Here is a 132,584-nt window from a genome sequence, read left to right on the forward strand (position 1 = left end):
TTTGACACGTCCACTCTGGAGGAGGGGAAAAGACTGACTACTTACCAAATTCATGTCGCTCATAAATTTTATATTTTATCATCTCCTATCAGGTTGCCCCTCAGCCTCCAACACTCCAGAGAATACAATCCAAGTTTGTCCAACCTCTCCCTATAGCTAATACTCTCTAATGCAGACAACATCCTGGTTAACTGCTTTTGCACCCTCTCCAAAGCCTGCACAACCTTCCCCTAATGCAGCAACCAGAACCAGACAATACTCCAAAAGGTGGCCTAACCAAAGTTTTATACAGCTCAATACTCCAATACTTATTTACAAATACTAATTTCCTTGAATTTTTAAGTTGTCTACAATTTCCAATAGGCCCTTCTGTGAAGGCAGGCACAGAATACTTTTCAGATGTAGTTTCCTAATCTACCATAGCCAACTACGTATCTCACGCCCACAGTTTGCTTTATTCAGATCTACCACCCTAGTTTCAGACTGAACTTTCAATTATAATATAAAATTCTATATCATTGTTCTCAAAATCCCATTGATTAACAGATCCCTCACTGGTTCCTCAATTTACTGATCTGTTAAAAAAAAAACATATTTTGAATTTGTCATTCTCACAATTACTGCTAGTTTAGTTGGCTCAGTCAATGTAGAATGAAGTCTCACATAATTGTTTTATTACCCGTGTTAGCTATACCTATAATTTAGAACATAGAACACTACAGGCCCTTCAGCCCACAATGTTGTACTGACATTTTATTCTTCTCTATCTAACCCTTCCCTCCCACATAGCCCTCCATTTCTCTATCATTCATGTGTCTATCTAAGTGTCTCTTATATGTCCCTAATATATCTTCCCCCACAACCTCTGCTGGCAGTGCGTTCCACACACCCACCACTTTGTAAAAAAAAACTTACACCTGACATCCCCCTTGTATCTTCCTCCAATCACCTTAAAATTTTGCCCCCTCGTGTTAGCCATTGTCACCCTGGGAAATCTCTATTACACCCTGCATCTCTACTACAATTGAAACTGTTTGAAATTCCAACACTGACACAAGCTCATCTCCTTACTGCCCTCGTTTGGCCTCTCGTCGGGGCATCATTTTGTAATTTCTTTTGTAACTTCTGAATCAAAACCAGGAATAATTCAATTACTCTCCTCCTGATTTCATAAGCACCACTTCCAAATCTCAAAGATTCTCTTGCCAACTCGAAAATTCTCTATCTTAGTCATTCCTGTGACACAGTTTGCATTCAATTGTTTGGTTTGTCAACATACCAAAGTCAACAGGCAACATCTCTGACAAAATTCATTTCTTTTGTTTTAAATATCCAGGGAGTACAAAACAATGGAGGATTATATAGAAGGAATAAGGTGAGGCACTTCAGATTTTCAGAAATGCTTCTTACAACAGGAGGTTGCAAAATTCAGTTACAACTCAGAAAATCATTAAACACCTTTTGGTACGATTCTGCCTTGATGGTCATTAACTTGCCCAGCTGCATTTCATAAGGTCTCCATTCCTCCTCCGTCAGTGAAGCAAATTGGCGCACTTCCTGCCAAGGCCACTCCTTGGCACACTTAGGGCAGTAAAAAGTGAAGCAACCCTATGGAAAAAATAACCGTTTTTTAAAACCATTGGATGCATTCAGAGTGATGGAACCATACTCAAACTTTGAAAGTTACAAGGACTCAAATTCTTGCATTCATTTATTTTACCGCACTTAGAAGAGATACCGTATATAATGAATATTCCAAAGCAACGTGAAAACTGAATTAAATCAAATCTTTATTTTAATTATACAGAATACTGAAACCTTGGCAGAGAATATTCAATTGACAATTTTCATGCAGAAGGCACACTAGCTGCACTCTATATACTTCCCCATCAGTGTCAGATTTGTTAGTGTTGCTGTCAATATGGGATTACTAATCATTATTGGGGTAACAAGTCAATATGTTAAAGAATCTGTATGAACCTCCCATTAAAAGACACTTTACATCCTTTGAAATTTAATTTTATTGCAACCACCGATGCTATGATGCAGAACTAAGAAGGAACACATAAATCCAGTGGATACAGAACCAACCATACTTCAGTAATAATGACAATGTCCTGCACTCCCACACACTGTTTTGAAGGTACTTGCTCACTGTTACGGACTCAGTGAAAGTCCCTTTAAGATAGAGAGTGTGTGTGTATGTGTGTGTGGGGCGTGCTTACGTCAATAGAAGATAAAGGACGTAATGACGTTGTTGAAGAAGTCAGAAGAAGAAGAAAGAGAGAGAGAGAAGGGAGAGAGACACCAGCCTGCTTGTTTTCTCTATCGATGGATGAGAAACAATAACTGTGTTTGCCACTGAAATCCATGTATGGAAGTTGGAAGTAATCCGGTGGAGTTCACTTTGTTGCTGACTTGTAGAAGGAAACAGGTATTTGTGTGTGGACGACCACGGTTCGGATGCTTTTCGGGGTGAGGAAGTCACTACCGAGTAAACACTGGAGTGTCGTTTGGGTTCCATCGTGGAACATTTGGATTTCGTATGTACTCTCTCTATGTTTTTCTACATCTACATCTTATCTTCAGACAACGGTGGTTGTTGAAGAAGCCCTTGCTCATGTTTCACCTTATGGCTTGCGGAACTGAACTTTAAGAACCATTCCGGAACTGGGAGTTTTGGACTTTGTCACACACACACACACACGAAGAGTTTAGGTTTGGGGTTAACGTTCGAGGTTTAACATTCTTGAATTCTAACATACTAACATTTTTACTTTTATTTTACGTATTATCATAAGTAGTGATTAATAAAATAGTTTTTAAACACTGAATCATGCTCAGTGTGTTTCTTTTGTTGCTGGTTTGTGACAAAATTGGGGGCTCGTCCGGGATATTTTCTTACTCTTCCCACTGTTTACTCGGTAGTGACTTCCTCACCCCGAAAAGCATCCGAACCGTGGTCGTCCACACATAAATACCTGTTTCCTTCTACAGGTCAGCAACAAAGTGAACTCCACCGGATTACTTCCAACTTCCATACATGGATTTCAGTGGCAAACACAGTTATTGTTTCTCATCCATCGATAGAGAAAACAAGCAGGCTAGTGTCTCTCTCCCTTCTCTCTCTCTCTTTCTTCTTCTTCTGACTTCTTCAACAACGTCATTACGTCCTTTATCTTCTATTGACGTAAGCACGCCCCACACACACATACTCTCTATCTTAAAGGGACTTTCACTGAGTCCGTAACATCACTGATAAGAGTGTGTACGTGTACACACTTCTAGGAGTAGTTTTATAATGCTATTGCACCAGCTGTCACTGATGTGCATCACTAGCAATACAATACATGGTTTCAAGTAATCTCATGCAAGGAATATTAACCCTTCTACGAGACGTCAATGGAGATCTATGAATTTGCTGTCTACCTTGTTTAATTTAAGAAACTATTGGACTGAATGAGACAGGATCACTTCCATACTTTGGCCCTCTGCTCCAAGGACACAAGTGATCGACGGGCACATGAATTGCCGACAGGTGAAACAGTCGTTTTCCTCATCTTTCTTCCATCCTAACAGGCCAGTCCTTCAGCTACAGAACTGTGTTATTGTTTGACTAGATTTTCTGAAAATAAGATATGCAGGAGATGGAATCACAAAATAATTCAGACCTCCCTTGAACTCACCTCACCCAAAAGTGACTTACACCACTCATCCAGACCTTTGATCCTTACCACATGGCCACAGGATGCTGTGTGTCCTACAGAATAAAAAAGACATTATTTGGACCAATTCATGTGTCATTAATGCAAATACTTCAAGGGCAGAGCAACAAATTTTTAAAATCAAAATCAGCTAGAGATTGCCTAACATTCAGGTGTATTTGGATATCTGGAGTTCTACCTTAAACAATTTTATTGCAAACTTCTGGAATATGTCATTATTATGTTGGCCATTTGGTGGTACCAGAGGGCCAAAGACAGAATCACACCAACCTCACTACTCCAGTGCAATGTAGGCTCCAGTTAGCAGATCTTTATTAAATTGCAGCATCTCTTTCACTTGCCACTGGTCGGCAGGGGCAAGTACTATTGAGTGGCGGGAGGACCTCTGCCATTTTAAATTGCAGTAGTCATTTCAGAAAATGCACATTGGCAGCAGGCACCACCATGAGGTGTGGGTACTGGAAAAGTGGGCAGATAAGGTCACAGAACAAATTGAAGAAAATGTATGGGTGACATAGAATGAATTTAAAGCAGAGGGTAAAATGCTCCATTCAAGGGAAAATAGAGTCAACCCATGAACAGTTTTGAAATAACCATGGGTATGGATGAATGAGACCCAAGAATGCCAACAGGCCTGATTCAAAATGTGGACACCAGAGACTGCAGATGCTGGAATGTGTAACAACAAACAATCTGCTGGAGCAACTCAGTAGGTCGAGCAGCATCTGTGGGAGGAAAGGAATTGTCAATGTTTCAGCTTGATACTGAATGTATCCAGATCAAAAATTAACAAAGCCCGTCAACAAAACCTTGCTGATTATAGAATGAACTAGTTGAATCCAAGCCAAAAAGTTAAAATTAAAGAGTCCATGAGACCACTAATATTAAACCACTGGATCCAAGGCAGAGAAAGCCTTGAGGCTGATCTAGTATCAAAGGAGTCATGAGGAGCAAGAGAATCTCAGCCTTTTTAAGGAGCTATTAGAGATAAAATATTGAATGAAATAGAAAAGATAAAGAGGAACAAGCGACTGCAGATACTGGGACCAGGAGTGAAAAACAAGTTGCTGGAGGAAGTCACGTTTTAGGGGAACATTAACTCTCCCTTTCCTTCTACAGATGATGCCCCCGTTCCTCCAGCAGCACACTTCTTTGCTTGGAACAGATAAAGCTTGGAATATTATTTATTCATTTGAAAATTCACTTGAAAGACTTGCAAAGAAGTGTTAGATAGGGAAAAGACCTTACTTTCAGTTAGGCAACTGGATGCCAGAATAAGGTACTTTAGGTTATTTCGAGTCACTTCAGGAAGCATTGCTAATTATTCACTCAATTTTCCTGCTCAATGCAACTTAGATTTCATTTACAGACAAAATGACAGACAGGTGGCTGTGAGGTTAACTGGAGGCAATATCTAAGGCAGGTACAAATTCTTATGGAAATTGGAAAGGTATGAAGTACAATGCCAGAGTTAAGAATAACTTGTTCAGTGTTCTCTGCATTTGTTATAATAGCTGAAGGCAATACTACACCTTGTGAACTACAAAACTGCACACAGTGCTAGAATTCATGGTCAATTTACACAACTCTGCTCTCTTCACAAACTCTGCAAAGCACATTGTGTAACAGAAGTAAAAAAAATTAGAACATAAAACAGTACAGCATAGAAACAGGCCCTTCAGCCCACGGTGTTGTGCTGAACTAATTAAATTAGTAATCAAATGCCCAACGAGACTAATCCTTTCTGCCTCCACAATTTCCATATCCCTCCATTTCCTGCACATTCTTGAATGGCTCTATTGCATTTGCCTCCACCACTGCCTCTGGCAATGCATTCCAGGCACTCACCACTCTTAAAAAGAAAACTTGCCCCGCACATCTCCTTTGAATTTATGCCCTCTCACCTTAAATGCATGCCCTCTGGTATTAGACATTTCAACCCTGGGAAGAAGATACCTGTTGATTACTCTATCTATGCCTCTCAACATCTTAAAAACCTCCATCAGGTCCCGCCCTCAGCCTCTGCCGCTCCAGAGAAAACAACCCAGGTTTGTCCAACCTCTCCTTACAGCATATGCCCTCTAATCCAGGTGGCATCCTGGTAAACCCCTTCTGCACCCTCTCCAAAGCCTCCACATCCTTCCTGTAATGGGATGACCATAATTGAATGCAATACTCCAGGTGTAGCCTAACTAGAGTATTATACAGCTGCAACATAACTTCCCGACTCCTGAACTCAATTCCTCAACTAATAGAGGCAAGTATGCCATACACCTTCTTTACCACCCTATCAACCTGTGCAGCCGCTTACAGGGAGCTATGGACTTCGACCCCAAGATCCTTCTGCACATCAACACTGTTAAGAGTCTTGCCATTAACAGTGTACTGACCCTTTACATTTGATCTCCCAAAGTGCAACACCTCACATTTGGCTGAGTTAAACTCCATCTGCCATTTCTCTGTCCATATCTGCAACTGATCTATATCCTGCTATATCTTTTGGCAGTCTTCTACACTATCCACACCACCACCAACCTTCATGTTGTCTGCAAACTTACTAAACCACCCATCTGTGTTTTCATCCTGTTCATTTATGTACATCACAAACAGCAGAGGTCCCACTACTGATCCCTGCGGAACACTACTAGTCACAGACCTCCAGCCAGAATGAATCCCATCGACCACTACCCTCCGTCTAAAGGCAAGCCAATTCTGAATCCAAATGGCCAATTCACTGTGGATCCCATTGCATCTAAATCTTCTGGATAAGTCTCCCATGAGGGACTTTGTCAAACATCTTACTGAAATCCATGTAGACAACATCCACAGCTCTATCTTCTTCAATCACCTTCATCACCTCCTCGAAAAACTCAAGTTAGTAAGACATGACTTGCCCTGCACAAAGCCATGCTGACTGTCCCTAATTAGGCTGTGGTTTTCCAAATGCTCATAAATCCTAACCCCAAAAATCCTCTCCAGTAACTTCCCTACCACTGATGTGAGACTCAGCTGTCTATAGATTCCAGGATTACCCCTATTTCCTTTCTTGAATAATAGAACAACATTAGCTACTTGCCAGTCCTCCAGGACCTTGCCTGTGGTTAGAGAGGACACAAAGATATTGGTCAAGGTCCCAGCAATTTCATCTCTTGCCTCTCTTAATAACCTTTACAAATAAAATATTTAGTATGATATTAATGATATATTTACAGAGTACTTTACCTGTCTCCAAACTCGATGCAATGAGAAATTGAAATCGTTTATTAGTTATTTCATAAACGATAATTTCCATCCTCCAGTTATCGTCGTCAAACTCGAGAGGTTAAGATGGTGGTTTAGTAGTTACCCTTTCAGTTTCATGGAACTCTCAAATTCATGTGCAGTTTCATTTTGACTCATCAGCTTAAAAATAAACACACTTTCAAAAAGACGTTCTTGGCACTCCTTCACTTCCGCATCCTTCCTGAATTTAACGTTTCCCGCTGCCCAGGACCGAAGACTTGGAATTCCTTCCTAAAAAGAGTAACATCTTTGCTTTTCCTCGAAGGTACTGCTCAAAAACACCCTTTGATTAAGCCTCTGTTTTTGGGTCTTAATATTGCTCCTGTGAGTTGCCTGTTTACCTACATTAAAAGGTGATAAAAGGCTGACGTGAACAGAGCAGTAAGTTTGGTGGCTTTAAGATTATTTCAGTCGAAAGTAGAACGTTTTGCAAAAATCAGTAATTCTGGGCTTCCTCTGTTGCAGTTTCCTCAAACTCAATGAAACTGAAACACAGATGCAATGTTCTCAGTCAGGCCAAAACTAAAATTTGATACGTACACCCACTGGCAATGCACTGTGCTCACTATATTTGATGCTGAATAAACTAATTCACTTTACCACCCAAACCCAATTCCTTTCAGTGCCAAGCCTGATGGGTTAAATATACACAATAACTAAGTATTCATAGCTTTCCAAGGTAAAGAATTCCAAAAATGTTCAACCCTTTGTGAGCAGAAACATCTCATCTTAGCAATAAGCAGCTAACCCTTATCAAGAGTCTTTGCTCCTTGTTCTGGATTCCAGCTTCATTCTGGTCACGTCTGGGTCTGCAAAGTCCACTAATTTGGTACAATATTGTATTTCACCTGTTCGCAATCCAATCAATTGCCTTCACTCTAAAATATCTATACCAGTCCACTCAATATTGAGAATGTGCAATGTATTTAATTGGAGAGAGAGTTCACCCACCTTAAGTACTTCAAAATATTCCTTTCTTACCAATGTCTTTTCCAGAATAAAATGACATCCACATCTTGTCAAAGAACATAATGGCTCCAGTGGTGTCCTGCAGTGTCTGAGTGACCCTCCAGACTACAATCCATAATTCTGCAATATCCTAGTTGCCCAGTCAATTTGTAGTAATACAATCCGACAGCAGCAATAGAAATATGCATTTTCACACTTCTCATTGCAGCACCCAATTTCTGCCACTGAACGTCACCAGTTTATGAAAATGCCTGGACCACGCGAAGCATTTTCTGGTGGAAGATGGGCAGAATTGCAGTGCAAGAGCAAAGGTACATTAAAGACCAATTGCACTGAAAACCAGAGAAGGATTATCAACTTCATTCTTTTCTCAAATTTGTTGTTGGAAAAATAGAACCTGTTAATAGGTAGGATAGGATTTCCTCCTGGCAAACATCAGGATCCAATGGCTACCTTGATTACTTCCATACATTTTTCCCTCCATCTCATGTCCTGTTTCCAAGTTATTGCTTCTACCAGATCGAAATAATAAAATTGTAATCATTGTGGTATCACACCACAAGAAAAAAGTAAAACCACAAATCCCCAGAATCATTCACCGACTTCATAGAAAGAGGGCACATGGGTAGCAGTAGCAAGGAAATGCACAGTCAGTGAGAGTCCACCCGTACTGGATCGGTGGAATTTGCTTTTATGACTCATGAGGGGGCAAATTGCATCGTATGATCAAGTCTACTTATCCACAAACCAAAATTATATAGACAGAAGCTTTGTTTGGACAATCCAAAGATAGTATGTGATCACTCTGCCATGATAACTTACTCAAAACACTGTGCAAAAGGATGCTGAGAATCCCAACCATCATACTAACATACACATCAAGGTGCACCACAGTTGGTACCATACTTTTGTACAATTAGAATGGCCAAGAACCCAATCAACTTTTCAGACAGTGTATACTTGCAGATACTTGTAAATTTATTCCACCGACAATGGTGAAAATAGATTGCAAACTGCCATTTTAAATATTTACAGAAAGTTATGGTAGTTTCCATTTTATAAAAATAAGTCAATTCAAGCACAGAGCCCCTTGGTACAGTTTCCTCAATCCATTATTCCTGCCTACTGCCACTGTGCACAATATCCAAAAATCAATAATTCATTCTTAAGCATGGCAAGGTTGCAGATTTGTGTTACAAAATACATTTTACATCAATAAATGTCCTTGTAACAAAACAACTGTTTGACATGATGACAAAATAAAACCAAGAACTGAAGAAAGAGATCCCAATGTCTGTACAGGCTGATCTGTTTACAATTCTGCTCTTAGAGAAATATAAATATAGAGCAACCAAAACATAATGTCTTTGGTAGTTACGGTTGCTGTAAAAAGACATCCTCGACTTAGTAAAATCACATAGTTCCCGAGTGTTAAAAATATCAACAAACCAATCAAGTGCCTTTAGTAGTTTGTTTTAAATGAAGCACTATTCTCATCAAAAGCTGCTGACTGCAGAATTCTCCATTCTCTGGATGGATCTTGATTAGCTGGTGTCCACTGTACAATTAAACAGAGGGAGTCTTTGGTGGGTGCACCTGCTGAAGTAGTAGAGGACGTTTGACCCGTGGTTTCCGTCTCTTTGGCTTGCTCTTGGACTTTATTTGAACCACAAAGAATGCCAGAACTACCATAGCACCAAGGAAAGCAAAGACTGGAATTGTTTGTCCCACATCCTGATTATATCGACCAGGCATTATACCTTAAAAACAGAAAATAAGATTAAATACAAATGCACCTAACTTTGATGAATGAGATAAAATGGAGAAACCACAATTAAATTTGGATTATTGCTTGAATTAACTCAACAGAAATAGCCCAGTAAACTAATGAATTTAAATTTTGTCTGTCAGCTTGCAAAACCCAAAATTGCAGCTACTTTTATAGAAGTGGGAACTCTTGCCATTTCAAAATGGACATGACGGTATCAAACTTTAAATTCTTTTGTGCAATACCACATCTTTGTGCCACATGCAGGAATTTGATCTAAACACATGTCAGTTTACTAACTTAGTTTCATCCCAGGATCTACCCTGTGTAGCACAATAAGTAGTCTGTATGCCTCAATGTGATCACTCCTCTTTCTTCTAAATACGAGATACACCTAATGTGCTTAATTTCTCCTCGTACATCAAACTCACCATCCTAGGAATCAATCTGGTCAATTTTTGCTGCACTCCCTCTGCCTCACGTGTATTCTTCCTTAGTTCAAGAGACCAGATTCCAGATGGATCTCACCAGAAGCTGTATAATTGGACCACTTTTTCCTCTACATTAGCACTCAAATCCTCTTGCAACAAAAGACAACATACATTTCCCTTCCTAACGGCTTGATGAAGCTGCACGTTAACAATCTGTGATACACGTACAAGGATACTCATGTCTCCCCAAACCTTTTTCAATCTATCACCAATTTCCATCTTTCCCACCCAAATGGATGACCTTGCATTTTTCCCCACATTATATTCCATTTGCCACATCCTTGCACATTCTCCTAGGACTCTGAATCTTTCTGCATCATCCTCACAGTCCACACTACTACCCTCCATTATTGATAGAGCTGGAAGGGCTGGGATCATAGCTCCAATCCCTGCAACAATCCATTGAGTGTAGCCTCCCAACTCAAATATGACCTGTTTATTCCCACTGTTTTCTGCTCAGTGGCTAATCCTCAATCAATGCCATTATATTATCCAAATTACTGTGCACTCTAAATTTTGTTTAGTAATCTCTTGCATGCCACTTTTTCCAAAGGCCTTCCAACAGTCTAAATACATAACATCGGCTGGTTTGCCCTCATCTATTCTGCTTTTCACAATCTCAAAAAAATTCCATGAGATTTGTCATAGGTGGTTTCTTTTCGTAAATCTGTCCAATCCTATTAACCACTGTTACCACTTCCATATTTCAGCATTTTCTCTACTAATGAAATCTTCTAGTAATAAAGCCATGTGCATGTATTCGTACTCTAATGTTCTGCAGTATAACATTTCTCTAAAAGGACATTGCATTATTCTTAATTTTACATCGTGCATCACTTTCCAAATATTCTGGAGACATGAAGCATTTACTGCAGATTTGTAGCACTCTTAAAAAAAATCTTTGTAATAACTAATTCATGCTTAAAAACACTCCTATTGAAGCAACCCAATAACAAAATGGAACGAAGTTAGAATTTTTTTTGGAAGATTTAAAAGTGTTTCACTTGTTCAGATTTCTTTCATCCGCCATTAACCACACCATCCAGAAATTAAAGACATCAGGAATAAAAGCTCTCCTATTCTGGACTTTAACATTTAAATCCATGCTCATGGCCAAAAGCAAGCAAGAGCAGCTGGTATTTCACATCATAGCATGCTCAGCAATGATTCAGAATCTAACTTCAATGCCAATAATAAATAGACTCATTTGTAGTGTATAAATTTACTTATAGAATAAAGGCACTGGAATCCAGTCTTTTGATGGTGACATCAACACAAATCAACCAGTTTCCTGCTTATTTTTCCCCAATTCACACAGCAGCAAGTCACTAACATTGATTTTCTGAGCCAGTCCAGAGTTCAACACATTTCTAGAAATGACTCTGCAGCTGCTATACTTACCCCCAGGAATGTCCCAAGCCCCACTTTCACCAGGTGATAAAGGTCGCACTTGAGGACGGTTTTGCTTAAAATTCGGCAGAACCACTTTGTCCAAGTCAATAGACAACAATTTCTGATGTTTCCAAAGGTTACTGAGAGAGAAACACAATATAAAAGCATGTTTATATGTGTCACAGGCTTATAATACAAAATCTATTTTAAGCAATATTAATAATTTGCAAATTAGAATGTGTTAAACCTGGTAGAAATCAGCCTTCCTAATCTGTGCAAAAGGAAGACAAAGTTCAGAACAAAACTGCTGCTGACTGAAATGATTTAAACCTGGTCACAAAGAACTTCCTAAAAATATCTGTTTTTGACGGGGCGGGGCAAAGTCTGCTTCATACCAGGTATCAAGAAACTCTTTGGCAAAGAGCAAAAATTACACTTGAAGCCTGTGACTTGAATTTTTAAGTCCTGATAAAACAGTGTTTGTCTCATTACATACTTTTGCATTAAAGTCCAAATCTGTACTCTCATTGGTAATTTGAAAAGAAAATAGAAGCTAAATCAGCTACCATTTTAACTGCCACAACTTGATTAACTAGGGTTCAGTTGGGAAATGGAAAATGGTATTCAATGGTAGATGATGGGATCAGAATCTGTGCCCCAATTAAATTTGCCATCATTATCTGCTTAACAGCAACAATGCCCTTTTAAAAAAATTGACAGTAAGTCACTAAGATGAAAGAGGCAAACATCCAAAGTGCACCGAATCACAGATTACACAAAATGAATTGATTACTCATAAGCTAAATATTTGTGTCCATATTGCACATTTGCCCCTGACATTCAGAATGACATTTATTTGCAATCCCATAGATCAAATGTGAACCAGGATTCAAGGTAGTAGACCAGAATTAGTGTTTACCTGCTCAGAGCAGCGGCTGAACCAATGAGAACTTTAGGATAATTTACCATGTTTTTAATTTGTAAATACAATGTACGTTTTAAAAAAAACATGAAATATATTACCACAATTCTAGTTAGCTTTACATTTTTAAAACAGATTCTGATTGCTGGGCATTTCATTTATTAAATGATAGATAGAGCTATTTGAACTAGCTTCCCAATCTACTCTGGCACCACTTGTGGCATCTCTCCAATTTTCTCATCAAAATGTGGTTCTCAAGCAACATCATACAAGAACCATTACCTTCCAGCACTACCTCACCAGCACCTCTCTTGACATGTCTCTCCAAGTTAAGGCTGCTTGTTCAATATGCAGCAATGGAAGAAGTTTCCTCCAACTAAATATTGGGGAGCCAAAGCCATTGTATTGAATCCCCATCATGAACTGTTCCCAAACCACCAATTCCCCCTCCCCGTGATAACAAATTGAACTAGACCTTTTGCAACCCTGTGGTTACACTCAGCAGAAATGAGCTTTGAACTAGGATTTGCGCTGTCGTTGAGACATCCATAACCAGGTCACCCCTCTGCCTCAACCCATCTGCTTCTGAAAACCCCTATAGCCCATGCCTTTTTTTTACCTCTAGACATGACTCCTTGTGAATTCTCGACAGATTCCCCTAGTTCCAGCCCAATTTAAATTTTGTTATTCAAAACTTTGCAGCTTGGTGTCTGCCTGCATCTTAACAAGTACCCAATTCCCCCACTATCCACACTGGACAATGCCTCAATTAAAATTCTTATCCTTGTTTTCAAATCCATGGCTTCACCTCTCCTATTCACCCATCTTTAATTCCCTCTTGCCTTTCAACTCAAGATTGTGCACTCCAAATTAAGAATTTCACTGTTCTGTCACTGGCAACCGAGTCATTCCATATCCCTCTATTCTGCTTAAACCTACAGGCTTGCACAATCTTTTGCTTTCAAACTCTAACATCTCAGAAGTATTTGGTACAGGGCATTCAGCCACTTGAAAACCAAAAAAACTGCAGCTACAGAAATTGAAATAAAAGCAGAGAAGGCAGGAAACACTCAGCACAGCAGCAGCATCTGTGGAAGACTGAAACACCTCAGGTTGAAGACCTTCGGGGGGGGGGGGGGGAGCGAGAGGGGCGGGACGGGGGAGCGAGAGGGGCGGGACGGGGGAGCGAGGGCGGGGGAGCGAGAGGGGCGGACGGGGGGCGAGCGAGGGCGGGGGAGCGAGCGAGGGCGGGGGAGAGAGAGGGGCGGACGGGGGGGGCGAGCGAGGGCGGGGGAGAGAGAGGGGCGGACAGGGGGGCGAGCGAGGGCGGGGGAGAGAGAGGGGCGGACGGGGGGCGAGCGAGGGCGGGGGAGAGAGAGGGGCGGACGGGGGGCGAGCGAGGGCGGGGGAGAGAGAGGCGGACTCGTTAATAATGAGGGATAACAAAGCAGAACTGGCTAGTGCTGATCCAAAAACAGACAAGTTATATGAAGCTGCTGAAATCCCAAACTTCTGAAGGCTGTCACATGCCTCAAGGGAAGACGAGGTTCTGTTCAAGGTTACACTAGGCTTCAACAGAACAACGTAGAAGCCATGGACAGAGAGTTCAGAGTGAGGGTGGGATGGAGAATTAAATTACAGGCAACTGAAAAGTGCAGAGTACCTCATATTGAAAGGCAGACAAATCAACTGCTTCCAAGGGTGGGTAACACCAAAACCAACTTCTAGCTTACACTAGCACTTATAACATGGTTTCAAACACTGACAGAAACTGCTGTCTACTTCCATCTCTATTTCTCCAACATTATAGCTTTAACAATAATCCTCAAGTCTTTCCAGGCTACACTGCTAATCAAATCACAAACCATCCAGAAGTATATATGTTTTACAATAAGGTCACACATTCCTGTATTCCATTCCTTGCTAAACTGTAGTTCTCTTGAGACAGATGAGCTTCATTCTAATCTCTGAATGTGCTACCAGATTTCTAAACTTTATATTCTCATACTCATGCTTCAGCACCATACATTCCCAACTTCCATGATTCTATCAACATCCAATATCCAGAAGAAACAATGGGAAAAATGCTCACTTATCAACTTTTCCCCTACTTTTCAAAGTTCCTTTTAAAGAATTATGCCAAAGAATGTAAACGAGAACGTAAAGTTAAGAAATTGTGTACCACAGTGAGATTACGTCTGTGCCAAGTGTCAGCAAGGAATGGAAAATTATGGTTAACCAAGTACTGTATACACTTTATGTAGGACATGGGGCAGGCACAGTAGTGTAGCAGTTGGGGCAGGCACAGTAGTGTAGCAGTTAGCGCAACACTTTACAGCGCCAGTGACCCAGGTTCAATTCCAGTCACTGTCTGTGAGGAGTTTGTACGTTCTCCCGATGTTTGCATGGGTTTCCTCCAGTTTCCTCCCACTTTCCAAAAATGACGTACAGGTTAGGCAGTTGTGGGCATGCTACGTTGGCGACACTTGCAGGTTGCCCCCAGAACATTCTACACAAAAGGACGCATTTCTCTGTGTGTTTCGATGTACATGTGACTAAAGATATCTCTTTTTTTTAATTACACTCATGTTTTGTCACGTCACTTCATTATAAATGCACATTTCTGGTTCTCTCAGTTTGTCTTTGTACTTCAGGTGACACACACTTACCTAGGTGCCGTTTCATTTAGAGGTTGAGGTTTGGCCCATGATAAATGAGGACATGCAGGCAGAGGACGTGGCTTGGGGTCTGCAAGATGTGGTTCAAGAACCTTGGAAAATCGATACAAGTGATTGCCTAAAAAAATTAAATAAAATCAGAATCAAAATACAGTTCTGCAGAAGATGAACTTTAGGATAAAGGTTTTAGGGAATTCATTTAAATAATTTTAAAAAATTACAGTTAAATTGCAATGTCTCAGATGCATATATACAAGTATTATTTCTTGTGAAAAATATTAGTGGAGTTTTTCTTCCAACTTTCTTTAGGCCTCAACATCCAATTTACTCCAGCAGAGCATTTCTGTCGAACTACTCGTGTTTAGTTTCAGTGGTGCAACATCTGTTAGTCTTCAGAGGTTTGTCACTGATAAATATTTAATTTAAATAACACCAATTAAAATTCAATAAAATTTAACAAGGGTGTCACTGTTGAAGTCCTGCAATACTTAAAATTACATACTCAAGGTAGATCCAAGTTTAGAAAAATGTTTCAAATTAATAAATGTACAGAACGTTATAGCCCTGATCTAAAATCTCTAATTGAATTTTAGATTATTAATAATGTACAAGTCTTGCAGCAAAGTCTGATAAATGGGATGGGCCTTTCAAATCTCTGAGTCCGCACCAACCATTGAGCACCCATATTATTTTCCCCACAGGCTCATCAACGTCTCCCTGATTCTGTCACTCGCCTACACATTGGGGGCAATTTGCAATGGCCAATTAACCTACCAATCTGCATCTCTTTGGGAGAAAATCAGAGCACCCGGAGAAAACCCACACAGTCACACAGAGAACATGCAAACTCCAGACAGGCAGCAGCAAAGGTCAGGATCAAACCCAAGTTGCTGGAGCTGTGAGGCAGTTCTTCTATTAGTTGTACCACAGTGCTGCTGTCAAATGGTTCTGCATAGAACAAAGAATACATGAGAGGCTTTGTTTTAAAGTTTGTTCAATTATTTGAGTTACTACTTTACAAATAGCTTTACCTTCCATTCGCTCAGGTAATGGATGATCTATCCCAGTGGGAGGTTGCTGCCTATTTTCAGAGTGGCTTAAGCTTGGGGGCATCACCCCATATGAGGTGTACTGAAGGAGGGCATCAAGCAACCAGAAGCAGTCTGCAAATAAAGGACAAACTTTCAGTTAATCCTTCAAAGAAAAAAAAATCCAAAATATTCAATCAGGTGACAAAAAAAGGCATTAAGCCTATTCAGTAGACATCATACAACCCTCCACCCATCAATTGCTACTGATAGTAAAAATTCCCTTTTATAAACCATAAAATACTATCAAAATATTCAGACCATGCTAAAACTATTGGGAGACGGACAGACGAGCATACCATTATTTTCATCTGGCTGAGCACCTGTACTTCTCAACAACCTGCAGCTTAACACATCTTCAAGGCATCCAGTGGAACAAACATTTGTGACAACTTCTGTAACGCACTTGCCAGAAATTCAACCCAAAAAATTAACCATTTCATTTTCCACAGACGCTGCCTGTCCTGCTGAATGTTTTCAGCATTTTGTTTTTATTTCAGATTTTCAGCATCTGTAGTCTTTTGATTTTCAATTAGGATACAAGATGATTGGCATGAGGACCACAGGCAACACAAGGAATTTTATATTAAAATTAATACTGCAAGCGGCTGTGATCTGAAAAGCCGTGGAAACAGATTTAACAACATGGTTAGCCTTGTCAAGTCTTCTGTATGTGGCATGGTAGTGTAGCAGTTAGCGTAACGCTATTACAGCACCAACGACCCAGGTTCAATTTCGGCCACTGTCTGTAAGGAGTTTGTACATTCTCCCCATGACTGCGTGGGTTTCCTCTGGGTGCTCCGGTTTCCTCCTACATTCCAAAGACATACGGGTTAGGAAGTTGTGGGCATGCTATGCTGGCGCCGACAGCATAGCGACACTTGCGGGCTGCCCCCAGAACACTCTACGCAAGAGGTGCATTTCACTGTCCGTTTCGATGTACATGTGACTAACAAAGATATCCTATCCTATTGAGATACTTCGCATCAAAGAAAGAAAAATATTAAATACTTCAATTTAAGCCAGGCTTCAGTGATCATTACAGTTAATTATACCAAGTACTTTAATAACTGATGAAATTGCTAGGGGGTGGTGAATGGCATGAATACAGCGAGGTTAGGCTTGTCCCTTCCCCCAGAACTTGCACAGGTGATCCCTGCATTATAGCAAAGTTGTGTTCCTAGAAGACCATCCGTATCGCTATTTTCTATAGCGCAAACCCCTCCAAGGACATGTGAACATATATCTAAGAGCACAGTGCTGTCAGGCTATTCATCTCAGAGGCATTTTCTCTGATGCACAAGGTTTATGGATTAGGAAATGGTTTAGGAAGTGGGGAGATCAGGGAAAGTGATGGGATTCAATGATTGAAGTTCATAGGAGAAAGGTGGTGTAGGAGTTTCAGGGGGTAATGAGTTAAAGAGCGTGACGTGATGAAAGTGGAGTAAAGATTGGGGGATTACTTTAAGGAACCATTGCAGCTCCCCAGAATACAGTGCATCAGAGAAAATGCCTTGCACATGAAGAGCCTGGCAGTGCTGCACTGAGGGGTCTGATCACATGTCCTCTGACTGGAGAGGGCAGGGCAAAGGAGAGACTTGGCTGAGCCTGTCAACCTAATTGATGAGGTGACATCACATCCAAATCTCATTGCCTGACAGTACTGAATGATTAAAAATTAAAAGTGACAAAATGTGTTGTTTCTTTTGCATTGTGTTTATTTAATCTCTCCCCCCCCCCACCCCCAATAGATTCTAAGAACGAATTTCGGTAGTGATTTGTGAATTCCGTCAGGGTGAATTTCTGTTACCCAAATGTTTGTAACGCAGGGGTCACCTGTATCAATAGAAACAAATCATTGTTGCAGAACAAAGTAAGTTAAACAAACCAAAGGCTTAAATTAAAAGTCTATATTCAAACTGACTACATTGCAATGCAATTAATATCTTTGCAGAATATTCTTTTCTTCCTTATTTCTATGCTCCAATGTTCAAAACTTCTGCCTCCATTTTCAAATTTCTTTCTGCTTTGATGGTATGACTGGGCTTCATTACTTTTGTAATTAATATTTTCCCTTACCTTCGCTCTCAAAGCTACTTTCGGATTTGCATTTTCCTTAATCTATTTAATCACCAGTCTGCATACCTCTTACCAGCTGCATCTAGATGTGATCGTTAATGACTTACTTATCGAGCGTGGAGACAATAGCAGTGGTTCATTGATATAACGAAATTGGTTAGATATAACAAGCATCTAAAGAATGGGAACACTAAAAGGGACATACTCTTGATTGTCCGAAGAATAACAGCCATCGTTTCCCTGCAATGTTTGTGATCTGCAATCTCCAAGAAGATAGTACTCTAACGTGGATTGATTAGCGTGATAAACTCTCGAAGCAGCAGCAGCAAAACTGAATATTCTTGCACTCCCCAAACAACCAACCCCATTCCAGAACAATGCTTATTGAAGAATTTCCACCTGAAGGCAGCAAGTTTCGTGAACTGTCTAATTTTATATTCCCATGTGCATAATTAGTTATGAAAATGGGAAAATAACTATAATGTTATGAATGGAATTGGAATCAGTGAAAAGGTACACATATCTGATATTCAAAAATGTACTATTGTTTAAGCTCGTGAGATGTCTAATCAAATCAACTGGGTCAGCTGATGATCTGTGATTCAAAGATATTGGTCAAGTTTTTTTTGACTAAATCTTTCATCTTACAGGCAATTTTCAAACCACTGATTTTTAAATGTCCAACACGGCCTTAAATAGAAAATTTAGTATTATGCAAATGAAAGTTTGAAGTTTTCAAAATCAAATTTGCTGCACACTCCTAAAAATTACACAACCACATATGGAACAAATAATGACTGGGGCTGATTACATGTTGGATTACAGTTGAGAAATTCAAAGTGATTATACCTGGAAAAATAGATACTGCAAATTATTGCCAAACAGTAATTAACTGATGCATTCAAATAACAAGCTGGAGCAGGACCTTAGCTATTAATCATTATCCAAACAATTACAATGTGTAATTACCACTTCTGGTTTAAAAGAACTGCATCTTAGAGATACCCAGATATTTTTGTTAATTTTCATTCCATTGGTCTTGCTTGTTGTGAAGTTCAATAGCAAGAATCATTCATCAAAAGACTGAAGCAATCATAACACGTGATAGTTAATTTATAGGTAACAAGATAATAATTAGGAATTTTACTTTTCTTTAACCCATTACCAGCCATTCAGCAATAAACAGGGGCAAGTTTAAGTCTCCAGATGACTACGACTGGACATACATCAGCATATGATAATTGGCTGCAAACACTGAGCAAGCTGCAATGCTGGGGAGTCAACAAAGCAGCATTCTGGTCAGCAGTATACTGTCACTAATTATGATACCTGGCTTCCATTCTTGAGACACCATTTCAAGAGCATATGCACATCTCCAGTAATGACAGCGGAATATTGAAAGTGCATCTGAATATTACAGATTTCTTCAAAGCTTCTAATGACACTTTCACAAAAGTAAAATATAAACAAATTTTTTTTTTTTACCTTTCTGCCTGTGACTATCATCAAGGCAATTGGAATCTCCATACAAGACAATCCGCCCCCCACCATCTGATGGAGTCTGGTACAACCCAAGAATAGGGACATTTTTAACCACAACTGTTTCTTGTTTTAAGACTTCGAGTCCTGCAAGACAATATCAAAATTGAGATTTGCTGACTTGAAGGTGCCACATATTTTAAACTTGCACATTCAACTAAATTTGAAAAGAAATTGAATTAATAACAATGATGTGATGTTGCATTTGCCAAGAAACAAAGCAAAACAAATAGTTTCAAAAGGAAATTGCTCAATTTAGGTCGATATGGTAATTTTCTCCTTACCTGCAAGTTATTGACTTTGAAAGTCTTTCTGCATTTACAGTATTGGATATAATAAATGATAAATGCTAGAAATACAAATTTATATTTAGTTGAGAACTTGCCTCTTGTTACAGACAGAACAAGGATTAAATCATTAGTTTAAACAGGTCCTCTATATGCTAGCACCCCAGTCTATTCAAAGGACACTTATGGATAAAAACTGCAGTTCAAGCAAAAAACCTTATGTATATTCTGTTTCACAAATTGAGTGATTTAGTAATGCACGTTTGATATCAGGCTTCCTACAATTTAAACAAATATGATAGTAGACAGGGCATCCAAGCAAAGTGAACAGTTACAACATGGAAAAATGGCAGATGGTCATTTGGCCATAAAGACTTGCTCCACGTTCAATACAATGATGACTGATTCTCTAATCACAACAGTATTTCCTGTTCTCTCCCCCAGCCCTTGACACCTTGTGTAGAAATTTATCGCCTTCTTAAATACAGTCAGTGAATTGGTTTCCAAAGCCTTCTACGCTGGAAAATTCACCACTCTCCTCTCAGTTCCAAATGTCTTACTCTGTATTCCAAGACTGTGACCCCTGACTCTAGACCCCTCCAGTATCAAGCCTGTGGTGCAATGTCAGAATTTAATATTTCTTTACGATTTCCCCTCATTCTTCTAACCTCTACTGTAAGTGGGTCTAGCTAACTCACTCAGAGATGGTTTATTTTGATATTGCTTCTTCAGTTCTGACTTGCTTTCTACATTTCCTGGCAGAGCAAAAGCCGAACAACTTATTGGTGCCCTTGGGGTAGCTCCATTCATTTCAAGTTAATCTGATTTATTGCTAAATTAAATGCCAGAATAGTCGTACAAGATCCTTGACAAGATACAGTGCTACCAAAATATTTCACTCGAGTTACAGCTCATGATGAGCAAGTGCAGCTTAAATCATTTATATCAATCAAATTCTTCTGCAACAATTCTATTACATTGCTTTTGATTTGCTCTGCCCTGGGAAGCAAAACATTTCAATCTCTTTTCTTGTTTATAAACTCCAGTTCATTCAAACCCAAGAACCAGAATCCACTCTTAATATAACACTACAGCACAGAAAATAGGCCATTCGGCCCTTCTAGTCTGTGCCAAAACATTATTCTGCTAGTCCCATTTACCTGCACCCAGTCCATAACCCTCCAGACCTCTCCCGTCCATGTCTCCCATCTGCAGCTTGAAACTGATGGAGATATTCTTTTTCTGCCCAATCCTGAACTTCCATCACTTCGCCAGATCTGGTTGGTTACCAAGAGTGCACTTTTCACCACTGGACAATTAAAATTTATTGTCATATGCACAAGTACAGGTAAAACGAAAAAACTTACAGCAGCATCACAGGCACATAGTTGGACTTGTGTCCTCCTTATTCTGCTGCTGAAAACAATCACATCCCAATAGTGACTTTGTGAGCACCTACAAATAGATATGCTCAGTTGCACTATTTCTGCTCTTCTCTACACTGCCATTCTTAACACATTTCAAAAGGTCTATTATCACCGAGTCTCTAACTTGTTTCTGACTTTTCTCCATTCCTGTTCAGTATCATTTTGATAACGTTAAAGAACCCCAAAGAGTTCAGCAAGGCCATCAACTTGTGCAACTGTAAGTAATGTTATCTCCACCCTTGCTACTTTCTGCATCGGTTTTCCACCATCTAAACTTTGTTCCAGTTTTCATCTGGGTAGAAATTGTTAGCAGGAACAGAAAGTCCACCCAAGGGGCCAACGCAACCAAATGCAATGACTGATTTATTAGAGTCCCAGGATTGCGCAATGGTTAAGACACTGCAGCAACCCACTAGCTAAGCCCATGTAAAATTTCAGGAACTCTCATAGGGTATTCAAATTGAAATAGCTTATTGTCACCCTAGCAACACATTTTCTCAGCAATCAGGAAGCATGTTAATGTAGATTTATGGAACCCTATGAATAGCATTTGAAGACCTTCGTCAAACTCAATAAATAATATCAATCTAGTTGTAAAACAAAGCATGAAAGTGACATTGCATGTTTATTATGTTCACTAAAGCTACCAATAGGCACAAGTACCATGACTACTGAGAAAACACATCTTTCTCAATAGTCATGCTCCTTATTCTTACCTGTAGCTTGACTGAATATAATAAAATTGCATTATGCTGTATTCTTCGTGGCTATAACAAATTAATCTGAAATCTTCACAAGGAGCAAAATGCAAGAGCTCTAAGGTTGCGTGATTTCTCCTCTTATTGTTAAGCAACAGTCAAGAGGATAAAAGTTGATGCAATCCTTAGTTACTTGATGAATAAAAATCTTCACCTCAGAAAGTAACATTCAGCACTGGAAGAGAACTCAAGGCAAAGCAACAATGACAAATACACACAGTGTAATATGACAAGTTCTTCTCCTGGCTTAAACCATCAAAGAAGTAAATGCATTCATACTCTTAAGATTTTAATTCTTCATTCTTGCCACTGCATTCTTAAATGGAGACACTTTATAAACATGAAATGGAAAGCTGGGAATTGGCTTGTTAAAGGCTAGAGGCTGAACTTCCTCAATGGCAGAGCCCATACAAGTTCCTCAAGTAGAGAAATGTTTTAAGAAAAAGGGCAAGTTAAATGGGTGGTGCAGGTGAAAAAGGTAGCTTTTTCTCTTGCTTATTATCAGAGAAATACTACACTTTGATACTTTCCAGAAAACAATTCTTTTCACTGGTATTGCAATGAGGAAAACAATAAATTTCCTTAGCACCCACTTTGAACTTAGTAGGGAAAGACTAAAATACAACTGAAACTGAAGATCTTACCTTGGTCCTTTAGAGTTTGAGCAAGAACAAGTCCATCCTCTGGAAATTTAGCAATACTGCTCCCTGAAGCATAATACACTGAACAAAAAAAAAGTGCATTAACTTTTGTTATTGAATGCTGTGATATTATGATGAACATCCACTAAAAGGTTTGCCAAAAACTAAAATCTCATCCTGCATTAGAATAAATAGAAATACTGTGTAATAATTTGAGCACTAGCCCAAATGAAGCTACTCAGATGGTGCCATGGAATTCTGTGCTTAAAGTGGGTACCGAAGAATTCCTCCTTACCATTCCATTAGCACAATATTAGCATTTCTTTCATGAGGATGGCAAATGCAATGTTAGCATTCATTTCAAGAGGACCAGAATATAAAAGCAAGGATGTAATGCTGAGGCTTTATAAGGCATTGGTCAAACCACATTTGGAGTTTTGAGGGCAGTTTTGGGCCCGTATCTAAGGAAGGATGTGCTGGTTTTGGAGAGGGTTGAGGAGGTTTACGAGAATGATCCCAGGTATGAAAGGGTTAACGTATTAGGTGTGTTTGATTGTTCTAAGCCCGAGCCTGTACTTTTGGGGGGGGGGGGGGGGTTGCAGGCGGGCAGTGGTAGGGGAAAGGAAGCTCACTTAAACCTACCAAATATTGAAAGGCCTAGATAGAGTGGATGTGGAGAGAATGATTCCAGTAGTGGGTGTGTCTAGGACCAGAGGGCACAGCCTCATAATAAAAGGACATCCCTTTAGAATTAAGATGAGGAGGAATTTCTTTAGCCAAGGGTGGTGAATTTGTGGAATTCATTGCCACAGGCGACTGGAGGTCAGGTCATTGGATAGGCTGAGATTGATAGGTTTTTGATTAGTGAGGGCGTCAAAGGTTACAGGGAGAAGGCAGAAGAATGAGATTGAGAAGGAAAATTAAATCAGCCATGATTGAATGGCAGAGCAGACTCAATGGGCCTAATTCTGCTATGTTTTATGGTCACTAAATGGACAAAGGCATGTAGCCCTGCAGTGATTTTAAAATATTATTCATCTCCATTCTTGACTGATAAGTAGCTATACTATTGGATAGACTATTGGAGGGATAGTAGATCACACCCAATGTTTTCTGCTGCTTACAATTACTTGTGTGTAAATTTCGAGCCTTGAACAAAAATGCTTATGCTCCCGACTTAATATTATCCCATCACAACCCTTTTCTAATCTGCCTTTCCTTCCGAAATGTGGTTTCCTCAAATATTCATTTCTCAGCTAATGTCAACTTTTAAACGTCTTGCAAAGTCTATTTGATCAAATGTCTCTTTTTGGCCCACTAATTCACCTGTCGTACTTTGAATGCTTTGTGATTCAGATAAAGATATCTTAACTTTAACTTGTTACCACCTTCCCCTATTTTGACTTCATTTGCTGCTGTACTTCTATTGTTACATACTCTGTCACTTCAGGGCAAACTATTTATTACGCATTATCAAACACTTCTCTATGACCACTCTAAATTTTCTCTTAACCGAACCTCCTCCTCAATAGTTCACATAAAGCTTCAGCTACATCCTTACTAATTGATTAACCAGGATATGGTCTCAACTTTATTCAAGTTAAGATCATTCCAAAAGGAACATGTCCCTTTTACCTCCCCGACCCCCCCCCCAACAGTACTGGTTCCAGTACTTTATAAATCAAACCCCTTTTCCACCACACCACTGAATCACACTCACATCCCTGGACTGTTTGAGCTTAGACCAATTTGCTGGGAGCAACCCTTGTTAATTTCATTCCTCATTCTTGCCTGGCATCACCCCTTTCTTAAATTTGTCCATGTATTTGCTCTTGCGTGGACCCTTCTCAAGGTCTTCTCCAGCCCCAGAGAAACACCCTTACCCTGACACCAGGTAGATAGAGCCTTCAGGATGTATTCATATGGCTGCAGACAACAGTTTCCATCCCTTAAACTATACTATCTCCTACTTCTACCACATTTTTAATCGCCAATTCTAAATGGACCCTTGCACTGGGGTCATTGCATCAAAGCAAACAATTAAAAATATGTAACTTGCTTTTTCTTAAGGAACCTCTTGCCTTTGCAGTCTGCTCCCCATTGAAATGAAAGGGCTTGCAGATCCTGGCCCAGACCTAACCTGGTGCTGGATCTGAAAGCAGATTCCACATTGTTAAATTCTGGCAATTTCTAGCAAGCTCCATTTGCAGCCTTCAAGGGCAAGAGCCAACAGTTCCATGCTGAACTGCCCGCTAAACCCAGGCTGCTGAATTTATATATAAACTTATCAAATGGCCTTAACCATGAAATGGTTTTCCTGAAAATTTACAGCACATCCACAAACATTCAAATTGAAGCACTTATGTAAGTGCACAAAACTATACTATAGTTGCCTCACATCAACACTTACTGTCATGGTTTGCCATACTGAAATCCCCTTCATACAAGCCATCACCAAAAGCCATGCCCCACACTGACAACAAATCATTGAGTGCTGGAATGTTCGCCCCTCCAGTATCCGGCATCCACCACTGTCTAAAGGAAAAGAGACAAGCATGGAATAAGTAATACTTTAGTTCAAGAGGAAATTCTACTTATGTAACACATAGATTAATCTGTCAAACTGAATAATATCCCCAGGAATGCTTAATATTCCTTCAACTCAAGATTTTCATAACATTTTCTGTAAAGTTGTGACTGCTCATGAATTAGTCTTAGATGTCAGAAATTCTTCACATCCAGTACCTCCCCCATATAACTTCCTGCAGCCATTCACAAATTTAGCCAATTATAACCACAAATGGCACCAGAGCCAAAATTATCCCTTTTGTACTACATTCATATAGACACCAATAAGGATTATCAGACAGTAAACAGAAGACCAGATGATTTTTGCACAACCCAAGGCCCTATGAGTATACACCAAATAGCCATGGAGTCTCACTTTAGCTTATCTAGCACCACACTTTTTATCTTGATCAGATTAATACAGTATTACATTTGATGCTTTTATTTAAAATAGACTGGCAATTTATGTCAAAGAATATTTGATGGAAAGCTGAAAGAATGGAATAATGGAGAAATTCTTTGACCATTAAACAGTGCAAATGGAATCAAATACTGATCCAGGATATAACCAAGCACTGACACTCCTGCACAGCTGTAGCCCTTGCAATCAAAAAAAAAGTTTCTCTGTGCAACTTTCCATACACTTATTCGGTGAACTTTAAATTTGAAAGTATATACGAGTTTTGTTAACGACAAAAAAAATGTACAAGCAGAGCTTAGAAGTTAACCCAAAACATTTAAACTAAAAACTATTTACAATTGAGTTCAAGATTCAGTTTTGAAGTATACATCATCACAGCACTATAGCATTAAAACTGTAGAACCAGAAACCAACTCTTCCATGAAGTCATGGAAATTTATCCAAATTAAGAATATCTTCATTCAGATAAATTGTTGGGATTCTCATCCAAGACAACAGAAAAACTTCAATACATCTTGTAATGAGAATGCTCAATAAACAACAACTTGAACAACCTTTAGTCAATTCAAAGGTGCAACAAAAAAGTTGGAGCAGTAGGCAGTGGTTTAACTTGTTCATACTTTTTTCATAAAATATTTTGTCACAGAAAGAATCTCTTCCATCCCTAAAAGTAGCAAGTTCAAATAAGTGACAATATCTGTATCTTCAATATTTACAAAAGTCAAAGATATTATCTTTTTACCTTGTATTTTCATCATAGAATTTCACTTTTCTCATTACAGACGTGTTGTACCAATCACTAAAGACTATGACAGAAAGGCCATTATCAACATCCCTCCTCAGTTTAGTAATTTCCTCAGGAAAGTATTCCTCTTCGCTGTCTACCATCAGCAGCGTACCTACAAGGGAAACAGTAAAACATTAATTCACTGATTACAGCATATCTGAACATAACTGTCCCAAAGAGTCCTAAAGCACGATTAATCACAGTGCTGTCTTTCAACCCAGCTCAATTCCTGGGAGTAGTATATTTGGGTACAGACCAACTGCAAAACTAAGCAAACATCAACAAGGAGTCTTAAGAGTGCAGGAATATGTATTGGAAACAATACTTTGTTTGCTGTTTTGTTTTACAAAGCTAAATCAATGCAATATTATTTTGCACTGTCCCCAGCATTTGAATGGAGCTTAATGCGATTGTTTAGAAATTTACTTTGTGGTGATCTCCCCATCTAAATAAACCCACAAAAGCCCTCATTCAATTATAACCAATTTCCTTTGAAGGCTGCAGAAAGGAAACAAATTCTGATACAAACAAAAAGCATAAATCAGACCAGATGAGAAATGGGAAAAAGACAAGTGGACAGAAAGGAAAGAATCGCCACATCTGAAGATAGAAATCCATCAGAAAGACCAAATGTTCATTTTAAGTGAAAATTCAATGACATACTACCTTATTGAGGAAACTTTTTCCCATATCGTCCAGCTGCCAAATCAAGTTATGTGACAATGTTTACAAAGCAAGGTAAATGGCAGATTGCTCCTATTAACCGAGCAGGGGTGCATGTTTCAATAATCCTCTCCAACCTACTTGATCTTCACACATGGTGGGTGGAGATGAAAAAAAGGAAATGGGCTTTCCAATGAGTGTGTAATAAGCAACCATCAAGATGCCTCAGAGCAATGCATTACTAGTTCATGGCAAACCTTGGGTCAATTTTAAATTGAATAGAATTGACAGTTGTTGAGAAGCATACATGCATGCTGGACATCCTCCAGAAGTTCCTTTACGAACCAGAACTTCACCCACCTTTCCCAGCTATCAATGAAGGAAATGAGCAGTCAAGTTTAATAGTACACAGTCTATTCACAACACCCTTATCCAATTACATTTAAAGTATGCAAACATGCGCAACAGATACGCTTACAAGAGCAGCTTGTACTTTTGAAAAATATATCAGCTTCTAGCCACGTATCTAAAGAAAGTTAGTCAGTACTTTAACCATTCTTGTGACCTTCATTTAAAAGACTATAGGTCAAGAAACTGGCTATTCCCACCTGAATATTCCACAAAGATCCAAGCAAAATAAAATTTTAATTTAAAATTTGTGTACTCATTATCTGAAGATTTAATACTAATGTAAAAAAGTATATTTGCACCCAAATCTTCTACGTATTCCCAATTAACTGTCTGCTTAACATAATGCAAAACTTACCATACTGACTGGCATCAAAACAGGTGATGGGTGCTCCGAGCACCTCCACAAAGTAGCCCATGCTGCGCAAATGTTGGTACATATCTCTAAAGTTGGTGTGTATGTGATCACCATTCCTAAAGGAAAGGAATGCAAAATGCACATAAGTCTCCTTCGTCCCTGACAAAAACATTCAGGGGATATTTTAATTCACAGATTAGAACATGACGATGGCAGTGTGGGGTTAAAAACTCCAGCAGCAAACAAATGGATTTTAAACTTCCAAACTAGTTTGATGTCTTCCGAGATTTTGGGCCATATAATTTTTATTCATTCATTTTCAGGACATGGCATCACTGACAAGGACAGCATTTATTGCCATCCTCGTTGCCCCGAAGATGGTGAGCTACCTTCATGATTGCAGCGGTCCTTCTGGCGCTATTGCATAAGGAGTTCCAGGATTTAAGATCCACCAACATTAAAGGAATAGCAATTTATTTCCAGGTCATTATGGTGTGTGTAATTTGGAGAGCAATCTGTAAGCAGTGGTGCTTTCATGGGAGGTGAGAGGCAATGCTGGAATAATCTAAGCAAATGCATCCTATAGTGCAATCACAATATAAAAAGTGGAGGGGGGAATGAATGTTTCGGGTGATGAGTGGGTTGTCTTGTCCAGAATGGCACTGAGCTTCTTGCATGCCACTGGAGCTGTACTCGTCAAGTGGATGGTATTGCATAAAGGTCTGTAGCGGTTAGCGTAATGTGATTACAGCGCTAGTGACCCGGGTTCAATTCCCGCCACTGTCTGTAAGGAGGTTGTACGTTCTCCCCACGTGGCTGCGTGGGTTTCCTCTGGGTGCTCCAGTTTCCTCCCACATTCTAAAGACGTACTTGTTAGGAGCTGTGGGCATGCTATTTTGGCGTTGGAAGAGTGGCGACACTTGTGGGCTGCCCCCAGCACATTCTCAGTAATGCAAAAAGATGCATTTCACTGTGCGTTTTGATGTACATGTGACAAACATATATATATATATATATATATATATATCTTGACTAGAGTCTCAGCAGGTGTCACAAGACAAGTTGTTCACCACAGGATACCCAGTTCCTGATTTATTTTTGCAGTAAAGAATCAGGCTCTAATTTAAAATGCCCTTTTCATGTAATATTAGGATATTTTCATTTACTTCAGCCTAATAGGGGAAAATCCATTTCTCATGGAGCATTCACTATTACATCATTGCCGATACTAGTATTTTAAAATTTTGTCAGCCTAAGTATATATATTTATATTAACCACTTCTGCACTATTTAGTTCTTTTTGGCTTCTCACTCACGATATGGCATAGGATCAGTGGGGAAGAAAAAAGCAAAGATCAACAAGTGTACAGTATAGAAACTCACCAATCTAGTGGGTCATTTTTCATGCGCAGGTTATCTCTGGGGAAGTAACCCGGTGGGTAACGCAGATTATGGTACTGATCCCATAACACTCGCTTACTACGAGGTGGCGTTGGAATGATTTTCACCTTAACTGGCAGCTTCACGGTTGAGGTCATTTCATTGCCATTATTAGACTATTGAGAAAAGTGAAGAAATGATAGGACTGATTAGCACTACAGGGACTCATTGCAGATTGTCAACACATTGGATGCTTGTTTCTCAGGGTAATCAGTGAACCAAATAAAATTATGACATGCAATTTGACTCCAATTACCCTGTACCCAAAATATTTGGAATTCATGCATAACAATAGTAGTGATATCACATTCAAATTGTAAACCACCTGTCAGTAACCATCTCTAAAATGGCTGTCAGGCGTCCGCTAATTGTCCACAAGGCACTAGCTTCAAATAAAGCCAACTGTTGCAGATTCCCCAGAGAATTCAGTCATCCTTTAAAAAGCCATATCATAGGCATTCCTAGCAAATGAAGCCTGGATCACTGCTATTAGATTGGGCATGATCTGAAAAAATATTAATTTGGGAACATCAGAAAAATTGCCTTGGATATGATTTTATCATCTTCTAATTTGTGGCTATTTGGCTGATAAGGAATGGAATACTTTGTAATATTTGATGCATCCTTAATGAGGCAGAAAGACAAAAATCGCATTTACATACCTTGCCCTATGAATTTTTTTTCCAACAATGTTTAGCATGCAGAAAACCAACAATCAGGTTTGAAATTTCCTATGGAAGATAGCACAGGTACCAACTTATCCCTTCTGTATTTCATGCTCAAAACTTAAGGGCAAATGGTCAATTTCTCAGTAACTGAGGCTACAGTATATGTTTACACAGCAGGAACTCAAAAGGATATGCTGATAGTGCTCCCTTCTGTGACCCTGTATCATCCCCCCACTTGTATTTTAATGCACAAATCTGGCAAAACAGAAATGGCATTTTGTGCCCATTTTAAAGTGTGTACACCATTTCCTGTAGAAATCCCATCCAATGGGAAACAGGACCAGATAATTTCTGTCATGGTTTCATTTCTCCACAAAAGAACGTTAGTGTGCATAGCTCATTTTAATTATTTAACCATAAAAACTGGAGCAAGAGATGATGCCTTAAATACTTTGGAAGTATTGCAATGATTCTTGCAATAAAATGGGAACACAATGAAAATTGTGAACTTCAAGGGAATTAAAATGCCCCCACCTCACAGGATCACACGAAACAGCATCCCTGTAATTTTTATACACAAATATAATTTAGCATCAGCAAATCTCTGCAAAGATCAGGCCTTATGTGAACTGCTAACACCACCTCAGAGATCCATCGATCAATAGTCTGACTTTGTTGCTGACCGCGGGGACTTGGGGCCACTTGCAGCCATGGGCATGATCACAGAATCAGAAAATTTACAACAAAGCAAACAACCATTTAGCCCACCACATCTGTACCATTGGGGAAAAGAGCTCTCCAGCCTAATCCCACTTTCCAGTACGGGTCCATATTTTGCAGCTCACAACTCAAGTATACATCCAATTAACTACTTCGAATACGATAGGGTGCCTGCCTCTACCACCCTTTAGGCAGCGAGTTCCAGACTCCAAGCACCCTCAGGATGACAGAAGGTTTCCTCATCTTCTCTCTAATCCTGCATCATCAATTTGTATTTACGCATTTTGGTTTTTGATCCTGGTACAACAGGAAATAGGTCCTGTTAATTTACTTTATCTAAGCCACTCAAATTTTATAGACCTCAATAAGCCTACTCTTAGCCACCTCAGTTCTAATGAAAACAACTAACTAATCCAATTTTTCCTTTGTAGCTACAATTTTCCAGTTCCAGCAACTTCTTTGTGCATCTCTATAATCTCACCAGTGTAATCACTTCTTTCTTGCAATGTGGCAACCAGAACTGTATGGCTTATTCAAGCTGTGGTCTAACAACTGTTGTGTACAGTTCTAGTGTTAGCTCTCTTGCTCTTGTATGCTCTGTGTCAGTCAATGAAGGATGGCTTCCCTGTACCTTTTTAAACATACTTTATTAATCTGCTGCTAGGTATAACCCACTTTATTCACTTATACTACTAGCTATATCTGTGAACATACATGCCAAGGTCTCCACAGCATTCACATTTATTGTATATTCTTTCTTTGTTGCACCTGCCAAATGCCCACATCCCAGAGAGTCATGAACCCATTAAACCCTCCCAACTTTGTACAATTCCCCCAACCTCCTACTGTTCTGCATCATCCACGATACACATGGTGACCTCTTTTACATCTGACCCACTTCCGACAAGTCACAACTCAAATCGTGCAGCAGCTCCCCGTCCAGAAAGTGCAGCATCTGCAAAACGTGGAGGTTGGATTTTTCAGACTATTAACAGGGAACAAAACCCCACTTCTTAAAGTGGGGAAGTCCCAACTTTGACTATTTTTTGCAACTTCAGATTTGGTGTTAGCATTAGTCACAGCACTCATATGCCAAAGATATATAAAGTCCAATAACTAAGTGTACCTGCAGTGCAGGAGATGGCTATTGACACTAGTCTCAAGACACTCCCTTCATATTGCAGAACTTACTCAGGAACAGTTTTTACTTATGCCTTATACCTGACAGTCATTGCTGATTCAGACAGTACCAGTTGTTTTGACAGGACATTAACTTCCTGAAATTCTACACCATTATAATTTTACAGCATACAAGCAGAAAAAAATACAGACACACTTACATCATTTTCAGCTGGTGAGGCAACTGTTACCATTACATGACCCTGAGCGATGCCTTCCCATGATGCAGCTTTCTTTGTGACAGATATGGATATAGCTAGGAATCCAGACCAAGGCCAGAGGACTTGAGAATAGGAAAAAGCAACCTCTATATGGTCTCCATTCTGGGGCAGATATGGCTGCCATATGGGCTAGAAAAGAAAGGGAAAGTACATTTAAAAAAAAAACAAAAAAAACCAAAAAATTCGATATGATGGAGCAAATCAAAATGGATGAAGATTGGCTTCCACAATGGTGGGGAGCACGGCAGGAAGCCGAGTCAGATCATCCACTCAGTACTTCTAGCTGAACACAGCTGTGAATACTTCAGTCTGGTGTTTGGCTCTCACTTTGAGCCCCACTTCTTCCCTTGTGTAATTGCTCATGACCATTTAAGACCAGATGTGGCAGGATTACAGAGATTTGAACTCATCTGTTGATTATCAGGTTGCTCAACTGTCTATTAGATGCTGTTCAGCAACACAGTCCTCTATCACAATTTCACCAGACTGGCAGCCAACTTTTAGGTGAGACTGGTACCGCTCCCAACATGTCCTTCTATTCTTCACATTGAACCAAGGTTTGATTGTAACAATGAACTAACCACTTATAACAGTGTTGCTGCCACAATACAAAAGAAATTATACTATTCTACTATACACAGTCTTGTACTCAGCAAGACACTCAATACAATAAAGGAATTTAGGTACAAGAATTATACACTGCTCAGATAAATGTTGGAATTATATCCACATTATTGCATAGTATTAGAATCCAATACATTAGGCTCAACATTTAAAGCAATATTGCCAAATCTAACAGTAATATTCAATAAGGGAAAACAGAAAAGAAAGTTACAGCCATTTTACAAATTCCATTATTTCAGTCATGCTTACCTTGTCAATAATCCGACCAGTGACCCCCATACCATTTAAGATTGTTACATTGATAACAGTTGGCATCCCTCCACAATAGATTGGCTGGGAGCAGTAGGGCCACATGTAAGGACATTCAGTCAGATCAATGTAGCTTGGACTTAAGCTATAAGAAAAGGGAGTTGACTATTACACAATATAATGCACACGTTACTTCATTAGACAATAGCATAACTGGATGCAACCAAGTTTGCCCCACAAAAACTGTATTTTGGTTTTTAGTCGGTTGATAAGCAAATATCTAGATCCTAAATAGCTGTCGCTGGCTTTTTCAGAATCAAAGATGCAAATATTTCAAAAGAAACCAGTATCTCCTTAGTAAATTCTTTTGAAAAGGAAAACAGCAATAAAGAATTGTCTTCATTCTTTCTACCAACTGCTCAGTAAGCAACAATGGGTTCCATTTATTAAGCACTGTATGCACAAATCGAAGCCACATTATAAGGAAACAAGCAGGTAGCAAAGTTTACTTCTGATAACAAAGTAGCATGTTATTGAACTACATAAACTGAAACAGTGAGCCTGTTTCCCAGTCACCTGGATTGGAGCACTGAAGATGAAATTAAGATGCGATGGCTTCACAGGAAAGATCAGCATGAAAACAGAATCACATCTGAATCCTGGCCTTACCAAGCAATTCAGAAGGAAAATGCTTTAACTAAAGGCCCATGTTCTCACATTCAAACTGGCATACAAAGTAATGCAGCAAGTTTAACTTTCAGAAAATATTTTCTTAATACCAATGTCAGAAAATTGTCAAGCTCCCAATGCAGCATTTTGCCCTCCCTCAGCTGATCAGTACTTCTCCATGTTCAGCACCACAAAGCACAGAAAAGACATATTTCAGATAGGAGGCTTCAATGTCCACCACAGAAAATGATTTAGTAATACTGTAACAATTGACTGAATCTATTATTTCACAAAATGGGCTAGCAATAGGTGGCGAGAGAAGAAAATAAAAAATGGCAATAAAGAATTTACCCTCAAAATTCTCCAGTCGATCCACTGCAGTTGTCTCCGTGACAAACAAGGTTGGAATGACCACTGCACAAGGTCTATGGAACTCAAGACCACCCAGAACTGCTCCAATTCTAACAAATTGGTCTTTGACGTGAAACATTAACTCTTTCACAACCCAAAACATCGACCATCCATTTCCTTCCACAGATGCTGCCTCACCCATTGAGTTCCTCCAGCAGATTGTTTGTTGCTCCAAATTAGAGCATCTGCAGTCCCGTGTCTCCTACCTCAGTCAGAACACCGGGCAAAATCCTGGAATTTCTATCCCATGCCACCATGGGAGTATCTTAACCTCCATGTTCCCAATTTAAGGAGACAGAAGGATGAACAATAATTGTCCTTGCCAGCAGGACCCACATCCCTACGTGAAAAAAAAACCTACCTATTGGATGCGAAAAGTGAAACCAGAATTTATCCTGTGCTCGCTCATTATGAGCACTTTGCACAAGGACAAGAGAATCAGTAAAGCACATCATAATGTGAAACAGGAAACATACTGCAAAACTTGAAACAATGGGTGATGAAGGACAAGACAACAGCAAGGGAAGTATCGTTTTTCAAATATAAAAGGCTACAGATAAGTATTTTAATAGAAGGATAGAAATAAGCTATTGTGCCGAGGTGGTTGTCGGCAGTCTTGACTGGTGATTGAAGGTTTAGGGTTTGGCTCAATGAGAGCCACACTGGCAAGGATGAAGTAGTTATAAAGATGACCCTCAAAGATTCCATGCTTCTGGGAGGGTCCTCAAGTTATCCTAGTGCCAATGTTAAGCAGCCTGACAGCACAGAAATCAAGGACTTAAATGGAAGAGCGTTAGGTTATCAACAGTATTCAAAAATCAGTCTTGACAGTGGATGATACTTGCATGAAGAATCAAGATATCCAAGATAGAGCTACAGATATGCAAAACCATCCACAGCACAAAATCAATACCTTCAACCAAGAAACTGATAGTTGCTTGTTTGGGAAGATGGGTATTTCAGGATAGGTGTGGGAAAGGTATGAATTATCCTAATTCACTTCAGGACTCACCTGGCTTGAGGCTTATAGATTTTGAGAATTTGGTATGCCTTCAGCAGATCTAGTTTTCCATGTCCCTGTTCAAACATGTTGACCCCTGGCAGTCTCCGTGCAGAGGCTATCAATGCTTGTTTCATACTGGCAGGATTCACCATCTCACGGTGTTGTACAGTGCTGGCAAAAGAACAGAACACAAGTTTAATCAGAACAAATTCAAAAGGGAATTCCGATTAGCATGCAAGAATTCTATAGACATTGGGATTTCTCTGCTAAATTTTGCAATTTTAAAATACAAATTTCTAACAAAAGCTGCTCTACCTCTTAAAAACCTTGGGAACATTTTATCAAAGGGATCAAAAATATGGCAGTTTGAAAGATCACAAAACTTCTGTTCATTTGAACAAGGTAATTCAATCAAATGTTCAATGTCAGCAAAGTTTTTATAAAATCTTACTGTATATTCCCATGTACAAGTAGTTACAGGAAGTCGCATAGTTTCTATATTAGACACCAGATCAGTATTCATAGGTGACAGCAGATTGCCGTGATGTTTTATTTCTGCACCAAGATTCACCACCACATAGGAACAGAGCACACATTTGACCAACAAGAGCTGTACATGCAAAACTCATTCAAGCAGCATTTAGACAAACCACCATTTTCGGCAGGGAATAATGGATCAATTATATTGGTAGCTAATTAACAAGTTATCCGAAACCTTTTGCTTGAATCCACACCTGATAACCCAGTTATTTGCTCTGTGAAAAAACTAGATGAGATTTCCTTTGGAAGGCTCCCAAATCTTGGATCAGCTCCAGCTTAAACCATTTGCTAGCTGGTTAACAAATACATCAGCAAAAACTTGAATCAAATCCAGCACGCATCTCATACTTCTAATCGCCCACTAGTTTAACGCCTGGTTGCAAAGTGACTTGCAAGAGTACAGTGAATATTAGCACAAAGTATCATTTGACCAATCCACAATGTGCCCTGTCCAAACATCTATCAATATTGCAAAACTTAAAATTGGATTTTAAAAAGATACAATATTGAATTCAGGAACTAAAAACATTCTAAAGTGATATTAAATGGGAGTTTGAATTTACTACGTGTCTTGTGGAATGCAAGTTTGCTTTCCCAGAGTTCTTGATAAAATATGTAAAGGACCAAAGAAAAAGCCAGAGCAAGAGGTCCAGAGATCATGGACCTTAAAAACCCAAAGTAATAAACATAGCAGATGCAGAACCAGCTACTACAGAAGCACAGATTCAGGAGTTATACTCTTCCTTGGATAAGGATGATCAAAGGAAAAGACACAAATACGGCAAGTTAAACCTTAGGGCAGCAAGGTGGTGCAGCAGCTAATGCCGCTGTGTCATAGCTCCAGCAACCCAGGTTTGATCCAGACGTTGGGTGCAGTCTGAGGAGTTTGCACATTCTTCCCATGACCTCGTAGATTATTCCGAGGTAGCTCTGCTTTCTTCTCACATCCCGAAGATATGCTGGTAATTTACTCTAGCCAATTAGGAGTATCACTAGAACAGACAAGTAGCAAAGGAATCAAAGGAGAGTTGAAAGCCATGTGTGAGAAGTTGTAGAACTACAGGGAAATAAGGATCAGGAGGAATGGGACTGATGGTATTGCTCAGCAGGGAGCCAGCATGGACTCACTGGCAAAATGGCTTCTTTCTGCATTAAGTAAATTAGTTAGCTGGGGAAAAAAAAGAAAGCTAATTGCCATATTGTGTCTGCAGCAGCTAAAAAAGTTCTCTCGTCGTACAATGTTTCCCAGCTCTCGGCTAATGGGCTTTCAGGTTAAGATACAGCAGGTGCTCATTTAAATACTTTTGCAATGAGCAAAGTATCTGTCACTATATCTCTTAGGTAGCATATATTTTAGCCCACTAACACACACATACTTGAGGTGAAAGAATTTCTTTAAATCACTCAAATCTTAACCCATTGCCTTAAACTTATGCCCCCTAGATGCCGACCACTCTGCTGTGGACAGCAAGTTCCTTCCTATTCCCTTCCTTTCTTATCCCTTTCAGGACTTCCCACAGTATTTTACAGTTCACCAAGCACTGCTGATTTGTAATGGAAGAAAAGCAGAAGCCAATTGCACAAGTTGGAGGAGTAAGCCACCCAGCCCTTCAGTCTATTCCAACATTGATCAAGATCATGACCGATCTTCCCCGTCAACACCATTTTCATGCACTATCCTCATATCCCTTGATTCCCTTAGTACCTTATTTATTGGGCTCTGTTTTGAATGAATGCAACAACTGCATTTCCCCAGTCTTCCAGGGTAGGGAATTGCAAAGACTCACCACCATCTACATGAAAAAAATTCCTCCTCATCAACATCCTAACCAACCTACTACTTATTCTCAAAGCCGTGTGCCCTGGTTTGAGACTCCTCAGTAAGGGGAAAACGTCCTTTCTGCATCTAGCTTGTCAATCCTTTCAAAAATTCAAGTTTTAATGAGATCTCCTTTCATTTTTCTAAACTTTAGCAAATACAGTTCCAGTTCACTTGCTTTCTTCATGCAGCAAATCACACCAACCCTGCAACAAATCAATGAATCTTTGTGTCACTCTTTCTCTGGCAAGTACAGCCTTTCTTCAGTAAGGAGACCAAACTTGCATACAATGCACCAGATGGATTTTACCAAGGTCTTTGACAATTACAGTACAATTGCACTGCAATCAAGTCCTCTCTTAAGAGACCAATAAACCATTTGCCCTCAATCACTTGCTTTCAATGTGTACAATCACACATGGGTCTCTTTGAACATCAATACGACTCAATCTCTTACAATATAACAAATATCCTGCTGTGCTGTTGTGTGCAACTAAGCAAATGACCTCACATTTTCCACATTATATTCCACCAGCCATGTTCTCACCCACCCACTCAACTTGTCCCAATCCCACAGAAGCCTCATTATATCCTCATTCCTGCTCAGTCCCATCTCATTTAGTATTGTCATATTTCCTAGTTCACTGATTTTTTTTTAAATCCCCTCAGTTAAATCTTTGATAAATCATGAATAGCTGGTACTCAACCACCGATCCCTGCAATACTCCTGTTGATCAACCCAAAGATCAGTTTACTCCCATTCTTTGCTTTCTATCCAATAACCAATTCGCAATCCATGTTAGTATAATCACACCCAATTCCACGTGCTCCAAACCTGTAAATCAACCTCCTTTAAAAATCTTTTGTACTTCCCCAATATACTCTATGTACTCAAAAAGAACTCCGATAGATTAGTCAAATCTGATTTTCCCTTGACAAATTGACATTGAGTTTGCTCAATCCCATTATTCTTTTCAAGCTGTTCTGTTCTTGCATCCTTCACGATGGATTCCAGCAACTTCCCTACCACTGATGTTCGGCTAAAAGTTCTCCATTCTCTCTATCCCTCTATTCTTAAATAGTGTGGTGACATTTGCTACCCTCCAATCCACAGAAGGATTCTAGAATCTGCATAACCTTGGAAGATTATAACCAGAGTATCCAAAGCCAGTTCTTTCAAAACTCTGGGATATAAATCATCAGGTCTTTGAAATTTATCAGCTTTCATGCTCACTAACTTTCCTAGTGCTATTTTATGTCTACTATTTAATTCTTCGTTCTTACCAAATCCTTGATTTTCCCTAAAGCATGCCTTTGTTTGTGACAGATGGAAAACAATTGTTTAATTCCTCTATTTCCTTATTCCCAATTATAAATTCTCCAGTCTCTACCTGTAAGAGCCCAATTTACTTAACTGTAAAAGCTCTTGAAATCTATTTGAATGTTTCTTGCCAGTCTAAACTCGTACTACATTGTATTTCTTGAACAATTTTTGGTAGTCCTCTGCCAGGTGCTACATTGCTCCTTATCCTCACCCCTACTGCTATTTCAGGCAACTGTATAAGGCTCTTTTGATTTTAATATTTTAATTTCTCTGGTCAGCTACAGATGAATCAATTTTGTGTTTAGATTTTTGTGCCTGAAAGAATACATTTTTTTTTTGCAACTTCTGCATTTTTAAAAATACTAACCATTGCCTATTCATTGTCATTCCTTTCATTGTGTTCCCACAATTAACCACAGCCAACACTTCTCTCATATATGCATAGTTTCATTTGTATAATTTCCGAACAAGGTTTCAAAGAGATAATATGAAAACAAACAGATAATGTTTGCTTTAGTAATACTGCACAAGAGACAACTCACCAGAATAACTGCCTGTGATCAACAGCTAATCAAATTAGCACAATCAATTTAGCAGAAGGCAAAGAAGTTACTTGTACTCAGTTACTCCAAGTACAAAGCAGGTGGCCAATCTCTAGAATTCTCTACCCTGAAGGGTTATGGGGGCTAGATCATTAGGAATAGTTAAAGAGGAAGTAGATACATTTTCAAAAGACTAGGGAATTGGGGGCTATAGGGAAAACAGCCAAAAGAAATGAGGCCTGGGACAGATCAACTATGATCATATTGAATGGTAGGGCAATCTCCAGGGACCTGTTCCTATTTTCTAATGTTCTTATGTTTGAAGGAAGAAGTGAAAAATTTGCTATCATCTTGCAAACGACTGTTTTGTCTAACTGAACATCCATAATGCATTAAGAGCTTCTAGGTTAAATTAACTAAAGATAATCTCAACTAGATGAAAATAAATTGAATTATTTGCACTTAGACTAACTTGATTACTCTGTGGTCGACAAATTTTAAACATTTACTTGATTTGAAGTTTACAGGAACAGATCCTGAAAATTTCTCCAAAATCTAAATAACTACTTAAAACACACTTGGGAGAGCATTCACATTCCCCATATGTCAGCATTTCCCAGAAGCCACAGTGTAATCTTGAGTAAATTTATAGTAGCTGCAGTGTTAAATATTTACAGACAATACTCCTTGTTTGCTCAAAATACAGAAGCATCCTGTATGTAATTTGATAAGTTACAGGAGTTGGGTCACTAATGGGATGTTTTCCATACCACAGGTTGCTAAATGTAATCCTTCTCCAAACTTGGAAAGAAGGAATCAGTCTTGATAGAAGGTAAACACAACTTGCAGGAGTTTCATCACTGTGCTGGTGGGCTACAGATGCTGCTGCAATAGCAACTGTTGTGATAGACTCAGTATATTGTACCATGAAGACTTCCATCAGACTCAGATGTGGGCCATTGCTGTTAAGTGTTGGAAGCTGAAGACCAAATTGAGAAGCATGTTCAAAGAGCAGGACATTTTTTTTGCAACATCCACTAGCTTTCAATCACTTCACGATGTACTTACCTTGCAAGCAGAGTGACTGCACCTGCCACCACTGGTGATGCCACACTAGTTCCCGAAAGTGAGCGGCAACCTCCTTGCATACCAGAGCCTCGGACACTAGAGCCATAGGTCACAATATCCGGTTTCATTCTGCCATAACCACCAGGAAGCTCCTATAGGAAGGCAAACAAGCATTTATCTAGCAGGAACCCAAGTGCAGCAACCACAAATGTCAATGTGTGTGTAAATTTGGAAGTAATATCATATACTAACATTAGCAAATGGTCAATGGAGTGCAGAATAAGTACAGGCAATGATTGTGCATGGTTTTCACTGTCTTACCACACAAGCAAAATACTTTTTAGATTTTAAGTTTCAAATGCAAGCTGTTTAACCAAGGGCAAGGCTATGGAAATACAAAATTGAAACCAACAAAAGGTCTTCATCATGGGTTTCAAAATCCTAGATCCCTTCTTTATAAATAGGTTGAACATTCAATTAAATAAACTTACATCAGATCATTCAGAATTGCAGATACACAAGCAATGGAAATCTCCAAATGCTCCACACAAATCAGATAAGGAATTTGCATTTATATTAGTGCTTTTGAAATCCCCAAGGCTCTCACAGTGGAGTCGTGCTAGAAAAAATTGCATTCTAACAGTGCCTTTTATATCCCCTTCTTAAAGTAGTTTACAGCCAATGAAGTTCTTCAAAAATGCAGCTACTGTTTTAATGCAGGAAGATAGTAGTCAATGTGTACACAGAAATCCCCCATCACAGCAACAGGATCATTAGAAAATACACACTCTGTAAATGATGAATTTTCACCAGAGGGCACCAAGGAAAACTCCACTGCCCTTCTTAAAGACTAGTGTTGTGGGTTCTTTAACATTCAGCTGAGAGAATGGACATAGTCTTGTTTTAATGGCTCATTCAAAAGACAGAATTTTAATAGCATAATTCCCTCAATATATTCCTCTGGAGTGAAAAGCTGGATTTCTATACTCAGCTCATTTGAGTTGGACCTGAATCTAGGGTCTACCATCTCAGAGGCAAGTGTGCTACCAAGAGTGACACTTGAGACCAGTAATGAACTATTCTGGCAATGAATTGTAATACAGGTCCTCCCCAGCTTATAAACACCCGACTTGTAATACAGCCCATTCTGGAGACCAGCGGGATGGATTTGCCGGCTGCTCTGGGGCTGTAGGCATCTTCCGCTGCATGGGAACTCAGGTTATGAACAGTTCACAGCAATAGCAACCCTGCTGTAACTTGCGGAGGACCTGTACCAGAATAGCAGTGACCAATACACATACAGCAAGGTTTTGCAATCAGGAAGAGCTAAGTGATTAGATAAATTGGTTCTGATGGTTGAGGGATAAATGTCAAACAGAAAGAATTCCCCTACTCCTATTCAAACAGTGCCTGGGATTCTTCATGCATAACAGTAAACGGGCAATACTGTTAACTTAAACTGTACAGTCGAGTCCTGAAGTAAAAAAGATTGCCTATTCACTATGGCACTGGAGGCTATTTGACCTATCAAGGCCATAAGCTCCCAGCAGGACAACCACAATCGTCCCATTCTTTATCTCCTTATTTCCCTCCATCATTGCATCTTATTCCTTCTCTCATACTCATCAATTCCTTTTGATCCTTTTCATCTTATCAACACTAAGGCCAATTAACTCACCAGCACATTTTTGGGAGGTAGAAAGAGACTACAGTACTTGATAAATCCACACAGAATGTGCAAATACCACAGAGACAGCACCCAAGGTCAAGATTGAATTCGGGCCTCTGGAGCTACAAGGCAAGGGCATTAGTCGCAACAACACTGTACCAAGTAGCAACCCATGGACTGGAAGCAGTTTAGATTTCTGAGGTGAACAGAACAAGTGGTTAAGGTCTCAGGTTACAGAGCAAGAGAATTAGGATTGCAAGAAGACATCTTCACATCTGAAGATGGTGAGCCTGTGGCATTCACCACAGATGACCGCAGAGACCAAAAGGTTTTGAATATGCTTGATAGACAAATTCCTAGACACAAAAAGCAACAAGGACAGTGGGAGAGAGCAGGAATATGGTATTAAGGTATATGATCAACCATAATCATTTTGAATAGCAGAAACTTATTTCTGCTCTAAATAACACAATTTATTTCTGGGCAGTTGATGTCAAGTAATATGTGCATTCCAGGCTACATTTAAATTGTGCACGAATCCTGGAGGAAACACGATCCTCAATGAACTAAAGACTGGTGCAGATAAAACTTTAGAAGTAAAGTTCCAGTGATATTAGTCATACCTTGTACAGGTTTAAAACAACCTCTAAAAATAAAGTATAATGCGATTAGTTATTTTGGAAAGTACAAAGAACCCAAGGTGCATACCGCAATATTCTCAAAAGAAAAAGTTATGGCAAAGTGCACATCAACATTCCAATGTACTACACACAGAATTGTACACAAACTGTTTTAACAACACTCAAAAGTTCAACGTGACCAAGGATAAAGCAGCCCAATTGATAGACATACTAACCACCATCCTAAACAAACATTTACTCCCTCTACCACCAACGTACATCACCATTTACAGAATGCAGTCTGGCACCTTGCCAAAGCTTCCTTAAAAGTATTTAAAAACCCATTCTCTTTGCCATCTTTACACAACAGAAGACAGATAGGAACACAACCACCCACAAGTTCCCTCAGAAGATCACATGCAACCGACTCTGAAACATATTAAAGTTCCTTCATTCATAGAACAGTATAGCACAGGAATGGGCCCTTCAGCCCACGATGTTGTGCCGAACCAATTAAGCTGATGATAGCCAATTCTTTCTGCGTGCACGTGATCCATATCCCTCCATTCTCTGCATATTCATGCGTTTACCCAACAGCCTCTCAGATGCCTCTATTGCATCTGCCTCCACTCCTGCTGGGAAAAATTCTTAAACTCAGTATTCTAGGAGTTTTCCTTCTTCGACAGTTCCTCAGAAGTGGGAATGGCTTGCCTCCACTCCGATTTTATGGGTTCCAAAGTGACTAATGAAGCCGGTGTGGAAACTAAGGTCTTTTCTGTAGACGGGCCGAAGATGCCTGACAAAGCAGCTAGGTGGGTAGTTTGAGAGATGGTTCACTCCTACCAGTTATGCTAAACCTGGTGATCTCTTCATTCATAGATGAGGTTCTCAATACCATTCTGAATGTTCCTTTTCCACTTTGAATATTCATGGGTGTTGGTGGAAGGATTATATATTCTTTTCCAAGGAACTGTTGAGCACATCCTTGAACTTTATCCTCCATTGACATGGTAATCTCTTCCTTGAGAGCACTCAGATTAGAATGTCCATTTTCAGGAATCTGGTGTCAGGCATGCAAACCATGTGGTATGCACAACGAAGCAGGCAAAGTGTAAATAAGGAATTAGTGCTAGTAATGTTGACCTTGGAGGGTACCCAGACAGTGATTCACTTACCCATCCAATGTTATATACATCTTTCAAATGCATAAAAGGTCCTTTGCTGGAGGTAGTCCAGTTCTCAGAAGCATACAGGAGGAATCACTGCTGCTATACAAGACTGCTAAAGGCAATTACATTTGAGCTTTATGTGTTGGCCTTTCCAGTGAATAAGATATATAGTGCATTACAGCACATAACAGTGCTAACTTACCCAAGTCGTCATTCCTCTGGAGGAGAATCGAGCCATGTTGTCTTCAAAGTCAATTCCACCCACACCAATTACATCCATCTGGTCAGCAGGATTATTGAGGGTACTGGAAAAGGTGAAGCAATATTAGAGTTAAACCACTAAGGCTAAAATGAATTAATAAACTAGGATCATTGTTTAGTTGTGCATCAAGCACCACTTCATGGCAAAATTAAACACGATAACTTGCATTCATGTTTTTCCAAATTCTGTTTAAGCCCTTGAGAGCCAACAATGTGCTTTTTGAAGTCCTGCAGCTGTCAAACAGACCAGTCTGAACCTACTGACCAATTTGTACACAAAGATGCCACAAACATTTCCAGTCCCATTCACCCCAACCACTGAGGGATGTGGTTTCACCTGCTTGGATCCCAACTTTCTTAACTGCTTTACATTTGTTTTTGATAACATTGGCAGAAGGCTTCATGCTGGCCAAGAATTCAGAACTCTCCTGGTCTTCAATTATTGCCAATGCAACTTTTAACAGTAACACGCAGAGATAAATTTTAAGTATATCAACCAAAACAAAACTTCTGACGACACTCACTGAAACAGCAGCAGCCAAAACAATGTGCTTCAAATGCCAGAGCAAAGTTGACTACACAGCCTTCTGATTCGAGAAATTATAGAGCTATAATCAAAGTCACAGGGAAAGCCTACATATTGTTTTGTAAAATTTTGGCCTATTCGCCTTAAATCAGTCAATTTAGAATTATTTAAGTCTTACAATAAAGCAAGAACTTGTATTTTTGAGCTGCATCTTCCAATATCTATAAGAAAGACTTTCAGACAGTCAAAGTCAGTAGAGGGATTTAGGATTCCAGAACACAAGACCCAAGTCGCTGAAACCAATGCTGTAGGTGACTGGAATGAGCATGGAAATACCGTAGCCCACTTTCCCAGTCTGGCACAGTTTCCATCCCACAAGCAAATATCACGTGAGAAAGGATTTCTTAAAGTAATCCACAAATTGCATTTGGACATTAATAATTAAGCAGAAGACTCAACTGTCTAATGGCAACTGTTCCCTGCAAAACAAACTTGTACTGGTTTTAAAAATATTTCCTTTCTAAAAGTACAGAAGCATAATCTCCAAGGGCTATAACTAGTGCAAGAAATTGATGTACAAAAAAAGAGGCACTTTGGCAAATAAGAAAGGTCCACTTACCTAGTGGGGTGGGTAGGAAAATCAAACACAAAGGGGCATAATCAGTAGAATGATTAGGAGAGAGGAGGAAAAATAATTTCTCACTCCGAGTGCAGAAGGGGTTTAGAACTCACTGCCTGAAAGGTTGGTACGGGCAAAAGCCCTTATCACATTTTAAGCAGTATTTAGATATCTATTTGGAGACTCAACCTGCAGGACGAGGGAGTACACACTGAAAGGTGAGATTATCCAAAGTAGTTTTTTGTCACCTGGCATGGAAACAGCTCAAGTTGTTCTGCATTGCGACTCTATTGCAGAAGCCTATCGACCTGGCCTCAACATTCTGCTTCCCTGTTATGGCTCTGCTGCCTTATATATTACAAATACCAAGGCCGCAACATTAGTACCTTGAAAAGGGTGAGGCTATTTTTGTTTAAAAAAAAATTTAACTTTCATTCTAGTCACAGCACTCAATGAAATCCAGTGCAGTTATTGTAATTCAGATGTACAGTATTCCCATCCTGCACTAGGCAGCAGAGAGCTCAAAGACATTTTTGTGGACCGTCATTTATAAAAGGTAATACCCATTAATCTGTACAAGTCATCCATTGCACAAAACAACAAGTTTGGACAATGGTCCATGAAGTAGTATTCAAATTAGTAGGGGTGGAATGAAGCTCAAATTTAACTTCTCAGCTCTTAATTTTATTACGTCTTTACTCATAGCACCTGCAGATAATAATAAAAACCTAGTTTTTCTTACCTGCAAACAGAAACAATACCATTTTCTGCCAGAATGTTGCAGCTAGACAAGAATGCACAAGCAGAAGCTTTGTCAGTGCTGCAACCAGGCCTCAGTCTATAGATTTAATTATAGAACCTTATGCTTAACCATGAACACCAAGTTCTATCATAGCAAACTCACCCATAAAGAGGCCCATCATTACCAATTGCAGAGACCATGATCACTTTATTAGCAGTCAGCTCCCAAACCTACAGGAAAAAAAACACCATGAAATTAAAAACAAATTTATATCTCTACCTGCCCCTCCCCCCAAAGAGGTACCCTATCATAATAATCTCATTGCATAACCATTTTAGGTTTGCTTTAACTTAAAAACAGCAATTTACTTCCAAATTCACCAAAGTGTAATAATAGATAAAGTATTACACACCAAACCAAATTAGAGAGAAATTTAATTTCTTAATTTAGTAATTATAAATACTATTGGTGAAGAGATGACAATGAAGATAAAAGCAAGTTATTCTGTCTTTTTTTGTAAGGTTGAATAACACCAGAGCAGTAAATTTAATTTCATTCAGGTATCTTTGTTATTGTAATGCAATGGTTAATTTCAGTACCAGGGTGTAGGCCAAGCATGGCTGTGCCAACAAGCCTTCAGGCCTTTTCAACTTGGCACTGCTAAAAAAAATAATTGCTTTCAGCGTTAGAATATAGGACAGGATAAACTATGATGAAAAGAGACCCAGCACATTACTCCAACAATATGTCATTAAGTAAGAACACTGTGCCTTTGTTTATCCAATGCATTTTCTGTACAGGCGACTAAAGCAAACATTTCTGGAGTAAAAATCAATTATTTAGACAAGTCAGATACAATGAACTAGTTAACTATTTGTGAACTGAAATGCACAAAGTATGCAGCACAAATAATGGACCACTCAGCCCCACACAAGTTCCACTTGAGCCTCATCCCACCCTTCCCTCCTATCAACGTTATCCTCCATTACCTCTGCTTCACATGCATCTCTATCACTGCCTCATCCACTCTGTGGTCACAAGTTCCAAATTCCCAACATTCTCCAAGTAAGAAGTTTCTTTGAGTCCATTTGATACGTTTTTGGCATTCAGTTTTGCTCTTCCACAGAGGTGAGGTTTCTGTCTGCCTCCTCTGCTGTGCACCTGTCTACTCTACCAAAACCAATTTTACTGACCTCTGTTTAGGACGCTCACAAAAGTGGCTTGTTCATTCATCTTTTCCCAGAGTAGCACAACAAGATACAGCAATTCTTTAAAAAAAACTTTTCTATATATAAAAGAAAGCACTCTCTCTTGTACCCATGTATCCTTTTCAGAAGGTGGCAGCCATTACTGGGCGCATTCATCCAAGATTAAATACATAGCTGGTCTGCAAATTCCATCCCTCTAAAAAAACCATAGTTTTTGGTTTGTTCTCTTTAAAAAGGACCTTATTAACCTTGATAACTACTTTTAGCAATGTATGTTTGTACTCCCATAGTCCTTTGATTTTTATTTTCACATGGCCTTAGTATTCTCAAAATGTGAAACCACAGACTTAATTATATTGAAGCTAGTTTCTCAACTGTATCCATTATCCAAGTTTGTCATCTTGCAATATTTTGCTTTCCTTATAAATACCAATTGCAATACTAAGCTGCCCAATTGAGAAACTGTAGATCATTCACACAAATTGTGAATTGCAGCAATCCTAGTGCAGATCCTTGAGGGACCCCAATTTCCAACCCTCTGAATAGCAAAGCTGAAGAGTAAAGAGTAACCACATCATGTGGCAGCTGGTTACCCATCCTGCTAATTTTTTTTGCTGACTGCATGGTCTGACATTCATAAGTCTGTTGAGTGACATCTTATTGAAGGCCTTTCAGAAAAATGGATAAATTAGATCTCCTGCAATGTGTTTTTATGACTTGCCACATTCATACAGATGCAGAACTGGATTATTTGCCTGCATTGAATTGCAATACTCCCATCTTTGAAAACATTGATCATAGCACTGGTTTAACTTCTCAACAGACAGCTCAGCAAGAGAAATAAAGGGTTTTAATACTGAACTAATGCCCATGTGATGACATACACAAGAAAACAGGAAGAGGAGGTCATCAGGCTCCTCAAGTCTGCCCCACCATTCATTAGGATCAAGGCTGATCTATGCTGGCCTCAAATTTCTCTACTGTGCCAGTTCCACATAACCCTCAATTCCTCGGTCCTTTTTTGTGCCTCAATTCCTCACCCTCCAAACGATGTACCCCCTTTGTGCCTCCTTATCAGCAATGACACTGTATACTCATGATAACCCATCACTATATGACAAATTTAATCATTAGCTCCATTTTTTAAAAACTGGCATTTTGAAATCTGCCCTAAACATTAAAACATTCACAAAGAGGTCTTGAAAACATAAAACACATTATTTTGTGGGAATAAAATTAAAGAAAATAATTTAAGCTACAGGCAGTTATAGATAATTGAGAGCTATGCACTTAGTAGGCACACTAGTGTAGCGGTTAGCATAATGCTATTACAGCGCCAGTGCCCCGAGTTCAATTCTGGCTGCTGTCTGTAAGGAGTTTGTACGTTCTCCTTGTGACTGTGTGGGTTTCCTCCCACATTCCAAAGACATACAGGTTAGGAAGTTGTGGGCATGCCAATGTTGGTGCTGGAAGCGTGGCGACACTTGTGGGCTGTCCCCAGAACACTCTTACACAAAGATGCATTTCACTGTGTTTCAATGTATATATGACTAATAATGAAATCTTATCTTAATATTATATGGAAAACAGACAACCGCCAAATGTCTTTAACAAAAAAAAAACTGCTTCTGATACAACAAAAAAAGGGGATTCTCACTAATTCTTTCTGCCTAAGTTGACAACTTTAAGTCTCCACCTAACAGCAGCAAGTATCAAAAAGGGAACAGGCAAAAAGGACCATTTCTTTTTAATTGAATGATATAACTAAAAAGCACAAGGATACTTCACTTAAGAAAAGCAACCTACCCCCCATTAAATCTCCACACCCTTCATTAAGAACCATTGTGGAGCAGTTCTGCATCTGGAAACCAAACCTACCTTATCAACAAAAGGATGATCCATGAAGTCTGGCCCTCCTATGCTGAGGTTCAGAACATCTATCTTCTTCAAAATTGCATAATTAAAGGCATCCAGGAACCAAGAGGTGTAAGAAACCTGTTTAATAAAAATCAGATTCCTTAATAAAACTTTACCAGGATTATATCAAACCCACTACACATTTCTAGTTTATTTCACAAATTCCTTCCCACTCAACTTCCCCTCAACCCCTTTTACCACATTTGTTACTAAGCAGTTGGTCAGCAAGTCCCTGTAGAACTATCAACGCTGCCATAATCTAATCAATCAGCAAGCAACTCTTGTTGAATAGGCGCTTCAGTGACAAAATATTTCACTGGCGAATTGGATGTCATTTCAAGCCAAACACTGAGCCAATGCCATAAAATGTTGAAAGGATCCACAGCATTTGTAACAGTGAAATCCTGAAAATCAAAAATAACATCCTGATGAAGGATCTTTGACCCAAAACATCAACTGTGAGTTTTTCTGAAATCTAAAACCAGCTTCCACACAACCACTGGTGTTCCCTCCAGCCCGCCAAGAAAAAAAAATCTACCAAACTCAACTACGGCAAATATTCAAAAAGATATTGCTTTGCTACCCTAAATGAAGTACATTCAATGAGTTCTTCCAACATTGAGTTATTTCATACAAGTAAAATCCCAAGTTTCAGTTTATCCACCATTGTTCATCATTCTTTGTAAAAGTTTGTAAAGACCTCCTCTGCTCAAGAGATTGTGTCTTGTGGGATTTTTAAAAAGAAAAACAAAATAGAGTAGTGGATAACCTAAAATAAATTCTGATAATTGAACCTCCAAAGTCAGACAAGTTAATGAGTACTTAAATAAACCAAAACCATACTTTCAATGCCACACAATAAAGTGTACGCACTTTATAAGTCTTCAACTGGTAAACCAGTAAGCCATGATTAAAAAGGATGTACACCAAGATCAGAGCTACAAGCATCGAGTTCCCCTTGCTACTGGGATGCCATAAGACTATCAGGGCAAGGAAGCAAACCCATGTATCAATGAGCAGCTTTGTTTTAAGTGTTGATGGCTGCTTCAAAATTAAAGACAACCAAATTACACAGTCGCTGTAGTCACAACAAGATTTCATTTTTAATCTTTCCCATCTATTTTCCCTTCCTACTCTTGAGACATTTCCATAGCCCAAGATCATTGAGTCTACAGCACAGAAGCAGGGCCTTCGGCCCATCTAGTCCATGCCAACCTGATCTTCTGCCTAGTCACATCTACCTGCATTCAGACTATATCCCTCCAAACCCCTCCCATCTATATTCCTATCCAAACTTCTCTTAAAATGTTACAATTGAACCCGCATCTACCACTTCCGCTGGCAGCTCGTTCCACACTCACACCACCCTCTGAAGAAATTTCCCCTCAGATTCCCCTTATACATTTCACCTTTCACCCTAAACCTATGTCCTCTAGTTCTAGTCTCACCTGACCTTAGGGGAAGATATCTACATGCATTCACCCCATCTGCACCCCTCAATTTTGTGTACCTCTAAGATCGCCCCTCATTCTTCTGCGCTCCAGGGAATAAAGTCCTAACCTATTCAAACTTTCCCTATAACTCAGCTCCTCAAGTCCCAGCAACATCCTTATAAATTTTCTCTGCACTCTTTTAAGCTTATTTATATCTTTCCTGTAGGTAGTTGACCAGAACTGCACACAATACTCCAAATTCAGCCTCACCAACGTCTTGTATAATTTCAACCTAACATCCCAACTCCTGTATTCAATGCCCGATTTATGATGGCCAAAGTGCCAAAAGTTCTCTTTACAACCCTATCTACCTCTGATGCCACCTTCAAGGAACTATGGACCTGTATTTCCAGGTCCCCCTATTCTACCACACACCTCAGAGCCCAACCATTCACTAAGTCCTACCCTGGTTTGTCCTCCCAAAGTGCAACACCTCACACTTGTCTGCATTAAATTCCATCTGCCACTTTTCAGCTCATTTTCCCAGCTGGTCAACATGCTGCAAGCTTTGACAGCATTCCTGGCTGTCCACTTCACCCCCAATCTTCGTGTCATTCACAAATTTGCTGATCCAGTTTACCACATCATCTAAACCACTAATATAGATGCAAAGGACCCAACATCGATCCCTGCAACACACCACTAGTCACAGGCCTCCAGTCAGAGAGATAACCATCTACTACTGCTCTCTGGCTACTCCCACTAAGCCAATGTTGAATCAAATTGGCTACTTCATCTTGAATGCCACACGACTTAACCTTCTGGACCAGCCTCTCATGTGGGACTTTGTAAAAAGGCCTTGCTAAAGTCCATGTAGGCAACATCCACCACCTTCCTCTTATCAACCTCCTTGGTAAACTCCTCGAAAATCTCTACAAGATTGGTTAGACACGACATACCATGCGCAAGGCCATGTTGACTATCCCTAACCAGGCCCCACTTTCCAAATACTTATAATATCCTGCCCCTTAAAATGTCTTCCAATAACTTACCCACAACTGACGTCGGGCTCACCAGCCTATAATTTCCCGGTTCATTTTTAGTGCCTTTCTCGAACAACGGAAGGACATTAACTATCCTCCAGTTCTCCGGACATCACCCGTGGCTAAGGACATTTTAAATATCTCTGCCAGAGCCCCTGCAATTTGTGCACTAGCCTCCCACAAGGTCCAAAGGGACCCTTGTCGGGCCCTGGGGATTTATCCACTTTAATTCACCACAAGACAGCCAGCACCTCCTCTTCCATGATCTGGATATGGCCCATGACCTCACTGCTCATTTGCCTCAGTTCTATAGTCTCTGTATCTGACTCCAGAGTGAATACAGATGCAAAAAAATTCATTTAGTGTCTCCCCCATTTCTCTTAGCTCCATGCATTGATGACCATGCTGATCTTCAAAAGGACCAATTTTGGCCCTTGCTACCCTTTTGCTCTTAATATAGAGATAGAAAACTTTGGGATTCTCTTTCACCCTGTCCGCCAGAGCAACTTCATGTCCTCTTTATGCCCTCCTGGTTTCTCTCTTCTCTTGCATTTCTTATACTCCTCAAGCACCTCATTTGATCCTAACTGCCTATACCTTTATATGCACCTCCTTCTCTCTCTTTACCAGGGACTCAACATCCCTCGATACCCAACGTTCCCCAAAACTGCTAGCCTTGCCTTTTATTCCAACAAGAACATACAGTTTTTGTACTCTGAATATTTCACTTTTGAAAGCCTCCCACTTACCAAGCACCTCTTTGCTAGAAAACAGCCCATCTCAATCCACACCTGCCCAATCCCTTCTGATGCCATCTAAATTGGCTTTGCTCCGATTTAGAACCTCAACCTAAGGACCAGTCTCCATAATTGTTTTGAAACTAATGGAATTATAATCACTAGATCGAAAGTGTTCCCCTACACGTACTTCTATCACCTGTCCTGTCTCGTTCCCCAAGAGGAGATCCAGTATCGCGCTCTTTAGTTGGGACCTCTACATATTGATTAAGGAAACTTCTTGAACACATTTGACAGACTCTAACCCATCTAATCCCTTTACAGTATGGGAGTACCAGTCAATATGTGGAAAGTTAAAACCACCTACTATCACAGCCTTAATTTTCTTGCAACTGTCTGCCATCTCTCTACAAATTTTTTCCTCCAAATCCCGCTGACTATTGGGAGGTCTATAATATAGTCCCATTAATGTGGTCATCCCTTTCTTCCTCAGTTGCACCCATACTGCCTCAGTAGATGAGCTCTCCAGTACGTCCTCTGAGCATTGCCGTGACATTTCCCCTGATGAGTAATGCCACCCCTCCCCCTCTAATACCTCCCTCTCCATCATGTCTAAAATATCAGTCCACACATAACTTTAGACCTCCAACTGTCGCTTTGATCATGCAAGCTATTTACTGGAGGATAGCTACTCAGGACATCAATCTTGAAACAAGCTTCCACACAACCACTCAAGTGCTCCAAAAGAAAAATCTACCAAACACAACTATGACAATAACTCAGAAGACATTGCTTTGCCTACCCCAACTGCAGTACATTCTATTTACTAATTACTATGTGAAGAATCTTCCCAAACTCTCCTGGATAAGCACAAACAAGCACTGTGCAAGAGCAAGATAGGACAACCATTTGTGGTGTTGTAGGTTGGCACCAAGATGCTGTTACTTTCTATATTTTGCAGGTGTAAGTAAAGGGTGAGAGCTAAATGCATCACCATAATAATGCAAGGTACTTAATGACTGCAAGGTACAGATCAGTGTGCAAAAAGCCATGAAGACTGAAACTACAGGACCAATCACACTATGGAAAAAAAATGAGGAGCAAATAAAATACAATTGATTAGTGATTAGCAAACCACTGTAGTCACATATTCCTGTTAAATTGTGAACAAAAGGTATTTCATATGCATCACAGTAGGTGTAGAGGCACATTCAGTTTAATTTACAACGTGCTAATGACATCTGATGTACAAGGATCTTTGCTGGGCCTCAACTATTTATAAAATTGACTTGGATGAAAGCACGATTGTTAAATCTGCTGATGACACAAGAAAGGTGGGACAGGAAATTGTGAAAAGGGCACAAAAAAGTTTTAAAGAGAATTTGACAAGTGAGTGGGCAAAGATCTGGGAAATGGAGTACAACTTGGGGAAGTGTGAAATTGCCCATTTTGGCAAGGAAATTAAAATCTGAAAAGCAAGAGGACGCAGAGAGATCTGGGTGCCCTGGTGAATGGCTTGAAAAAGGCTAGTATTACTTGCAATACCTACACAAGGAAAGCTAACAATGTCACCGTTTCTTACTAGATGAATTGAACCCAAAGTAGGGAGTTTATGCTTCATTTACACCACATCTAACTCTAGACAGTATGGGTCTCCTTATTTGAGGAAGGATGCTAAAGCATAGGGAGCAGATCAGAGGTGGTGGTTTCACTAATACCTGGAACGGGTGGGATTGTTTTATGAGGAAAGGTTGCACAAGCTCAGCTTGTATTGGATGGAGTTTCAAATAGTGAGAGGAAACAGAAAATCCTGAGGGTCACGATAGGTGGATTAGGAGAGAGTGTTTCTTCTTGAGAGAATCTAGAACTAGTTTCACTGTTTTAAAAAAATAAGGGGAGCCCATTTAAGACAGAGAGGAGAAATCCCCCACCCCTCCTCTAAGTGTTTGACTTTGTGGGATTCTCTCTTCCTCAAAGGGCAATCTTTGAATTTTTTTTAAGGCAGAAGTAGATAGGTATTTGATAAGCAAGAGAATGAAAGGTTACCATGGGTAGATGGCAAAGCAGAGTTGATGTTACAATCAGATCAGCCACGAATTTATCAAATGGCAGAGCAGGCTTGAGGGGCCAAGTAACCGACTCTTCCTAATTCACACATACAATCAGATCAAAGAAAGCAACAGTATTTGAAATGGCTCACCAGCAGTTGGATATTTATCAACCATTTCCCTGTTGGTTCATATCCAAATAGGATCTGCTTTCATAGCAGAGTGTTTGTGTTGCCTTTTGATTAGAATGTAGAGTAGAGTAATTGAAAAGGGACAGCCCTGCAGGTTGCATAATTCATTTGCTAATATTCAACTGGATTAATTAAAGGAAGATGTTCTTGAAACTTGTTGCAACAGTATTTAATTACAAATTTAAAAACATACCTGGAATTTGAACCCATTGCACAATAAGCAGGTTGTATTGATCTATGTGAAGGGTGGAGATTGTTTATAAATTGCAATCTGAAGGTTGGCTTTTAAAAGGGATTCTACTTCCATTATTTTGTTTCTTATTTTCATGTTAGATATTGCTTTCTTTAAAAAAAACTATGCATTCCTCTAACAGCTGTGTAAGTGATGTTGGCCTGTGTTTTGTACTTGGCATGCAGTTATTTTAGAGTCTGTTAAGGACAAAATCCTAGTTTTGCCAGTTTGGTTGTGAAATATTTTAGTGAGGTGAATTTGCCAAGTGAATGCTTACAGTTTAAATTGTTCATTTGTTTTTTTTGGATAATATTAAGCCATTTGCTTAATTTACTTTTAAGTTAATGACTTTCTATTCTATCTGAATTTGAAATTAAGCCCCTCTGAAAGGTTAGCTTACGTGAACATGATCTAATTCATAATTTGACACTCAGAAGAGAATAGGTTCTGTTAAGAGGCCATTTTGACGCTTCATTAAATTAAGCACAAAATACAATTAATAATGACAAATCTTCAGGTGAGGGAATGGAGGAAAATACCATGAGATCACAAACCCATTAGCTGATTGCCACGAGTCAAGTTGTAGAATATCTACTTGATGGCACGAAGACAAGTTAATGGACCTGCTAAATCATAACTTCTTCTAAAAACATTTCTTTTATACACCAAAAGCTACCAGTTGTGCATTATTTGCAATACCTACATACTGCATTCTCATTTAAGGATTATGCTTCTTTTTTGTTTTCCCTGCCAAAGTGGGCAAATTTCATATTGTCCCCACACCATTTTCCCATGTCCCAAATCCTTGCCCACTCATTGAACTTAAAAATATCCCTTTAAATCCCTTAAGTCCTCCTCACAATTTCCTTGCCCACCTATCTGTGTGCCATCAGCAAATTTAGCAACCATATGTACAGTGCTTTCAAAAATCATTTATATTCACTATAAGTAGTTGAGGCCCAGCACCAATCCCTGAAAAATCACAAGGAACCCAGGAAGCAACTTCATGATGCTCAGCAATACAACAGTTTCTTGTTCAATTCTCCAGAGCCTGAGTTTCATTAAAGATCAATTATTTTAATAACTTGTTCTATCTGCCCTAACCCCATTTCACCAAGTATGTTTTACTCACTGCCCCCATTAAACATGACTAAATTATAATGTTTTCAAAACATTCAGCATGAATACAGATTCAAGCCTGTGTCATTAAGAGACCAAGGCAATATTTACATTGAATGTCACTCCTAGACAACCAGAAACATAAGCTGTGTTTGGAATGTTCCAGCCAGTTATTCATTTTCAGCAACATCATTCAAGATGATATTCTCATTGAAAATACAGCATTCCTTGATTTACAAAATATCTTCTAAGAACACACCCCTTTTAAGAGAAATTTCATAAAATCAAAGGGTGGGTAAAATGCATTATGGGTATTTTGATATTGTGTATTCCTATAGGAGGGAGTTATCCGTTAAAGTGAAAGCTAGCCTTGCAAATCAAAGGCAAGTCCTGCAAATCATCAATGGTGTGGTAGCAAAACAAAATCAAAGCAAACACTTAGAAACTGAGGAATTGTTGGATTTTACTGCTAATCCAAATTATATGAAGTTTAAACCACTGAATTTACTTATGAAAATTTGCATTGGTCATTTGATCAGCTGATAATTTTAAGCAATCAGATTCTTTGTAACAAAATGCAGTAATTAAACTTTGGAAACTGCTTTTCAAAGTGTAGTATACAGTAATTCCTCAGTTTATGAACATCTACTTCATGATTTTTTTGCTGTTCATTTCTTTGGCGGGGGTCTTCGATTTACAAAGCTAACTTTCACTTTAATGAATAACACACCCCTCTCCATCCTTAAGAATAGACTATTAAAATACCCACAATGCATTTTGCCCATGTGTTAAAAGTAATACTTTGATTTAAAAGATCTTCTGGAGAATTTTCAATTCACAACAACATTTACAGTTCCTTCAGAAACAATGATCAAATTGCAAACTCTTTCCTTACACTCAATTCCCTAAAAAGAACAAGCCACTAGAAAGCAGATAGAAAATAATTACCTGATTGTTAGTAAAGACTCTGAAGATGTGCAACTCTGCATCTGGCGCCAATCCCTGACATTCCCGCATGCTAGCAATTACCCCTGCAACAAATGTCCCATGTCCCAAGCCTAATGTCAACAGAAAAAGCAAAAAGAAACATTAAGATAATCAGGATAGATAAAATGGCATCAGTACATATAGAAATGTTCAGATATCAGACATGCCCATACTGCAGAAGATCATACTTTTTCTTAATTATTTTCTAACAGAAAAGCCCCTATAAGACTTCTGATATTTAAATGCTCAACAATGAAGCAATCATACATCTGCTAACAGCATTATTGCATTTGCGAAAACACATCTTTTGTGAGAACTTTAATGGTACCAGTTTTTGTTTTAAAAACTGAAACAGTCACAGATTCTTTCCACTAAGGAACCAAACAGCACTCAGGGAAGACTTTTACCATCCTTGCAAAACACAAGGCAAATTTCACCAAAATGACATGTCGATGCAGCAACTAAAAGAGACATGTATGGCTTATGCTTCTGCCGAGATTCCCTGCAGTGTAATCCTACCAGAAGTCATGGAAATTTACTAATAGAATATGGTAGGTTAACTGGTTCCTGTAAACTACCCCTTAGTGTAGGTACATGTCAAAAAGAATCAATGCAGAATTAATGAGCAGACAGCAGGAATAAGTTGGAGGGCTACAGGGAAATAAGGAGATGAGGGGTGTGGGAAGGATAGAGAATATGGCACAATGCAATTGCTCTGCTGTGAGCCAGAATGGACCCCATGGGTCAAATGGCCTACTTCTGTGAGGTAAGGAGAGTTTATTTCTATTCACAATCCATAGACACTTTGGCTGAGAGAACCAAATGCAATATTCCAAGTTCAATGATGACACAAGAACGAAAATGGGAATGAGAGTAGTCATGAAGATGCAAAGGAGTTTCCAAAAGGGATATAGATAAGTACATGGCAACAACATGACAGATGGAGTCCAATGTGGAAAAATGCAAGGTTATCCATATTGGTGGAAAAAACACAGAATTACTGTTTTTTTTAAATGACAAGAGATTGGGAAATGTCAATGCTCTAAAAGAACCTGCTATGCTCTTGTACGCAAGTCACTAAAAGCTAACATACTGTTGCACAAGGCAATTAGGAAGGCAAATAACATGTTGGCCTTTATGGTTAGAGGATTTAAGTACAAGAATAAAAATGCCTTACTACAAAAATAAGAGCTTTAAGACCACGTGTACAATTTTGGTTTTATTACCCAAAATAAAGGTATATAATTGCTATAGAAGGAGTGCAATCATGACTCAGACTGGTTCTGGGGATGTAGATTCTTTCAATGAAGAGGTGGTCAAGTAGGCCAGGCCTCTGTCATATACAGTTTAGAAGAATGAGAGATGATCTCATTAGAACTTGTAAATTTCCCAGCAGGCTCAAAAGAGTTAATGCAGGGAAGGCATTCCTCCTGGATAAGGAATCTAGAACTAGCAGTCAGTCTCAAAATAAGTAGGCCATTTTGTATTGAAATGAAGAGAAAATTCTTCACTCAAAGTTATGAATTTCTACCCCAGAGTGCTGTCAACTATCAGTCATCGACTATATTCAAACCAAAGATGGATAGATTCCTGGATAGTAAAGGAATTAAGGTATATGGGGATAAGGCAGGAAAATGGTTCTTGTAGTTGAAGATCAGTGATAATTTTGATGAATGGCATAGTAGACTCCCATTTATGTCTTTATGATCTACATTTATTAAAATCTGTCAAAGTATCCCCATTAACAGTCATCACATCTCAAAAGGTGCTCTTTGAAGGTAATTTACAGATTTTGGGATTGCCTAAAATTTTATACAAAGGTCCAGAATTGCAAGTGACAGAGAGCAAGAATCATTTCCAGGAACACTGAATCATGTCTGGAAAGCAAATAAAAAAAAAATTCTGGAAAGACTCAACAAGTCAGCTATCATCTGAGGGAGAAAACAAAACAGATAAAGTTTCAGATCAATGACCTTTCTTCTGAACCTTTTAACAGTCAAATTACTTGACAAGATGCAAATCATATCACTGAGCAGGTTAGTCACATTTATATTAATAGAGAAGCTAAGCAATATATGCAAACAAACCTAAAATGATTTACAAGAACAGAATTTTAATAAATCACCATTCTGTACTATTTGCATTACAGAGTGCACATCAAAAATGCCGTAACCAAAGAATAATTGCAATGGAAACAAGGAATTTACTCCTACATTTTCTCTGTAGACGCAGCTGAATAAACAGCAACTGATCCTACAAACACAGTAATGGCCAAATACCCAAGAAAGTTGGCAAAAGAAATTTCAATTTAACTTTCCAGAGAATGAGTGTGATTTAACTGATCATTTGCTGGAAAAAGAACATTGGGTAATGACAGCTGCAGCCAACACGAATTGAAAAACCTACAGCTTATATTTGCCTTGAACTGCAGCCTTAGATTCAAAGATGAAGCAGCGGTCATTTCCATCTGAAATATCCATTCTCCCAGCTGACTCCAATCTGTTGCAAGTCCAGAGTACCTTAAGATTTTGTATTTTTTTTTGTAAAAGACAACCCATTCCTGTTTCTTTATCGTTATGCTCACCTGTTGTTAAGATGCCAGAGTAGCAATAAAACAGATAACCTCCTCAAGTCGTGAAATTTAATACTCTAAACAAAGTTGCTGATCACAATTTTAAAATCTTCAAATGCTGATGAAGTGCCAACAACATAATTCAGGTAACAAAAGCTGCCAAATCACCCACTTGTGGCCTGTTGCCACTCTTGTCCCACAATGTGATGAACTCCTTGTTGGCATCAGGAGATGGGCAAGAAATATTTTCGCTCACATTCAAAGAACTAATAATTAAAAATAAGTTGTCAGCTTATTCAATTTAAAAATTTTATTCAGTGCTAAACTCCAATGTTATTTACATTGCCAAGTTCAAATTTTGCAACATCAATTGCTGTAGCCCACTCACTAAATTTGATAAAATTTGAATCAAATGAATTTGCATTGTTTTCAGCCTTCTGAACAGTACAGAATTTGACTATGTTTCAAGACTATTTTAACAAAAGAGGGACAAAGCTGAGAATTAGTTCCATCACACAAACTAGATCTGCTTGAAGAAGGCTCTTAGATCAAAAAGAGCCTTGGATCATCAAGAAAGCATTTTCAGTTCAACTCCAGTTTTTTGTCCCTTTGTCAAGTACATCTACTTTATAAACTTCATGCCTTATTTGCAGCACTTCTGGGCACACTGCCTCAAACAATGAAGAAGAACTGGTTGAATGATAGCCATTTTATGCAAAAATCTCTACACCACTACTACATTTTCAATTTATTTGTTCATAGGATGTAAAGAGCACTGGTAATACCAACATTTACTACCCATCCCCAACTGCTGCTGAACCAAGCAGTTAAAATTAACTCTATTGGTTGTTCTGATGTACAAGCCAGACTGGGCAAGGTCAGCAGATTTTTCCCTGAAAGACTTCAATGAACAAATTTAAAAACAAAATTATAATCCACCAGTTTCATGGCTATTATTGAGACAAGGTTTTAAATAAAAATTCTGGATTTACTTAATGAATTTAATTTAACTTCCAATATGTCCCCAGATCAACGATCTAGAATTCTGGCTGCTAGTGCAGTAACTTGACCACTACGCTTCTGCTTTTATATGTGAACAGTATCTCAGGATGCTTAATAATGGGAAAAGGACAAACATTTGAAAGCAAGAGAAACAAAGACCAGAACAGAAAGTTCAGCTGAAAGAATAAAAGAACGATAAAAAAGTGCACTGTGTGACATTTCAATTAAGTTCTTCCTTCATTGCATCTGTATTGTCTTTGAGACTGCATGACTGCAGCAAGATCAGGGACTTGGTCATGACAATCTCCTAAGCAAAATTGAGAACTCAAAAGGAACAGATAACTAAAGTATTCAATGAACAGAAATTCTATACAGCCTTTCATAAGGCAGCAGTATAACTCATTGAAAACAAGTTGTATGTGGGAAAGGGAGATGCACAAGTCAGTTTCTTGATACCATCTTGATTACTTGCAGGTGGGAAAGTGGGTTTTATGACCAGTGAAGTTGTAATGAGTGCATGGCTATGTTATTTCTGATTGGGATAACAGTGATGATGGTGATGAACCAAATCTTTTCTACTGTTCAGAACTGAAGATATTACCAAAACAGAATTTGTATGCCATATATACCGTTAGTTTAATAAAAACAATTTACTTCCAGCTTATTAAAGTATACCATACGATTGCCTGAAAAAGTCTGGTGGAGCATAAGAGGAGACTGTTAATCTTCACTCCAAACAGTTGATTTCAATTACAACTCACCCACAACATATGTTTGTGTTGCTCTCCTTTCCTTGTGGGGCAGACCATTTTATCAGTCTATCTGTAGTTGTATCAACCACAGATCTGACCTCCTATGATTTGGAGTCAACCGACCACTTCCTCCAAGGACACGCATGACAATGGCTGCTAGTCCACAGAAACTGCTCCGCATTATTCAAAAACTGGTATGGTGAGTCAAAAAGATTTTACCCCTTTGTAAATCTATTCAAACCATGCCTAACCAGGGATGAAGTGCTCTCTATAATTAGAACTGTGAAATAGGCAAAAAGTGAATATTTTCTTAGCACTTAGCAATCAAGTAAATCTTCAAATCATGTAATGTGGAAAAAATATAGTCAAACAGTTCCTATCATGAGAAATTATCTTAAACTTTTACTTAAAAATGAAGCTTTCAATGGGCACGAGAGAAAAGATATGGCCCAAGAATCTCAGCTAGAGTAGAGTAACACACATAATATTCTGAATAAGAAATGCCTGCACAAATTGCTGACAGACAATTTATAGAATTCAAGTGTACACACCATCATCTAAGGTTTTCTCATTGGTCCAGTTGGTCCGCTCCTTTACATTTTTGAAGTGAGGATGTTTTTCACTAAGTCCCGTATCAAACACTGCTACTTTTACACCAGCACCTTGAAATATTAAAAAAGATAACTCAAGTCAAAAGAGAACATCTAAACAATGCCTGCCTATTCTGGTGACAGGTACATTCATAATATTAACCCTTCTGCTTCAGACACCAATTGACTCATGGAGGTAGAGAGGCAAGTGTATATTAATTTAAGATTTTCAGATAAAGCTGTGAAGTATGGTGGCTATTGTGAATAGTGCAAAGGTGTCTTGCTTCCTGACTTAGGGAAGTGGAAAATATATTTGCGCTCCAAGAGACAAGGTGTAAACAGCCAGCTTTTCAACAAAAAAATATTTTTTTTCTTGAATGGCCTTTAAGATCTTAGCTCCAAATGTACAGCACAAGAGCTGTAGTGCTTCAACAATTTTTTTTAATGATCAGCTTTCAGGAAAACAATATAAAAAGGACCTGTATTTTCTTTTCTCTCCAAGACAGTTTCAAATGCAGTTTAATTCATTAAGCCCATCTCACCCACAACAATGAACCCCACCCACAACCCATCCCTTATTGCTGGAATACAAAATGTTTGCAACTTCACAAAAGACAACTCTTCCCATGACGTTGATATAAATATACACGGCCTTTGTCTTGCACGAAGACCAAGTTACTACAGCAACAGCTTAAAGATGAGCAGATCATTATAGCAATGGTGGGCAACTTCCATGCTGTACAATTCTATGACCTCTACTACCGCTATTTGACTGGCATTTTCAGAAGAAAACCAAAAATGGAACTTAAAGCAGATGGATGTTAAATATCTGGAATAATCTGCCAACTAAATCTATAAAGACAGTGAGGATTATTTTTAAAAAATGCTAGGATGGTTCTTCAAGTAAACAGGCAACTGAACAGCTGTATTCAGGAACCTTAAATAGTAGCCTCTACGTAGCTACTAAAGCAAGCAGAAAAAAAATACTACACAGGATTACAGTTGTCCATGAAAGGCAATAGTGGAGGTGACAAAAGCCTTTGTGTGAACAGAACAAAAATCATAGAAAGGTCCCCATATTCAAACTTTTGACTTTGGATATAAAAATCAGTTAAACCTGCTCTGCGACATATGAAGACACAAAATTGGACTTAACAGAGATACAGGTTGAACGAGTTTCAGAGCAACTTGGGTTTCACAATCTATGCAGCAATTTAAAGCTGACTAACTTACATATTCTAAAATCATTCATTTGACTGTATTCATCATACAAGGGGAAAGAATTAGAAGGAAGCAGCCAAAAAGCTATGATCAAGTCACCCTGTGCAAGATGAAACAAATATCTGGGCTAAAAACATTGATGAGATGACAAGGACAGCTAATTGTGAATTCCACACACACAGTTGACCCCTGCATTACAGGTGGTTGTGTTCCTTGAAAACAGACTACCACAATTTCCCATTATGCAATGCCATCTCATCCGCACGTGTCAAGAAATGAGAGTTGGAAAAAAATTAAAGATTCTGTTTACACTCCCCCCAACCCCCCAAATTTCATAAGAGCAAATTTTTAGTGATTTGTGAATTCCGTAAGGGCAAATTTCTGTTACCTGAACTATCTAACACAGGAGTCATCCATGTACTTTTTAAGAAACAAAGCAATTATGTCCTCTGTGAATGATTTCAGTACACTTCACTTTTAAGATAACTTTAATATTTTGACACAAAAAATTCTTCCCAAAAAAAAAGCATCAATCATCTTAATGCAGTTTAGTGATTTCACTGACTTAGAACAAAAAGTAATGAATTAAAGGCAGCTTAAATTAACACTGGAATAATGAGGAATTTAATGTTTAATATGGAATGCTTAATGGATCCATCAATAAAGATCACAGCAAGGACCTTTTGTACAGTCCCATTATTAGTGGAAAAAAATCAACAACACAACTCCAGTGCACAAGCTTTCGTAATGAAGTGCTTCGAGAAGTTGGTTATGGGTAGAGTTAACTCCTGCCTGAGCAAGGACCTAGACCCACTGCAATTTGCCTACCGCCACAACAGGTCTACAGCAGACAATCTCACTGGCTCTTCACTCTGCTTAGGAGCATGTAGACAACTGCAAGACATACATCAGGCTGTTTATTGATAACAGCTCGGCATTCTACACCATCATTCCTTCAGTACTAATAACCAAGCTTCAAAACCTGGGCCTCTACCTCCCTTTGCAACTGGATCCTCAACTTCCTTACTGGGAGACTACAGTCAGTGCGGATCGGTAATAACATTGCCTCTTTGCTGACAACCAACACAGGCTCACCTCAAGGATGTGTGCTTAGCCCACTGCTTTACTCTCCTCTACACTCATGACTGTGGGGCTAAGCACAGCTCCAATGCCATCTATAAATTTGCCGATGACACCACCGTTGTTTGTAGAATCTCAGATGCCAATGATGAAGCTTACAGGAGTGAGATAGATCGACTGGTTGAGAGGTGTCGCAACAACAACCTTGCACTCAACGCCAGCAAGACCAAGGAACTGATTATGGACTTCAGGAAGGGGAAGTTGGGAGAACATGCACCAGTCCTCATTGAGGGGTCAGCGGTGGAAAACGTGAGCAGCTTCAGGTTCCTGGGCGTCAACATCTCAGAAGATCTATCCTGGGCCCAAAACATTGATGCAATCACAAAGAAGGCATACCAGCAGCTCAACTTTGTTAAGAGGTTGAGGAGATTTGGTATGTCACCAAAGACTCTTGCAAATATCTATAGATGTATGGTGGAGAGCATCCTGACTGGTTGCATCACAGCCTGGTACGGAGCCTCCAACGCACAAGATCACAAGAGGGTTATAGATTCATCCAGCTCCATCACAGGCACAACCCTCCCTACCAGAGGCAGTGTTTCAAGGTGGCAGCACAAGACATGCCCTCTTCTATTATGATCATCGGAGAGAAGGTACAGGAGCCTGAAGACCCACACTCAACAATTCAGAAACAGCTTCTTCCCTTCCATCACCAGGTTTCTGAACAATTCATGAACACTATCTCATTATTCTTTTTTTTGCACTAATTAAAAATCTATATATTACAAAAATAATGTCTTTGCACTATACTGCTGCCACAAAACAACAAATTTCATGTCATATGTCAGTGATAATAAATTTGATTTTGTATAGGACTTTTCATCAGCACTTCATGGAAAAAATAAAGGCCAGTAAAGGAAAGTGGAGGTGCTAACCAAACCTAGCTAAACCCAAAATGCTTGTTGAGTTTGTCAGCAGATTTCACAACTGTTAGAAGTCATTAACATAACCTGAACTATCTGTGTTCAAATCACCCTTTAATTCAAATAATTAGTAAAATGTAAAACATCTTTAAAAAGCCAAGACCAATGGGCCAATCAAAACTAGTTTTAAATCAGGTTTCCAATGCACATATGGTTAATAAGTTCCTTAAAGCCAAAGATTTACTCAAATACCGAGTTTACGAAGACAGATTTACGGACATTAAAATGCATTTCCATTAAATATTATTCTCCCCTGGGAATTTGCACTGCTAAAAAAATCATTATCAATGTCACCTACAAAAATGAATTGCTCAGAATTGTGCTGATGTTCATATCTGAGCAGTCAGAAAAAAAGCCTCATTTAAGCTTCTATCAAACAGCAGATCGTCTAGTTACATATCTAATGTCCTATACATACCTGTATGCCCCATCTGCCATAATACATCTGCCTGAAGTGTCTGAGCTACTTGCCGAGGGATGGCCCTCAATAGGCGTCGGCTTGAGTGTCTGCCTGTAGCATGCCAAAATCCAGAGCTCAGGGACAGGCTGGTTCTCCTCAGAGGCCTTGAGGATTGCCACTTCTGTGTCCATCGACTATCATTGCATGGCGGAGCAGAGTCTGCTGCAACAAAAAGAGAATGCATGTAAAGTTAAGTGCACAAGGTAGCAAGAAAGCTCACCTGTACATTCTTCCTGGGTCTGCGTGGGTTTCCTCTGGGTGCTCTGACTTCCTCCCACATTCCAAAGATGTGCAGGCAAGTTAACATGGGTTTAAGTGGGCAGCGCAGATTTGTTGGGCTGGACGGGCCTGTTCCATGCTGTATAAAGTTTTTATAAGTTACATCTGTTATGTTTTAGGCAATTCATCGTATTTTACCACTGATTTTTTTTTTGAAAAAAAACACTAATAAAGAACAGTGAAAGCTCAAATCAAACTTGCTGGTGCTCTATAGTACAAGTTTGTTACACAAATTGGGGGAAGTGTTACACTCTGCAATTCCAGGATGTATGATTGTAACAAATTTATGATCTTAGATAAACCAGTCTCAACACCCACTATAAAAAGATTAGAAATGAATCGAGACCAGAAGTGCCTAGAAATTTTTGTGCACACTTTTCAATCATGGGTCTACTTCTGTAAGTTTCTAGCACACATGCTTTCCCTTCTTTATTCCCTTCTTTCACACCCAGCCTCACTCCAATTTTCAAATTTCCCTCAGGCCATGTTTAACCATTAACAGGACAAATGTGTTTTTTTTAAAAAAATGAGTAATCAATATCCAACTCGCTTACATCAATTAGTTTATGTATAGTATTTCTTGTTCTACTGTAACAGAACAAAGTAGGTCTTAGGAACTTCACTGTTGAGTTTCTATCAGCCAGTTGGAAAGGAGTGCTGTGCATAATGATAATGTGACCTTGTGTGCAAAATGATTTTTTTTAAATCCAGTTACCATTTCCTGTCATTTAACTAATCCTTAAGCAGCTCAATAACTTCACTTTAATTTCACAAAATATAACTAAGAGTCTTTTCAAAAGGACTTCAAAGATCTTCTGGAAGACCTTTGAATAAATCCAAAGGCTTGCTCCTGTCCATTATTCAATCACCTTTTCAAAAATTTATTCTGATTCATCAGGCTTGACCCATTCACTTCAACCCTCCGATCAGCTGAAAGTCAGTAATCCGTTCTAATAGACCTCCAGTAATTTCTCAATAACAAATAGCCAAATAGTTCAAAATTCTCAACTTCCCCAATGTTTTCTTAAATAGTTGAGCAACTGGCACAATTTGCTGCAAATCAAAAGAACTTTGGAAGTGTATAAACTGTGGCACGTGCAATATTCTCAACAACTTCCTTTAAATGCTAGGATGGAAATTATTTGGTCCTGGGGATTTGTCACTTAAAGGCGTTACCATTATTACAGAGAGTGATGGTTGAAGGTTGTTTCTCAGACTGGATTCCTGTGACTAGTGGTGTGCCACAGGTCTGTGCTGGGATCTTTGTTGTTCGTTATTTATATAAACAACATGGACATGAATGTACAAAACATTGTTACTAAGTTTGCAAATGATACTGGAATAGGTGGCATTGTGGACAGTCAAGATCAAGAAGGTTATCAAAAATTATAGGGGGATCTTCATTAGCTAGGCAAGTCGGCCAAAGATTGGCAAATGGCTTTCAATTTGGGTAAGTGCAAAGTGTTACATTTTGGGAAGTGTTGTGGAATAGAGGGACCTAGGAGTACAAACACTAGTTCCCTAAAGCAACATCACAGGCATACAGGATGGTGAATAAGGCATTTGGCACGGCTGGCCTTCATCAGTCAGGACATTGAGTATAGGAGCTGGGATGTTATGTTGCAGTTGTACAAGATGCTGGTGAGACGGCACTTGGAATATTGTGTACAGTTATAGGAAAGACATCATTAAACTGGAAGGAGTGCAGAAAAGATTTACAAGGATGCTGCCAGGACTCGAAGCCCTGAGTCATAGGGAGAGGCTGGACAGGCTATGACTTTATTCCTTGGAACGTAGGAGATCAAGGGATGACCTTACAGAGGTGTATAAAATCATGAGGGGTATAGATAGGATGAACACAGTCTTTTTCCCAGGAATGGGGAACTAAAAACTGGAGGACATAGGTTTAAGGTGAGAGAGTAAAGATTTAAAAAAGGGACCTGAAGTGCAACTTCTTCATGCAAGCATGCATATGGAATGAGCTGCCAGAGGAAGTGGTTGAGGCAGGTATAACAACATTTAAAAAACAGTTAGATAAGTACATGGATAGGAGGGGTTTAAAAGGGATACGGGCCAAACATAGGCAAATGCGACTAGCTTGGTCGGCATGGATGAGTTGGGCTGAAGGGCCTGTTCCCATGCTGTATTACTCGAGTATTTTCTTATTTTTGCTAACTTTGGATCAATGTTTGTTGCTTTATTATACTTACTCTCTGTGAATTTGAGGGAGCGGATGACTTTTCTTTGAGGTGTTACTCGTTTAATATGTGGATGGTCTTCCAGAGTTAATACTGTATGTTGTTGTTTCTCTTTAATTTGAACCACCTCAAAGTCACTCGGATAGTCACTGGCAGGATTGTCACGAGGAACTATTCGCCATTCCACCACATCCGTATTTTTCATTGCACTAGAAATAAATTTACTCCTGGCTGTGGCAGTGAAGTACCCCTTAAAGGCAACAATGTATTCTGGAATTAAAACAGAAAACATTACAATCAATGATTTTTAATGCATAACCATTAGATTTTTTATTACCACAATGAACCCCAACCACCAGCATTGAACAGGTACTGTAAAGCTCACATCTGCTACTATGTCCTGAGAAAAATGTACGGAAAGACAGGAAAACTGCAGGGAAATGAACTCCAGTCATTGGGGAAAACCAGCAGCATGAAGAGCCATCAAAATGATTGTGACCGCCAAGGAGCAGCAAGCTGCAACAAAATGAATAAGTCATTCCTTTCTTGGGGTAGATAACCATCAAATTTCAGATGCAGTGTTCTCCCACGATTCTCTGTTACCCCAGTTCAAAGAAGCCACTTACCACTATTTTTAACCTTCCCTCTTTCCTCCTATCACCCCACTCTAGACTTGAACGGTCACAGGAAAACTGCCACATCATTCAAATTCATTGCATTCAACTCTAGACCCAGTAAAAATAAGGCATTTACTCCAGCTAATCCACTACCAGATGCTTTATTTTAATATAATTGAACATTGTTGACAAAAAAAATGTTAATATGGTTACTTAGTGTGAAACTCGATTGCTTGCTTACCATGTTCAACATTAGTGGAAGTGTATTCCAACTTCAGAGTGAGATGGGTACAATTTGGACAAATCTTGTTCCGCAATTCTGTACCAAGTCGTCCCCCACTGCACAATACTACCACAACCAACAGCAGCCAGGCACACTCCAATCGCATGGTCACGGAATCCTAAAAAGGTTGCCAAAGACCCAGAAATCCAATCCGTTTTGCGGTGTCCACAAGGGTCAGTTCATTTTCCTTGCTATAAAGGTTCTCATATTGATGTTCAATTTGCAAGAGAAGTTTGCAAAATAGGCTACTTTTGTTTTCATGATATTGAGGAAATTGTTAACAAAGCAGCCCAGTTCAGAAGGCTATCATTTCTTTCTTCGCTTCTTCTCCATGGCACCCAACTGTTGCAATCACAAGCGTTGTAGGACGTGGATTGAAGATTCCATTTGTAAATAAAGGGGGGGGGGAAGAGGAGGGGGGGGTAAGGGGGGGAAAAAAGTGTTGGGTGCAGAGAATTTGAGGAAAACCCACCAAGTGTAGCTTGACAGTTGACCAATTCTGTTGGAATAGTAGAGACATGGAAAAGATCAGGCTTTTAAATACAAGAGGAAAATAATACGTGAACAACAGAATAACTTTTAATAGATCCCTTCACCTCCCAATATACATTACCGTGAAGTAGTAAGCAAAGGATGAGCGCCCCTCCTATCATTTCCAAAAAAACTATTTCTTACTAATCAACCTAATGTTCCCCCCACCCCTTCAAAAATGTCGTGCAATCTACTTACATCAACCTTGTAGTTTTCTCATGAAGAGAATGAGAAGTTACATAAAAAGGCAATTGCATTTATAAAGATTCAGAGTATACAGGTTTATTGAAGACTCCAAAGACATTTTAAAAATTGAATATAAAAGATACTGCAGATGCTGGAATATAGAAAAAAAACAGAACACTGAAAAACCTAAAACGTCAACATACACCTTCTGACTCCACTGATACCGCGTGACCCGCTGATTTCTTCCAGTGAAACGTTTTTTGTTGAATTATAAAAGTGTGGTTGGATGCAATAAATTACAAAGACATGAATGGATTAAGTAACTGAGCAAATCCATGATAAATGGATTTCAATGTAAGCAAATAAATTCATCTCATATGGATCTAAAATAGAACCATACCCTTTTAAAAACTGCATAAATTGAGGAGTCCCCAATTTTTTGTTATATAAATAAAGACCTTTTTCAAATCTCTGACAGGCTGACAGCATATTTTCAATTTCTAGATGCTGCCCTTTTTTCTTTTAATAAAGCTTTGATAAATGTTGTTATTCTTTTGCAACTCGTGTTAAGCTTGGTTGGTTTATATTTCCTGGGAATTGGTATCTCCCTCTTGTTTAGGTACCTGTATTGTACATGGAAGATCAAAAGCAGTGGATATCCAGAGACTTTTGAGTTCAAAGTGCAGATATTATTAAATTGTTATGGATAGGTATAAAAAATAATTGAACTTCCTATGCAACGTTGGCCTTTATACCTGGAGCATACAACAGACAGGGTTAGAAGTAGTCATGCTCTAGTTATTTAAAACCTCATTGAGACAAATCTGAGCATCAAACTTTACAAAAGATATTTTGGTGTTGGAGGAAATACAGTTAAAAATTACCTGAACAGATGCAGTGGCTTAAATGCAAGCAGAAATTATGCCTGCTGAGTTTGTACTTTCTGAAAGGTAAGGCTGTATGGAAACAGGGGAAATAGTCAGATCGTATTATAAATTTAAGACATTGAGGAGAACAGATATTCTGTCACTGTCTAACCCATTTCCAAAAGGTTTAGGAGCAATGGCTAGAAAGCAGTGTCCACATATCAGAGGGACTCCTGTCAGGAGTGGTGAGGTGAACATCTTATGAAAGAGTGATAGAAGTTCACCTTATTTCACAAGGTTAGATTTTTATTAATTAAAAGGATTAACAGAAAGCTAATGCATTTCTACAACAAAGCTGGAAGTCAATTAATCCATTCCCAATATATTAAATAAGGAGATTTTTCCTGGGAGTTGGATATACAAACCAATTAGCTTCTTGCAAGCAGCAAAAATATTGAATCTTTAATAAATTTTTAAGCAAGACGAGAAAAAAAAGGGACAGGATATATTCAGCTCATGTAAAAACTGTGTAAAGCAGTTACATTTCAGATCAATGACCATGCATCAGAACTAGAAATAATTGGAAACCAGTAAGTTTTAAGATGAGGAGTAAAGGCTGAGGGGGCAAAAGTAACAAAAAAGGCCTGTGATACAGTTAAGGGCAGGAGAGGTTAAATGACAAAAGCAATGATACAAGCCATGTAGTGTTTAATAATGGATCAAGAAATGGAATGAGTGTAATTACTGAGTCAGTTTAAAACGAAACAACTGAGGGAGACAAACTACACACCAAAAAAACATGCACTGATGACCTACATCCTCAGATTCTGACAGATGGCTGAGAAATAGTGGGTGTATGGGTTGTGATGTTTCAAAAATTCCTGGAATCCAGTAAAATTAGAAAACAAATGCAACTCTGCAGTTTAAGAAAAAGAGCAAACAGGAACTATACTATCAGTTGCCAAGAAATTGCTATCTAGGGCAAGAGCTTCTTGTGTGCCAAGGACATGTGTGGACTTAACAGGAAATGGAGCAGCCTTCCAGCAGCTACACAAAAGATATTGCAATTCATTGCTGGCGTTGGGACATTGAAATCCACCTGCAAGATTGTGAATTGGGAAGGCACTGGGGTGTGTAATTTCACTGCAAATTAATGTATTTTTTGATTTTTATGATACAATATTCTTAATATACAAGTAAATATGCATTTCATTTGTGCTAAAGTCACAATATACTAAATTGTGCTTGCACTAACACTCGTATGGCAACCGCTACCATAGTTACATATAGAGCCATGCCTCAAAAGGTTGCCAGTGTCACAGGACCAATACAAGCTAAACTTCAGTGCTGGCGAATTATTGTCACACTGCAGCAGACCACAATTATGAAATATTTAGACTCGTGTCACAGCTGTCATTCTATTAATGGTAGTTTATAACACCTTTGAAAAAGTCAATTTTATCTCATTTTTTGCATTGATCTTAATCATAATTATAGCCAGCTCCAATAGGCAGGGAAATGAGTGAGGTGTGCATGAGCAGGAGAGATTAATTTGTTTTGCCTTTTAGGCCACTTGACCCTCTAACCACAAATATATCAGCATTACCCTTAGAAGATTATAACTTCAGCTAATGAAAAGACTAAACTTTCAAAAACTCATTTGTACCAGGTACGTTGTGCATGTTGCACCACTCTACAGGCCTCAGTACTGCAATTTACACATTATGTTTTCTGCCCTAAAAGAACATTAAGTTGGAACAGGGTTGCCATGGGAGTTTATAAGTATCAAAATCATAGAACCATTTGGCCAAGAGTCTAAACCAGATTCCAACACAGAACCCCAAGTCCTATTTCCCTATTCTAAGGAGAATAAAGCCAGATTCTCTAGGCCAACCTCATCCCTGAGGCAGACAAGGGAATCCTTTCCACACATTCTCCAGTACCAATACAAGGTGAATATAATAGGATGAACTATTCCACTTGTCGACTAGCAGCACTTTATACCAGTTCAATTCTGGATTTCCCTCTCCAGACCTCTTTCCATCCTCAAGATACTCCGCAAGCAAATGTTTTAGCCACCCGCCCTAATTCCTCTATACGTGGCTCACTATCCTATTTTGTTTGATAATACTTGTGTCTTGATGTAGTATAGTGAAGCAGACTACCCAAGAAATATATACAATGAAAGAAATCTCAACTCAAATAGTCATTCAGCACAGAAACAGGGCCTTTGGCCCACCACCATATCTATAGTAATCTCATTTATTAGCATTTAGTCTGTAGACTACATCTTGGTGATTCGAGTGCTCATCCAGATGCTTCTTAAATGTTGTGAGCATATCTGCCTCCACCACCTTCTCAAGCACTGCATTCCAGATTGCAAACACACCCTAGGTGAAAGCATTCTTCCTCAGACACCTCCCCACCCACCCCCCAAAATTTCTTATGCCTCACCTTAAACCGACAACCTCCAGACAGACACTGCTGCCATGGGAAAATGGTTTTTTCCTACCCTATCAATGCCTTTGTATAGGTTCCCCCTCAGTCTCCTCTGCTGCAAGGAAAACAAACCCAGCCTATCTAGTTTCTCCTCATAACTTAAACATTCCATCCCAGGCAACATCCTACTAAATCTCCTCTGTACCCTCTCCAATGCAATCACGTCCTTTCTATAGCATGACGACCAGAACCACACACCGTATTTCAGCTGTAGCCTAACCAGTGTATTATTAAGTTGTACCAAGACCTCCCTGCTCTTAAAGTCTATGCCCCAGCTAATATAGGTAAGCATCCCATATGCCTCCCTCACCACCTTAACTGCCTGTGCTACCACTGTTGGAGATTTTTTGACTTGTACACCAGGGTCCCTTTGATCCTCAATACTCCCCAGCAACCAACCATTCATGGTTTCTGTCCTACCCTTATTATACTCCACCCCACACCCCAAAATGCATCATGTCACTTATCAGGATTAAATTCCATCTACTTGGCTCTGCCCAATTTACCAGCTGATCAATGTCATTCTGTAGCCTGAAGCTATCCTCCTCATTATCAACACCACCTATCTCATTGTCATCTGCACACCTACTCATCACATCTCCTACATTCATATCAAATAGAAAGGGACCAGTGCCAATTCCTATGGGACTCTGCTGGTCACAGGTTTTCAAGCACAAAAGCAATCCTCCACCATCACTCTGTCTCCTATTACCAATCCAATATGCCAATTTGCCTCGGATCCTTGGTGTTTAAACCTTCTGGACTAGCCATATGTAGGACTTTGTCAAAAGCCTTGCTGAAGTCAATGTAAACCACCCTGCCCTCAAAGTTTTTAGTTACCTCTTAAAAAAAATTAATTTAGTCAGACCAGATCTCCAACCAACAAATCAGTGCTGACTGTCCCCAATTAATCTCTGCCTTCAAGGATAAATTAACCTAACAATATCTAGCTGCCAAATACTTTTAAACATGAAAGCCCTATAAATTTTTCCATGTCCACAAATTTATGAAACTGTCTTTAAGTTATTTGCCCAGGACCTGTTGAATGGCTCCCTACTCACATGCCTATAAAACCACACAGCCCAAAAGAAGCAGGCTCTGATCAGACTGGAGAGGTCTTACACATCAGATGACCATGCCAATCCGACAAAAAGTTCAATTAAAAGTGAAGATATATCAAAATATTTTGAAGCATAATTAAAGATTATAACATTTATAAACATTTAAACCATTAAGCTATTGATCCCTGAGGCAGAGGGACAATATCCCATAGCTGCCCTTCTCCCTCACAGCCCTTCCTGCCATGCCAAAGAAAACTTTATGCTCCCACACAGCTATAATTTCATTTAGGAATAGTGGGCAGCTTTCTAAGTTCACATTCCATCTGCATTCATTGAGTTCAGTGCTGGACCATCGTTCCTGTCAGTCACAATCAGCTGTGCAGGAGTCCCAAACCTACGCAGTTATAAAAGCAAGTACCAGCAGCTTTATACTGAACTTAAAGATGATCGAGACCATCAAATCAGTTCACTACTCTTCCAGGAATACATCAAAGATCATAACTGTGCAAATAAAATTTTCTCTCTCCTTGCCTTCAAGTGTCTTTGTTTGCCAATTAAATCACTAGTCTAGTTACTGACCCTCCTTCGATGAAAACTTTCCCTCTAATTACTCAAAATTCTCATGGATTTTAAATTAATCTTATTAACCCTCCCCTGAAAGTTCTCTGCTCTAAAAAGGACAAACAAGTCACATTGCTTTGGTGCTAATCTAGAAACTTTTAGTACCCTCATCTGCACTATAATCTTTTTGAGGGATCCAGAATTGGCCAGAAAGATCGTAGTCAGAGAGGGTACTGAAAAAAAAGGTTTATTGGAACCAGGGACTTGCCTGTTCTCTAACCAGGATCTAACAAATGACTTAAAAGATTTAGTAGAACAGCCTTGTCTTTGTATTTAATATCACTTATTATTCTTAATGAAACAGGATCTAATAAGCTGCCTCAATAAACAGGTTCCGCCACTTTCAATGATTTATGCACATGCATAAACCACTTCCCTGCCCTCCATTCCTACGTGTGCTTTATTGTGTACTACACTGAGCATATTATTCATCTCATTATTATTCTTACTGAAAGTGGTGCATTACATCTCATCTGTCACCTGTGCGCCCATTTCGCTACTATTTCTCAAAAATCTTTCTTGTGACCTGGGAGTTTTGTGTCATCCCTAGTCTTTGAAATTGTGCCCAACAAATCAAGGTACACAATATCAACATATAGCTGAAATTTAGTTGCACCTGTCCCATTAATACTGCAACCATAAGAGCAAACTGGAGGTTTGAATTGCTCACTATGCAATATCCATCTCTCGGTTTCCCACAGAATTTCCACCAGAAATACAAGTCAGAAGTATGATAGAATGCCCCACACTTGGCTGGAGTGCAGACACGGTAGTGTAGTGAGTAGCATAACGCTATTACAGCACCAGTGACCCAGGTTCAATTCCAGCTGCTGTCTGTAAGGAGTTTGTACATTCTCCCCATGTCTGTGAGAGTTTCCTCTGGGTGCTCCGGTTTCCTCCCACATTCCAAAGACACATGGGTTAGGAAGCTGTGGGCATGCTACATTGGCGCTGGAAGCGTGGCGACACTTGCGGGCTGCCCACAGAACACTCTGCGCAAAAGATGCATTTCACTGTGTGTTTCGATGTACATGTGACTGATAAAGATACCTTATCTGGATGAATGAAACGCCAATGTTCAAGATGCTTAGCCACCACCACCTAGGATGAAACAGCTTGCTTGAACAGCTCCCAGTCCACAAGGTGCCAAAGTATCGCCCAACTCCTAATTGTACTTTCATCCAGCTCTTTGCTTCTCAAGCAACTACTTTGAGCACTTTATCGTGATGCAACACCCAAGCAGGTGGAACACGTTCCCTTCTACTGCCAAGCTCTATGAGACTAACAGAGTGCAGTCAGGCAGGGATTTAAAACAAAAAGTGCACTTTCAGGACCTGATGGCATGTATGCTGAGAACAAAAAAACAATACAACACAGGAACCAGCCCCACTGCCCATGATGACTGTGCCAACCATGACAGCAAATTAAACTAATCCCATCTGCCTGCACATGATGCACATTTCTCCAGGAAAGTTGTTTCCACTAGTAGGTGAGACTAGAACTAGGCGACATGGCCTCAAGATTCGGGGGGAGTAGATTTAGGACAGAGATGAGGAGGAGCTGCTTTTCCCAGAGAGTAGTGAATCTGTGGAATTCTCTACCCAAGGAAGCAGTAGAGGCTACCTCATTAAATATATTTAAGACACAGTTAGATAGATTTTTGCCTAGTAGGGGAATTAAGGATTTGGGGGAAAAGGCAGATAGGTGGAGCTGAGTCCACGGCCAGATCAGCCACGACCTTATTGAATGGCAGAACAGGCTCGACGAGCCAGAAAGGTTCTGGCTTCTGCCCTTTCTTTCTTTCCAGTCCTGATGACGGGTCTCAGCCCGAAACGTCGACTGTTCAATTTCCCTCCAGAGATGCTGCCTGACTTGCTGAGTTCCTCCAGCATTGTGTTTGCCTCTCCTTATAGTCAATATTCTCCAATCCAGGCAACACCCTGGTGAACCTTTTCTGCACCTTCTCCAAAGCCTCCACATCCTTCCTGTAATGTGATGACTAGAACTGCACATAATAGGCCAAACATGGCCTAACCAGTTTTATACATCTGCAACAGGAATTTGACTTTTACACTTAATACCCCAACCAATGAAGTATGCCGTATGCCTTATTTACCACCCTATCTACTTATATTGCCACCATCAGGGAGCTATGGACTTGCACCCCAAGATCCCACTGTACATCAATACTCCTAAGGGTCCTGCCATTTACTGCATACTTTCCCCTTACTTTTGACCTCCCAAAGTGCAACACCTCACACTTGACCAAATTAAACTCCATCTGCCATTTCTCCACCCATATCTAACTGATTTATAGTCTGCCATATCCTTTGACAGCCCTCTTCACTTTCCACCAACTCCACTAATTTTTGTGTTGTCTACAAACTTACTAATCAGCCAATATCAACAACTTCCATCCTACTGCCTTTGACTGCTACAAAAATATCAGATGTTTGGAAACCTTTCCCATTCCAAAATATTGTCCAAAGCCAAGCTTAAATGCAATATTGTGTTTGACTCAGATGCAAGATTTTGTGCACATTCCAGCTCTATCCTCAAGACTGCCCAAATTCCACCTAAATTACAGCACCCAGTTCCATCCCAAACTTCTTTCATTTCAGGTACTTCTTAACAACCCATCTCTTTGAGCAAGTCTTTGGTCACCTGTCTTGAAATCTTTCTGCAGTTCATGGTCATATTTAAAACAGATTCTTGCCTTCCTCACCTCTAAATTATTCAAATGCTTCCCTCATTAGCTTCCTATACTCTATCCTACATAAACACGCTGCACACATCTTCATTCAGTTCACCTCATGATCTTCATGCCAGCACTTTCTGATCTACACTGACACTTGCTCAAAAAACATGGCTCAATTTTAAAATTCTCATTTTAGTTGTCTATCATCCCTCCATAGACTTACAGTTTCCCATTTTTGCAAAATCTTTTGGCTTTCTGGATCTTTGCACTCTTTCACATTATAGATCTGAAATGATTAACAACAATTCTTTCAGCTGTCTTGGCCCCAAAATTCCCTTCCTATAACTCTTTTCTCATTTACGATGCTACTCAAGAACCTACCTCTTTGACTAAGCCTTTGTCAACCATCCCAAAGTCTCTGTGGTTCAGTGCCATAATTAAATCAAACATAATAAATACTGTTGGATATTTCATTAGAGGCAGTACTGTACAAAAGTTGTTTTTCACAAGTTAATATTAGAGATTGACTGGATCTACATACTTTCTTCATCTGAAACCAATACCATCAAAAAGCTTATCTATGAAGTGAAGGTTCCATTGAATCACTATACTTTGGTCTAGTCACTGTGTAACACCCCTTTAGCTATTATCTACATAGTACCACACAGTAGGTCAACTGGCCCCTTGTACCTACTCACCATTCAATTATTTAATCAATGGATCTTTTCCCCAGATGCCATTTTCCTTGATCCCTTAATATCTAAAAAGGTCAATCTCAGCTTTGAACGTACTCAAACGGTTGAGCCACCACCACCCTTTTGGGTAGACAAGTCCAAAACTTCACTGTCTTCTTGATGAAAAAAAATTAAATCTCAGTCCTGAATGGGTGACCCCATATTTTGAGACAGCACTGTTTTCTATTAGGGAGCTGGCCAGGTCTTTCAGGTGCAAGGATAGAAAGTAGTATCACACTGATCCATCTGTACATGTTACCACACTGAAAATCTTGGAGATAATCACAGAAAATGCAAAAGGGTTAAACAGTACAACACATAGAAAGTGCATCAGAGCATTTGCATATCAGTTCTTCCTGCATGCCTGACCTTTTCTGACCTCCTAGCCCTGGTACAGCATGTACAGTAAATTATCCTTTATGCTACACTGCAGAGTGCTTCATGCATTTCTCAATGGCCATAATGAATGTTTGTAGCTGACAAATAAAACAAAAGAAAATCACCATCCCCATACAAGAACCTCAAGTGAGCTAAGAATTGTACTGGTGATTTAAAAGTACATTTCAATGGTGACACAATCTGTTATATCATATTAACAGCCAGTACAGTTTCATTCTCACAGCAGAATTAACTCTAGATGTTATGGATGAGCAGGGTGACTTGAATTTTTCTGAAAGGAGCTTAACCACAAGTGATATTACCTATGATGTGCCTTGGTATTCAGGTTAGTATATCAAGCTTTATACCCGCTTTCAAAACCAGGTTTCTTGTTTTAGAAGCATACTCTTTCATACAAATGCTAAATGTTTATAATCCAATGATTCTAACACTTGAAGCTATGAAACAGATTCAGTGCACTGATAACCTATCACAACCCTATTTCAGAAGACCACTACTTGTGCATTGTTCTAATTGAATCACTGAGTCAAGAGGTTTTCCCAACTAACATCCCTCAGTTGGCAAAGAGAACTGAATGAGAAAAAAAAATCAAAAAAATTGCACTTATACATAAAAAAGTAACCCAACTTGTGCCCAATGGTTACAAGGGATTCCATTCAGACAGACAACTCACTCAGATTACAAGGTTGGCACACGTAGAAAGTTTAAGAACTTAAAAATCAAGCAGGCTCTTTAATTGTACTAAAATACCACAATAAAACAAACAAAAAATGGATCAATCACCAGAACATTGACCTTAGGAGCAGAATTAGACAAGAGAAAAGCAGATTCAGCTTGGGAGATGCATCAAACTCTCCTCAAAGCATCTAGTTGCTTGCTCCTAAACAGTCAGATCTGTCCCATAGACTGTCAAGATTGCAGCTTGACTAGTCTTATTCATGGAATCATACCTTCCAGCTTAAATACTAGACAACAATATCACCATCAAGTTATATACCGTCCATTGTCAAGATAGACCTACAAGTGACAGCAGAGTGGCACACAGTAATAAGAAAATAGCCCTCTGGGTCCTCAACATTTGAGTCCAGATCCCATGAGGTCTTACAGCATCAAGTTAAACATGAACACCATAACATACCATTACCCTACCTCATCAAATGAAACACTGGTTAAGCACGATATAGAAGAAACTCAAGATTAACAAAAGACACAAAATCTACAAAGCATTGAACACTTCAACATCCATCAGGATTGGCTCCACTTCCAATAACTGACCCTGAAGGACATAACTGTCAAACTGGACTTCTGACCATAGCAAATGAACTAATTAACCTCACCGACCAACGATTCTCCCTAATGTTCAACAACAATGATAGTACTAAGTTTTGCACATTATCATTCTGGATTTCAGCAATGGCCAGAAACCCATGTGGACAACAGCACCATGCCAGGAGGCTAGATATTTTGTGATGAGTAATTAATCTCTTTACTTTCCACCATCCACAAGACACCTCAGGAAAAAGTTGTAATACTCTCCATTACCTTGAGTGCTTCTCCAGCAATATTTGGGAAACTGAACAATGTCCAGTACACTTTGCTTAGAAGGCCTTCACCCATCACCCTAAACAGCATACTCAGACTGCGACATGTATTATTAACAATCATTTGCCAAGGTTTCTTTGACAACTCCTTCCAAACCCAAGACTTCTACCATTTAGAAGTGCAACTGCAGTGACTGCATACTATACAATCACCTTTAAGAGACTTCCAAATTGCTCACCACCCTGACTTGGAAAGTCATATCTTCATTGACACAGGAACAAAACTTTGGAAGTTCCGATCCAACAACATTTTAAGAACATCTTCACCACAAAAACCATCAGTTCAAAAAGAAAGCTCTCCATTACCTTCTTAAGTACAATTTGCGATAGGCATTAAATATTAGGTTTGCCTGGGATACTTGCATCCCAAAATTTGATGAATTATAAAGCAAGGCAAAGTTAACGAACTTTGTTGATTGCAATAAAATGGATTATTAGTTCAGTATGCCTAAAATTTCCATAAGGTGGGGGTAACTCCTGGGTACAAACAACATTTATGTTAACAGAAAGTTGTCTACTTAGGCCAGATTGTTTAGGAACATTTCCGCATGGTAAAGTTCACTTTGACCCAAATAGTTGTTGGATTATCGCATCAAGCAATTATCTCAAGCATGATAATTTCCAGTCTGAGATATCCTATGCCAGGAAAGTTGGCCCCCATTTCCTCTGAAGAAATGAATACTGTTGCTTAACGAGTTTATTTAATCTGTCAATATAGTTATTAACCATCCAGAATGAAAAGGTATGGAGTAAACATTGTAATGCTGCTTGGTTTGTTCAGTACTTAAAAACAGCCACAAACAACTTGGCATGTTGAGAAGGCCAACAGCATACCCAGTCAGTGGATGTTTCGGGTGGATAGATACGCAAAGCTACAAGGCTGGCTGATGCGAGGCACAAGAACAGACACAATCCAATGCACAATAGCAAACCAAAGGCAGGCTGAAGTTGGTCAGAAAGCAGTGTATGTGCATGCAGACCTTAAAATTAAAAGCTATGGGATTAGTTTGTGTCAGCCTGACCACAGAAGCAGAACTAAAATTACAATGGGTGGTGACCATTTTAAAATCTTCATGTTCAAAAAGAACACCATTTATGTGTTTGTTGCTTTATATAGAAAAGTGTTGGGAAACTATAAATTATATATTTATCTATGCAAGGAAAACAACTTCTTGGTTATTCACAGTTCTCATTGGGCAAATTTATCTAGTTAACAGCTTGAAGATAGTGACAAGTCACATGGGGCACAACATAGTCTGGGAGCCAGTGCAAAGTCAAAGACAATGTTAGAATCAGAGGTCATTCTATTGTTTACTTCAATGTGAGCAGGAGAGAGAGCTCTCCTAATCAGAGGATACAAGATCCTGTAATGTCGAATGACAGAGGGTTTAAAAAACATAGCATGGAAAGGTGAAACTTTAACTTGACTTGAAATTACATAGCATGTTGCAAAAGTACTCATTTCCCTCCTAGATTTGTGACAGTCTGTTCTATTACCTTTGGAAGATGTCCAAAAGATTGCGAGAAGGGGGATTTTGGTTTTTGTTTGCAGTTATATTCATCTCCACTTTGAGATAGGTGAATTAAAGTTAAATAGAACAATGTCCATTATTTTCAAAAGCTCATTAGTGACAAAATGGCTCACACTTTCACATCCTGTTGAACAGGACAGAACTGCCTCACCCACTTGACAATTATAGCAGCCAAGGAAAAAATGATTAACAGAAAGAGTTACATCAAGTGGTGTATTCAAATCCACCATTAATCATTTTGCCAAGAATATTTCCCCAGATGAGACACACATTTACATAAAAGGATGCTGAAAAAAACAAACAGGAAAACTTAAGTATTCGTGGAAAAGAATATCTTTGTCCCAATCCCGCCCAAAAATTCCAACAATCCAGTTCCAGTTATACAACCCCCTGAAATAGTCTGTAATATAAAAGAGTGTCTTCAGCTTTGTAGTGATCAAGTAAACTGTAAGAGAGTACACTGCAGTGCCAATGTGAACAAAACAGAAGCCATGGTTTAAGCTGCATTCAAACAACTCTGTAAAATGTCCCTACTGTTATCCAAAGTTAAGCCATAATAGCTCCCAGACAGCAGAACCAAGCCAAGATTATCTCTGTGATAAGAAATACTAAAAATATCAAAATAATAAACTGACGAGTGTGTATACTCCACCAAATTCATATCCACATTTGCATGAAAAAACAATGTTAATTTTTAAACACCCTTTGGATACAAGAGTTATGGTGCTGGACCAGAAGTTCAAAAGCTGAATATAGCAAGTTGTGAAAATTAATCAAAACATGTAGTGTTGCAAACTTGGACTAGAAGAGGAAAGACAAGCTGCAAAAGTTAGCAGATGGTAATAAAAACAGTTTATAAGTGCCACCCTTACCCAATCTGGTCTAAACTCCACTGCCCTCTGCAGTGGACTATAAAGTTATTCAAGCTGAAAATAAAACAGCCAGCTCTTCTCAGGGAAGCCAGGAGGCAACTGATATGCCCTTGCTAACACTGTGCATATTTTGAGAATAATTAAACTGACCCTCTGTTTGTGAGCCCCAAAAATATTTCACTTCTCAGTCTGGATGGAAACTAACTACAAATTTCAAAGACTCTAACCCAACTTTTCTAAAAGAAAAATTAAGAATAGACATTCATAAATTATATTTGAGGTTGGATTTTTACAAAGTATTCACCTAATTCCAATTGCTTTCTTTACAATTCATATTGTCGTACAGTCTCAACCAAACTTCTGTTGGCTACATCTGGTGAAAAAAAGAATGAAAATTTAAACACACAGCCATCACTATCTACCAAGAGGAGAAAGTGTTTTGAGAGAACTACAAGTACCAAGTACTGTCAACAACTACTGTAAAGTAATCAGACCACTAAAAAGTTGTTAAAACCCTACTTTGAGTTTTAAAAATACAGAAGCCTAAAATCCATATAGGCAATATATACAAAATATTAAAGTGTTATTAAAAAAAAGTTAGCCCACAAATGTCACAGATATCAAGTTATATTACACCAACTTAATTAAGCAAAAAAAATTAAGAGAACACAAAGGGATATTATAGTTACAAAGAAAATTTAAAACCCAAGAAATCCAGTGCACCTTAAAGGGCATGCTGGATGTTTGTAACAATGGTACACATACAACCATTGGACACCAGAAACTCAGTATTGCCAGCGCCCCCAGGCCTCGACAACCAAAAGGGTGTTGCTCTTCTTTCAATGTTGAAAATGTAGCTTCCAGGATTGAGACCTGGTCCATGAGGAGGAGAAAACCAAAAAACAAAACGCCTTTGCAAATGGGCCAGGGGTTTGAGAGTTCAACAAGCAAGCAAAATTTGTGATTCCGCCGCAGGCTCCTGCCCAGTCAGAGGAGAGGGTGTTGTGCCACATTGAGGGTGCAACGCCAAAGGATGATAAGTACAGGGTTTACCTGATCTAGTGACATGCATTGGAGAGTTAGCGGTCACAGGAGTGACAAACTATGATTGTTCTCAGTAAAACTACATCTACCTTACCTCACACTGCTCAAAGGGAGTCTTTCATGCTCGCCAGGTACACGAGTATGTATCCCAACCAGGAACGCCCATTTGAATTTGACTTGCATGATTCACTCCAAAAATGATCACAATTCCCTTAAACTTCAAAGGAAAATCTCTCCCACTGCCACCCTGCCCCCCAACCGAAGTGCAGTGCTTTTAAACAAAAATCTAATTTTTTTTGAGTGGGATATGCTTTTAAAAACAGGAACAGAGGCTCATGTAAAAATCCATAAAACATCTTTACAATTTTAAATGAGAAACATAAATTAATAATTACAGAGCCACAGACAAGAAAGTACAAAATTCAAGAGCTTGTAGCAACACAGTCAACACTGTAGTGCCTCCTTATATTTTCACAACCAAATTCACCTAAATGTTAATTCTAGATATAGCTGGGAGACAATTCTTGAAAGTTTAGAGCACCAGCAGCCAATCAGACTTTGTATTTTGTACTGCAGCATTCATTTTAATCATCATCCATTCCCCATAAAATAAAGCATAGATCATACCAATATTAAAAACACAAAACACGTGATTGTTATCAGTTTTTGTTTAAAAGGGGCACTTTCTGCAGTGTTGGTTAACATAACGAACCACACAGGAATAGCAACACAAAGTACTGCAGTAAATGATTAGTACTTGCACAAAATTGATTGGGTCTCACCACCCCGTGTGGACAACTGCCCTGTCTGAGCAAGAGTCAGGGATATAAGGAGGCGCATTGTGGGGCCAAAACCTTCCCTGCAGCAGCAGAAGCTGCCGCCGCCACCGCGGGGATCACGTCCCGACCAGGCCTCGCTCGGCCTCAGCACCGGCTGCAGAGAGGCACAAGGCAGACGGCTCAAGCCCCTGGCCCTGCCCGGCCCGGCCCTCACACCCCCTTCCCCCTCCGAGGGCCTGCAGCGCCCTGTTCCCCGAGCAGTCCCTTTAACTGGGGGGCCACAAGTAAGGCCCTCGCCCACCAGCGGCGACAGCAGCCGGCCGGCCCTCCACCCGACCACACGGCAAGCGCACGGCATCAGACCGACATTTAACTGAAACTCGGCGAGAAACGGGCCGGGCCGGACCTCACCTCCCAACCGCTCCAACAACACTTGGGCACCGCTGACAACCACTCGCTTTCAACTGCCCTCAGACCCACCCCCCCCTTCAGAATAGGCCAACTTCTCCAGCTGATTGACGCCAGCCGAGCCAATCACAGGCGCGGTTAGGTTGGACTGACAATACCGAAGACCAATTGATTTCTTCAGTTGATGTGACGTAGGGACTTGGGGGGGAGGCGGCGTTCAGGCGGGACACAGAGGGGAAGCAGTTCCCGGTCCTGCCACCTGGGGTGCTAGTGGGCAGTGCGAGGAGCAGCCTCCCCTCCAGCCCGCTGTTGGTGGATCTCCACCGGCGCTGCTCGCAGGAGCCGCCAGTGGAAATAAAATGCTGGGAGGAGATCAGGTTGCATCTGTGGGAAGAGTAAGAGTAAACGTTTCAGCTCGAAGACCCTTCGTCAGAACTGGGTAGGGGACAAAAGAAAGACAGAAACACAAGATGCTGAAATCTGGAGCAACAAACAAGATGCTGGAGGAACCCAGCAGGTCAGGCAGCATCTGTGGAGGGAAATGGACAGCTGATGTTTCAGGTCGAGAAACTTCATTTTGTCCAGATGAAGAATCTTGACATGAAACATCGACTTCCCACCACAAATGCTGCCTGACCCACTGAATTCTTCCAGCATCTTGTTTGTTACAGGGGACAAAGGAAGCTTGTTAAGCAGCAGAGAGGAGGAGGGGGAATGTCTCTGATATGGTAAGGCTGGGGTGATCATGGGGATAAGCTGTAAACAAGGTTATCTGGTGCAAAAAACAAGTTGCTGGAGCAACCCAGCAGGTCAGGCAGCATCTGTGACAAAGGGATAGTCAATATTTTAGGTGCAGGGTCTCAACCCGAATTGTCGACTATTCCTTTGCCTCCACAGATGCTGCCTGACCCAATGAGTTCCTCCAGCAACTTGTTTTTTGCTCCAGGTTCCTGCATCTGCAGTCTCTTGTGTCTCTAAGGTTATGTGGTCAATGAGTGAAGGGGAGCACTGAGAGAGTGAGAACGTAGATGAAAGAACATGGGAGCAATAAGATGTGTCCAGCAGGTCAGGCTGGGCACGTCCTCCACTCCCAGAGGGAACCAAAACAAGCAAGCTGAGCCGATATCACAGATGGACCACTGATCCAGTCGAAATCAAGGTACTTGAAGTTATAGAAGTCAATATTACAACCAGAAGGCTCCAATGTGCCTAGACAGAAGACGAGGTGTTTTTCCTGAAGGTTGCATTGGGCCTCTTTGAAACAGGAGACCACAGACTGCTAGGTCAGAATGGGTGGGATGGGGAATTGGAGTTGCAGGCAATGGGGAGCTCAGGGACGCTCCTGCTGGTGCTATGCAAAGTAGTTAATCAATCCTCATTTAGTTTCTCCAATGCAGAGGAGACCCCTTTGAGAACCCCGAGTGCAGTATGCTAGATTGGAACAAGTGCAAGTGAATCACTGCTTCACCTAGAAAGACTGTTTAGATTTGTTTTGCTTGCCCCACTTGACCTGCCAGGCTTGACTTCCTGTTTTATGCTCCTCAATTAAATCTCCACAGTTATGAGGGAAACTAACGAAGCCTGGCCAAGTTTTCTAGTGACTGCAGGAAGTGGTGCGGAAATGTAGGAGCATGCTATTGCTATCTGCAGCTCATAAATCATAAAAATATTGTGAGAAAGGGGAGATGATATTTAAGAGGAAGAGTAGGTTTAAGGGTTACATCACTGTGATAGATTCAGCCCTTCAGTTTGCCGCAGAAACAGGTTTTCCAACGATGGCCAACATTGTCTCTATTGCAGCATTTATTGCACGCTGGTGAACCTGGCCACCTACTGGTAGCTGGTGCTACACAGCATAATGGTTAGATTATCACGCTAATATTGTTGATCTAGAACCAAAATCAGTTATCGTAACCAAAAAATTTTGGCATTGCCATTAACCCAAATGGTTCAATGAAAACTGTTGTCATTACCCCCTCTGTTCCACATGAAAATCTACAGCAATGTGATTGACTTTTAGCTATCTCCTGATATGATCTGGCAAGTTGCATATTTGAAGGGCAGTTAGTGGTGGGTCGCAATTCACAAGATAGCCATGCCATCTTCTCGCAGATACCATTGGGCAGGAGGTACAGAGGCCTGAACTCCCACACCACCAGCTTCAAGAACAGCTACTTCCCTTTAACCATTCTGTTCTTGAACCAACCCACACAACCCTAATCACTACCTCAGTGTAGTAAAACTATGACCACTTTGATCACTTTGTACTACGATGGAATTTGTTTATTTTATTGTTCTAATTGTGTTCTTTCTTGTAAAAATTGTGTATAATTTATTTTTATTTTATGTTTATCTTGTGAATGCTGCTTATCTAATGCTATGTGCCTGTACTACTGCTGCGAATTTTTCATTGCACCTGTGCATACATGTACTTGTGCAGGTGACAATAAACTCCAATAAACTCAAAACTCAAAGTAGCCAGACTTGGCAATGATGCCCCACATCATCTGAATAAATAAATGGAAGTGTGAGTTATTCATATCATTGGCTTCCAATCAATGAAGGACAGAGTTAGCTCTGGCTGGATGCTACATTCATCGTAATTAGTAGGCAGTGCAACACTGGCTTGCTGTCTGCATTTCACTGATTTCCCACACCTGTTCTCTCGGTCCATCCAAAGATCTGGTTAGTTGGACCCGCCAACATTTTGATGAGGGAACAGTTTCTGCAGATGTTCCCCTAGCACCCACTGTAACTTTGGTGGAGACCAAATAGGATCTATGAAGAATCAGGATCAATGGGGCCTTTTATGTCCAAGTCTCCAGGACCTGTGTTAAAACTGCAGAGATCAGTTAAGTGATCCCCAATGCATTTAAAAGCCCCTTCAATTCATGCTCTCACCAAATGTTTGTGCAGATGCAGCATCAGTTCTCTCCATTCCTGCATGGGAATCATCCCCTATGAAATTTTAACGAGCTACGATTTTTGCTGACTAAATTTTTGTGACCTTAAGTCTTTGCACTGAGATGCAGTGCAGAAATCAAATAATATGAATTCAATGATTCAAGGATAAGGCAAGGCAATGTGAACCAAAAAGCACACTTTCACAGCAGGTGCAGGAATGGAGAGAACTAGAGACTATATGTATACAAACTTTGGTGACAGAATGAGTTGAAAGGGCTTCTTAAATCCACAGGAGTTCCTTACCTCTATAATGGAGGCATCACAGGAATGATGGCAACACTTTAGAGATGGTACAGTGAAAATTTAGTTGAATGGTACCATGGCTGTAAAACAACTTATATAAATGTCGGTGAAGGTGGGGTTGTTCTCTGTAAAGCAGAAAAGATTAAAGGAAGACACACGAGATCGCAGATGCTGGAATATGCAGCAAAAAACAAACTACTGTAGGAACTCAACGGGTAAGGAAACATCTGTGGAGGGAAATGGACAGTTGATGTTTCGGGTCGAGGCCCTTCATTTGGACTGAAAGATAAAGGGGAGATAGCCAGTATAAAGAGGTGAGGGGAAGGGGTGGAGCAAGAGCTGGCAAGTGATAGGTGGATCCAGGCGAGGAGGGGTGATAGGCAGATGGAGGAGGGAAGAGTGGAATAGCGACAGAGGCTGGGAGGTGACAGGTGGAGGCAATAAAGGGCTGCAGATGATGGGCTCTGATAGGACAGGAAGGTGGAGCATGGAACCAAGTAAGAGGAGGTGAGGAGAGCAGATGGGAACAGTAGAGGAGGGGACCCAGTGGGAGGAGTGTGTGGGTGATGGGCAGATGGGAGTGAATGGAGGAGGGGAAAGAAACAGGGTGATGGGGAGCTGGGGTGTGATGGGTGTACGTAGGAGGAACTGGGTAGATCAGGAGGAGAGAGGAAAGCGATAGGGAGGAGCAGCTTACCTGAAATTGGAGAGATTTAATCGAAAGATATGGATGGATGGCAGAAGAAGCAGAGGTGAAATGAAGTGAATTTGTTTTGATCGGGAACGGTCTATGTAAAGGGAAAATGGAGGACGATTCACTGATAATCTTCCAAAAGGAATACTTGAAGGGAAAATATGTGCAGGATTAATTGGATAATTCGGCAGTTCTTTCTAAAAGGGCTGGCAGCAGCATGAGAGGCTGAATGGCCTCCCTTTCTATTGCAGCATTATATAGTTATATATACTTCTCCATTCCTGGCAACTTCCTCAGAGGTCTCCTGTGAACTCTCGGTTGTTGTCATATTCTTCCTGAAATCAATTCCTGTTATCAGAGGCACTGTTCAATCCACGTGGAGACAGTATGGCTGGTAACAAATTAAAAATAGATTCAGGATTCAATCCATTGCTTATGTCCCTACAATCCACTGCTACATATTGTTTACAAAACAACTGATTAGTGCAACAGTTAATGAGATGCAACTATTAAATTAAAAGTATTTGATTTCAGGAACTGATATCTTGGCCTAGATTTTTTTGTTGCAGATCTAGAAGCAACGTTTGTTCGCTAGACTTGCCCTCGCCAGAGGCAATTTGGTGAAGGTGCAAGCAGATAATGTTGGAATAAGGGAAACTGGGCAGCTTGGGAACTCACTGAGTAAGTTGTGTATCAATAGCATCAGTCAGATTGAATGATTGCCAAGTAAGTAGCCCAAGGACAGGGGAAGTGGAGATAAAAGGAAGTAAATTCAATAGTAGTGAAAGAGGAATGAAAAGAAGGAATGAAAGGCTGTAAGGAAAGAAAGGAGAAATAAAGGAAGTGAAAAGCCAAGTTTAAAAAATGAAGATAAAACATTTACACTTTTTGAATCTCCATCAGGTCAGACCCAATTGTTATGGAGACACAGGAGACTCCAGGTGCTGGAATCTGGAGCAACACATGAGATGCTGGAGGAACTCAGTGGGTCAGGCTCCAGCTATGGAGGGAAGTGGACAGTCAGTGCGTGATTGTTCATTTTTGGTGCTAGAGAGATTGATTATTTAACACATAGGGGACTGGAAAAAGTGTGCTTACATGTGAATTGACCAGCATTATCTTCCTGTGAATAATTTAGTTCATACCTACTGTGCAAAGATGCTGATTTCATGACATTCAATGGATTTCACATGAAGATAATGTTCGGCATCCAGATAATGTTTATATGAAGGTAACTTGGTTTATTATTGTCACATGTATCAAGGTACAGTGAAAAGCTTTGTCTTGCATGCCATCCATACATATCATTTCGTCACATCAGTACATTGAGGTAGTACAAGACAAAAGCAGTAACAGAATGCAGAATATAGTGTTATAGTTATAGAGAAAGTGCAGTGTAGGCAGACAATAAGGTGCAAGGCCATGACGAGATAGATTGTGAGGCCAAGAGTCCATCCTATCGTACAAGAGGTCTGTTCAATACTCTTATAACAGTGGGACAGAAGCTGTCCTTGAGCCAGGTGGTATGTGCTTTCAGGTTTTTGTAGCTTTCAGGTTTCAAGTTTTTCTGCCTGATGTGAGGGACGAGAAGAGAGAATGTCTAGGGCGGGTGGGGTCTTTGATTATGTTGGCTGCTTTACCGAGGCAGCAAGGTGTAGACAGAGTCCATCATGGGGAGGCTGGTTTCCATGATGTGCTGAGCTGCGTCCACAACCCTCTGCAGTTTCTTGCGGTCTCGGGCAGTTCAGTTGCCATACTAAGCTGTGATGCATCCAGATAGGATGCTTTCAATGGTGCATCTATAAAAATTGGTGAGGGTCAAAGGGGATAAGCCAAATTTCTTTAGCCTCCTGAGGAAGTAGAGGCTTTGGTGTGCTTTCTTGGCGTCTATGTGGTTGGACCAGGACAGGCTATTGGAGATGTTTACTCATAGGAACTTGAAGGCCTCAACCTTCTTGACCTCAGCACCATTGATGTAAAGAGGACTGTGTACACCACCCCCCCCCCCTTCCTGAAGTCAATGACCAGCTCTTTTGTTTTGCTGACATTGAGGGAAAGGTTGTTGTCATGACACCATGTCACTAGGCTCTCCATCTCCTTCCTGTACTCCGACTCATCGTTATTTGAGATTCGGCCCACCACAGTGGAATCACCCGCAAACTTGTACAGGAGTCATCACTTGGACAGTGATTGTAAGGAATTGGAATTGAATTGTGCACCTGCTCTTTGTATGAAGTACCATCACTGAACCCTCCAGCATCAATACCCTGAGACCCACCATTAGTAAGAAACCTAACTGGACCAGCTACATGAATGACGTGGCTACAAAAGTAGATCATTCAGTCAGTATCCTGTAGTGAATGACTCATCTCCAGCCCCCCAAAATTTTACAACCACATATCAGTAAAAAGTCGGGAATATAATGAGAAGTTCTTAGTGATCCCTAGTTCAAGACACACTAGACGGGGCAAACATCCATCCTGTATCTGCCCTGTCAATATGTTTCAATGAGATCTACTCTACTCTCACTCTTCTCATTTCTCAAGAGGATGGGCCCAGTCGCTTAACCTCTCCTCCTAGGGAAGCCTCCCATCCCAGGAACCACTCTGGCTAACCTTCAGTGTATTTCTTATATTGCAAGTATACCTTCCTTAGGTAGAAAGAGCAGACCTTTACACAATATTCAAGATGCAGGCTCGCCAGGGCCGACTACAGGAAGATATTTTCACTCTTGCACTCAAATCCTCCTTCAATAAAGGCCTAGATAGCATTTGCCCTCTAACTGCTAGCTCCCTCTACGTTAACTTTCAATAACTTACACAAGGGTTGCTCTGAACACCAACACTTTTCAATCAACACTATTTTTCTATCATTTTCTAAATTTATTTTCTTAACCAAACTAAGTAGTTCAGGTGGAGGGTAGGGGGATTGGGGAGGAGGTGCATGTGAGGGGAAATTGAGAATGTTAAAGGCAATACTGTAAGGTAGCAAAATGGGTAAAGTAACCGGAGTGTATCAGGAAAGGACGGTGCATACAAGCATGTCCAGTTGGAGTCAAAGTAGGGAAAATAGGTAAAAAAAAAATTAAAATTGCTTTAATTCCTACTTTAATGAACTGAAATCCTCTTTGGGATTTCAATTAAGAAAAATTAAATATCTTCTTGATAAGCAACCTTTTAATGATTTTAACTGTCAGAAAAAAACCACGGCTGTTTTAACCACAAGATTTGTTTGCTTGTAAGCAGTAGATAACAGAAAAGGAGCAGCTGTTTGTTAATGCTTTAAGCATAAGACTTGCCTGAAATAAAACTCTGAGATTGCAATTCCCAGCTTTTTTCAACTTTTTTGGAAAAAAAACAAACTTACAAATCAGCACAAACGAGGCAGCCCAGAAATCGATTGATGCGTATTGGAAATTGTTTGTCAAACACACACACTCAGAATGCATAAGTAAGATGGGGATCTGGGAGGAACAATGCAGTGAAGATTCAGGCATTTTCGATTGTGTCACACACAAGGTGAAAGCTAAGTAAGGCATCGAAAGACACAAAAACAATAAAATGTACTGTTAACAACATTAATGCAAAATGTGCATTTTTTTATTTTAAGATGTTAAAACATTAAGTTACTGAAGAACGATGGCAGATGGCCATTTTCAAACAATGTTCTGAATTTTATTCATTCATAAGATATGGATGTTACTGGCAATGCCAGTATTGTTCACCCATAACTGCCCCTAAATGGAGGAGGGCTGCTTAGAATCAACTATGTGAGTGGGTTTGAAGTCACATTGGCCAGACCAGTAAGGCAGCAGATTTCCTCCTGCGAAGGTTATAAGTGAACCTGGTGGTTTTTTTCACAATCCAATAATTTCATGGTTACCACAACTGATAATAGTTGATAATAGGTAGACAGAGTAGGTAGGGCTTGTTTCCCTTAACAGAGGGGTCCAAAACAGGAGGAAGTGTATTTAAAGTAATTGGTAGAAGGATTACAGGAAAATCTTTTCTAACCAGTGTGTGATGGGGATCTGGAACTGGTCGGAAAGGGAGGTAGATGGAGAAACCTTCAATGCATTTCAGAAGTGCCTGGGGGCTGTAACCTGCAGGACTATGGAGCTGGCATTGGAAGGTGGGGTCAGGGAGGGTGGCTCTCTTTTAACCCTCATAACTTTTCAATGAGTCTCTTCATTAGCGATGTGGGACTCCACTGTTCATACTGAAATTCCAACAAAGGGAGGTCACTAGGTGTTCTGGGCAGCACCAGGTGGGGTAGGTGCCTGGAGCTTTTCCTGAGGGTTTCTGGGAGTGGTCAGCAGGAAGGGTGGGTCTGGGTTAGGCTGCAGACCTTGGGCAGCGTGGTGCTGGGACCAGCCGGGTTGAAGGGCCAGAGAGAATTGGCAGAGGGTAAGCAGGCAAGGGAAGGCCAGGTGGTGGTGGGAGGTGGGGGGGGTGTGCAGGTTGTGAGTGGGCAGGGGGATAAAGAGGGAAACAAAGGGTGAAAAGGCAAGGAGGGGGTGTGAAGGTGAATGGAGCTAAGAAGGAGGGAGGCTGGGAGAGGGAGACTGAGAAGGGAAAGCAGACAGGGTCTGGGAGATTGAGGGAGCGAGGTTGAGAATGTGTGTGTGCGTACGTGCTTGCATATGTGTGAGTGCATGTGCGCATGTGTGAATGTACATGTGTGTGCACATGCATGTGCATACCTCTGCGTGTACATATTTGTGTGTGTATATTTGTGTGTGTACATGAGCGTGTGTGTGTGTGCGCGCACGCGTGTATACGCACATGTGTGTACAGCGGACCCCAGTTTCTAGTTTTCTTGGACTTCCTTGTCATTGGTCCAAGATCTCACTCTCCCAAACTGCTGTGCGATGCTGATTGAATGTTGAACGGAGTCACACACAGGCATCTTCCACTGCGCTGGACCAGAATGGAAGCAAGCCATCTTCGACCCCAAGACTCAACTGACAATCTGATCAGTGTACATTTCTTCTTCCTTTTCAGCTCCTTTTTAAATTAGTGCTCTTTCAGAATGACTTGCTTTCGTGAATCCTTAAAAGTTCCTCATTCACAGTTTTCTTCCAGTGAGGATGCTCCACATTCATCTCATCTTTAGCCCTATGTCACTTCCACCTATCACCTCCCAGCTTCCTACATAATTCCCCGCCCACCTGCCTATCACCACCCCCCACCCTCACCTGGGTCCACCAATCACCTGCCAGCTCTTGATCCATCCCTTGCCTCCACCTTTTTATACCAGCTATCTCCCCTCTTTTTTTCTGGTCTAGATGAAGGGACTCGACCCGAAATGTCGACTGTCCCATTCCCTCCACAGATGCTGCCTGGCCCGCTGAGTTCCTCCAGTGCTTTCTCTGTTGCTCCACACCAGATGTATTTGATTGTGGAAATCAGCCCTCATAAGGAAGCTTACATGCAGAGTGGTGTTGAAAGCTCATGGCACAAGAAGTAAAGTGAATATATACGTACATTCACCACATACTAGTGTTTTCAAACATTATAAATATATAGCTGGGTTTTATCTATATTTGTGTACGGTACGTTCATGTAAAACTCAGGTATGGGTTAAATCAAATAAAGATAATATTCGGACAAATAAAGTCCAAAAACATTAACTCTGTTTCTCTCTCCACAGACACTCCCTGATCTGCTGAATATCTTTTTCCATTCATTTCCATTCATATGAACTGTCCATTCATCTTTTTCAACACTATTTCATGCTAAGTGAATTTCCTTCCTGTTGGCAACTGTGGTCCAAAAAACAGATGATAAAGGGGGAGGAGGAGGGGTCATAGGAAATAGAGGCCCATAGAGGATGAGGGGAGGGTTAGGGAATATAGGACGATAGTACCGAGTGACGGGTCAGAGCAAGGGTTAACTGGCATCGGTGTCGGTTTAACTGTATTGGTATTGGTTTAAGGGTATTGGTTAATGTATTGGGTATTGGTTAAACTGTATTGGTATTGGTTTAAGGGTATTGGTTTATTGGTATCGGTATTGGTTTAAGGGTTAACTGGCATCGGTATTGGTTTATTATTGTCACTTGTACCGAGGTACAGTGAAAAGGTACACTGTACCGAGGTGCACTGTACCGAGGTGCAGTGAAAAGCTTGTCTTATAAACCGATCGTACAGGTCAACTCATTACACAGTGCAGTTACATTGGGTTAGTACAGAGTGCATTCATGTAGTACAGGTAAAAACAGTAACAGTACAAAGCGTCACAGCTACAGAGAAAGTGCAATAAGGTGCGAGGTCACAATAAGATAGATTGTGAGGTCATAGTCCATCTCATTGTCTAAGGGAACCGTTCAATAGTCCTATCACAGTGGGGTAGAAGCTGTCCTTAAGTCTGGTGGTACGTGCCCTCAGGCTCCTGTATCTTCTACCCGATGGAAGAGGAGAGAAGGGAGAATGTCCCGGGTGGGTGGGGTCTTTGATTACGCTGGCTGCTTCACCAAGACAACGAGAGGTAAAGACAGAGTCCAAGGAGGGGAGGCTGGTGTGCGTGATACGCTGGGCTGTGTCCACAATTCTCTGCAGCTTCTTGTGGTCCTGGGCAGAGCAGTTGCCGTACCAAGCCGTGATACATCCAGATAGGATGCTTTCTATGGTGCATCGGTAAAAGTTGGTGAGGGTCAAATGGGACAAAGGAAATTTCTTTAGCCTCCTGAGGAAGTAGAGGTGCTGGTGAGCTTTCTTGGCAGTGGCATCTATGTGATTTGACCAGGACAGGCTGTTGGTGATGTTCACACCCAGGAACTTGAAGCTCTCAACCCTCTCGACCTCAGCACCATTGATGTGGACAGGTGCATGTACACCACCCCCTTTCCTGAAGTCAATGACCAGCTCTTTTGTTTTGTTGACATTGAGGGAAAGGTTGTTGTCATGACACCATTCCACTAAGCTCTCTATCTCCTTCCTGTACTCCGACTCATCGCTGTTTGAGATACAGCCTACAATGGTGGTATCATCTGCAAACTTGTAGGTGGAGTCAGAGCAGAATCTTGCCACAGTCATGAGTGTATAGGGAGTAGAGTAGAGGGCTGAGGACGCAGCCTTGTGAGGCACCAGTGTTGAGAATAATCGTGCCGGAGGTATTGCTGTCTATCCTCACTGATTGCGGTCTGTTTGTTAGAAAGTCAAGGATCCAGTTACAGAAGGAGGTTGCCATCTTTGGCAGTGGGCCTGATACTGAGTCCGAGCTTTTGTTGGGGTGCACTGAAAGGGTAGATGTTCACCGGTGGAGCTAGTGGTCTGGGGGGAGGTTTGGGTGAATGGGACCTTAGTGCTCAGGGACAGATTCAGGGGTTGGCTAGGTTCAGCTCAAGAGTTTGGTGGGTGATGATTGGTTAGGGCAAGGCCCAAGGGCTTTGGGATAGCAGTGGGGAATGATACTGAGGAAGGGGTTAACTGTTGGAAGGAATGGAGTAAATGCTTATCTTAAAGGCACTTAACCCTGAACTGGGTTCCTAATGCTAGCACAGGACCCAACCAGAGGGGCACCTTATAAGTCACACAGTGGGAACATCTGCCTGCATGGAAATCCAGAGAGTGTGGAGCCCTCAGGAGGCGAAAGAAATTTGGCATGTCCCCTTTGACACTCACCAGTTTTTATCGATGCACCATAGAAAGCATCCTATCTGGATGCATCACAGCTTGGTATGGCAACTGGTCTGCCCAGGACCGCAAGAAACTGCAGAGAATTGTGGACACAGCCCAGCGCATCACGGAAACCAGCCTCCCCTCCATGGACTCAGTCTATACCTCTTGCTGCCTTGGTGAAGCAGCCAGCATAATCAAAGACCCCACCCACCCGGGTCATTCTCTCTTCTCCCCTCTCCCATCAGGTAGAAGATACAGGAGCCTGAAGGCACATACCACCAGGCTCAAGGACAGCTTCTATCCCTCTGTGATAAGACCATTGATGAGATGAGATGGACTCTTGACCTAAAAATCTACCTTGTTTGACCTTGCACTTTATTTTCTACCTGCAATGCACTTCCCTGCGGCTGTGACACTTTACTCTGTATTCTGTTATTGTTTTTACCCTGTACTACCTCAATGCACTCTGTACTAACTCAATGTATCTGCACTGTGTAATGAATTGATCTGTACAAACGGTATGCAAGAGAAGTTTTTCACTGTACCTCAGTACAAGTGACAATAATAAACCAATACCAATACCTTGTGTGCCATTCAGGTGGTGTCTTGGCAAGTGTTGCCTGTAGTTGGACGTCACTGCCCAGTGCCTGGATCCTCCTTCTGTGAGTAAGCAAGAGACACATGGAAAATCAAAAATAAAAATCTTAGACTTTGTGCAACCCTCATGAAGTCTCCACTTTTCAATTACGTTCCACAGTTTGGATCATCTGATGCACAGAAGGGTGGCACTGCCCCATCTAGTCTCTGGACCCTTAAGACCTGTTGCACCTTCTAGTGGTGGAAAAGCACTATTGCAGGAATGAGCATGTTGGAATCTATTTAAAGAAAGAATAACCTCAAGAATACAATAGAGCAAATAAAAAGTAACATTGAAAGGTACCTGGGGCACTGCAAATTTATCATTTTTAATGTTGAAATCCTCTAGATTTTGAGGAGAATTCTAGCAGAAAAAAAGGTAAGCAGGGAAGGCAAACAGAATTGGCATGTAAAATGAAGGAAAAGGCCTAGGTACTTTATAAATACATGAAGGGATTAATTACACCTGATAACTCAGCATCCTTGAGACTTGGATGTTGCTGGACGAGAACATTTTCCAGACTATTGGATGTTATTAATACCCAAAAGCACTTATTCCATTTTTTGTGAGTAATCAATGTCAGTGGTGGGAGGTACGGAAACCTGAGGTCCCACACCACCAGGTTCAAGAACACTTCCCTTCAACCGTTCAGCTTTTGAACCAACAGCACAATACTAATCACTACAGTTTAACTGTTAATCACCCACACACAGTTACAGTTAATCACTACACTATGACCACTTTGATCACTTTGCACTAAAATGGACTTTGTTTCTTTTGTTCTAATTGTATTCTTTCTTGAAAAAATTGTTTAATTTATATTTAATTTATGTTTTTCTCGTGAATGCTGCTTATATGATGCTATGTGCCCGTGATGCTGCAAGAAAGTTCTTCATTGCATCTGTGCATATGTGTACTTGTGGATATGACAATAAACTCAACTTTGACTTGGACTTTGACTTTTTTTCAGATGTCTTCATAATTTTATAGTGAACTCAGTGAGTTTAAAGAGAGCAGAAAATATATAAGCACTCCAGACCCCGGCTTTGTATCCATTCAGTATATAGTTTGTCTGAAACTTGTTGATCTTCCAGTATAAGAAGATATTCACAGATAGGAGAATGGAACCTTCCAAGGTGCAGAAATACATGCTGAGAGACACGCTGAAGCTAGGTGGAGCCACTGGAAAGACTCTGTGGGGAAGGACCACAGTCTGGGGTCCTGCTGCCACTGGACATTGAAAGGGTGGTCTCTGTGCAAGAGCCTCTCCAACACTTCACAGGTGCATTGTTTAAGAAGGAAAGTTGACTGGTGTTGCTCATAATGTATTGAATAGATGGTATAATGAATGTAGAGAGAGACATATCCTGATTGCTTTTTACAGGGTAGACATGAATAAAGTACATTTCTGGAATAAAAATATCAATTTTCTTGGGACTTTGCTTGGTTGGTGTTGAGAAAGGCCTTTTCCATCAGATCTTCCATGTGTGGTTGGAACTTTGGCCACACCGCACACTGCTCTCGTGAGGCCATGGTGAAATGAGACAGTTGCCCATCCCCTTCCAAATGCACTTTTCCAGGAAGATCTGGGAAGAGACACAAGGTATCCATTGTGGTTCAACTTGAACTGCTGCGTAACATTGGACTCTACGGTGTAAGGTTTGTTCCTAGGGATATGCATGGAGACAAGTGTCAACTGCTGCTGAGAAACCAACAACACAGTGAAAGACACTTTGTGAAGGGGGAGACAATGACTCAGATCCAGGACTCGGCCGCTCCCCCTGCTGTATCGCAGCAGAACTCAAGACCCTGGGGGAGATTTGTACCTCAGTCTAGGACAAGGTTCAGTCCATGGACACTGCTCACACGCTGTGGTGAGGTGACTTTAATCTTCATATTTGTAAGAAAATGGGTTTAAAGATTGCATCAGACTTGGTCATTATCGTGCATCACTCAACTAGCATTTAACTTGCACTGCAACTGCTGTAAGTCTGAGCTAACCAAAGGCAAAGGGGCATCCCAGACCTAGGGGATGGCCAAGCAGATCCTCTTCAACAATGGGAGGTAAAGGCCGGGTAAAAAAAAAGAGAAAAATTGAGGAAGGATGGTAACCTAGAGCCAAATTAGGCACAGATAAAGAAACAAAGAGAAGAAAACAAGGATTCATTTACAAAAGAGATAAAAGGGTGAAAAAGGAAAAGTAAGAAAAAAATTCTAAAAAGAGTAAATTTTTCAATCACTGTATATAAGTTAAAGCATGTGGGAATGAGACTCAATAATTTGAATTGTTCCCTTTCTGGGCCAAGTAGATTGACTGGTATCTCATTAACATCATAAAAATTATTTTGTTGATTCAATGTTAATTATAAGCTTTGCACTTCTGCAGCTGTTTAATAAGTGAATTGACATGCAAGTTCTGCAAGTTTTTTTTAAGTTACAAGAGGCTAAGGGCAAGATGCTTTGTACAGGGGGAAAATAATAAAGTAGAGTAAATTGAGCAGCAAGTTTTGGATGTTCAAAGCTCAACGTTGGGAGATTATTAATACAACTTGTTGGTTATTTTTGCTGGAGGATTTACCTCAATGTTTATCAGTCACTGATCCAGCCCAATGATACAACATGTACTTGTGGCACCATATCTCTGTGCAGAGTTTATTAATAAAGAACTTCATTTTCAACTTTAAAACTCCCAACCAAGTCAGAGAAACATCTTTAATTAATTTAATATTAATTTATTTTTTATCTCATTGATTTTTATTCAATATTCTGATACAGACCAAAATATATATCAATTCAGTTATTCAGTATACTATTTTGTGTGGCACTGCAGAAATTATAAAGAAGAAAACACAAAGAATAACTTGTATTTATAAAGTAGTTTTGACTGCCTCATTATGCTCTGAAGCACATTACAGCCAATGGAAGTATGATAAAGTGTAGTTACAATTGTAATGTGGGAAATATTGAATAAAAATAATTGGCCATTAATTACCCTGAAAAAGCATTAAGAGAGCAGAACAAAACAAATTAAATTGCTTCAGCATTTCAAATTCATAAATGAGTTTACTTAAAATAATGAAAGGCAACATAGAATTCCATGTGAGTACATGACTTTGTATGAGTGTCCCCAGAATCTATTGGGAGTGAAGGTCAGGTCTCACTAATATTGTGGAGATCTGTAGTAACTTAGACACCGGAATAAGGTGGGCACCAGCAATATGTTCTAACTATGCAATTTTAAGTCAGGATTTGAAATGCACAGATGAAGTTACGTGAGGTTAACAAATAAACTTACGGTTGAGAACTATCCAGGGCCCATCTAGTCCACCTTGTGCCACCGTAGTAGCCGCATGATTAACCATTGGCTAAACATTGCCAACAATCCCTATCAGTTGGTCAGCCATAAACCTGGACATGAGGCAAGGAAAACATCAAGAGGTGGTGATCATTGGAAACCATCGATCAAAAGCCACCTTTCCACCTTGAACAGACCACACACTTACCACTAGTCACGTTTCAATTTATTGATGTCATAAAACTTCATTTTTTATTTGGTCGATGGCTCCATCTCTGTGTTATGTCAGCCCACATAATTCATGCCTTTGCTTTCATGTGTGGGTGCCCTGCAATGCAAAAGAGGAACAGTCTATTTTGTTACACTTCCTATAGTGAGAGTACCAAAGCAGACAAGTTTTTGCAACATTCCTGTGTGCATTTCTCTTCCCACTGCATAATCTTTGGAATCAATAATCACTCTTCTCTACTTATGGCAGCTCAAGAATGCAGCATCAATTTACAGGTGAGCAGCCACCTATAAGAGCTGCTGCTTCACAAGCATTTCCTGAAGTTGTTTCCTCATGTGGATTAAAACTTAAAGGAGAAAAGCTCATCTCACAAAATGAAGTCAAGGCAGCATTGACTGCCGCACCATTTTAGGTTGACAGCGTTGGTTATAGGGGGCAGAAACAAAATGTCAGCATCAATTTTTGACGTTTATTTTTGTAACTGCTGAGAGTGGCATATGTTTGTTAAAACCAAACCTGCATAGGGTGGAATCAAAAGAGAAGCCACAAACTTGGGAACCAGAAATGTTAGCTACAATAACGTTCACAAAGTGCCAAGTGGATTAAAGCAGAAAGTGATTGGAATACTCAGTTTCGGTGGAGAAATAAAAACGGAGTTAACATTGCAGGTCAACAACCTTTCATCGGAACCGGGAATAATTGGACATACAGAGAATGGCTCAGGAAACAAAATGGGGGAGCGACCACAATTCTCCTCTGCATTGGAGGAACCAAACACAAATTGGGTGGCCCCTTTGCAGAACACACCCATTCAGTCCACAAGGGTGACCTGAGCTTCAAGCTGTATGTCACTTGAATCTTCCCACTCTGACCTCTCTGTGTTTGGCCTCTTACACTTTGCCAACAAAGCCCATCGTAAGTATTGGTATCGGTATTGGTTCATTATTGTCACGTGTACCGAGGTACAGTGAAAAACTTGTCTTGCATACCGTTCATACAGATCAATTCATTACACAGTACAGTTACATTTAGTACAGAATGCATTGGGTAGTACAGGTAAAAACAATAACAGACTGCAGAGTAAAGTGTCACAGCTACAGGGATGTGCATTACAGGTAGACAATAAGGTGCAAGGTCATAACATAAGTCATAAGTTTGAGGAACAGCACCTCACTTTCTCGTTAGGCACATTGCAGCCCATCAACTTGAACAGTTTGAGGTAACCAGCCTCTCCAGTTTGTGCCAGAGCTCGCCAATTCCAGTATAAGAGGAGGGAAAGGTAGGAGTGCTCAGGGCATTGGTTGGCTTCTGGTGGCGGGAAGCACAGGATATCAGGCTGGTTCATTGGCTCTGTTTCTCTCTCCACAGACGCTGCCTGGTCTGCTGAATGTTTCCAGCACTTTGTTTCAGATTTCTAGCATCTGCAGATTTTTGCACTTCAATCTCTGGTCGGTTCTGATCTAACTCCATTATTATTTCTCCATGGATGCTGCCTAACCTGCTGGGCTTTGACAGCATTCTTCCTCATTTCAGATTTCCAGCAAATGCTGTGCTCTGTATTTCACAGCTCCCATACTTCTTTTGGTTGTCTTTATCTCTTCTCTGTCATGGCTAAACTTCAACAGCCTCTCTCAGTCAATACCAAGCTGTATCATCCATTTTCTCTTCATCTCCTACCTATCATAGACACTCTTTGTTCTCTTTATACCCAACTTTCCTGCAACTTAAAGCATGCCTACTTTCTAAATTTTGCCAGTTCTGACAAAGGATCTTCACCCTGAAATGTCAACTCAGTTTCTCACTCCACAGATGCTGCCTGACCTGCTGAGCATTTCCAGCATTCTGTTTTTATTTACGATTTCCAGCATCTGCAGACTTTGATTTTTCAAAAGAGACATAGGCAAGGTTTGTGGTAGAGTGGAAGATAGGTGAGATTAAATGTCAACAGGGGTGAAGATGCTAGGTTACAAAAGCCCAGAGGTTCATAAATGCATAGTGTTATCTGATTTGAAAGGAGTGCTTGAAATTTGGACTAAAAATGTGAGAATGCTGGTCACTGGAATTGTTGAGGCCAGGGTTGAGTTCTGAAGCCATAGTGTGCCTAGCTGGTAGATGGAGTTCTGATCTTCAGGCTTGTGTTAACCTTTGTTGGAAAAGAGTTCTTCTTTCTTCTCTCCTCTCTTTCCCTGTATTTTAACACCCATTTTTCTGTAAGTATTCCCAGCTGCACACCATTGAATGGGACTGTGCATGTCTCGCATCCTCCGACAAGAGCTGTTAACACATTCAATCTTCAGATATTCCATGCATCTAACCTGTCTCCCTCATAAATATTAAAGCAAAGTAATTATTTAATAGATAAACAGAAAATGTTGGAGGCACCCAGCAGGTCTGGCAGCATCTATGGAAAGAGAAATAGAGTTAATGTTTTAGAGCTATGACCCTTCTTCAGATGCCATCCGCTTTCAGCAGTTTTTTTGATGATACCTAATATTTTGGCTTGCATTTTTATCCTGTTTATCCCTGAATACTATGCCAACTGCCCCCTTTTTTGTTTATGATCATAGGATATTTTACAATTTTGATTTTCAGTTCCTTTTGCCTCTTTCAAACATCTGTTGACTTCTAACCTCATATTTCCCCTGTTGCCCAAGGACTTTTCCTCAGGCTTTGCCTTCTGTCCATGGTAGTGCAAGAGTATTTTATTAGTGTTTAGTTTTTAATGAAGTGAACATTATCCGAACTTTATTGAACACTTAAAATGTTTATTATTAATGTTCCAATTCCAGGTTTAACATTATTGTTGTTCATTTTATTTTCCCAGGTTCAATTTCCTGCCCCTCAAAATCAAGTCAAGTTTATTGTCACGTGCACAATTATGGTGAGGTGCAGGTATAATGAAAAACTTGCTTGCAGCAGCATCACAGGCACGGACATTCTGACAACACACAGAACACAAATTATACAAGACCGTGAAGAAAAAGACTGTGCAAAACAAGACATTACCGCAAAAACCACAACCAGAGACAAGTCCATGGTAGTGCAAGAGGTGTTCTCTAGTGTTCCATTGCTGAGGTAGGATTGGTTCACATCCTCTCTGACCCATTACCCATATCTCGTCATACTGCCTTATCATCACATTAGAATGTAGTTATTATTGCCCAGACAATCCCTTTTACTTTGACTCACCTTCCCTAGTCCTTTTCCCAAGTACATTTCCAATAGTCAAGCTTCTGCTTGGTTGGAAAAGACTTCCATCCATCTGCAATGCCTTTAACTTCTCCTCCTGCCCAACAGATGTGGTGCAACAATTAGTCTTGAGAATCTTGCTAATTATTTACAACATTTCTATTTGTAAGATGTAAAACTAATCTCCCGAATTTGTTTGCACATTTCTTCCCCCATCTCCCTTCCCCTGTCAGACAGGCAGATGCTAGACTGTGGATCGGATGGGAGTATGCGAACAAAATATTAAAGATAAGGACTTGGAGCCAATAATGGGGCGAAGGGTTCAAACAGAGCGCTGGGTCGTGAGTGGGTGCCCGACAAGGGGAGGACTGTGCGGGATCGACCTGTGCCCGGGGGTGGGGTGGGGTGGGGTGGGGTGTGGGGGGCCGGCTGCTGGTGCTGGGGCCGCCAGGGGCAGCAGAGAGCCGGCAGCGATGACAGGAAATCCCGCGGCTGCTCTTGGCTTCCTGTTTACGCGGGCCACTCGGCTCCTGGCCGGAGGAACGGGCTTTCGCACTCGCCCGATGATGGGACTGTCCGGCGGCGCCCTGAGCCGCTGCCCCGGGGCCTAGCCTGGGCCTCGCCGCCTCCCGACCGACCCCGGCCAAGGGTAAGAAGAGGCTCGAGTGGCTGCGGCCACCTCCCCCCTCCACCACCACCACCACCACCCGGGCCCGGGGGCAGCACTGGAAGCCGGAGCGGCCCGCCGAGCCAGGTAACAGCGGCCTGCTTGAGGAGACCAGCGGGCCTGGGGATCGAGGGGCGAGGCGGGCGGGCGGGATGAGGGGGTGAGGCGGGGGATGCAGCCGCCCCGGCCCCCGCCCTGCCGCCGCGACAGGGCCGCTGACTCGACAAGGTGGCCGGCGGCCATTGTCTCCGGCCTGGGCCAGGCAGAGACAACGGCGCTGGCCGGCCAGAGGGGAGGGGCGCAGGGCCGGGGCGCCCGGGAAGGCGGAGCCGCGTCCTGGGCCCAAGGCGCCACGCTGCTGCCGCCGCCGCTGCCGCCGCCGCTGCTCCCGGGCCCATGTGCCAGCTCCGGCATGGCAACAGCCGCTTGTTGTGAGCTGAGCCCTCGTGTGCCGGTGCGGGCCCCCGCCGTGGCACCGAGGCGGCTGTGTGTCTGATCCCGCTGCCGACGACACGATTTCACCCCCCCCCCCCCCCCCCGTTGCCATCCCTGACAGCTGTGATTGCATTTCCCTTCTGTAATCCCTGGCTGCAGACGTTACACTTTGCCCCCCTTCTGCACCGGCCGTAATCATTGCACTCTTTCCCACCTCCCCCCCCCCCCCCGATAAAGAATAACCCATTGTATTTTGCCTCCCCTCCAACCCTGACAGTTGCCCCGCTTGTATGCAGTTGCCCCTGATCACTCCCATTCACGAATGTGATTGCCCCCCCCCCCCCCCTTCCTTGTTGGACGCTAGAAGTGCAGTTGCAGGACTTGGGCAGCGTTTATTGCCCATTTTAATTGTGCCTCCTTGAATCCTGCAGCCTTTTGTTTGCAAAAAGGTGATACTTTGGTGCTGTTTAAAGAGTTCCACATTTTAGAACGTGCAACGATGAAGGAACTGCAGTATGTTTTCAAGTCAGGATAGTGCACGAATTAAAGGGGAACTTGCAGGTGGTGGCGTTCCAAGTGGCTGCACTCCTCTTGTCCTCGACGTGAAAGGTCATGGCATTCGGAGGTATTGATGCAGAAGCCACGGTGAGTTACTGCAGTACATTTTACAGATGCTGTAGACTGCAGAGAATTAGTTTTTAACAGTAAATGGAGTGGCAGTTGAGTAGGCCACTTTATCCTTAGCAGTGTAGATCAACTTGAGTGTTGTTGTAACTGAACTTACCGAAGCAAATGAAGAGTATTCTGTCACACTCCTTGTAGATAATGGAAGGCTTTTGGGGGGAGTACGAGCTGAGTTACAGTTTGTAGGGTACCCAGCCTCTGACTAGTTCATGTGGCTAGTTCCTGTAGAGTTTCTGAACAATGGTGACTGCTAGGGCAACATAGTGGTGTGACTAGTAGAGCTGCTTCCTCACAGCTCCAGCAACCCCGGGTCCAATCCTGACCTCTGGTGCTGTCTGTGTGCATTTTACACATTCTCCCATATCCCAAAGGCATGCAGGGTTGCTAGGTTAATTGGCCACTTTAAATTACCCCGAGTGGTAGGTGAGTGGTGGAACGTGGGGGGAGTTGATGGGAATGAGTTTAGAATGGGTGCTTGATGGGCAGCATGGGCTCGATGGGCTGTTTCTGAGGTGCTGTATGACTCTTTGCTGCTGGTGGGTGATGGGACTGGTGTAGAATGTCGGAGGGAAGTGTTTAGAGTATTGGGGAATGTCATTGCCTGGCAATTGTATTGCGTGAATGTTTCTTACCAACCCAAACCTGAGTGCTGTCCAGATCATGTTGCGTGCAGGAACTGACTGCTTTCTTATTTGAAGAGATGCAAATGGAATTGAATCATCAACAAAAAGCCTACGATGGCTGAGTTGTTCCAGGATTTCTGGCAGTTTTCCCTTGGTCCATGGGACTATGACTGCACTGGACCCACTGGTCTTTGGACACCATGAAGGCAGTTGCCCACTTGTTGCTTAGCAGGTGTGTATACAGTAATCACCAGTCCAGATGCAGGGTCTTGACCCAAAACATTAGCTGCCCATTTCCCTCCACAGATGCTGCCTGACCTGCTGAGTTCCTCCAGCAGTCTGTGTTTTTGCTCCATGTATACAGTAATCCCCTTGTGCTATGGCAATTATCAGCACATTGCCCCTCACTCATTACTTTGAATGCTGTTTTCCGCTTGCCTCATAGCAGGTATAAGTGAAGTTATCACTTGATCCATGGTAGCAAAGTGAGAGGTTACTTCTCTTGAACGTAATACAAATGTTACACAGATAATTAACTGCCTGCATGCACAGTCCTTGGTGACACTCAGATTTTTTGTGGTATAACTGAGAAAAACTTTTTCTAGGTTAATTGAGGTATGCAAAAAGCTTACAAAAATCTTTAATCTGTTGCAAAAGAAAGTACATAATTTTCCTTCAACGGGTATTGATTTTGTTTTGTTTATCAAGAGCACGTTCAAACTGTGGGTGGAATTTTCTGCTTCAGAACTTGAATGCCCACAATTCTCTGCCCCATTCATTTCGACAGACAGGAAAGTCGTGAGCTGGCAAATGCAGAAGTGCTAATCACCTCTCCATTTATGTATCTTCAGGCACTGTCTGTCTCGGGTTCATTTTTCAAGAGTGGGGAACAAATTTGTTCCTGCTCCTTCTCCCAGGGTTCAATTGCTTGTCAAAATCCCAGTGAAGCACCTGGCCTCTGATTTTTATTTTGCAGGCTAGCATTAGCTTCCAGCACAGAAAGGTGTCAACTACCACTGGGCTCTGTGCCAGTGAACCATAGTGAAAGACAGCTTTTTGCATTAATCAAGTTAGTGTCTTGTAGCTGGTTTTCACAAGTTACTTTCTGACTGAGAAATCACGTCAGCACATCTCACTTTATAGCTGTTCCTTCTAAATTAATATTTTGCAATTCATTTGAATTAAGCAACATTAATTGTTAGTTTTAACCACGTTAGTGGTTAAAAAATTATATTGGCAGATTTGAATTAGCAACATATTAAGTGTATGGAAGACAATCCACGCAAGATCCCATTTAAAATGAAACCTCACAGTGGCAGCAGAAACTTTTACTTCCCTTCCCTGTTATAAAACTACAGTGGAAAGTTGTGTACCACATTAGATTCTGTTTAATCAGTAGGAAAATTAACTTGGCCACAAATTACCAGAGGTTAAATCTTTCATAACCAGAGCAGTTCAAGTGATTTGAATGCCTACAGTAGTGAAACCAAACATCATCTAGCTCTCCATAAGTTTTGCTGATTAATGCTCTAGAGGACATAAGCCTGATCTTGTGAACTTTTTTTGCTGCCTGTGTAATTGAGGGCAGGGTTCAGTAGTGCACGGGTTATTGTCCTGAATGGACATTCCGAAGGATCATATCCAAATCCCACCCCAGTAGTGAGTGGAATGCAAAATATCTAATAGTTTGTGGAGTATCATCAGAGACAAAATTGTTCAGGAATGATATGATTTATTAACACATCTCAAGGCAGAATACACCTCTGTCAGGGCTGGCTCACAATTTTCACCCACGACTTTGCCATTGTTGTGCACAAATAGAAGAGGTTCCAAAATGCATATTTTTGTTTTTCCCCTGGATTCAGAATGATTCTTGGTAACAAGCCGGAAACCAAAGCTACTCCAATGTAGTTAGCGGCAGGGAGGTAAAGTTTTCGTACAGCTGAGTGTAAACATGTTTTCCTCATTGGGATGTTACTTGATTGAGGATGTGAATTTTCATACTGACCCCACGTTGTCATCATGTAGTGTTACAGTTATATTCTAGAAAATGATCAAAACAGAATGATCAATTAAAAGCATCGCAAAAGTAGTGGGGAATTGACACACTATTGATTTAAGATTGTTGCTCTTCTATGGCTAATTGATACTGATACACGATAGGGAAAATTTCTTATAAGACGTTAAACCTGCCACCAGTGCTGATGCATGTTTAGAGTTTAAGATTATGATCTTAGTTATACATGGAAATGTTTCTTCTGTCTGTACTCTCGGCCATTACACTACCAGAAGATAAACGGGTATATTGGTTGCATCCCTCAAAGTCTTTGCAAACCAGGATAGAGCAGCCTACTTGAGTTGATCCTTTATTTCCAGTGCCATTCATCATTATATTGTCAATGCCTCTGACCAGAAAAAAAAGTTGGCGACAATTTTCTCAGTTCAAGCTGAACCTGGAATATATTGCTGCACCAATGTAACAAGAAATTGTACTTGAAAAGACTTTCGTTCAAACAGGATCAAGCTGAACTGATTACAAGACTGATGTCTGCCTGCCACTGTCTTGCCTAACTTTTCCATACCTTCAGGCAGTTTACAGACTAGCATCAGAAAGAAAAATGTCCTTTCATTGCTGATATAGTAGAAACCTCACTGATTTATTAATATCCCTCAAGGCAGAGCACGAGGATGTCTTATCCTTGTTCATTTTTTGCCCATTGAAGTCATGTTCAATTCTGAAAGATGGCCTTCAAGCCCCAAGCCCTGGAAACATCCTTTTCATTAAATACTTTTCAAAGTATCAAACTTCCTTTGAATGTAAAATTTTGTACCATTTTCCATATATGGCCAGACTACTGAGCTAAATGAGGTTAAATGTCTTCAACTGCTTGTCTCAGTATATGATTAGCTTGGATAACAGCTTCATTATTCAAACCACATCCAGCAATCAGTTACTGCATCATTTTCATGGTTTCATTACTCCTTTTATTTATTTTTTGTTGGATTTCAGTACGATGAGAGATCCCATGCGGGAACCAGTAACGGGTGCTTAACTGGTTTTGCTTGGCTGTTTCCATGCTAATAATATTGCCATGACATCATGCCATCATGATGATGGTGTTTATGTTGTTTTGAGTAACCTTGATCAGCAATTTCACTGTCTACTTTTTTTTTTGAAAACCTGTCATTATTATTGGTTTCAATCCAGTTGGTTACTCCTGGAGATGCAAGAGACTGCAGATGCTGGAATCTGGACCGACAATCAATCTGCTGGAGGAACTAGTAATGGTTTCGACCCGAAACGTCGACAATTCCTTTCCTCCCACAGATGCTGCATGACCCGCTGAGTTCCTCCAGTAGATTATTTGTTGCTCCTGGTTACTCCTGGAATTCTGTTTGATATGGACTAAGAAGGTCAATGCTGCCAGCGGCAAACAGGATGAGTGAACGAGGGCTCGACTGGATATAGTGACTGGGAGAATGCATTGTATGTCACTGACCTGTTTGATGGTTGTCTGGGTTATGCAAAGTCAAGGCTGTATCTTGCATTGACTGTCAAGTAACTTTGTGCCTTTGCAATGGAACTCCTCTTCAAAATCCATAGTAAATAATGTTTGGTGTTAAATGCAGTGACCAGACGCAACATTTTATGTTAATTGTCCGGACGTGGCTTCAGACTAGTCATGCACCTCTCTCGGCCTTCTCAACAATGCTAACAGCTAGATATGTCACGCAGTCTGTGATACAGTGCGGTCATTTGCCCACTTGCCCTGGGAATGGTCCAGTAATCAAAAAAAAAACACACACAGTATCAATATTCCTCTGTGAGTGACGGGGGCCACCTTGTCCATCAGAATGTCTGTTATCCACCAAAAAGCATTGACAAAATCATGTTCCATTTCAGTAACAGTAGGTGCGGATCTATTATTAGCATTTGCCACAGAATTTGGAGGGGTGGGGTGGGAAATATAAACTGACTGATTTCATATTTCCCAAGCAATATTTGTGCAAACTCATTTCTTCCCTTTTAGGTGAGTGATTCACCATAATTTTAAATCGTGATCATGGTTCAACTGCTAGGTACTTGTTTCAAACTTTGTGACTTTGAGCCAGAGTGAAAAACACAGAATTTATTGGGCAATGTTACACTGTGACAACCCACTAATAATGATGAATTTTATCTGAACTTTCCAAAAACACCCATCCATCATTTGCACCTTTTGTTGTTATTTAACTAATTTAAGATCATTCCTGCTGTCTGTCTCCCTCTTAAATCCTTCTTCCCCAACTGTCTCCATATTCCCTCAACACTTCCCTCCTCCAGTCAAGTTCTGTTCCTAGTTTTTCCATTCTCACCAAAGTTATCCTAATTTCCTCCTCTTTGGCTGCTCTGATTTCTTTCTGCTACCTTGAGGAACTTTCTGTAAATTTTATGTGTTAATCAAGGACAAATCCACTTCCCAAAAGGTGTGGTATCGCTGTACTGACTGCATTGTTAGTTCTTGGTTGCACACTCTGGTGATTTGCTTTACGGTCTTTCTGCAAAACTGTTTTTAGAAAACCTAATTTGAATATTTTGCTTCTAACAGATTGGACAGACCAACGCATCTTGCCCAGCGTGGAATCATCAGAAGTCCAGGATCAAGACCTTTGTTTCGTCTGGGGAAACATTTTTCCAATGTGAGCCCATTCAACATGACTGAGTGTTGGGAGGAGCACCCAGCTGCCCCACCCCTGGTGGAGAACTGCATTCCCCAGAGTAATGAGCGAGCCCTCGAGTTTGCGATTGTGTTCCCAGCCGACGCAGCCCTGCAGCAACATCAGCCCTTGTCAGCTGAGTGCTCCCAAAAATGCAACATGTGCGGCCAGACCATCACACAGCTCTCCGAGCTTCAGCAGCACCCGTGCTTCGTTAACATGAATCGCTTCTTCCAGTGCGCCCAGTGCCAGAAGACATTCAGCCAGTCCACCGACCTCTTGCAGCACCAGTGCGGGCAAGTGGAGGAGAAGCCCTTCATCTGCCATGTCTGCAAAATGGGCTTCTCCCAGCTGCTGGCACTGGTCCAGCACCAGAACGTACACAACGAGAACAACCCCTTCAAGTGCACCATCTGCGGCGAGAACTTCCAGCAGTCCTCGGAGCTCTTCCTGCACCAGAGGGCTCACATTGAAGACCAACCCTTTGAGTGCACGGTCTGCAAGAAGAAATTCAAGGACTCTTCAGAGCTGGTCGCTCATCAGCAGTTCCATGCACCCGAGAAGCCCTTCAAGTGTAGCGTTTGCCAGAAAGGCTTCAAGAAGTCCTCGCAGCTGGTGCGCCACCAGTACATCCACGGTGAGAAACCCTTCAAGTGCTCTGCCTGCGAGAAGGCCTTCCGGCACGCCTCGGAACTGCAGAGGCATCAGCGGGTGCACACTGGAGAGCGGCCCTTCAAGTGCACCCAGTGCGACAAGACCTTCAGCCAGTCTTCGCACCTGGCCCACCACCAGCGCATCCACTCGGGCGAGCGGCCCTATGACTGCAGCGTCTGCCACAAGAGCTTCAAGCATCGCTCGCACCTCGTGCGACACATGTGCGTGCACGCCGGCGAGGACATGTTCAAGTGTGTCATCTGCCACGTGGGCTTCAAGCAGCCGGGGGAGCTCTTGCAGCACCAGTGCACGACGGACAGCGAGCGTCCCTACAAGTGCAGCCAGTGCCCCAAGACCTTTAAGCGCGCATCCTACCTCCAGCACCACCAGCGTGTTCACTCGGGGGAGAGGCCTTTCAAGTGCACAACGTGCCAGATGAGCTTCAAGCAGCTGTATGCACTGGTCCGGCATCAACGCACCCATACGGGAGACAAACCCTACAAATGCACTGTGTGCGACAAGGGCTTCAGCGAATCCTCGCACCTCCTCTACCACCAGCACATTCACACTGGAGAGAGCCTCTTCCAGTGCACAGGATGCCAGAAGGGCTTCAAAGACTCCTCGGAGCTCTTGCGACATCGGTGTGCCCGTGTGGAGGGCAAGCCCTTCAAGTGCACTGTGTGTCAGAAGGCCTACAAGCGAGTCTCTGCCCTGCAGCTTCATGAGGCGACCCATGTCGAGGAGCGACCATTCAAGTGCAACGCCTGTGAGCGGCGCTTTGCATGCTCCTCCGAACTGGTAGAGCACCCGTGCCGTCCCGCTAAGGAGAAGCCCCTCAAGTGTAGCGACTGTGAGAAGCGGTTCAAGTACTCGTCAGACGTGGAGCGGCATCGGCGTGTGCACACCGGGGACAAACCTTTCAAGTGCATCACTTGTGACAAGGGCTTTAAGCAGAAGGAGCACCTGATAAAGCACCAGAATGTCCACGCCAGAGAGAATCAGTGTAAGTGCACATGGTGCGGGGAGAGGTTTACAGAGCTGAGCTATCTACAGGAGCACTGCCTTCAACACACAGCGGAAAACTCCTTTGAAGGTTCTGCTTGTGGACAGTGATTTTTTTCTTTGCTTTGGAAGTCTGATCTTAGCTAAGCTTGTACAAACTGTGGTACAGATAGATCTGTACGAGTTCACAGACGGTGCTGGTCCTTATGGCAGAGTGTCCAAGTTTCACGGGCTTTATGTAATGTATGCATTGGAGTCCCAAGGTCCTCCATCCCTCCATAAAGTTTCATAACTCTGTTGATACCAGTAGATCTTGGTTATCTGACTTAGGATTTATCCACCAATAAAGTTTCCCAACTCCCAGAAATAAAAGAGGGCAAACCAGCAAGTTGGATATAGAAGAGCAAATAGAAACATGCTGGTCAGATTGCCAGGCTTGTGGGGTGCATGTGACCAGAGTTCAGATACTTCCATCTTAGCAATGATCTTGATCGCACCAAATTTTTTCCAGTGACCTGTAAACCATATGGTTTAGTGATCGGGTTTTTGTATCCCTTTATGCCTGTCCCCTGTTAAAAATGGATAGGCTGATAGTTAAAAGTTAGTGCTACAATACACTTTTTTTTGTGTATGACAACACTGGAGAGCGCCTTCTTTCTCCTCTCTGCCCAACATAGCTTTGCAAGTTATGTTGCAGTTGGTCTTCTGTGACTTTCACATATGTACACAATGTCCCTTCCTTTCACACACACAGTGATCAGTTGAGGAGTTGGGAGACAAATAAAACTGCAGATGTTGGGATCTGAAATAAAAACAGAAATGCTGGAAGAACTCGGCCAGTCCAACAGCATCTGTGGAAAGAGAAACCAGTTACATTTTTATACCCGCAATGTTAACTGGTTTCTCTTTCTACTGATGCCGCTTGACTGGCTGAGTTCTTTTGATGTTTCTGTTTTTTGTAAGAAATTGGAGGTTGTTTTCATTAACATGGATCCAAAAATGAGTGTGAACATCTTTGTTGTAATAAAACTGTAATGTGGAAAGAAGCATTTGTGCGTTTTCAGATTGCAGAGTTGTAAGACATGGGAGTATATATTAGCACCATTGTTTTCCTACAATGGCAGTAGTGCCATCCTTTCATGCTGCAAAGCTTTTCCATGCAAGTGTCCGATCACATTCAAAGGTTTAGAAAAACTCGATTACCTTGGTCTACTGCCTTCTGTTTAAACTTTCCTGGTAACTAGGACCACAGGCCATAACTGAACTCATCCTAATCCTGGGGATCTCCTTGCCCACAGTTCCGTGTTACTGCTGATCCACTTTTCCTGGTGGAAAGTTCCTTTCCCTCAAGTCTTGCTTGACTGATGTGAAAATGAAAGAAATGGGATGTAATAGGTAAAACATATTTTATTACATCTTGAGCTACCTAATTTGCTTACGTATTCTTGCCCAGCAGGCCTGGGGGCTTGGAGTCAAGGCAGCATCTTTCTACCAGGTGCCAGCCAATGTTGCTGTGCAGGTGGCTGCCAGGAGGTGTGTTAATATGTCTTTCAACTATGCCTTTTCCCTGTTGCCAAGTCCATGGCCCTTGTGCATCCCCACAGAAAACAGGAGCAAGCGACTTAAACAGAGTAATTTAAATGCACAATTTTCTATGATGTGGCATAGCTCCAGTGTCCCATGCAATTGTGCTCACTTGGGTTACAATTGCTACTAGTTGCACCTTAAAGGAAATATGTAAATTGTTTCACACCCAGCTTAATAGTTCTCGAGCAAAAACTGAACTGAAATATTTTCTTAAATGGATTAGATTCCTCAACAGTAACCATTAGATGAAAATTTATCTGCGGTTGAGTGTTTTATTATATTGAAACCTGCAAGTTAAGTTTGGGCTTTGGTTTGGATCAGGTTGATGGGACATGTACTGAGGAGACAGTTGTGTCTCTGGCCTGCAAAGGGGTTATCCACCCATAGACTACAATAGTTGGAGCATTGTGAATTATTTTCAGAATTCTATTGCAAATGTGTAATTAAAAATAGATTTTAATTTATGTATTTTAAAGTAGCTTGAAAACTAGTGCTACATTTTCACTGCTGCAACCTGTTAGAACTTGAGTTCTGTTTGTCTTTATTTTTGGTTGTATCAGCTTTGGTGACAGAAAGATGGGTTTATGTGCAAGTTTTTCAAAAGCACTAGTTTTAACAAGAATGTTTGATATAAATGTCCTTGTCATATTGGAAAGGGAACCACAAACAGTTTTTTTTATGGGTTTTTTGCCATTTCAACGTCTACAGTCTGAATATAACACAGGATGGATGTGAAGTTATGGACACAGCAGAGCTCGAATGACAAGTCTCCTTTGAAAATGAACCTGCACCACAGAAAGTTGGGCAAGAAGTCAGCCAAACGTGACCTATCACCTTAAATGACTGCAGTCTTTACAAAGGTGGACTTTTGATGAGAAGAGTGGTATGTTTTGCCAGTTGAATCAAGGCTGTTGTCGTTTTGTGTCATCTCCATTTTGTAAGCACTAACAGTTTGCTAATGCAGATGCTAAAATGAAAAGCAGATTAATAAAAAATGAGTAGAATTAATATACTGTCTTATCAAAATAGTTTCAAGCTGCCTATAGGATGTCTCCACGGTTACCAGTGTTTTTAGGAATGTAAAAGAGCTGTCTTTCCTGCTGTTGCGCATGGCTAATTGCAGAAAATGGGATTGTAGTTAATCTACATCCTTACTGAGTGTAAAGAGAGTATCTGATTGTAAGCTGTCGAGTAGGAAACTGAGTGCAAACTACATAGCATGTTAACTCTCAATTCCGTTGGCTTACCATTGAATATTCTCATACCACAAGTGTGATGTGTTTTTAAAAGAAGTGTCACAGAAAGTTGTTTTTTATTTTATTACAAATCAATTTTATTTTGTCTGGGCTACCATAGATACAAGATGACAAGTAATTTACTTTCAGGGTTCAGATGACACCATAAACCAAACGATTGATGTAATCAGAGCCCAGAGAATGAATTGCAGCCTGATACTCTTGCCACTTGTAATTTTTTATTAATATACATAGTCTTAATAAAATTAAATCAATGCTAATGAAATTTAATGGTGCTGACTGATATGATTACTGCAGAATGACATTTGATTCACAGGAAACTATAATAAAGCAACTTTGCAGTTCTCAAGGAGAATGATAAGGGAATTGATTTTGGAACCAGCTGTGGAGATCAATTCCTTTTTAAGTGGATAATGTTAGATTTGGACCATAATCATGTTTCTCAATTTTTAAAATTATAATTATCATCAGTTTTATAATGGTTCTAATTGAACATAAGCAACAGGGTGGTGGTGTTCAACTCTTCATGTAAATTCTCTTCACAGTTACTTATTGGTGTCATGGTCAAACTGATCTTTCTCTTAGTTCCAATTTGCAAATGTTATTTCCTTTGACTTTTCTTCAGACGTAGCTATTTGACAGACCCAATATGAATAAATCTTACCAGGAAACTGTATCTTTAGTCATGCCAATCTCTACTGAAGATGGCTGAGTCATCCCTGATCCCAGCTCAGTCTTTAATTTAGCAATTTCATTTGTTTTTTTTAAGAGTAGAGATATTAACTCTTGAATTGTCCTACAAAAACTCTCCTTTATAATGCATCATTACACATGTTCCCTTCATGTAGTCTGGATTTCTTTTACTGGCTTGTCTATGTGGCTATTTTTTTTCAATGTTTACTGTATGCTTTAGTTTCAATTACTTCTCTACCAACATTAAACACAGATTGAGGAATTTCATATTGTTGAGAATGTAAATCTGAAAATGTTTAGCCAACGCATTTAGAAGTTTGGACTGTTTTCCTTAAGGTTATATGGGAAGAAGGAAAATGAAGAAATGACTCATATGTGCATCTCCTAGACAGATCTCACACAAGAAGTTCGACGTACTGTTTAATCCCGTTGTACCCTCGTACTGATTTTATCCATTCCTTTTGGACCTTGTGTTCCTATTTACTGTCCCAGCATATTTGATTTGGGAAGGTCGGGTCAACCTGTTGGCATTGACAAATGCTATATTGTAAAAGCCACTGATGGAGTTTTGTTTTATTTTCTCTGTCGTAGATCTCCTTTTGTACATGAAGTCTGTGAAGTCACCTGAACGGGGAAAGAATCTTACCAATTAAAAAGAAATTCAACTTGCTCATCCTTGGACATTTGGCAGAAATTTGTGTTTAGATCACGTTCTAATTTTTGATAATTGCATGCAGTCTTCTACCAGGAAAACTTTGGTTTTATTTTGATAGACAGAGCATCTCCACTGTGACAACAAAACTACAGGACACAAGCACAGCCCTCAAGCCAAGTTGAAAGAAGTTCTTGTAAAATGAGTTGATAATCTACATACCAAACCTAACCTAGGTAAATGGCCTGAGTCTAGAAGGTGGTTGATAGACAACTCGCTCTATTCTGAACACAAAAAGGGGTGGCACAAAACATAGAAAGTTTACAGAAAAATTGCAAATGCATTAGATGTATGAATAATGACATGTAACTGAAATAATTCATTTCGTGGAATCATATATATCCACAGCAACCACATAAAAGTGTACAAAAGTTGCATTGAAACTATACAGTACCAGACCATAGCAGGGGTTCTTTGTTTGATTTGACAGAACAAATGTAGCAGAGAGAAAGATATTTAAAACCTTAGGCTGCATAAGGAAGTGGTACGAGGGGAAGGACGTGGATGTATGTATAGGAAATATGGGGTATATTCAGGAATAACTAGATAAACTGAAATTTGTATAAATTATTTAAAAACACATGGGAAAAATCTGTTCGACCACAGCTCTTCCAAGTAATTTGGATTAATATACTAAGCAAGAAACATGCCCTTAATGTACTTGGATGACATGATGGGAAACAAAACTATTTTAGAAGAAAGAGCAACATACGAGTCCCTTCCTGATGGAGGATCTCAATTCAAAATGTCGACTGTTTATTTCCCTCCATAGATGCTGCCCCACCTGCTGAGTTCCTCCAGTATTTTGTGTTTGTTGCTCCAGATTCTAGCACTGCAGAATCTCTTGTGTCTTAGAAGAAAGAGCTTCATTCATTCTTGCAGTTCTGTGTTAAGTTTATTTTCCTGTTTTGTATTTTGGTGATTTGTAATGGGCTATGCAAATAGAAATTTAAAAATGCAGTGTACAATGTCCTGATGGCATTCTAAAGATTTTTACAACCAGTGTTTTTGTTAAAATGTAATAACAGACTAAGTAAATCAGGCTAAATGTGCAGAAGGCCCATGAGATGTTTGCACTGGTCATAACTTGGAGAACCCATGGTTCCTATACTAATATTGTCACAGTATCTTTTTGGACAAAGCTGCAAATGATGGCTGCTCCAATGGGGAGTTGATTCAGTGATGATTTATAGTTTGGGGATTTGGGATCTGTGGAAATCGTGTTGGGATGTTTCGTAACAAAAGCAACTCAAATAGCGTTGTTCCACATAAGCCAGCATGGTTTGGTCTGTTTGTCAACAAAGTGCTTTTTGAGGCAAAAGACAGGGGAGCTAACATGATATTAGAAAAGAGGATTAAAATAAAAAGTGGATAAAATATATTATTCGTAGAGCTTAAAGGACTTGATCTGGATGGATTGTATCTGTAGGTATGAAATGAAGTAAAGAGAGACAGCAGAGATTTTAACTTTATTAAAACAGGAAATAGTTATGGAGGAATGGCTGATGGTTAATGTGATTCCTGTATATTTTTATATTTAAAAAAATAAATCCAGTGACCTTTTAATCACTACAATGATGATGGGAAATAGTTTAGAATTTTTCCTTGGAATGACATCCAGAAAATATAAAAGCACAGAATCCAAAGGGAAGGTCATGAACAACACTGGATTCTTTGAAGAAGTAACAGAAAATATATGTGGAGTTGGGACAAGTAGCAGAATCGATAACAAATTAGTTTTTAAGGAGAGGAATTCAATATAGTCAGATTTGCAAATGATCAGTGGTATTGTACGCTGTTTATAAATGGTTTAAATTTCAACATTTACAGAAATCCTATATCAAATTGACATTTGTAGTTAATACATGAGAGGAGTGCTTCAAAATAAGAGATTTAGTAAACTGGTTGAAAGAGGAATGGCTGATGAACATTAATATTTGTAAGGCAGTTTATTTTGGTAGTAAGAATAAATAAGCTATTCATTGGAAAGTAAGTGACTAAGGATGGATCGTAGAGTATGAGATACACTTTGGGTAGTCTCTCAAGAATGAGGATGACCTGCCTCCTCTCCAGTTCTGAAGAGTGGAAGGTGTGTGTGTGTGTGAATTCTTTTAATGTGGGGTGGCCATTGCACACAGCTAATGGTTGGGCTTGATTGAATGAGATCTTGGTCTGGAGTTTTTGAAAGAAGTGGCTATAGAGTTAGTGAGTGCATTGGTTTATCATCTTTAAGAATTCTACAGATTCTGAAATTGTTCCCGTGGATTGGAGGGAAACAAAAGCGATTGGACTATTTAAGCAAAGGATGTGGAAAAGGGAACTGCTGCTCTGTTAGCCTATCATCAGCAGTAGGAAAGATGCTAGAATCTTTACTGATAGATGTAATAACAGAACATGTAGTAAAGAAGAATACATTTGTGCAGCCATCGTGGATTTATGAAAGGGAAATAATTCTTGGCTAATGTATTGGAGTTCTTTGAAGCTGTGACCAGCAGAATAGATATGGTGAACCAGTGGATATGGTGTATTTGGATTTTGAGTTTTCAATAAGTCCTCACATAAGCTTGGTCAACAAAGTTATAGCATGTGGAATTAGGATAATATTTTGACATGGATGGAGAATTGGTGTACAGAGGGAAAATGGGATTAAATGATTTGTTTTCAGATCAGCAGGCTGTGAATAGCCGGGCACCACAAGTATTGGTTCTTGGGCCCCAGTTATTCACAACCTATGTCAATGATTTGGCTGCAGGAATCAAATGCCACATTTTCATCTTTGTTGATGAAACAAAACTAGAGCATGAATAGGAAACTGGCAGTAATGAGGCTTCCAGAGGATATAGACAAGCTAAGTGACTTGGCGAGAACATGGAAGTTACAATATAATGTGGAAAAGTATGAGGTCATCCCCTAGAAAAAATAGAAAAGCAAAGCATTTTTAAGTGATGGGAGATTGGGTAATATTGAAGTTCAAAGGAGCATAGGTATCACTGTCACAAAGCTAATGTGTGGATGCAGTAAGCAATTGGGAAGACAAAGGTTATGTTGGTCTTTGGGGAGCTTGGTAAGACTCCAACAGGACTTTTGTGTATAGTTTTGGTGGTTGTCTTAAAAAAAAACTTGCCATTTGAAGGAGTGCAATTAGGAGGCATCTGCCTGAATGCTGGCATTGTGTGTTTGCCTGTATGAGGAGAGACTGAACAGACCGGGCCTACGTTCTCCAGGATTTAGAAGAATGAGAGGTGATTTCATTAAAACTTAAAAATTTCTTTCCTCCAAAAGGCTCACTAGGGTGGATGCAGGCTAATGTATTAAATACTTTGTCTTAAATACCTCTTCAGTCCTCCCTCTCTTTTCCCCACATATCTCCCATTCCACTGCTTCCTTCAGTGTCTTTCTCTCACCCTTTCACCCACCTCCTTTGCACTTTCCCTCTGGATTTTACCTGCTTTTTCCCAGTCTTCTAGATCGCCTCCTCCTCTCTAATTCCCAGCTGCTCACTTTCTTCAGGATCACTCCATGTATGCCTTTCACTCTCCCAATCCATCATTGCACAACCCCAAGCCTGTGGCCTTGCCCAGAAGACTCAAGTACCACTTAAAACATGGTGATGCAGGTTGGTAAAGTGGAGAGACATGAGACTGCAGGTGCTGCAATCTGGAGCAAAAAAATTCAAATTCTCTGAGGCAGAGAATTCCAGCAATTCACCATCCTTTGTAACAATTTCTATGCAGCTGTTTGAAATGACCAATCCCTCGCCTTGTAACTGTGTTCTATTAGTGAAAACATCTCAACAGCTACCGTGTCGAGGGGCCTCAGCATCTTGTATGTCCCAATAAATTCACATCTCATTCTTCTGAATGCCAAAGAACACAGGCCCAAACCGTCCAGCCTCGCTTGATCGAACAAACTTTTTGTCCCAGGATTAGTCCAGTGAATCTCCTTTGGACTGCCTCCAATGCCACTATTTTCTTTCTTGGATAAGGGGACCAAAACTGCACAGTATTCCAGTGGTGGCCACACCAACACCCTGTGTTGCTGAGTTTCTCCAGCAGTTTGGCTTTGGACACGGGTTTGTATGTCTTTTTAAAAAGAACGAGTGAACTTCTCTGCACTGCAATTCTATCCATCTGGAAATTGTTAAACTGCTGTGGAACCTTTGGTAAGACCACATGGAGTACTGGGAACAATTCTGATCTCCATATTATAATAATGATGTAGAGTCTTTGGAGGAGGTGCAAAAGCAATTTGCAAGAAATCCAAAATTCGAATGTTTATCAAGAACAAATGAACATGATGTTTCTCTTTGGGGGAAAATAAGAAAGATTATGAAGTGATTTGATGGCATTGACATCCAGATGTTTCATTTGGAAGAAAATGGCATAATTAGGGGCTGCAAAAAAAAAATTGGTCTCTAATAAATTCAGTAAGAATGTCAGGAGAAACATACAGACCAATTTTGCACATTAAATATTTCTCTGTCCCTCACACAAGGTTACTTTTTATACAAAAATAGGGTGTATTGTAATCCTGCAATGGATATAGATTGAGTGATTGGCAAAAAACTTTGCAAATCAAGTTTAATAAGATAAGATTTCTTTATTAGTCACCTGTACATCAAAACACACAGTGAAATGCATCTTTTGTGTTGAGTGTTTTGCGGGGCAGCCCGCATGTGTTGCCACACTTCCGGCGCCAATGTGGGAAAGTGTGAGATCATGCACTTAAGTAAAATGATTCAAAGGACAGATTATTATCTGAATGGAGAGAGACTGCCAATGAGTGAAGTACATAAGGATCTTGGTGTTCCTGTGAATGAATCACAAAAAGCTAGCTGGCAAGTCCAAGTAGTTAAGAGGGCAAATGGATTTTGGTCTTTATAGCAAAGAGTTTGGAGTTTTAAAAGTAGGGCATTTTTGTTAGAATTGCACAAGGTATTGGTGTGGCCACACCTGGAGTACTCTGCACAGTTTTTGTATCCTTGTCTAAAAAAGGATATAGTGGCATTTGAGGCAGCTCAAAGGAGATTCACTGAACTAATTCCTGGGATTAGAGGTCTGTCCTATCATTAGAGGCTGGACAGTTTGGGTCTATTCTTTGGAGTTTGGGAGAATGAAGGGTGACCTTGACAGCGTAGATAATGAGATGTTTTCACCAATGGAAGAGTCTCAAATGGGGGAGGGGCATCATTGCAAGATAGCTAATTGTAAGGCTGGTCATTTCAAACAGTTAAGTGGAAATTTTTCACAGAGGGTGCTAAATTCCTGGAATTCTCTACCACAGAGGATTGTAGAGGCTGGATCATTATTTGCATTTAAAGTGAAGGTAGATAAATTTTTGAACGATCGGGGGATTATGGTTTATGGGGAACTGGCACAGAAGAGGAGTTGAGGTCAACATGGATCAGACATGGTCGTATTACATGGCAGGGCAGGCTTGGAGGGCCTGATGGGCCTCTTCCAGCTATTTTGTGTTCTTCTGTTTTAATTTCTTCACCATTTCTTTTAAACCCACCCCTCCCCCCCCCCCCCCCCCCCCCCCCCAACCTCTCCACAGCTGGACAAAGCACGAAAAACAAAACTGTTTTTGACATTTTTCTGTTGGTCTTGAGGCACAAGAATAAACAGTCACAAACATCAGCTTTTCCCTTCAGGGAATATTGCTCAGTTCTCGCTATTGGATGTTTTCCTTTATTCAAAGAGTGGTATGTTGGAGGTAAAGGCAGAGAAAGATTTTTTGATGGGGTTAGATGGTGGGTGGAATATAGTGTTAAACCAAGTGGCCTGTTTCTGTGCAATATATACTTCATAGTACTTTGTGAATGTGGTATACTCTCAGTACTGCTGAAAGTTTGTGTTAAATTATATTCTTAAAACATGAAATAGCATTAAGTGAGACAGAACTGCTATGAATGAAGTCAAGATATGCAACATTCAGAAGAGTTGGGTGTTTACTTCAAGCACAAGATGAAAATAATTATAGATAGATAACCAAATACTTTCAATTAAAATAGAACTACGAAACTTTTATCTGTATAGTTCAACTGATCATGCCCAAATGATTTAGATTTTAAAGCTAGATTGTTTCCATTTCGTTGTCAATGGTCAGATAAGTTCAGAGTCGTATTTCTTTATACATTTTACTTGTAGTCATTTCACCACATTGGATTAGTGTTGGCAGGCAGGGCCAGTATATGTGGTCTGTTGGAAGTGGCATGCATTATTGGACCAGACCCTCTTTTCCATTTCATGCTTTTTAAAAATGTAATTACTGCTAGAATTTCTCCTGTCTAAATGTTTGCAGCAGGGGAGTTCTCATAAGAGTACATGCTGTGAGCTAGAACAACCTGTGTTACCCATGACCTACAATAAGATGTACTCACAATTTTATAAGGTGAGGACTCCCAGCATCTTTGGTCTTTAAAATAGTAGTTAATACCTCACTACCAAATGATCAGTTTAGGCAAAATCTTTAGATTAATCAGCAATATGGAAGAAGAAAAGTACAAGTGACTACTTGTACACCAAAGTGCACTACTAAAAAAAGCAATAAAGACAAAAGCAGTCTCTAATAAGTCAACTTGTCCTTTAGTTTCTCATCCAGTCCGATAATTTCATGGAATGGTGCACCAGAGAATAAGGCAACTAAACCAATGTGCCTGTGTTACTACCTACTTTACAATCAACCCAGCTCTCCTGCTGTTCCCCACAGACCTGTAGGAGTTTCATGTTAGATTAGCAGTCTATTGACTTCAAAGCCACTTAGTTGCATGCAAGACTTCAACACTTTTTCATGGAATAACCTCAAGATGCAATTTTTTTCTTACAGGAAAAATAATAGATGCATTTTGGATCATTGCACACAGGCTTAAAATGAGATACTGTGAACCGTCTCTGCAGACTAGGCACAGTGCATCATCTGTAGGTTATGTCTGGTGATTTAATATGCTAAGGCCTGGTGAGTGCAGACCATGACTATTGTTTTATCCAGTGCCATTGCAGACAGCTGTTTTGATGGATAAATTTCCCTCCAAGTGACAGTCGATCAAAATTGAATAACAGGCCAATAGATTTCTCAAGTAAAATCCAAATCCATCCGATTCCAAGCCTCCGTGTGGTCGTGGGAGGTCAACAGTAAAACTACCAGTGTGCGGTTATCCCTTGTTCAAACGAAGGTGATTGCAATTGGCCAAGGCCATTCACAACCAACCCTGGAATATCACTTCAAACATTCCTCAAGGAATGTCAACAGTCTAACCATCTTCAGTCACTCCATCAATGATTTTATCTCACAGGAAGGAACAGGCTCGTTGTTGATGGTTGCATGCTGTGCAGCACCATTCACAACCCCAACAATCAAACAGCGGGAAGGTCACCTACAAGGGAATTGCAACAGCTCAAGAAGGAAGCCCAGCACTGCTGCCTCAGGGAAGGGTAATCAGTACAACCTTGCCAATGATGTCCACGTCTGGAGGTCAGCCAAAAGCCCACAGAATGCTTACATTTAACGCACCTGTGTCGGATATATGAGCGGAAAGGATGCACGTTCTTTTAACCTACCTCTGATCCTGGTTTGGCTGAAATATCCTCCTCGGACAGGAGCTAATGTAGCTGAAGGATGGCACGAGTTCTGAAGATGCAAATGGTTTGCACAACCAAAGGAAACCAAAGCTTCACAGTCAGCCCCACCAGTTGTGTTTTATGACTCAAACACATAAACAAAAGATCCCAGCATGAGTTCGGCAAGAATGGGAGAGGTTAGTTTCATGACCACCAGTCAATTAATGATTTTCCCTGTGTCATGGGGTGGTGGCAGATGGAGCAGTGGTGAGACATACCCCAAGCATCTTTCAGAATCTTGGAACTGAAGCATGTACTAATGACCCTCCAGGTTGAGGAATGTTCTGGAGTGGGGGTGAGGATGCAATAGAGAACAATATAAGTCTAAGAGCATAAGAAATAAGAGTGGGAGCAAGTCCCTTAAGCCTGCTCCACCATTCACTAAGATCATGGCTGATTTCCCACTGCACCATTTTCTTGCACCATCCCCATGTTCCTCGATTCCAGAATGTCCAGTTTCCAGAAACCTATTGATGAGTGTTTTGAATGCACACAATGACAGACTCTGCAGCCCTGGGGGGCTGGGAATTCCAAAGTTTCACAACCTTCTAAGTGAAGAAATTTCTCATCATTCAGTCCTAACTGCCTTACCCTTTATTCTGAAGCTGTGCCTCCTGGTCCTACATTCCTCAGCTGGGGTAAGATTCTCTCTGCATCCAGTCTGTCAAACATCCAAGAATTTTGTACATTCCAATGAAACCTCCCTTTCTTCTGAACTCCACAGACTACAATCCTAGATTACTCAACTGACAAACCCACCATCCCCTGAAACGAGTCTAGTTTGCTCTACTCCCTCTGTTGGCAAGTACATCCTTTTTTAAAGCAAGGAGTCAAAGACTACATGATACTCCAGTTGCAGTCTCACCAAGGCCCTCTACGATTATGCCGAGACTTCCTTATGCCTGTATTCAAATCCTTTCGTTATAAAGGTTAACATATATAATGCCGCCTTAATCACTTGCTGCAACTTGGCCTTCAGTGACTTGTGTACAAACACACCCAGGTCCCTTTGAACATCTACACTCTCTAATAGATGGACACTTTTTCCAAAAAATATAATTTTATCCACTGAAGGAGGCTCAATGTGCACACAAAACCCACACCACATGTACAAAACACAGTACTCTTGGTGCTTCAAGGGATAGTTTAAAATGATGGTTAGTTCTAAAAAGCTGGCTAACATTTTGCTATTGTGAGTAGACTTGCATACTGTTCATTTACCCGTTCTGTGAAGCTTGGAAAACTGGGACATGTCTCAGCAATTCTAAAATCAACCATAACAACATGTAAGATGTTTTCTCTCTTCACCCAAACTCAATTTAGTCAGATATTAGGTAGGTAAAATACTTTGGCTCATAATCTATTTACGGGAGTGTCAATAATGCTGAATCCACAGACATATATACTGCTTAGAAAAAAAATGTGGTGGAATGTGTTCCATCGATAATGATCCTGGTTGCTTTGAGGTTGTTTCTGTAAGTTAATTGACACTTTACTCTGTATTCTGTTAGTTTTACCCCGTATTACCTCAATGCACTGTGTAATGAATTGATCTGTACGAACGGTATGCTAGACAAGCTTTTCACTGTACCTCGGTATAAGTGACAATAATAAACCAATACCAATAATTGAATTAAAACTAAACATGGCAGACAGAGTCTTTGAACACACATTATGTAACAAAAATATTTTCCTCTCAAGGGTCAACGAGTTTCTCCCAAACTCTAATGTCATTTGCAGACTTGTATGTTAATATGTCAGTGATATTTTGAAATCATTGAGCTAGTTTCGGTTCCAACCTTAGCAAGGAAGGCCATTTCACCAGGTTCCCAAGGTTACCTAGTATGATAAGATGGACTCTTGACTTCACAATCTACCTTGCACCTTATTGTCTACCTGCACTGCACTTTCTCTGTGGCTGTAACACTTTACTCTGCATTCTGTATTGTTTCACCTTGTACTACCTTGATGCACGGTGTAATGAGTTGATCTGTATGAACGGTATGCAAGACAAGTTTTTCACTGCACCTCAATACGTGACAATAATAGACCAATTCCAACTCTGACAAGGGTCTATATGTTGTCCGTTTCAGGTGTCTTGGTGTGGACAATGCGACCTTTCAACAGTACCAATGAAACTTAAATTTTTACTTTTGTCTACCAAAATACAATTAAGAATTCTTTCAAAATGGTTACAGTCACCACTGCAACAGCTTGGCAGAGATTCTTACTAGACAAACAAGTTCATATTACGTTCAACCATTTAATTTGAGTAGAATGTGGATTGAGCTAGTTATTGCCTATTTTGTGGCTTGCCTAAAGATTAACCTTACCCCTTTATATTTGCGTTAGACAAATGTAGCTCTAAAAAGCCTGATACCCACAGATGGGTGGATAAGGGAGAGGTGGTAGATGTTGTGTATTTAGACTTTCAAAAGGCCTTCGACAAGGTGCCGCACAAGAGGCTGATTAATAAGTTGAGAGGTCATGGAATTACAGGTAGGATAACAGAATGGGTGGAGCATTGGCTGGTTGGCAGAACGCAAAGGGTGGGAATAAAAGGATCTTGTTCTGGTTGGCTACCGGTTACTAGTGGTGTTCCGCAGGGGTCGGTGTCGGGGCCGCTTCTTTTTACCCTGTACGTTAACGATTTGGATTACGGAGTAAATGGTTTTGTGGCTAAGTATGTGGATGACACCAAGATAGGCGGAGGAGTAGGGAGTATTGAGGAGACAGGAAGGTTGCAGAGAGACCTAGATAGTTTAGGAGAATGGGCGAGGAAATGGCAGATGAGATTCAATGTTGAGAAACATGCCGTTGCACACTTTGGAAAAAGAAATAAACGGGCAGATTATTATCTAGATGGGGAGAAAATTCAAAGCAGGCAGATGGGATTAGTTTGGATTGGCATCATGGTTGGCACAGACATCGTGGGCTGAAGGGCCTGTTCCTGTACTGTTCTGTGTTCTGTGTTTAAGTTGCAGAGGAGGGGAAGGGGTGGGGACAACAAGTGAGACTGGTGCTGGCTGAGGGAAGGTTCATTAGCCTCAGCCAATCTGCCTGGAGGAGGTGTAGCCAGAGGGAGATGAATGAGCACAGGTTGAGAATAAGCAACAAACTGATGGAACTGCGAGATACAAAACACTGCAGTTGCAGGAAATCTGAATGAAAACAGAAAATACTCAGCAGGCCAGGCAGCAAGGGTCACGGAGAGAGGAAATTAGACCATTGCGACTCTATTCCATTCTCTGCTCAACTGGCCTCCACGTTCAATGGTTCACTCCTTGTAAACTCTGCCACCTTGAACGAGTGGAAATGTCACAATGAAGGTGCAGAAGTTTCTGAGGATGATCCGTGCAATGCAGGGACTGCAGCGAGGAGGAGTAGCAGGAAACGCGAAGGAAAAACAGAAAACCCCTGGAAGTACTCAACAGGTCAGGCAGCGTCCGTGGGAAGAGGAACAGTCGATGTTTCGGGTCAAGGACCCTTCATCATAACTGGAAAAGTGAGAAAACGTGTTAAATTGCAGAGAGAGGGAGGGTGAGGAGAATGTCTGTGATGGTGTGCAGAACAAAGTAACAGTTCCCTTAAGAAAAGACAGTTGGAGGCGGAAAAGAAAAAAAAGAAACAAATTAAAACTTAAGGGACAGCCACATCTGTGGAGAGAGAGCACAAGAATGGAGAGCTTCAATATTAGGTTCAATATTAAGTCCTGAGAGATGCAATGCACCCAGAAGGAAGATGAGGAGGTGCTGCTGCTTGAGCTTACATTAGACCACAAGACATTGGAGCAGAATTAGGCCATTCGGCCCATCGAGTCTGCTCTGCCATTTGATTATGGCTGATTTATTTTTCCCTCTCAACCCCATTCTCCTGCCTTCTCCCCGTAACCTTTGACACCCTCACAAACCAAGAACCTATCAACCTCTGCCTTAAATATACCCAATGACTTGGCCTCCACAGCCGTCTGTGGCAATGAATTCCACAGATTCACCACCCTCTGGCTAAAGAAATTCCTCCTCATCTCTGTTCTAAAGGGACGTCCTTCTATTCTGAGGCTGTGTCCTCTGGTCCTGGACTCTCCCACTACTGGAAACATCCTCTCCACGTCCACTCTATCCAGGTCTTTCAATATTCGGTAGGTTTCAATGAGATCTCCCCTCATCCTTCTAACCTCCAGTGAGTACAAGCCCAGAGCCATCAAACACTCCTCACACATTAACCCTTTCACCCCTGGGATCATTCTCGTAAACCTCCTCTGGACCCCCTCCGACGCCAGCACAGCCTTTCTTAGATATGGGGCCCAAAACTTCCCACAATACTCCAAATGTGGTCTACCCAACGCCTCAGCATTACACTTGTGCATCTTTGGAACAAGACAGGAGACAACAAAGAGAGGTCAGAGCAGGAGTGTGATGGACGATGAAAGTGACGGCAGCTGGAAACTAGAGTCGTTCCTGTGGACTGAACGGAGGTGTTCTGCAAAGTGTTCACCCAATCCATTTTTGGTTTCTCAGGTGTAGGGAAGACAACGTGGTGAGCATCGAACGCAGTACCGCTAAATTGGAAGAAGGGCAAGTGAATTGCTGCTTCACCTGTTTGTGTTCCTAAATGGCGGCAAGGGCAAAGGTAAAGGAGCACGGGAAAAAGCTGCAAGAAGGGGAGTGGTTGGTGGAGACTGGAGAGGGACCGGGGAGTCTTGTAGAAAACCGTCTGTTCGGGATGCTGAAAGAGGAAGTGAAGGTGTGTCCGGAAATGGAATCCCAAAGGAGGTGGTTGAAATTACAGACATGAAGGTGAGCATGCAGCTGCAGTGGAAGGTGAGGACAAGGGTTGCTGTGTGTCCTGGCTGGGAGAAGAAGAGCTGAGAGCAGAAGTGTGAGGAAATAGAAGAGACACAACCGAGAGCCTGCAAACTGTGGCAGTGGGGGAGCCAGGGTTAGGGAATAAGGAATGTTTCTTAAAAGCATTGGCATGGAACGTCTTGTCATCAGAGCAGGAACAAAGGGAATGGAAAAACTGGAAGAATGGAACGGAGCCCTTGCAGGAAGAGGAAATAGCTGTGGGAGTCGGTGAGCTGGCGACGGACTAGTTGCTAAACCATCCCCAGAGGTGGAGGTACAGAAGGTGAGAGGAGGGAGAGTAGAGTCAGGGATGAATTATTTGAAAGGGAGAGCAGTGTGGAAACTGGCAGCAAGTGTAATAAACCTTCTGACTTCCATAGGAGAGCAGGAAGAAGCACCAATCCAGTCACCAGGAGAAAGGTGGGGCCTGAGAGGGACTGAAACGTGGTCTGTTCCCTGTATCCCGCAAAGTGACGGGCGTAGCTGGGACCCACGCAGCTTCCCATAGCGACGTCTTTGACCTGGAGGAAGTGAGTCGAGTGAAAGGAGAAGTTGCTCGATGTTCAGCCAGGTGAAGGAGAGTGGTGGTGCAGTGGGACTGATTGGGAGTCTGTTCAAGAAAGATGTGGAGGGTCCTGGTTTGGGGTGGAAATGTGGAGGGATTGGGTGTCCATGGTTAAATGTAGCCAATTGGAACCAGGAAACGAGAAGCTGTCAAAGTTGTGGAAGGTGTCAGAAGTGTCATGGATGTAAGTGGGAGGAAACTGGGCATGGAGAGAAAGAATAGAGCCAAGATCGGAAGAAATAATTTCTGTGGGACAAAGAATGATGGGTCTCCCAGGATGTTCCTGCTTGTGGATCTTAGGGAGGTGGTAGAAGCAGGTTGTGCAGGGTTGGAAGACAATGAGGCTGGAGGCTGTGGAGGGAGGACAGCTGAGGAAATGATGGCAATGACTACGTGCAAGTAAATGGCCTGATGTTCAGTGGTGAGGTCATGGTTCAGAGACAGGTACGAGGAGGCGTCAGAGAGACGGTGCTCAGCTTCTGTGGTATAGATCAATTCACCAAACAACAGCACCACCTTGTCAACAGGTTTGTAGAAAACATTGGGGTTGGTCATAAGTGAGAAGAGTGCTGTAAGTTCAGAGAGTAAGGGCAGTGAAAAATTGCTACATTGAACGCAATGGCAGCAGTTAGTGATGAATACAGGGGAAGAGGCCAGAGGGAGTGGTCCAGGTGGGTCAGGAATTCTGAAGGGGGTGAAAAGGCCTATAGTCTGGGGTGAAGGCTACAAAAAACAAATCTTGTATCTCAGATTCTTCAATACATTCCTCCAATAAGCAGTGTTTCAAGTATTGCACTTACACAAAGAGTGCACATAGCTTTAGGTACTGCTGAGCTATTTTCATTGTTCAGGAAATAACATACCAAGCACAAGCCTGTCCTGATTGACTGAGACAGCTAGAATATCAATAAAATATTCACTAATAGTATGGCCTAATTCCAACGGCAGTTTCGCAGCCGACTTTACCAAGACCATTACCTCATTTGAACTCTTTTGTGAGGTTTAAGAGACAAGTTCAAACAAGTTCCAAGTTTATCAAGAAAGTTAGATCTTCCAAGTAGAAACATACCCATCTTTGGAAACAAAAGGCAATGAAAAAAAATTTCTATACTTTCAGGATGCCTTTTTCATACTATTTCTTCGGTTTGTTTTTGGACAATTTAATTCAAATTCTACATCTTGGGAGCAGTGTTCAGACTTTGCAGCACTGCACCGCTGGAGTGATGGCAACAACTGTGTTTGTGTATCCAGCTAGAGGAATGTCAAACTACTGAATTGTCTTAGAAAACTCTCCCAAATCTCAGAGTTACAGTTTGATGATCAGTGACTGTCTGAGCTTAATGGTGATCAATGCACATTCGAATTTCAGATCTTACCTTCAGTTGATCTAATGTAGAGCTTTTGTATTGGCAGCCAATTGAACTCAGCTGGTAGCCAACATTTTCAGTTTCCCAAGGCTGTTTTCTCCAGCTCAATCATGAAGAAGTTCCAAAGCTGGGAACAATAGCTTTTTGGAAATCAGGAACAAAGGAGTGGATTTGAAAGTGGAGTTGGCAGAAGGTTGTTCATGAGTTTGTTGGATACTGGAGCACACCAGGGGGACCATGTGGCCCCCTACTTCTGTTCCTCATGACTTGGCTCAGTTGTTTCAGTAAATGCTGTTTTCTTGACTTAAATTGCCAATTATGACTAAATTCAGTTTGACTGGCTGCAGAGAATAGACCCTGCTTATGTACATTCAGACTAAGATTTGGTTCTCAAGCGCCTAATGCGTTGATGCTGAATTGGCTCCAACATAGTGACCCAACCGCACGTGCACATTTGCAGAACGCATCGCACTGGCTGCTATACTGTTTAGAAGTGCGGCAGATCACGATGTCGATCGGCTTGCGAAGCTGATTTGATGCCAGTATTGCCAAAGTGGAGTTCAGTGCAGCAGCTAATGTCCTCCCTTCGGCTTTGCACAGCTAAACATGCATTCACCAGCATCAGTGTTATCTAAAAGGATCAGCAAATCCTTGTGGGTTAGATGCTGACTGACCACAGCAAACCAACCAAAGGCAACAGGGAAACAGGGAATCTCCCCTGCTGATAATTTTCTTGCCTTAGTTTGTAGTCCATGCACGCCTTGGAAATGCAAAGCCACTTGAAACATGTACAGCAGACCACTGGCATGTTCAAACAATCCTACTGTCATGACTGCTCTGCTCCTAGTAACTGAGCAGAGCAGTCCTAGAGTACATGACAGTGTGCCGTATGTTCTGCAACCTCGCCATCATGAGGTCTCAGCCGCTGCCACCAGCTGCATAGTGAGCAGCTACAAAGCAAAAGGAGAAGTGGCAGGAGGAAGAGGGGGAGGAAGGGGAGGATCAAGAAAGAAGGAAGCAGTCTTCCGGCCCGGCTGTCTGAGCCAATGCATTGACTCCAAATGCCAATAAACCCAACTGCACTTTCCCAGCACCAAGACTTCCGCATGTTACCTTCCCCCGTCTTGCTGAATGTCACAGTCTCCAGTTGGTTAGAGTGCTGAAGTAAAAGCCAAAATAAACCAAGCTA

The 132,584-nt window shown here is 40.8% G+C and overlaps 2 protein-coding genes across 8 annotated transcripts; one reads left to right on the plus strand and one right to left on the minus strand.

Annotated features, from left to right (window-relative positions):
* Positions 1 to 9,151: 9,151 nt before the first annotated feature.
* Positions 9,152 to 85,199, minus strand: mbtps1 (membrane-bound transcription factor peptidase, site 1). 3 transcript variants are annotated; one of them, XM_052028083.1, is made up of 24 exons: positions 85,121 to 85,199; positions 83,191 to 83,259; positions 69,245 to 69,785; positions 68,399 to 68,656; positions 65,868 to 66,071; positions 62,127 to 62,237; positions 57,211 to 57,320; positions 49,421 to 49,537; positions 46,497 to 46,564; positions 44,389 to 44,491; positions 40,729 to 40,880; positions 35,445 to 35,606; positions 33,353 to 33,497; positions 32,420 to 32,608; positions 29,635 to 29,807; positions 28,252 to 28,367; positions 26,778 to 26,934; positions 25,457 to 25,581; positions 23,050 to 23,127; positions 19,880 to 20,020; positions 16,259 to 16,390; positions 15,219 to 15,345; positions 11,637 to 11,767; positions 9,152 to 9,736 (listed from the first exon to the last, which is right to left on the minus strand). In XM_052028083.1, exons 3-24 carry the CDS (start codon positions 69,390 to 69,392, stop codon positions 9,543 to 9,545), a joined length of 3,141 nt encoding a protein of 1,046 aa, XP_051884043.1. In that variant the 5' UTR covers positions 69,393 to 69,785; positions 83,191 to 83,259; positions 85,121 to 85,199; the 3' UTR covers positions 9,152 to 9,542. The 3 variants fall into 3 exon arrangements, with proteins under 3 accessions (XP_051884043.1, XP_051884042.1, XP_051884044.1); XM_052028082.1 differs by lacking the exon at positions 83,191 to 83,259 and having other exon boundaries at positions 85,121 to 85,186; XM_052028084.1 differs by lacking the exon at positions 85,121 to 85,199 and having other exon boundaries at positions 65,868 to 66,068.
* A 19,281-nt stretch (positions 85,200 to 104,480) lies between these two features.
* On the plus strand, positions 104,481 to 119,987 carry LOC127577304 (zinc finger protein 319-like). Of its 5 annotated transcripts, none has more exons than XM_052028399.1 (5): positions 104,481 to 104,743; positions 105,523 to 105,736; positions 106,474 to 106,630; positions 110,988 to 112,753; positions 116,880 to 119,987. In XM_052028399.1, the coding sequence occupies exons 3-5, from the start codon at positions 106,599 to 106,601 to the stop codon at positions 116,939 to 116,941; spliced, it is 1,860 nt and encodes a 619-aa protein (XP_051884359.1). In that variant the 5' UTR covers positions 104,481 to 104,743; positions 105,523 to 105,736; positions 106,474 to 106,598; the 3' UTR covers positions 116,942 to 119,987. The 5 variants fall into 5 exon arrangements, with proteins under 5 accessions (XP_051884359.1, XP_051884360.1, XP_051884357.1 ...); XM_052028400.1 differs by lacking the exon at positions 116,880 to 119,987 and adding an exon at positions 115,048 to 116,439; XM_052028397.1 differs by lacking the exon at positions 116,880 to 119,987 and having other exon boundaries at positions 110,988 to 116,441.
* Positions 119,988 to 132,584: the final 12,597 nt, after the last annotated feature.

The sequence above is a fragment of the Pristis pectinata genome, chromosome 13 (assembly GCF_009764475.1).
Source record: "Pristis pectinata isolate sPriPec2 chromosome 13, sPriPec2.1.pri, whole genome shotgun sequence".
NCBI lineage: Eukaryota > Metazoa > Chordata > Chondrichthyes > Rhinopristiformes > Pristidae > Pristis > Pristis pectinata.

Coding starts and splice junctions, on each gene's coding strand:
- mbtps1 (XM_052028083.1), bottom strand. CDS start 69,392: ATGCGATTGGAGTGTGCCTGGCTGCTGTTGGTTGTGGTAGTATTGTGC. Junction 15,346..16,258: donor ATTACCTGAGCGAATGGAAG/GTAAAGCTATTT, acceptor TAATTTTTTTAG/GCAATCACTTGTATCGATTT. Junction 9,737..11,636: donor GGCTTGGGACATTCCTGGGG/GTAAGTATAGCA, acceptor TCTGTTTTTAAG/GTATAATGCCTGGTCGATAT.
- LOC127577304 (XM_052028397.1), top strand. CDS start 106,599: ATGAAGGCAGTTGCCCACTTGTTGCTTAGCAG. Junction 106,631..110,987: donor GCCCACTTGTTGCTTAGCAG/GTGTGTATACAG, acceptor TGCTTCTAACAG/ATTGGACAGACCAACGCATC.